The sequence below is a fragment of the Mya arenaria genome, chromosome 9, assembly GCF_026914265.1.
Source record: "Mya arenaria isolate MELC-2E11 chromosome 9, ASM2691426v1".
NCBI classification, from domain to species: Eukaryota; Metazoa; Mollusca; class Bivalvia; order Myida; family Myidae; genus Mya; species Mya arenaria.
In genome coordinates, this window is record NC_069130.1 from 21,383,311 (window position 1) to 21,504,411 (window position 121,101).

Consider the following 121,101-nt stretch of genomic DNA (forward strand, 5'->3'; position numbering starts at 1 on the left):
AGTGAGTTTTCACATTTTGTCTTCAATGACATCATTTGGTATTCGTCTGTCAGTGGTAGAACTGAAAAGGCGACACTTTCTGAAATAATAAGTAAAACATGTAATTGAAAATTGCATGCAATCATTTTCCTACTATTACAACACTCAAATAAAATAGATTTACATTTACGAAGGATGGTCCAAATAGCGTATACGATTTAAAAACCCAACATATTTTAAACGAAGACAAATATATAAGCATATTTTACTTTCTTATATTCTTATATTACATATTCTTAATAGAAAAGACCGAGAAGAGGCTGAGATAATAAAAATGGAATGAGCGTTTAATGTTGTAATCGTCATGTTTAAGCATAACTGAAGTGTTCTTTTATTCAAAACACTAACAGCCATAAAAATGTTGGGAACTAGAATAACTGGTACAAGTTTGAATCATATAGATGGCTAAAATAGAAGTTCATAGAAGAAATATAAGATAAATGGCATTTTGACTCGACTCTGGTATCGACATCGTTAATATTGGAGATTTTCATGTGCATTGGATTACGTATTTCATAATGGTTTTAATGACTAATACAAGAAGAAACATTTCAAATGTTGTAGTTTTTATACAATTTTGATTTAGTAGATTTCACATTATGAATATTAAACAAAAAAATAATCAATATTAAAATTCTCATTTTTCCATTTCTAAATTTAACGCCAATCTGTATAACGCAGAGGATATCTTTTAACGGATTCTTAATCCAAAAGATTAATGGCCTTTTTACTCGACTCGGGTATCGACATCGTTCATAATTGAGAATTTCATATGCATTTGATTACCTATTTAAGAATAGTTTACAAGGGTTTTAAGCACTAATAAAAGAAGATACAGTTTAAATTATTTTTTTGACAATTTTCACTTTTTTATATATAATTAATATTAAAAAAGAAATCATCAATATTAAAATTCTGAGTTTTCCATTCTGAGATTTGATTTCTTTAATTCAACGGCAATCTGCAGAGGATGTTTTTTAACGGTAAAGCTGGTTAAATTTCTTACTTTTGTTATGATACATACGTTTAATTAAAATATGGTTAAACTCTATCAAATAAAGAACCAAATGTGAAGCAAATGAAAATTCACATGATAGTTAATTTTTTATTTCGCTTTACACAAAGCAGACATATGATGAATGACTACAAAGTTTATATTTTAAAATCACGGTGCGTAAAACAATGTGCAATTAATGTATTTAAATATCTGATAATGATGATGACAGATGTCGGAATTTTGACTAGGATGTAACATAAACAGTACGTATAGTAGATCTATATGTTAAGGGTCAAGAGAGTCTTCCTTATTTTGGATCATCAGTCGTCAACTATTTACAAACAATGAGTGTATACACAAATTGCTGATGATTCAACACATAACATTACATAATTGGCGGGTATCACCAACAAAAGTGTGAACAAACCTGTAACTTCCAGCAAAATATCCGGATATAATTATGCACTTCAGCAACATCAATACATTGTCCAATTTCTTCCCTGGCAGTGAAATTGTCTTTTGGTCCCTTTCTCTAAAATCCTGCTGGAACATGGCCCTAAACACAGGCGAAGCGATGCTTAGGACGGATTTGATGACGGGGATTGATGTTCCATCAACTATCAGATTAATATCCGCCATACGTGTTTCTTCTCCGAACATACTCACATCAACACGTCTATACTTTGTTTTTTTTATCTGAAATTATATTTACATAAGCAATAGAAATATCGAGTTTCGCAATGTTTACTATACTGGTTAAAGGGAGCAGTTTCTATTTTATATTACCACTGTTTTATGGCAATTGTTAGCATATTTAAAATAATTATGGAATGTTCAAGACAAATCAAAAGAATCATGTATGATTGGCTTCTAAAAAACATGAAGCTGTCATAACACCCGCACATTTAACAAGAAAATATTTTAAATATCTGTTAAAAAACTCTCATACCAGAACCTAACTTTAAATACACCTTACATACATGAACGTTAAACCCAATGAAATTAAACATTTTCTTAAAATTAGCGTGACATAGATCTACAAATTATCTTAATAAACCACACTTTATTTATTTAAAGAGAAGGACAATAATAAATTACATAACATTTGATAATAAAACTAGTAATATATTCAACAAAAGCTTACCTTTGTTCATGTTTGTGTTTCCAGTAAATATATCTTAACACTTTTAAACTTCAATTATTTTGCTTCCAACCGGATATTGGAATATGTGCTATTACGTTTTACTTAATCATGTTTTTTGAAAATACTAAAATTAGCACGGTGTATATTGATATATGGGGCAACACGCTTACTTATTTTCTGATAATGCTAAAAATAGACAAGTATCCATGCACTCACGTCCCACTTAAATCTCTGTTCAGTAGAGTGATAAAGCATGTAAATAATAAAAGTACGGAAAGTGCTGAGGGACGGTACTGCTTAAAGCTGGCAGCAGTTATGCAACAACTGGTAGTGTAGATAAAGTTCTGTGATAGAAAGATAGTTATTTGGACCGTACAACATTACTAGTCTGTTTCTTTTGAAGGAACAATGGATGCTGTATGGCAATGGTAACAATAGATGCTTGTCAAACATTATGTTCTCCAGTGAGCGCCATGTTGTCAGAAGTATTCGGAAAATTGAATGAAATGTGGATGGACCAAAAAGACAGGTGATTTGTCATTGACATCGGATGCTTTGAGGAAAATTTATGATTATTCCTTCAAAAGTATGTGGATAGATGGTTCAGTGTTAAATCCTGTTCAGATGATGACTGATATTTGCAGATAAACTTGTATCCTCTTATCAGCAGGGATTAGGTAAATATGATGTAATTTTAATGACCAATATGATTTGTTACCTTTACCTTTGGTTTTATTACCTTAAAATTCACATGGCGTCAACTACTTGTCATTATTAACAAAAACTTCTTTTCGCCATCTGCAAATAAGTATGAATCATTTAAATGACATGGATTATTAAAGTAATTTATTACAATTTATTAGCAAAATAATTTTAAAAACAATTGTGAGGGAACTAAGGTTCATTTGAAATGCAACAATAGTAAGCTACAGATGCATTTACTGCCATTTACAGCTTTTTCATGAATCAGCAAGTTCTTTATTAATTTTACAGTCAAATTATTTTTATACATGTACAGTACCTAATCCTTTACCAAATAATAAATTTTCTGCTGTCAAAATGTTTTGAGAAGTTTAAAGATTGAATTAGAAGCGTTACTTAAGATTTATTTATATTGAGCATTGGGCGAAATTAACACAAACCTGCAATCCCTGCACTGGTAAAATGTCTTCTGGGATTGCTCAATTTTTTGTACATTAATATATAGCAGTGCGTGTTTATCTGATGCACAGCAATAGTATAAGAATTTGGGCTTGTTCATCCAATAATTTAATTATTTCCATTGATTGAGGTCACAATTATCTGATCATTGTTACAAAATGATTTCAAACTCGATTTTGCACACTACCCATTTTGCTCGCGTGAACATATGCTACTATCTACTAGTCATGCCAAGACAATGCACAACATTATGATATAGAGCAAGCAGGAATTTAAATTATACTTGGGGTGACTTTGTTACGCATTATACAGACTACTTAATATAGTACTTTCTTTTTATTTGATTATTTGATTGATATTTTTTTTTTTAATTCTAGATATGGTTTTGTTTGATTATTAGGTACAAAAATTAGCTATTCGGCTGCCTGGTTCATAACAAATTATACAAATGTATATGGATGAGCTTATATGTCAATCAGTTGTTAACATGCTTCTTGCAGCCAACTTTGTCAGTAACATGGTCTCTTGCTTGTATGAATAGTTGTAAACCGGGACTCGGGGACATTTGCATACCTCTTTCTTTAGTTTCAAGCTCTATTTTATCGAAATGAGCTAGATTATTAAAGTAAATAAATAACGATAGATATTTAAAACTAAAAGGTTAGTTATAATGACGTTTTGTCTACTTGTTTGGTTAAAATTAGATATTAGAAATATGAATAGCATCCCTACGGCGTTTCAGTGAAATTAAACATCTCGGTGATTAATTTTGGTAATATTCTAGACGCTAATTAGATGGTTAAGGACAACAAATATTAATGAACAGTTTAATAGATAGAACGTGCCAAAAAGACGCTGTAAGATGTTACAAGGCAGTCTAATGCAAGGTATAAAATGTCGCATAAAATGTCAAATGAAAGAGAAAATGGCGGGATAATTATTGCAATGATGTTAATAATGTCAATTAAGACACCACGTTAATTTGACGTGAATTGAACAAAAAGAACAAAATGGATGCGGTCAAACAAAAATGTACGCTTTGTACGATTTCTTAAAAGACGCTACTTTTACGGCACAATTTTTTTTAAAAACATACTTTTTATTTCATTTTATTATATAATCGTGGAATATTTTAAATTGTACATACGTCTAGATTGTTAAATTTATTGTAAAAAAATGAACACTTGCCGATACCTGTAAAGCGGTTTTATTATGGACATTCTACTGTTTTAAAAATGTCCCACTTTTACAAAAAAAGTCGAAAGTAGTTTCAGTGTAATATATATAAATGTAAAAAGCTGCTTTAATGATGCTTTAAAATATTTAAAATTTTAATGTAGTTTTGACATACGTCTAGAGCATAATTGCCAAATCTCGGCTGCTTTCCAGATGCACTTATTGTATATAAATCATCATGGTGAGTATAATGTCTTAATGTTGTCCCACTTTTGGACGTTTTAGACGCAACGTTCTAATTGAACGTTCTCATCAATTATGAATACTCGGTTAATCCATTTGTTCAAGTATATAAGACCGCCATCTAAAGGTACATTTGAATATTATCGGTGGTTAAATGCGACAAAAAAGAAATGAAAAGTATTATAAATCTAGTAAATGCCAAAACAACCAAAAGTCACAAAATAAAGATGATATCAGAAAAAGAAACCAGAGACTTACAGTACAAAAAGCCAAAAGAAGTAAAACATGTCAAAGGGGCTATACAAAGAAATGTCGTGATAAACAAAAGAATAACGAAGAAGAAGCACTAACACACTGTCAACCGTTTCAAAGCAGAATGCAGAAAGTGCGAGCAATCAGAAAGCGAAAATCATCAATGCCATAAACCCAAGTACGCAGAGTGTCATTTTTAACAACATATTAAGATAGTATGAAGTCACAAACGGTCGCTTCACTACCAAGTATGAACATAGTACGATCACCAGAGGAACTTGAAAATGACCGTGTTACAGACAGTGTTCTTAAAGATGTCAAGTCAATGGTGCATTAAACAAAACACAAAGATCTAAGGACTAAGTCCTTACAAAACAATTAATTTTTGCGGCAGTCAGTGGAAAACACATAAAGCAAAATAGACAGAAGAAGAATTTAGCAAAAAAGAATTGGGTGAAGAGGAGTAACAAAACTACCGGAAACAAAACAAGAACGCGTATATAAACGAGTGAAACATCATGCTGGAATTTAACAATAAAGAACAAATAGAACAAATAATATACCCGATGAACACAAAAACGCCTATATTGTATGGTTAAGAAGCGGTATATCAAGACCAACAGGAAATAAAAAAAAGACGTAAAGCGCGAGCATCTTGTCCCGCGCGTGTTTGTCAGCCACATGATACATGTCCTTGAAAGAAGCCAAACTGACATGTATTGTGAGTTCGAACAACCCATCCAGATATAAAGAGGTCGCAACGATCGTTTAAGCGTCTCAAGCCGTTTTATGTTAGCCCAGTGAGATCCGGGGATCGAAACAACTGTCTCTGCATATACCATGTTGAGCTAAAAGCCGTCTTCGATTGCTGTATGAAGTAACGAAAGAAAATATAAGAAGTAAGGAACGACCCTTCATTGACATCAAATTATCCAAATTATTATGTCGGAGTAAAGTTAGAGTCGGAAGACCACCACAATATTTCATGTCAAAAGTGCGGTGTAGATAATTTCAAAATGTTGGAACAAGAGACAGGCGATGAAACGACTGAATTGGAACAATTTGAATACGTAACGGTCTCCAGTAAAGGAATTCAAGTCAGTAAAAAAACTGATGCTGAAAAAAAAGATGACAAATGTGAAAGCGATGCTTTTATATTTCACGCAACTTCTTGCGTCATTTCCTTCACATCAGTTTAGGGCTACATGGTAGAGGGACCAGCTTAAACACCTTACTACAAATCTTCATCAGAATGATTGTGCCGTCGTTCATGACTTCTCTGAGAATTATAGGCAAGTGAATACAAATCATTGGAATTATGTTGCAAATAAATAATTAGCACGATAACGTTAATATGTTTAATATTAAATTGTATCTGACACTTCCATCCAATTAAATGGTTGACCGAAAAATACAATGCAAATATACGGTGGCACAGATATGACATGTGGATGTTTTTTTCAAGACGTGCGCACGAGATGATAAGTCATGCACACGAGTTACTAAGTCATGCACACGATATAATAAAGGTGTTGTTGGAAATGATATACAAAAACAATTTCTGACATTTCAAATTTATATGTCATTGAACCATGCTGCTGTTTTTGTACTGCCGGGAAAGACGAGCTGAAATCACAACCGGAAATAACTATACACGTCAGCATATTGTATCGCTATGCTTTACTGGAAATTGATGGGGTTGACAGCACCAAGGAAAGTCCAAATATAGCTCTAACAGAGCAGTTTATAGTATAAAGCAACGATGAAAAACACGGCCACCATTTCGTACACAAGTATGTTTAATTGCATTATGTTAATATCGATGCATTTCAAGCACTAATGATATTCACCAAACACGCGTTTAGTACACACCACTTAGGGTCATCTGACATATAAGGACCGGCCAGTCAGCCCCCGAGCCGACCGAGACGTTAGCCGAAGGTCCTTATAATGGCATATGGTCTGAAGTGGTATGTTATATTTCTTATATTATACTGAAGACATTTTTACCACTTAATAATATTAAAGTGCCTTTTATGCGAAAAACTGTCGTTGTTAAGATTACAAGCAGCACTCCACAGTTTAATGACGTCAGCGGTCCATATGGTATGACGTCAGTGGTCTATATTATTTTTGGCGAGGTCCGGACCGGCAAAAAACATAATATGGACCGCTGACGTCATAAATAAATTCTTATTATAATGCATTAATATACAGACCGATCAACTTTATATCACAAAGAAGGGACACATTTATATAAGGTATAATATAGCTATATATCTACCTACCCTAGAAAAAACATACAATTTATTTTGTTTGTACAATCGTATATGTTGGCGGGCTTTAATACATGGTTTTCCGAATTGATATTTTTACCAGTGTGAACTATTAAACTAAATTTTAATAATTGCAGGATCCAGGAGATGATTCACCAATACCTTTATAATACCGTATCAGGTTGATACAACGGACGAGTTTACAGATGGTTGTCAGGCACAATACAAATCTCGGCACTGTATGGGTGATGTTGGCTACAGTTGCGGAGATTTTAGGTATCGTCAAGTCATTCGAAATTACTTCGAGACGTCACATGCAAAGGGTACATGTATAGTCTTTAAAAATTTGCAAAACGCGATTGTACAATAACAATAATAATATAACAATATTGATTGCACGTGCGCACAAACAACTCTACAAACATATTCCGTATTAAGATGGAACAACCGTCCCGAAACAGTCTCATGTTTAACATTCGATAACGCCAGAAACACGAGAACATATTACGAATACAAATTTGATGAAATAGGCTTTCTCATTATGATCACTTCCATCAATATTAACTTTCTAATATATCATATCAGTAATTAAAAGTTTTTTTTAAAAAACGTGCTTATACATGTCAAATTGAATTGTAAAATAGGGCTATATGATATGCAGTTTAGGTCACCAGGACGCCGCCGGTGGGTATATCAAGAGGCAGATTGATTTGGCGATACTACGTGGAAACGTGGTTATTAACACGGCCAAAGATCTGTATCAATATGCATGCGATCGTCTTAAGGTCAAAAGCAATCTATCAACAACGGCCCGACGGGTATTCCGGTTTGTTGAAACATCGGATATTAATAAAAGTAGAAATTGGTACTTCAATCCAATAGCTAACAATAGAGATGTACATCAGATAATTACAAGCAGGGTTGGTGTAATAACACGACGGAGCTTTTCTTGTTATACAGGTTAACATTGTGCAAATAGTTCATTTAAAGAATGTCAGAACAAGGAAGTGTCTTCGCCAAAGAATCATCCGCTTAGAACAAACCCGATCTGTGTTTGAGAAAGATTCTGTGATTGAAACTCCATATTCGGTGGCAGAATCGGTAAAGAAGGGATATTTAGTTATATTGTAAACTGATGAGAAAGACAAACTATCATCTGCTTAAAGCTACAACTTAGCTGTGCAAATTACGGCACCGTGAACGAGATAACTACAAGAATCTTTTCCTGAAGGACGCATAAGTAATTCGTGGTCAGTACTATGCTAAAAGTGGACCGGCCAGCTTTAATCTGATTCCAAAGAAAACTGCACGTATCACTTCAAACTCAGTAATGTGAATTCCACAAGAAGATAAAGCTAAAAAATACATTATTATACCTGAAACAATCCATGAGAATTTACTTACTTTGGCGGAAGAATGTTCAAACTAATTAAAGTGTTTAATAGAATTGGCACACAAATGGGAGTGACAATGCGATGATATGTAGATATATAAAGATGTCGATTGGAATATAGATATAAAAAGTATCACCTTCTCTGTCAGAATTCATGCATGCATGATTACGATTAAGTTTGCAATTTACGATAAAAGCAAACCGAATATTCTTATTGCTTCTTTACGTTTCTTTGGTTTAAAAATTAGCTGCCATCGAAACGTAGTAGCAATTCTAATTTTCAAACCATATGGAACCAGGACATAAAAAACTTGTAAAACATAGAACAGTCATTTTGATTAAACATGTCAAACTTCTCTTGTAATATCTTCAGTAGGAGAGTTTCACAAGAAGCTTTTAATGAAGATATCTGATTTCCATGTGCTATAGGAAGGATTATGAATGATTCAAAATATGCAGAACAACATTATCTTTTCAAATTTTGTTAATACAAAAGAAATAAACATGTTTTAAATTACAGTGATAAAAGGGTTAAGAAAAATCATCAAAAACAGATAAAAAGATTGAAAGATGTGTTTTGTATATAACGGTATCAAATAAATGCTAAAGCCAAGACCAGAACACAATCAAATGTGACGGGCGGCGTACAACAGGTACATTTTATTCTACATTTTCCCTTGATTTCGTGTTATATAAAAGCCCGTTATTCTGTACCAGTGGGTACTGATATATTTATTTTTCGAGGCTGAAATGACCGGATATATATATATATATATATATATATATATATATATATATATATATATATATATATATATATATATATATATATATATTCGTTGTGGAAGACTAAAATTTCGACTGTAAAATTTTATTTTTTCAAAAGAAATGAATCATTAACACTTTTTATTAACACAATTATCAGTTTATGAAAAAAAATGACGAATCTGGTCGGAATTAAGCACTAACATGTATGCAATATATAAACAAATAAATGAATCATTATCCAAGTTAATAACGTTTTTGAGAAAATGCAAATATATCTGGGGGTAACGGTTTGGAACCATGTGAAAGTGAACTTTCTTTAAATTTCTTTTTGTGAAGTCCATTTCATTCCGAAATGCATTGGTAAATGAACCTGTTCAACCTTAACACGTCCTGGACAAATTATTGGACGTATATGGAACGAATGGATTTCACTTTATTGAACTTTTTTTGTTTTGTTTTTTGTTTTTTGAGTTGAATCTGTTTGATATATAACCACAGCATACGATGGAATAGTGAAATCGACACATGAGTTACTATTATATTTCTGTGGTTGATCCGTTACAGTGAACGAGGAATACGTGAGATTTTAAAATTACACATACCTACAACCGCAAATCCAATTCTTAAGCAGTCAGAATATTTTTATTGATTTGATATGGAAAGTATGCAATTACAGAGATCTAGTCCGAGGTCACCACCACTAGGAAGTCAGAAAAATAGATCAAACACTTTCTATAGTGCATACGGAAATTATTCGCAAAAAAAAACAAGCAAACTGATGCAGTCCTGTACATTAAGATATTTACACCAAATACATCTTAATATTCCTCATTTAACGAGGAGTCATTATCTTTTTTTGGAGTTTACAAAACCTTTTGCTGACTGCTATGTGATACTCATCGCCCAATCAAATGGCGCTTTAAATTCAAGTTGTGCTGTATATTTGTTATACATGATTTTCAGCATTTTATTCAGCATTGTATTCTCGTAAAGTGATTACTCCACTTTCTGGGTCGGCTCACACTCGATAGCAGGCTTAATATTTTCCCGCAATAGTTTGTACTCCTCGTCATGCTGCCAATGGACACCTCTTTCATCTTCTCGAATCTTCGACACTGTACTTAATTTGCTTTCTTTGGACTGTCCATGCGAATATGCTAGTCTCAATCCTCTCAAATGACTACTAACGTCATTGACATAACGATATAGACACGAGTTTAAAAAACTCCTTAATGGGTCGCCTAACTCCAAGCTTTTAACATCATCAAGTTTAACTTCAAGTCGTGATATTGCTAGTTCATCAATTTCTTTTACCACATCAGCTGGAATATTTTGTCCTACAATGGCGGCCATGCGTTCTCTTTATTTGAAATCAGCGACAAGAGAAACACAATGTTGTTTAATACTTTGTAAGCTAAATTTTTTCGACACGGAAAGGAACTTGTACAAATAAGCACAGTCTTTCATATAAAACTCGTCGAATTTCCGGTGATCAGTACGTCTTTACATTTTGTTTTCAACGACAACATTTGGTATTCTTCTGACAGCGGTAGAACTGTGCGACACTTTCTGAAATAACTATATTAAAGTAACTGAAAACAAGAAAGTTTAAAATTGTATGCTAGCCTGTGTCTCTTCATAAAATAGACTGGATAGAAGATAAAATGATAAACATGGAATGAGGAGTATCCGTTTTAATTGCCATGATAAAGCATACCGGATGCAGCCCATACTTTGGTATAAAACACCCAAACAAATAACATGAAAATGCTGGAAACTGGTTCAATTTTGGACTAATATGGATGATTGAAATATAAGTTAATCATTATTTCATAGGACTAATGACATTTTGCCTATGGTGTGGACTTTGTTTATAATCGAGAATTTCATACTTTTTTCCAGTGGTTTTGAAGAAAAATCAATGAAGATATGTTTTTGACAAATATGATTTAATAGTCAATACATGATATAATTGATTTTAAGCAAATAATTAATCAACGTAAAAATACTCATTATTCCGTTCCTCCATTAACATCAATCTGAAAAACACTCACAATTGGGAAAAGGGGACTCTCTAAACGGTAAAACCTAATTATAATAATGATGTATTGCATCAATGGTTTAGACAACGAGTTATTACAAACATCTGTTACAGTTTAAACTTGGTTTATTAGCGACGAAAATACTTTTGTGTTTCTTTCTAATATGATAGTTTACACTAGCGCATCCAGGGAGGAGGTGCAATCGGTGTCCCAACCCCTTTTAAATCATCAGTTTACTATTTTCTTCATTATAGGAGAAAAAATTAATCAAAACGCCAAAAATGCACTAATTTTGATTAGAAGTTGTTAAAAATTTATTGGGGTAGTACCTCCATCCCCCCGCCAACGTTTTAACCCATTCATCTTAGACACACACCCTCAAACGTCGAAACCTGTTTACACCCCTGTTTTAAAAACAATCAAACTATTTATTGTCCTTGTTTCGGCAGAAAACCCCCTCATGTAAGTTTGTTTTGTAATGAGTAATAAAAGTAAACTTGAGAATGGCAAAAATATTGGAAGTTTGTAAGTTTATATATTAGTTCGTGTTACCTTATGTAATAGTCATAAGCAATAGCTGGTTCATTGCGGGCCGCTGTATTGGCCCGCTATATTTAATACGTGGCGAGTAAAAGGTTTATGGAGACATAAGAACTTGGTTGAAAATATGCGTCTCTTTTTCGTAAAAAATGCAAGTACTTTTGAGCTAAAAATGTAGACACAGTCAATTTTCCCCTTCATTAATGAGTTGTCGTTCTTACCATAATGATTGTCTCGTCATTAAATAAACGGTGTTACTTTTGACATAAATAATAGACACAGTCTATTTTTTTACAGAGTTGTCTTTCGTACGTTTGTTTTCGAAACGTTTCTGGGCACGTACTAAAGTGCTGACGAGTTAGCTGACGATATAGAAACAGAGTAGAGTTGCTGACCAATTGCTGACCATATAGACAAAGAAGAAAACAAAGTTTTGAAATTAAAGATTTTTTAAGACTCATTTTGTTTAATTTATTTTGCATACTCCTTAAAATGTACGTAAAGACGGATGTTTGTGTAGTTTTATTGAAAATGGCAGTTCATTGAAATGAATTGAGTAATTTATTTTTTTTTGCTGGTTTGGTGAAAAGATAAAAGATATCACGGATTAAATAACTTTTTAGGTGTTTCTTTTACAATCGTATGAACCAATCATTTTAATTGTAAATGAATCTTTAAATGTTAGCCTCACAACTTGTGGAAAACTATCAGCACTCCATTAAAGAACGATCAAAAGAATGTTGTTTGCCAATCCATTATTGATCATTTTAAATGAAAAGGATTTCTCTTTAGTCTATTTTCGAAGTTGTGTTGTGGATAACAAGGCAAACTGTTGCAATTGAAATGTGCATATGATGTAAAAATTAAAGCATGAATTATTAATGGCAAAATAAGTGTAATATTATCATTTTTATTTATTATTTTTTCATTAACTTGTATAGTCCATTAAGCCTCAAAGACGTGATGTTACATTTCGCACAAAGCCCCTCGGGTTGTTGAATTGTTGTATGGTCATAACATTTCATAGTCCAGTGCATATAGATGACCAATTACTGCCTCATTCAGAATTTAATAACCAATTTCTGACATATGTATGCTTTAGGGAAACTCGATACTGCCGTATTGATAAGTTACTGACCAATTCCTCAGCTGACCAATGTAACTTATATGAAATCTTGACTCTGATGCATTGTAAAGTTAGTGTCAATTTACATAGTAATTCAACTAATATGTTATTGAAACTTATTTTCAATATAAGTAACTAAATGACCCGAGAATTGTTTCTGATTATAAAAATGGGTACCAAAATAAAAAAAAGTATTGTTACAGCTGTGCTTTTGCAAGAACTGTAACGTTGGTTTGCCTTATTTATGTCTTTTCCTGAGTAAGCAAGAGACATATTGATTTAGTGCTATCTGTCTGTCACAACACTTTGTCCCCTGTAAAACTTATAGTTGTACTGAAACCTGGAAGAAGTGTTTAATATAAACTGTAGTTGTTCATAGACTAATGTTTTACCAAAATAGGTCTCTTTTAATTCCTTCATAGCCTTGACTCGACATCAGCCATCACCAAAATATTTACATGGTAGATCTGTTTGTGGGCCCGCTGTGATACTTTGTATCACAGTTTTTCTTGTATATGTCTGGGTACCATTCAGCGGTATACTAGTGTATGGATCACAAACACTATGTTCTGCAATACCTCTCTGTAATCAATCATACGTTCAGGCATCTACCAACGTTATCAAAAGATCTGATCGTTCTATTTAATGAATCAAACACTCGTAACCAAACACGTAACACAACATCTTATCTTGACTGTCAGTTGGCTAAGCCTGTTATCAGCCTAGTGTATGCATTATGAAAGACAGTCATGGCTGATCGATTACGAATCGTGCACACAACGACACATGTAATACATATCTGAGTACTTCCTGCAAAGTCATTATCCTCAAAGGGTGACTTAGCCTGATAAACCAACTGACTCCTCCAACCGGAGTTGTCCTTCTTACTTATATTGCACCTGGCTACATAAGACCCCGCTACTTGCTACATAAGGTAAACAGATACTATCTGTTAAGAGTTTGCAAGTAATTGTCATAGAACAAATATAGTTTTGATTATCAAAGTACATCAAAAAGTTACGATATAAATTGACAAGATTTTCCGAGGCGGTTTAAAATTTACTTGAATTAGTCTGCAAACCGGTATATTATTCAAACAGTAACATAATACGGTCTACGTACGTATCGACAGCACTAAATCCTTATCAATCTGTAAACATTAAAATAGAAGAAATTATATATAAAACATGTAAACATTATATTATAATTACGAAAAAGCTTATGCATTGTCTTATCAATGAAATTTAGGACATAATCCTCTTTTTTTATGTTACATAAATATACTACCCATGCTTGGACTTATTAAATATCGTATAGACCTGTTAGACTCAATGCCAGATTTAATGAGTTTCACGAGTCAAAATTAAATATTTTTAATGATTTTTTTTAATCCTTTGATATCAACAATTTGCAAATATTCCATTTTATGATATTTTTATTTTATTTTCTCTTGAATAAGGACCGCAAAATGTTTATTTAACTTCGTCTAGCGCTTTGGTAAATACTAATGTTTTGGTCCACAATGGAAATTAAATGTTATTATTGACAATAAATGTTTTGTGACCAAGCTCGAGGTATTTCTCATAATTCCATCCACAAAATAATCATTAACTATGCAATAGAAAAATACATACCTGATACTAGTAGCTATAAATAAAACAGTGAAGAAACAAGCCAATCCAAGACCCGTAGATATGATATTGTTTGAACACTAAACTTGGCACAAACTCATATGCAAACAACATACCGGAATCTTTTAATTAAGACCCCATTTATCTTCACGATGGCACAACAATTATTAAAATATGTTCATATAATCCATTATTTTGCAATAAAAACCCACACATTTACACCATGCTCCCAAAAAATACCACTGCAATGACTTCCACATCGCTTAATCCGGTGGAACCAGGCTAACGCTATTTCATTCAGCGTGCGCTGGGTAGCAATTATTCAAATATCTGCGTGTTAAGGAAGTTCATAACCCGCTGGTTCCCAGCGCGCGCTAAATAAATAGCAAATGCTAGGATCCACCGGGTGACGCAATATTACAAGTCGAAAAGAGATCTGGAAGTCATTTCAGTGCTATTTTGGGCGAGTATGATCGCAATATGATGGCTTATATGAACGGATATTAAAATGAAATAATATTAATTAAACATTTTTTATAATGTTGAAATCCCAAATATAACATTTCAAAGAAAGAGAGATACAATCAATCTTTCTTTTATTGAGTCAGCTTTGTAACCGTCTTCAGCTTTTTCATTTAACATCTACCATTGCGTATAAATAGTCTAACACCATTATTTGCAGCTGCTCATGCATCCCCTAAACGCATGGAATAAATTAAGTCCCTTTGTATAAAAGTCAACCACAATTTCCTTAAATGTATCTCAGAACAAGTTTTGTCAAATATAAATTTATCCGTTTTTTCTTTATTTATACAATTCTGCTCAACAACAGGTAATTTTTACTGAAATTGGATCCTTCTAAATTGAATTTTTTTCAAGTTCTTTTATATTCAAGCACTGTTTTACTTATAATGAAGCAGTCGATGAGAAAGAAGATCAGGTGAACTTTTTAAGTATCTTGCAGTAATAGCAGTTTGCACATTTGACCCAAGCTCATGGCAAATATGAATGCTTTATTGGCAAGATGATATCTTCTACAATAGTTTCGGATCAAGTAAACCTAATCAGCAAGAACATCAGGCAATGCGTATTACACTAAGGATTTATTTCTCTCACTGATCCGCATTTTATACTTTTTTTGCTTCAGTTTCTCTTTTCTTGCGAAAGTGTTCGCTTCGTTCATAAAAAATAAACTTAGAATATAATATATTTTTAATTATTGACAATGTGCTAATGTTCAAGTTAAGACTTTGTGGTTTCTATCTGCTGGTCATGGCGTCGAATAGATCGACCGAGGATCGATAAATTCTCTCTGAAGTGGACCAGTACTCGGACGGGACACCCCCGTCGCCTTTATGTGAAATAGTTGGCACTGGCGACAATGATGAAAATTTGCCTCTGGTGTCATTTTCTAATGATGATAAGACTAAAAGACCAAAGAAACCATAAAGATATAGTGAACTGAGTAAGCGTTTCTCTGTTATTAAAGTACTGTTGAAAAAAATGTTGGAATAAAACTCGAATTCAGAACAGTCTGTTCAGAGATATAACTCATGAACAACAATATCTCCTACCCAGAACTCAGATGACGACAATGAGTCTTTAACAGAGCCAAGTCGGGTCAAAAACAGCTCAAAAGAAGAAACTAACTAGGCAGAGGAACAGAAATGTTTTTATTTTATGTTCCAGATGAATAACAAATTGAGGTCTTGGGAAACAGTTACAGGTCGAAAGAACCAAACGTTTTGTCGTTATTCTCTGAAGAAAATTTTGACCAGTTTCTGTTCATTTGGAGTGGGTAAAAATGATAGAAGTTCCATCTTAAGATGATTTACTGAAAGGTGGCTTGACATTGAGTTACGGAAATAAGGCTGCTTTAGATAAAAATAAATGAAAAAAACTGTTTGGATAGCCTGCAAAAAATGGTCGAAACAAATAGATGCAAAGGCAAACAAGCGGCTCGACTGGGTCTAGTGATACAATTGTACATCCAGAAGAATCTAGAAAACTAACTGCAGTTCATCGAGTCAGATGCGTTAGAAAAGGAAATAGCCAAACAGCAGGTCAAGGACATGTTTGCCATGTCAAAAAATGCCTAGATCAGATCGGTCTTGCAGGTGATTTCCACCATATTGTTTGGAGATCAGTGGGCATGACAGATGCTGTGCTGTTTTAACAGCCAAACAATGTGGAATTTTCTGTTTTGGGCAGGTTTAGAAGCTTTCCTGAAGTCACGTAAAGAGAAAAAGAAGCAGATTGACGATTTGATACCTGATTTTAAAAAGGGTCTTAAAGGGAAATTTACAAGTTATCAGTCTGAGTCGAAAAAGAGACCAGTTTACAATTAAAATGCTAAACCTTCTACTTCCACAAGTAACAGTTGGAACATTTTTCGTATTCCAAAATTGTCCAGGGATACCAAGTATCAGAACAGAAAGCAGTTCAGTTCAAGACCAAGAGGTGGCCACAACAGCTACTCCAGACGAACTAAAGCCTCAAGCCCAGGACCTGATGAAGCAAAATCCGGAAGGAAAAATGAAAAAGTGATCCTGTATCATCACAAAATATCCGGAGATACCCTTTGTGGTGAGGCTGTCTCATTTCCGGTTAGAGTGGGCGAAAATACCCACAGACAAATGGGCACTGGAAATAATCAAACAAGGTTACAAGCTAGATTTCAAAAGAGACCGTTTTGGGGTTTCTAAAGGCTACAAAGGTTCCCTTAAAAGATCAAAATAATATAAAAAAAAGCCATTGCGCCCAGAGTTTTTGTGCTGAGCTACCTAGACAATTGGCTCCTGATTATAGAAGTAAATAGCATCCTTCAAACTGAAGTAGCTATATAATAACCAAATGATACCATAACTGTGTAAGGCCATCGACAATTAAGACTCAACATTGTGTTTAATAACTTCTTTTAAGCTTTTTACACTTCTGTATAGTTGATTTCCGTATTAGTAGTGAATGACTGAAACATAAACAATGTACAACCGGACATGTATTTCATACAGAAACCTAGTAAATACACCTCGCACTTTATCTACGGCAAGCAATAGCAATACAACATTTCAGATCAATTGACAAACTTAATATTTCCTATAGTCTTAGTTTTAATGGAACAGCTACCTTAACGTTTTGCCATGATGATGTAAAATACATTTTTGATGTTTATGTAGAACTACATTATTCAACAACGCATATAAGTCTTCTACCTGTTACGGTTAGAGTCAGGATATATATGTGTTGAGGTACTCTACCAGTTGGTGTCAGGGAATGGTCAGGATATACATTTCTCCCACCTCAGATAAGTAGATCCAATAATTTAACCATGCTAGATATTCTTATCTTGCCCACGGGCAAAGATAAAATGCCCGTATGGAACTTCTTTTTAATGGTCACCACATTGTAATTACCTCCCTTGTTGAAGACTGTCGTCAGTAGCATCAAAGAAATCATGTCTTACGGTAATATTTAGAACGCTAATTAAGTATTTCTCGCTTCAAATGTCACCATTTAACAATTTTCACGCAGCATTCAAGAAATAATGCTTCATTCTTCAAGAACTACTTAAAAAGACCGAATTGACTATTAACTTAAACTGGATCACTGCGCGCATATCCATTACAACCACGTGCTATCGCATATTCATAGACAATTATTTTCACTAAGCACAAAAGAGTACCAGCAAAAAATACATTTTTACTTAATTTTGTTTAACTGAGGTGGGAGAAAAGCATCTCCATAGCCGCTCGTGTAAGATAGGTTCATCCCGACCCTCACGCTGGGTGTTTAGCTGAAAACACCCTCCGCTCGGGTCGGAATGAACATATCTTACACTCTCGGCCATGAGTGATACATATTGTATCCTTTTATTTCATTGAAGGTCAAACAATTCGTTTAAGTATAAAAGTGTTCTACCAGTGACTGGCATGGAATGGTCCGGATATACGTGAATAAGTGTTATACCTGTAAACGTGTTATACCTGTTCCTGTTATTGAATGGTCAGGATGTACATGTATAAGTGTTCTACCTGTAACTGTTATGGAATGGTCAGGTACACTTTTATAATTAGCGCATTGGCAAGGATTTATGTATATAAGTGTTCTACCTGTAACCGGCATGGAATGGTCCGGATATACGTGTATAAGTGTTATACCTGTAACTCTTATGGAAAGATCAGGAAATACATGTATAAGTGATATACCTGTTACTTTTATGGAATGGTCTTGGAACACGTATTTAAGTAAAGGAATGGTCAGGATACATGTATATGAGTGTTCTACCTGTTATTGTCAGGAAATGGTCATACTATAGTTTTAAAGGGTTAAAAAGGAATGATCCGAATGGATAAACGTGTATACGTGTTATAACTGTAACTGTTAGTAATGGTCAAGGTATACGTGTCAACATGTTTACCTGTTACTATTAAGGAATGGTCCGGATATACACAGCTCAGTAGCATAAATATATCATCTAATTTCTTCCCTGGTACTGAAATCTGGCTTTGGTCTTTTTCTAAAAAGTCTCCCTGGAACATGACCCTGAATATTGGAGAAGCGACACTCAGAACGCTTTGGTTTAAACGGTATTTATTTCGATATAATATTTACAATTGGTTTAGTTCAACAAATTTGAACATACTCATTATTAACAAAGACCAAATATATGTTGCATTGAAACAAAGAATATGTAAATAATGCACAAAACAATAGTGTTAACAGAAGTGAGAATAAAGCCTTACGGCTTATACTATGTCTCGCTTCTGTAGGTCATTCACGCTGCTTAGGCTAATGCGCAAGTTGCGTTGACTCGAAAAACATAATCTTATCGCCGTATGATATAAACTATGGTATGTTAAAATCAAGTTGTTTTCGTTTGTAATCAATTCGTTAGAGAGAAGAAAGGATAAAGTTAGACGAAAAGGAAGGTGAAATGAGGGAGGTAGTACAGGCACTGGTCAGATCTGAATCGGGATAAGGTTTGAAAGAATTTGTACTTAAAACTGTTATATTGACGTATATAGTTCTGGACGTTGTCAAAGATAAGTTTGTTCGTTTGATATGAGGCTTCCTTCGATCCAAAGAGTATAATTCGAGAGACAATTGACCAACGGTGGATAACCGACCAATGAGATGATTTCTTTGTACGTTATATAATGGACAGGTGAAGAAATAATGGAAGATGTCAAAACGCTTTGATGACGGGGATCGATGTCCTTCAACCAAGATATTAACATCCGCCAAACCATCGGTTTCTCCAAACATGCTCACATCGACTGGGCAAAGCTCTGATTCTGTTATTATTTGATAAGCACTACTACTACTGCTGCTGCTACTGCTACAAATACTAAAACTACTACAACCACTACTTCTTATACTACTACTACTACTACTACTACTACTACTACTACTACTACTACTACTACTGCTGCTGCTGCTGCTGCTGCTACTACTACTACTACTACTACTACTACTACTACTACTACTACTACTACTACTACTACTACTACTACTACTACTACTACTACTTCAACTACTACTACCACAGCTACTTCTACTACTACCACCTACAGCTACTACTACCAGTACCACTACCACTACCACTACTTCTATTGCTACTTTTACTTCTACTTCGACTACTTCTTCTACTAGTACTACAACTACTATTACCTACTATTATTACTTCTACTTCTACTACTATTACTACTACTACTACCATTGCTTACATGTCAGTTCAACGTCAGTTTGGTCACGTTTTATGTATATACGGTAATTAAGGGCATTTTGACACAGATATTTTGATGAACAATATGTTTTAATAATTTGCTATCAGGCCAATCCAAAATGTCGTCGTCAAACAACATGACCTATGTAATAAGAAAATGAACATCCTTCTTTGCACTGAATGCAGGGAAACATGCAGATATTGAGGTATACTTACTTAAAAGTACAGCAATGACTTGCCTAATCAAATAATGGAATGATTGCTTACTCGGTGGTGCACAAACCAGTAAAGAATAAAGATTAAAGACTTTGTTCTTACTATAAAGCTAAAAAATATATACAGACAGTTTCAAATCATTTTAAGCTAGATGTAGTAAAACATGTACAAATCAGTGTAAACTGTTTAGTACAACATACATTGCATGCTTAACATTGCCCTTTTACTGTATAAATTATTTTTACATATATATACCCATTGGGTACATATGTTTATAGTTATATATAATCGTGTCCATCTTCTAGATTTTCATATTTTTCATATGTTCTTGATATAAACTGTGCCAATGATTTAAATACATCAAAACAAAACGAATCAGAGACGTTTTTTATATAATGATAAGTAGCATTACAGTGAACCTTAAATGTAAAGAGAGTATATATTGCGACAAAGCGACAAAGACATTTTGTGTAAAAACTGTACGGTCCGTATGTTTTTTTTACCACAAAAGATTACATGTTCATGGACCTCCGCATTTTAAAAGGATAAGAATTTGAGAGACACAATACAGATGTTTGATTCAATTTTTTATAAAATCGATCTGAAATCTTGAGCAACACGTTAATTAAACTTGTCAACAGACACACCAACAATATCACGCTTTATGTTCTCCGGCATTAACTTGAATCCGGGCAAACTAGCATACCCTGGAACCCGTCTAATCATCAAGATTGCAGACTTATGCAGAGAAAAATTGTCTTTTGCGTATATGTACGCAAGTCGTAATCCACACATAGTATTAACAGCGGCTTGTATTGTAATCTCTTCGTCTTCTTGCCTATATCGTTGATCATTTCTGAAACCTTTTTGTTCCTTATATATCATTGAATTAATAACGTTCGTTGCGGTGTTACCTCTGGGCACCTGAATGTTTTCCATCATTAGATCTACATCCGCGCGGAATATCTCGTGTCGACAGATTGCAAGTTTATCAATTTTCATGATTGTTGCATCAGGAATTTTGTACTTCAACATGGCCTTTTCTCTATCAGATTGCATAAAATCGGCAGCAACTGTTACGCAATATTCGTGTAACTCTTGTAAATGATATGTAGCAGCCAAGTACAGATATGCATAGAGAGATGTGCATTCTTTGAGATAAAAGTCCTCGAATTTAAGTCGCAGTGCTTGAACCAACACTTTTTCGCCCATCGCTTTCAACTTCGAAATTTGATATTCTTCTGCTAATGGGATGAGTTTAAAGGCAACATCCGCTGAAATCCAAACAAAAATCAAAATAAAATCGAATTAACCCTGCGGCTCTTGTGATCTGGAGAATGAAATCATTTATGGAAGAGTGTTGCAGCCTTATATGTTGTGGCTCGAGTCAAGATATAATTCTATTTACTAACTTTTTTGAAACATACTAAATGATATCTTGAATCATCGTATCCATATGCATTTATTTTGCTTACGCATACCAAGTACAACTTACCAGTAACTGTACGAAGGATATCAGGGTATATGCATTCAAGAAGCAAAACGACAACAGATAGTTTCTTTCCTGGCAACGATATCTTGTTGCTTCCCTTTTCCTTGAAATCGCTTTCGAACATAGCCCGGAACACCGGTGAAGCGACGCCAAGGACAGCCTTGATGACAAGAATAGGTGTTTTTTCAACCAGCAATACAGCGTCCGCCATTCCAGAACTTTCGCCGAACATACTAACATCAACTGATGACTTTTGAGGTTTGACATCCTTTGAAGGTTCTAATTGTTGATCTAAATATCAATGGATGTATGTTAACATAATTATAAATTCTATTTTTCTATTTGTCATCTAATTCAAAATTCGCAAATAAACGATAAACGACGATAGGATTGTATTTAAGCGGTACTGAGCATTATCATTATTTTATAATGTTCAGGGCTGGCTTCAAAATGAATCGTTACGAAGATTCAATAGGGATGTTTTTAAACAAAATAGGTATGTAAATGTGATTTATTTAATACTATCCGGTTTGAATTAAACGGAGTGTGTACTAAGTCAAGTATTTACATTAATGAAATGTGCCTTATGCATAACCGGGAAATGAATCAGTGCTCCTTTCGTTCGAATACCAAATCATGGGATGACAAGATGTATAAAATTCGATAATAACTACATGAACACACACAGGAGACAAATTAAGATAGCAGAGTTAAAAGATTAAAGCCAAACAGTCAGTTAACGAGAGACACAAGCACATGGCATGCGCATATTTGTATTTGAAATAGTGCGGCTACCGATACGGAACGGTTGGTGAAACAGACAATAAACTTACTTTTAATTCCTTACATACCCAATTCATCTTTAGATGTTTTCTAATCAGATTGTATTAAAAACTGGAGAAGTTGGCTTTTATTCTATAAAATTAAATTAATCAAGGTATTACATATATACCAGTTAACTTTAACTATACAAACGTCTATTATTTTGAAATATAACTTTCTTTTGTTCATGTTTGCGTAATCAGGTATTATACAAATACACTTTTGAGCTTTAAGGATTAAGCTAAGAAACCGCGATTGTAATAAGTGACAAAACGTATATGCTTTACTTCCCGATAACTGCTTTACTTAGTCATGTTTGCAGAAAATACTGTAAAATAAACGGTATCTTTGTGTTCCATTTAAATCGCTGATCAGTAGCGGTTTAGCTTGTAAGTGAAATCATTCTGCTGGTGCATTGGTTTGGATAGATCCTGATAAACTATTTATGTTTTCTTCGGAGTTCTTATTTATTATGGACAACATCTGTGTATTTATTTGCAAAAGATAAGATTTGTTTATCTAGATAACTAAAGACTCTAACTATAAAGATTCTTGATAAAGAAGTGATGTTTTCCTAAAATGGTGACTTTATATCAAACTAACTATTTAAGATATATATATTTTTCATTGAACACACCTGCTCCTCATTTATCTGTGTATGTATCAAAATGAGTGAATAAATGAGACTTGAGAATGGAAAAGAGATTGGATATGTGGTTCGTTTTCTTGAATAAGAAATTAATATTCCCTGTCAACAATGACCTAGAAACAAACTATATCATGAACATATTTTGGCTAATTGTTTACACACATTAGTATTGTATTATAATTCATACGTTATCTTTAAAAGCATTTAGATTAGATAATTAACATGTTTTTATAGATAACTGTGGCGTCTAAAACTGAAGTAATGCGAAGAGATTGACCATGAAAAAGAATAATTGTAAATATATAACGAACACAATGGTCTGCATTTGTTTTGAAGAAATCAACCAACGTTTACATAAGGTCAGAGTGCGATTTAAGTCATCTAGAACTCTTATAATAATACGTTCTCTCATTGCGATTGTCAATATTGGATGAATGCTTCAACCTAGTATATAAATTATAACTTAACAAGAGTGACACTCACAAAATACGCCCATCAATAATTTCTTGGATTCTAAGACAACTTACTGTCACATTGGCCCTTTGAGAAGCAAGCTTTTCAAGAAGCAAATGATTTGGCACAATATGGCATTAACAGTAGAAAAAAATTATTTTAATTCGAGGGTTTCGAGTCAAAAGGTGCTAAAATGTCTATAATTTTCATAGGCACTTAGAACCTTTGGGGACCAAGCCCTTGATATTTACTGAGGGTTTCATGCAAAATTGTATTTACCAATATTTTCAGCAAGTTTGGTGAAGATCAGATGATAACTGTTCAAATTAGACAGTGGACAAAGCAAAAATGGCAAATTTTGACCAATTCAAGGGCCATAATCCTGAAGAGCCTGGCTGCTTATAGAACTTTGCCAAGAATATATACCAACAAACATTTATAGTAGCAAGTTTGGTGAAATTCGGATAAAAACTGTTCAAGTTTGAGAGTAGACAAAGCTAAAATGGCCAATTTTGATAAATTCAGGGGGCCATAACTCTGGAGTGCCTAAAGCGATTAGGCTGGTTATCGAACTTGACCTAGATATTTCACCAACAAACACTTTCATGAAGTTTGGTGGAAATTGGATGAGAAATGTTCAAGTTAGAGAGCGGACAAAGCTAAAATGGACAATTTTGACAAATTCAGGGGGCCATAACTCTGGAGTGCCTAAAGCGATTTGGCTGGTTATTGAACTTGTCCGAGATATTTCACCAACAAACACTTTCATGACGTTTGGTGGAAATTGGATGAGAAATGATCAAGTTAGAGAGCGGACAAAGCTAAAATGGCCAATTTTGACAAATTCAGGGGGCCATAACTCTGGAGTGCCTAAAGCGATTTGGCTGGTTATCGAACTTGACCTAGATATTTCACCAACAAACACTTTCATGAAGTTTGGTGGAAATTGGATGAGAAATGTTCAAGTTAGAGAGCGGACAACATTGTGGAGCCGCCCGCCCGCCCGCCCGCCATGGGTGTTCCCATATTTTCAGCAAGTTTGGTGAAGATCAGATGTTAACTGTTCAAATTAGACAGTGGACAAAGCAAAAATGGCAAATTTTGACCAATTCAAGGGCCATAATCCTGAAGAGCCTGGCTGGTTATAGAACTTTGCCAAGAATATATACCAACAAACATTTATAGTAGCAAGTTTGGTGAAATTCGGATAAAAACTGTTCAAGTTTGAGAGTAGACAAAGCTAAAATGGCCAATTTTGATAAATTCAGGGGGCCATAACTCTGGAGTGCCTAAAGCGATTAGGCTGGTTATCGAACTTGACCTAGATATTTCACCAACAAACACTTTCATGAAGTTTGGTGGAAATTGGATGAGAAATGTTCAAGTTAGAGAGCGGACAAAGCTAAAATGGACAATTTTGACAAATTCAGGGGGCCATAACTCTGGAGTGCCTAAAGCGATTTGGCTGGTTATTGAACTTGTCCGAGATATTTCACCAACAAACACTTTCATGACGTTTGGTGGAAATTGGATGAGAAATGATCAAGTTAGAGAGCGGACAAAGCTAAAATGGCCAATTTTGACAAATTCAGGGGGCCATAACTCTGGAGTGCCTAAAGCGATTTGGCTGGTTATCGAACTTGACCTAGATATTTCACCAACAAACACTTTCATGAAGTTTGGTGGAAATTGGATGAGAAATATTCAAGTTAGAGAGCGGACAACATTGGATGTTCCAATAATACGGCCATCGTAAGATGGGCGTATAAAAAGTAAAAGATAGCTGACTGAATATTTTGTGCGTACAATAAAACATATCTCAACGCACGCGTATATCGGAGCAAAACAATGTGAAGCTTTTCATTAATCATATTCAGTACCAAATATATCAAAGAAATACAACCCATAGAGACCAACACCACACATATGCAACTCCAATTAATTCTACTTTTTTATCCTAAAGCATCTTCTAGTGCCAAGCAGACTGCATTTTGGCTACGGTAACCACGAAGTAAATTCAATTAGAGCCAAACGAATTAATGTCTGGCTCTTATTAAGCCTATCTATACCCAAAAACAGTTTGGAAAACCGATGCCCTATTCAGACCTAATATATGCATTTCTAAAGCCTGCACTCAATTTTAAAAGCGTTACATTGTGGCAACCATTAACCTCATTCAGAGCCAATGACACATGCAAATATTTTACCAAAAAATGTTCCAAATAACAAAGTTTGGCTACCATAAAGCCCTTTCAGAGCCCAACAAACACATATGCAGCTCTAATCAAGTCTAATGAATGCCAAATAGACCATACCATTGCAATTACCATTATGATCATTCTGAGTAAAACAAACAAATGCCAAGCTCTAGTTTGGCACCTTCAGTGTCGAAAAGACCAATTTTATCAACCGTAACGCGTTTACAGAGCCAAAGAAACATATATGCAGCTCTGATTAAGATTTAAAGATCACATCATTTTGTCCCCACTCAGTGCCAAACGCAGCTCTCATAAACATAATAGGCGCTAAGTTGTCCTGATTTTGGGAACCGTAAAACCCGTTCAAAGCCAAACAAGCTCATATGCAGCTGTAATTTAGCATTTTCAGCGCCTATTAGACCACATGAAGGCGATTTAGCCCATAAAGAACCAAAGTAACATCCGGTTTACTTGCAAACTTAGTTTTTTTATTATCTTAGATATCAAATTCAAAAGCGACACATAGAAAGTTTGCCCATTAAATAAGAAATATTTTAAGTAAAATTAAAAAAAAAGTTTTAAGAAATATGAAAATTTTAATTCCAAAATTGATTTCTCCCGTTGGCCACCAATTGGATTTTAGGTCCCCCGCGGAATTTTGGCAAACTCCAATTGGAGAATTTTCCATATGAGCCAAAACGGGGGAAAAAATCAGCAATTTGAAAAAAATCAAATATTACAATTTGGAACAGAAAATTACATTTCTATGTATGTCTGTAGTACTAGATTCATAAACATAATTAAAATCTAATAAATAATCAAAAATTATGATTTTGTAAAAACGGTTCTCCAATTGGGGAAAATTCCAATTGGAGAATTCCACAGTCAATTTCTATTGATAAAAGCCACCAATTGGAGATTTATTAGTGACAAACTTAATTTGATCACTCCAATTTAAAGAAAAAAAAACTTTCGATGTGTATCTTTTATCCTATGCAAAAGTGGCTTCTTTTTATTATTTCGTTTCCATCACTCACGGTATGTTATTTTTCTTGCCATATGAAATGGGTACATATATGTATGATAGCACTATCACGAACCTATTATAGGTTAAACAATTATTTATAAGTCAGTGATATTATTTATAAATGTTCATTTATAAATGTTCTATAATATTGTGTATTGACTTAATACTTCGTAAAAAATAAGCTCAACAATCATTCTTTGTTTCAGAATTCATCCATTTCAAATGATTCTTTGAAAAGGAGCCATTTTCTCGGTTCACTTATTGTCAGGGTTTAGGAGCTGTAGCTAAAAGCAGTGACGAAATTCGTTTACACTCTTAAATTGTGCTCAGTTACATTGAACACCTGCCGTAACTGAATGATAGCTTTACATTGATAAATAAGAAGTAAATATATCCAAATACTATTGCAAGGGGTATTTTTTTTTTGCAAAAGTGTATAGCAATTCATGATAGTTTAAAAACTCAAGTCTTAAATGTCATTATCTATGATCAAGTATACGTTCTAAGCATTAGGAATGATATTGTTCATATTGTTTCATCCTGCTACCTGTTTGCATGTTTTTGTTCGTTTATCAAATATAAGCATGTACTTTGCTTATCATGTCCACGTCTTTGTGAATGGAGGATAAAGATACTGTAATAATGTTTCAAAGATGAATGCTAGATCGTTAAACACGTTGATTAAATATTAACATATTTTTAAATCACATTTATGAGAGTTAGGCGAAGATTTTGTGACGGATTATGTATTTGCTACTGTACAATAGGGGAGGTTACTGCGTATGAGACGAACATTTTCTTAAACCGGTTTAGCATCAAATCAAGTAGGACCTACTCCGGTGACCTCAGACGAACATTCGTGTAAAAAATGGATTGAAATGGACAATCATAAAAGTTTGGGCTACGGACTTATTGAAGACAACTGTATGGTAAGTCTAAATGCCGTTTGTTTTCATGATGGTTTAAATGATAAGAATTGTTTGTTATTTTTGATCACGCACAGGTATGCGCCCCCCCCCCCCCTAGTCTAAAATAATAGACGTGTTATACGGGATTCTTCCAATCCCTAACGTCTAAACCACAGGTACTTGACACACGATTTTTTAATGTTCTAAAACGGCTATATACTATAATAAGATATCTAAAAATACATATATAGGCCGATTTTGTAAAATATTTGATTATGTGACTAGCGCGTGTGGTCTAAACGGGAATGTGCAAAAAACGGGGGTGTTTTAAAAATATTGAAATTGTTTTAAGTGAAGTATTTTATGGTTGAAATTGATCATAAAGAGTTATATTCATATTTTACCATGTAAGTGAAATGTTATTTTGCACTAAACAAGCATTTAGTGCATTAAAACAAGTTGTTTACCTTTCCAATAAAACGAAAGCTGACTGACACAGACAACAATTATGCGAAGGGGAACAACTCGATACAATCGTAATAGCTCGGCCTCCTCCGACAAAGCTTCGAGATAGACCTCGTTATACAATCGTAACAACTCGGCCATGGCCGAAATGTTCCGAGCGATTTAAAACTGTGCCCTAAAGCCTTGCAGGTGCCCTTCATGTATATATCGTTATGTTTTGACAGAATGAAATGAAAAAAGCCGTCAAACTCATAATTATAAGTTGGATATTTATTTTTTTGTGTACGGAACTAATATAAAATAACATTATCTGGTAATATTTCTTGTTTTTATGATATTTTATAGACGCTATGTGCTTTAACCCGGAATCCTGATCGGAACAACTACCCACTTTTGATACTAAACAATTTGTACGTGAAGGATTTGCCATATCAAAAATCTAAAAAAAATCTGTCAACGTACAATTATTTGGACTACGCCCCCCCCCCACATAGTGACATTACTCCGCAAAGCTTTGTCTGCTTTTCCCCCGCAAAATTTCCCGGGGAATGGGCGTAACCTAGGTTCCCTTTGGTGCGAGGACATTTTACCATCAGTTCATCCCTGCAGGGAAGGAATTTAAGCGGGAATTAGTCCTTTGAAGATTTTTAGACTATGGCAGACTCGAGACAGGGATACATAATGTAGCTAGTGTCGGTTAGAACCAGCCGCCCGAGTAGCCCAGTTGGTTAGAGCGCTGTGCTAGTGTTCCGGCAGTCGTGGGTTCGAGCCCCACACCGGCGCACTTTTCCTCCCAGGTTTACTTTAGTAACAAATGTCAAAATAATAAAAAAGTATCCCTGATCGCTAATTATTGTAGCTTTATAAAGCCGGGGTTGGCTGGACTGAAAATCCCCACTATTCCCCGGACCTGGGGAGGCCATGGTTACAATTGACTGGTGCAATAGTTAGCAACAGACTTGGCGTCAATTGAATTTAGTTTGAAGGATAATCAATAACACTTTTTTACCTTTTATTTCAAAAAAATTGATTGCAGACATAGAAACAGTGATTCGTCACAATCGTGAGCTTATGCTGACATAGAAACAGTGATTCGTCACAATCATGAGCTCATTTGTTTGTCATACTGTACCAAATTATTTGGGAATATTGTTAGCACATGTTTTAATAATACCATTTTACCTCAGGACATTTTTTCAATAAGAACTCCTTCAATTGTTATTTTAAAAACTGTTTTGCTTAATGATAAAGGAAATTTATTCATTTTATTAAACAGATGTGCACAGGAAGGTATGCAATTCTAATTTTGTTAATTTTATCCAAAATTGAAAACTTATGGCTAAGTATCTGTAGATGTTGATATATATTATATATACAATTGACTGTTTTATTGCTTATTAGTGTTGGGAATCGGACTGAAATATTACTATAGATAATCGGTTTATGAAAACAATCAATGATCGATTTATAATCGCTTTAATCATTATTTAACTATCTTTGGTCATCATATATAAGGCATATAGATAAACTACATGAACCAGTTTAAGAAAAAATGTTCCCTTACAATATTATTTGTACATTTATTTGTATAAATTACATTATTTATTCAGAACGCAACTATACTTTAGTGTTTACAAGTTACTATTACAGATCATGAGACCGCAGGCTCTAAATTTTGTGTACGGTATTGAATACATACGTGTAAAGTAAACACAAAGAAAAATATCAATTTTGTTTTGATAATCAGTCAGTAACAAGTAAAACAAGCAGTTGAATATTCTGTATGTTTTACAAGAACATTTTCTTTCAGAAAACTGAGAAAACTAAATTCTTACATGATATAAGAAGTAAACAATAACATTTTAAAACCACAAAAGTGTGATGTTGAGAACCAATCCTTTTGCAGTTAAATTACAAAGAAAATTTGTAATAAGGTACTGTAGGGAGCTACTGACATGATAATATGACTAGATAACACAACATAGTACCACATGAACATTTCAACATTAACATGTATTGACCAGAAACAAAATATATTTTCAAGACAATCTTTTAACTGGTAGTCGGTAGTGGTTACGTCTCTTGTTTCTATAATTGATTGTTCATAATTTGAACAATCTTGGTAGAGGACTATTTGGTCATCCTAACTACCAAATATCAACGGCCTAAGCTTTGTGGTTTGGGAGAAGAAGATTTTTAAAGTTTTTCCTTTTGGTTGCCATGGCAACCAGAGTTCTGCATGGAATTGAATAATTGCAATAAGAAACATGCCTGTTTCACATGTTCACATTTGTAATGACTTACATTTCACCCTAATGACAGTTTGAGTTTGTTAACGAGTAGCTTCGTAATCTACGGCATATTAGCATTTTACTCTCTGAAAATAGATATATAGCAATCTAAAACCAGTATGTCAATATAACGCATCTACATATAAGAAGTCTTTAAAATAGTAAACAGTTGGTGAATGTAAATTATAAGCCGTTACATTAAAACAAATGGATACAATTACTGCCATGATAGCAAATAATTTTGAGGACACCATGTCATAGCATACTTTCTTTTATATGCTTATTTCCAGAAAGAAGTAAGAAAAGTGTTTAAACAAACGCGTAATCTTAATCAAATGGTAACGTACAATACACACACTACATGGATAATGGAATGGACTGCTTCCGTTTTGTGTGATCAGTTCGTCAGTCATACCTTTGTCAATTTAAAAGGACAACTGCTCACAAACAAACCCCGTACTCTATGTACATTGTGTAAATTAGGCCAATCAGTGATAATAATCACTTAGTATTTGATGTCAGGTAGTAATAGGATAGTCTGCTCTTTTGTGTTAACAAGATCAACTAATGATTATTTTATCAATCATCTAACGTAACCTCTGAAAACATATCTGTATTGTTTATATTTGTTTTATGTCATTATATTTGACGCATACCTGAATAATACCAAAATGTATATTTCGTATACGCATTCCCACTTAATACGATTAAGATACAATCTAAGCAGGGCTTTTACACATGCCGAAATCTGCTAAGCTGTGCGCTGATCACCAAATAGTCCTCTACCAAGATTGTTCAAATTATGGCCCTTGGGTCAAAATTGGCCACGCCCCGGGGGGTCATGGGTTTTCTCTATATGTTTATAGTGAAAACTTAAGAAATCTTCTCCTCTATACTTACTTGGTCTAGAGATTAGATATTTGGCATGATTCATCGTCTAGTGGACCTCTACAAAGTTTGTTCAAATTATGGCCCTGGGGTCAAAATTGGCCCCACCCCGGGGGGTCATGGGTATTTTCTATATGTTTATAGTTAAAACTTCAAAAATCTTCTCCTCTGAACTTACTTGGACTAGAGCTTAGATATTTGGCATGATTCATCGTCTAGTGGACCTTTACAAAAATTGTTCAAATTATGGCCTTGGGGTCAAAATTGGCCACGCCCCGGGGGGTCATGGGTTTTCTCTATATGTTTATGGTGAAAACTTCAAAAATCTTCTCTTTTGAACTTACTTGGACTAGAGCTTAGATATTTGGCATGATTCATCGTCTAGTGGACATATACAAAGACTGTTCAAATTATGGCCTTGGGGTCAAAATTGGCCCCGCCCCCTGGGGGGTCATGGGTTTTCTCTATATGGTTATAGTAAAAAAATTCAAAAATCTCCTCTGAACTTACGTTGCGTAGAGCTTAGATATTTGGCATGATTCATCGCCTAGTTGACCTCTTCAAAGTTTGTTCAAATTATGGCCCTGGGGTCAAAATTGGCCCCACCCCGGGGGGTCATGGGTATTTGCTATATGTTTATAGTTAAAACTTCAAAATTCTTCTCCTCTGAACTTACTTGGACTAGACCTTAGATATTTGGCATGATTCATCGTCTAGTGGACCTTTACAAAAATTGTTCAAATTATGGCCTTGGGGTCAAAATTGGCCACGCCCCGGGGGGTCATGGGTTTTCTCTATATGTTTATAGTGAAAACTTCAAAAATCTTCTCCTTTAAACTTACTTGGACTAGAGCTTAGATATTTGGCATGATTCATCGTCTAGTGGACCTATACAAAGACTGTTCAAATTATGGCCTTGGGGTCAAAATTGGCCCCGCCCCGGGGGGTCATGGGTATACTCGATATGTTTATAGTTAAAACTTCAAAAATCTTCTCCTCTTAACTTACTTGGACTAGAGCTTAGATATTTGGCATGATTCATCGTCTAGTGGACCTCTACAATGACTGTTCAAATTATGGCCCTGAGATCAAAATTGGCCCCGCCCCCTGGGGGTCATGGGTTTTCTCTATATGGTTATAGTAAAAAAAATCAAAAATCTCCTCTGAACTTACGTTGCTTAGAGCTTAGATATTTGGCATGATTCATCGTCTAGTGGACCTCTACAAAGATTGTTCAAATTATGGCCTTGGGGTCAAAATTGGCCCCGCCCCGGGGGGTTAGGGTATTCTCTATATGTTTATAGTCAAAACTTCAAAATTCTTTTCCTCTGAACTTACTTGGACTAGAGCTTAGATATTTGGAATGATTCATCGTCTAGTGGACCTCTTCAAAGATTGTTCAAATTATGGTCCTGAGATCAAAATTGGCCCCGCCCCCTGGGGGGTCATGGGTTTTCTCTATATGTTTATAGTGAAAACTTCAAAAATCATCTCCTCTGAACTTACGTGGCTTAGAGCTTAGATATTTGGCATGATTCAACGTCTAGTGGACCTCTACAAAGTTTGTTCAAATTATGGCCCTGGAGTCAAAATTGGCCACACCCTGGGGCTGATGGGTTTTCTCTATATGGTTATAGTAAAAAAATTCAAAAATCTCCTCTGAACTTACGTTGCTTAGAGCTTAGATATTTGGCATGATTCATCGCCTAGTTGACCTCTTCAAAGTTTGTTCAAATTATGGCCCTGGGGTCAAAATTGGCCCCACCCCGGGGGGTCATGGGTATTTGCTATATGTTTATAGTTAAAACTTCAAAATTCTTCTCCTCTGAACTTACTTGGACTAGACCTTAGATATTTGGCATGATTCATCGTCTAGTGGACCTTTACAAAAATTGTTCAAATTATGGCCTTGGGGTCAAAATTGGCCACGCCCCGGGGGGTCATGGGTTTTCTCTATATGTTTATAGTGAAAACTTCAAAAATCTTCTCCTTTGAACTTACTTGGACTAGAGCTTAGATATTTGGCATGATTCATCGTCTAGTGGACCTATACAAAGACTGTTCAAATTATGGCCTTGGGGTCAAAATTGGCCCCGCCCCGGGGGGTCATGGGTATACTCGATATGTTTATAGTTAAAACTTCAAAAATCTTCTCCTCTTAACTTACTTGGACTAGAGCTTAGATATTTGGCATGATTCATCGTCTAGTGGACCTCTACAATGACTGTTCAAATTATGGCCCTGAGATCAAAATTGGCCCCGCCCCCTGGGGGTCATGGGTTTTCTCTATATGGTTATAGTAAAAAAAATCAAAAATCTCCTCTGAACTTACGTTGCTTAGAGCTTAGATATTTGGCATGATTCATCGTCTAGTGGACCTCTACAAAGATTGTTCAAATTATGGCCTTGGGGTCAAAATTGGCCCCGCCCCGGGGGGTTAGGGTATTCTCTATATGTTTATAGTCAAAACTTCAAAATTCTTTTCCTCTGAACTTACTTGGACTAGAGCTTAGATATTTGGAATGATTCATCGTCTAGTGGACCTCTTCAAAGATTGTTCAAATTATGGTCCTGAGATCAAAATTGGCCCCGCCCCCTGGGGGGTCATGGGTTTTCTCTATATGTTTATAGTGAAAACTTCAAAAATCATCTCCTCTGAACTTACGTGGCTTAGAGCTTAGATATTTGGCATGATTCAACGTCTAGTGGACCTCTACAAAGTTTGTTCAAATTATGGCCCTGGAGTCAAAATTGGCCACACCCTGGGGCTGATGGGTTTTCTCTATATGTGTTATAGTGAAAACTTAAAAAATCTGTGCAATATATGACAGGTGAGCAATTCAGGGCCATTTGGCCCTCTTGTTTTAAATCAAAATATTGCCTTCTGATGTAGCATTTATGACGCAATTTATCACGTGGTTTACACACACTGCAAACAGGAACTGATTCCCAACACTTTAGTTCTTTAAGCATTCTGTGCAACTCTCCAAACTTGCCCCAGGGTCTGAAGTAAAAAAAAAATGACCTCATAAATATTCTGCTTTGTGGCATGTTATTAAATGCTTGATCAACACATATCCACTGAATATTATATATATCTTAAAATGTCTGACCTCATCAAATGCAAAAGAATCAGTTACTACAATTCAAAAAAAGATTTTGGTATTAATTTTCTGTCACATAGCTTAGACTTTAAAATTCTAATTAGCTCTTAAAACATGATTTAACATAAGTCATATTATGCACTTGCCACTTGACGATTACAAGTTAAAAGGCCATAAATCACTGACTGTGTAAATCACTGATGGTGCAATCAATTGGAAACAAATGGAATTATTACTAGATTTTGATTGGATGCCTCCATTCAGAGTTTATTATTATATCAGGATTTTGATCCAATCACATTGTGTGTTATACCTATTCTGATGACAAAACAATTTTTAGGCGGAGCTAAATTAGTCCCACCCAATCAAGAAAGGAACATTACTTTGAATTTGTGTCATTAAGAAACAAAACTCTTCCATATTTCTGTATATTTTCTAAGCATTCTCGTTCATTTAGAATGTCAAGTGTCATCTTTGATCCCATTTCTAAATGTAAATAAAATCCCGTATTGCTGTTAGCATTTCTTATTACATCATCATATCATTTTATGTTTAAATAATTGCTTTGCTTATTTATTAGACTAGTTAATAGTGAAACAGACAGTGTTTCTGTAATGAATATGGAATTCTTTATAATTGGAGATTTTGGAAATGGAAATTTAAGGGGTTTGCTTTAAGAATGAAGGCAATGAAAAATAATACATTTTACATAAAAAAGTTGTTAAAATTCAAATCTAAATCATACTCTTTACCTGAAAAAGATTTTATTTATTTATTTTTTTTTCTTCTTGAAGTACAGATATATATATGTCATATTTTCCATTTTAGAATTTTTAAAGAAAGTTGAAGAACTTGAGAAAAAGAAATTTTAGAAAGAAAATTTTCAGTCATATGATTAAGTGAATGTATCAGTTAGTCAGAGACCTTATGTTCTACTTTGCTTTGCAAATGCTTTGTCTTTTTAATTGTAGTGCAGTGAAAGTTGTGTTTCTTTTATGAATTATTTATATATGGTACTCTTTATAATAGGAGATTTTACTTAATCATACCCTCATTGAACAATTTCTTATAATATAAGGGAATGGTTTCTGGAGGAAAAATAATTAAAGTAATAGATTTTATAGTATCAAAAAGGCTATTGATTGAAAGTATTAAATTAAATCTTTATCAAACTCTTCACTTTGATAATAATTTAAAAGTTGAATGATTCTAAAAATATCGAGCTATATGTAATAATTTAAACAAATTTGAAGAGCTTGAGAACCAGAAATTTACAACTTTTAATATTTAGTGTAGCATCTTTTCTGTACTAGGTAGTGTCAAGGTTTTTTCTGCAGTCCTGCTGTGGGGACATTTAAAAGTGTCTGACAAGTTTATGATATACACAGAATGGTGTCACTGTTTCCCACAAGGATCATAAAAACAATGAAAAGGCCTTTTTTCAAAGAACGAAGTCATTCAATACATAGGAAAAGCAATAAATAAGGCCATTTCATAGTAAATTAAATTTAGACTTAGAAAAAGAAAACTTACAAGTATGGTGGTGCCTAGAATTATGCTATTTAAATGACTTATCAGTATGTGGAAAATGCAGCTATTATAATTTCAACAACTTTAAGGTTTAAATGACAGTATATTAATTATAAATTATTATTCACAAGTAGTTTTAAGGTCAATATGTTTTAAATTTTATTAGGACTTTCCTTAGTGGCGGTGGGGGACAATATTGTGCGAGTGTTCTTCAGGGTTGGAGCTGTGGAGGATGGTATATTAACGTTGACACACTTTAAAAATTGTTGACACTCAAATAGGATTATTAAATATATATTTTGATATTTAAAATATCCAATCAAGTTCCATTTCTTGAAACACATATATGATATGTAAACGTGAATTAATCGCCAAATTATAATAAATTAAAGCTGCACTCTCACAGATTTACCAATATTACAAATGTTTTTTTAATTTTTGTCTTGGAAAAAGCAAATTTTTGGTAAATATAGATCTGCAAATCAATGATTGAAGATTGCTGACAAAAGCTAACATCAAAGATTGGCATATTTCGGTCAGAAATTAATAATTAATGGCTTAAGCCTTACTAAAGATTTAAGAAAACTGCATAAAACATTAATATATATGTGTGGCATGTTAGTATTAAAAGTTTAGCAACTAAAAAAGAACACAAGTCATGCATTCAGTGACATATAAAACAATAAAATTGTATTGTTCAGAATTTAAGATATAAAGAAGAATATAGTAAAATTAATGTACATTTTTATTTATTTTTAATTCAATATACATAAATCACAGACCTATAAACCATAGTTTATAGGTCCATGACAATATATCATTGAAGGCTACTGACCCTGATCAAATTTTGATAAGAAATTTTTCAGTAGCAACTCTCTGACTGTTATCTTTGCCTTCATCTAAAAGCACCAAGTATTGTCATGGTAACTGTCTTTACTGTGTATAATTAAGATCTTAGTTGGTCATTTTCCTACTGATATTTATTAAATATAGTCAATTTGCCTGCTAATAGTTTAAATGATCTTATTGACAAAATAAATTGGAATGGTTGAAAAAAGCATATCATTAAAATTTGCTGTTGGAATATATTCTGTGGAATAAATAATAGAATTATATAGAGATACATATAGTTACTTTAAATAAGTTTTGTTTTTAACTAAATTACATAAAAAAATGAATTGAACTGTTGTTTTTTCACACAAAAAATATTTGTTCATTCCTCGATCTTTTGATGTAAAAAATATGTTTTAGATCACCTGCATCATTGTCATAAAAAAAAACATTAGCCTATTCAGATCACTAAAACTCAAAACATGTTCAAGAAGTGAAAGCCCAAAATTGGCAAATACTGAGACAAATGAACTTGGTTTTGTTATATATCAGTGTGTGTATATCACATGATATGTGCAGTCACAAATGCTGCAACAGTAGGCAATATTCCTTTGAATGACTTAAAAGTTAAAACAGAAGACAACTTTTATTTTTATTCACCATTTTGAATTAACTAAAGGACAGACTATACAGCTGCAAAGAGCCCTGTATTTGTTTTCTTACCGGTGTTGATAAGATGATTACTTTTCTCAAACACTTTAAAGCTGCACTCTCACGGATTTACCATTTTGACAAATCTTTTATTTTTTGTCTTTGAATGAGCCAATTTTTGCCAAAATATCTGCTATAAGTGATATAAGACTGCTGACATAAGATCTGACTAAACTAATTTTAATGGCATAAAGCATTACTAACAGTTTAAGAAAAATGCACAAGTATCCATTTTTTAAATTAAAATCGGTGATCTGATTTTTTGTCAGCACTCTTATATCACTGGTTTCCATTCATTTTCGCATAAAGTGGCTCATTCCAAGATAAAAAAAAAAACTTTTTCAAAACGATCAATCTGTGAGAGTGCAGCTTTAATATACCTGTAAAGACTTGTCATAGTGTGCCAAGAAACTAAACTCTCAATCAAACTTTGGTAAAAGATCAAATGCGGGGCTCTGTGTGTGCGGCATAGACTGTGCTAATTTTTATTTAATATGATGAAGAGCTAGTTAAGTTACCTTCATATGAAGCAAAAAAAATGTTTCAATACCCTGTATGAATTTTCTTCACCGGATATTGATTCATAAAAAAAACTTGCTGTAGGGTGCGGAGCTACTTTTCGCTATATGTCTAAATGGAAAAATCTTCTCCTCAGATCCTGCTGACCTGTTTTCAAAATAATGTCACAGAAATGTTCCTAAGGTTACCATCTGTCAAATTCCTTTACCATATGTTGATCCATAAAAAATATGGTTTCAGAAGGGGGGGGATTAGTGGGTGTGGTAGTGGATCTTCACCAAAAGTGTTCAAATGTCCCTAAAGTGAAATATAGCCCTGAGTTATTTACACCCCATAAAGTAGTAGTCTTACACATTTATTTGTTCATGTTCTGTCAACAACTATGCCGTGTTATTTCAATTTTTATATAAATTATATTGTATTATGAAATATCATTGATAATATAATTATGTAGGATTTGAAAAAACAACAACTGCATACTGTTATAAATAAAATATATTTTAAATACCAATATATTATCGATGTTGGCCTGTCCAATTTGTATTTTTCCGAGAGTCAATTTTGTTCCCCAATGTGCAAGGCACAAGCGGTGAAAATAATTCCAATAAAAGTCACTAATTATTATTATTATTGTTATTATTATTAATAAACTATTACTGTTTCAGGAGATAAACAGAAACACAGAGGTGCTATACTTTCTGATGGAAAAGACAACAAATCATCTCCCATCATTTTGGCGTGGCTCAGATCAAGAGGAGAAATTTAAAAAAGGTAATAACTGAGCAACTAAGAACATGCAAGTTGCACTGGTTAGAGTGTAAGACCCATCTCGCTTCATGAGAATTGATAATCATCATTGTATTAAATCAAGAAATTGAATGTAAGTGTCTTGTCTTTTGCAGTGTTTTTGAAATAAAATTTATTAAAAAAAAAAAACTAAATTATTTTTTAATATGATTGTGAATGTGTGATGTTTTCTTCTAATCATTCTCTCTCAAAACCAGATATAGCAAACATATTTCAAGTTGTAGATTTTTTTGTTTTACTTGTAAATATAGTTCTGAGGTTGTATTTTAGGCAAAGCCTTTTTATTCTGCTCAATACAAACTTATTTTGCAAGAATTATGGCCCTTTGTAATTTTTAAACAAATACATTTTTTTTATGTTTTTGTAAGCCCATTATAAAGGGACATTTAATATTTTCACCAGCTGCATTATAAAGTCAGACCGAAAGTGTCCAGTAAGTGTTCAAACAATAACTAATTTAGAATCCTTTCTCAAATCAGGTGAGCAATATATATAGGGCCATCTCTGTGTTTGTCTGACAAAAAAACAATAATCAATATTTGAGTTAAATTGACAAATATTGTTGTAAAATGTTTTGTGAAGACATACAATTGGATTACTTTTGGGTTAATAGGATTATGGTTTCTGCACATAAAAATATTTAGAATAATATTTGGGTCAGTCGGTTCATGTTCAATATTACTGATAGTACAAGTGGAAGCAGTGACTTAAAATAAATTACCAAACAGTTTATGCTCAATTGCTTTGAGTTAACATACAAGATATGACACTTGGAATACTAGATCTTGGTGGCATAAATAAAAGACCTTGTTTTGTCACATTAACTTGTAATCAAGCACTAACTTCCTCTAAATTTTCTTCAGGTGATGGTTGGGCACAAACAAGAAGACTTAGATCACAGGCGTATAGCATATGAGTAGACAGGAGTTTCACACTCTGCCAGACTTACTTCCTCAGACGAGCTGATTTAGGCTTCTCAAGATCACGCACTGCACACTAAGACATAGTCTTTGACTACAACAAGGCCTTAGGGGATGAAAGTACAGAGAGGTCCAATTGAAATCAATTCTGTGCTGCGTCATTTCTTTATTCTAGAGGTTGATGGACATGATTTATGGCATCAAGTGTGCAGTTTGTCAACTAACTATCAACACAGCAGTCTTGTTCACCAGCTGCTCAACTTGAGCTTTTAGCTTTATTGCTTGAAGCCACTGTATAAGAGGAGGGAAGGTGCAGACTCATCAAAAAGTCTCAAGGTTGAAACTAGGAAGAGAAGTTTGTCAAGAGTGTGAATATTTGCTTTGAAAACAATTGTTACAATGATTTGGTTTCCTTTGAAACTTGATACATACTATGTGTATGTTGAATGAATTGAGATGCTTAAATAAAGAACCACTATTCAAATATCAGGAAACTGCATTTTTCATACTAAATTGGTAAATGATGTCACCATTTCCTGTATGTATTTAGATAAGATATGTTTCCACAATTAATATTTTTAGGGACTATTTCTCAACGTAATGAAATAGATTAAATTTGTACAGCGTTATATGAGCTTAATATGTGTTTTCTGTTTCCTTAAAATTGATGAAAAATTTTCAGAAGGTAATGAGACCAGTATCCATTACTGCAATCATGCAATAAAAAATACAGGGACAAGCCCACTGCTCATATAATATGATTAAACCTTGTTTAGGGGCATGAGGCAAACAGAGTTACTTTCAAATGTTAAAGATGCACTCTCACACTTTGGATGTTTTGACAACTGTTTTCATTTTTAGCTCTTCTGGCCAATGTCTATGTGCGTCTGTAAACAATCCTCGTTTACATGATACAGCCTACAGTTCCTTTCGAAAACCAGCCAGATCCGCCCATGTATGCCTAGTTTATGGGCCTTGATAGTATACAAAAATCAGTGTGTCAGTAGGCAATTGCTCGTTAACATGATACAGCCTTTTTGATTGTATCTCAATGAAACTTGTACAGTATCTACATATCCATATGAGCTCGGTTCCTTTCGAAAACCAGCCAGATCCGCCCATGCATGCCAAGATTATGGGCCTTGATAATAAAAAAAATAGTGTGTCAGTAAACAATTGCTCGGTAACACGATACAGTCTTCAGTTTTGATTGTATCTTGATGAAACTTGTCCAGTATATCCATTAGAGCTCAGTTCCTTTCAAAAACCTGATCTGCCCATGTTTCCTGGATTATTGGCCTTGAAATTATTAGATGATGGGCCTTGATAGTATAAAAAATGCTATTTTGTAATAAATGCTTGCGAATATGATACAGTCTTCAGTTTTGAGTATTCAGATACCCATAAGGGGTTGGTTCTTTTCGAAAACAGTGATGTTGACCACACAAACCCAGCCAGTAGAGCATAGGCCCTTTTGGGCCTCTTGTTTGTTTTGGATTGGTACCATCCAGTCTTTGCGAAAAATGCATGGAAACCAGTAATATAAGACTACTGACAAAAAATTCAATTGCAGACTTTTTTATTTAAGTTAAAACATTGATGTTTTATGCACTTTTCTTAAACCGTTAGTAACATTAATCTTCGAAGGAAATATGAAATCTGGGATTTGATGTTTTGTCAGCAATCTTTTACCATTGGTTTGCTGATATTTACGCAAAAATTTGCTCATTCCAAGACAAAACAAAAGTTGTTAAAACGGTATATCTGTGAGAATGCAGCTCTAAATATTTTGGCAAACATGTTTTTGATTTGGCAGCACAATCAATCTTGAACATTGCTTGATTTTACTGCTGTATTAGAAATTACAGGGGTAATGGGGGATTTTTGTTAGTGTTTTTATTGCTTTTTGTGATTTATACAGTCATACTTTATTCCCCAGGGCACAACTTACAAATAGACAGAACAGGAAAATGGTCATTTTAAAAGGTCAAGGACAATGCAAGTTGAACAATCATATTGTTCATGGCTTGTATTTTTGGTATATTTTGTTGCATATATGCTATAAAAAAGTTGAAAGTTAAAAATAACTTCATAGTTGAAATGATGGCTTTGAATGGTTTTGTCAGTTGAGAAACAGCACTATTAAGAAATATGTTAATGGTACTTTATTATTTTAATAAATTTTAGATATTTGTATGAAAATAATTATCTTATTTTGTACATGAGACCTTTTAAACAGTTATTTATAATTTAACAATGTGTAAATGATCAAAACTTAAAGCTGCACTTTCACAGATTGTCATTTTAGACACTTTAAAATTTTTGTCTCAAAAGCTGATTTGGTTATCATTCCTTTAATTCAGTCATATTAGATAATTCACAATAGAACCAATCAAAAATGTTTGGTAAGACTGCCGAAAAGTTCATTTACATTAAATTGTTCGTAATGCTACTATACCCATAAAACATCATTTTAGCCATAAATATGACAAAATGCAATCTGATCTTATTTCAGAAGTCGTATATCACTTAAAATTGGGTCTATGCAAAAAATGGTCTATTTATAGACCAACAATAAAAGAGTGCCGGTAGTCAAAACGATCAATTAGTGAGATTGCAGCTTTAAATACACCTTTTTAAGTCCGCTGTAAAATTCCAATGGTTTGCCTCAATCTTTAAAGCTAGCATACTGTTTAATTGACAGACATACTTTTTGTTTAAAAGTGTCATGATATGTTTGTACAATGTGTTTATATAATTCATTAAAGAAGTCAAAACAAATGTGTTTATCTTGTAATTTGTTTTCTATTATTTAAATGACCCAGACGAAAATTGGGAACGTCAGTGCTAGTTCTTTTACTGCTAATATTCAATGAAGTTTCTATTGATGTAGCAGCAAGGAGGTGTTACATTAAGGATGCATCATATAAACCAAATTATACATTCATATGCACAACATACAGGCGTGTAGCCACCTATACGTGAATACGCGGCTGAAAAAAACATGGTTCTGAAAAAAAACAACACTGAACTTGACTACATGATCCAAAAACTGGTTATTTTCCAGAATGCACTAGATTGCACCGTGGTTTTCAAAATTTTCTGAGGGGGGCATGCCCCCGAACCCCCAGCACATTTATGAATCCACATGAATAGAGGGGTAGCTACGCCCCTAACATTATTGAAACCACAGTGTGGCTAAACAACACTTGTATGATTATCCTACGCAGTGATCTCCCATGGAAAATGCAATCGTCAAAGAATCTAAAGGGGATGTTTATATGGACTAGATTTGAAATACACCAAGTGTTTAAAAATGTTGATTTTAGTCACGAAGAGAATCAACCATACTCCTCACTTGTTGGAGTAAGATGAAAAGTCCACTTACCGCGGGAAAGAAAGTACATTGAAAATATTCATTTGATTCAATTGACTTTATCTTTTTATAAATATGTTGCAATACATAAAATACGTTATTTTTTTTATAATTGTTCACCCATGTTGAATTTTATTTGGCAAATTTATTAGAGATTTATATATTAAGAAACTCAGTTTTTTAGTATGTGAATGGTTTGGACCGGCTTCCTCAGCCGCTAAAGGGATATGTTTATGACATACTTTTTTAAATCTTTCTCACTTGAGTATTTGAGTGAATTTAAGTGAAGCGTACAGGGTTTTGAAAATGCATCTTTTACTTGGATTTTATAGCTTGTTATTACGAAATAAAGTATTGTGAATCAAACTAAGTGTTAAAGCTAAGCTATTGATGGCTGGAACCCTAAATGTTGATATGTGCTAAAATATATAGTCTTTGAAGTCCAAAATTTTGAAATGCGTTACAAACACGATTCAACAAAAGGCTGTTGCACAATCAATTGATTGACATAATCTTCGAGTATGTGTTATCTGCACCGGCATGGGCTTGCTCCCATCTTTTTTTAAAAATGCAATTGAAGTATAAAAGAAAATCAACCTGTTACTATTATTTCTGCAAATTCAGTACCAAGGAGTAAAATAAATATAAGTGTTCAGATGCATTACGAGAAAAAAATATGTCTGTTGTTAAAACATGAGAGAGTCTCTTTAAACAGAAAAGTTTTGGCAGATAGTCAGTCAGATGATCATAATTGTATAAATAATAGCTTTTAAACGTCGTCATTCCTGTTCATCAGAGGTCGGATGATAAATATAATGCATAGCATCATCGCACTGGAGTACGAGAACGTTGTATACAGAGTATGTTTAAACTGAACATGCGTCTGTTTATTTCGATGACCTAAAACGTTTAAACTGTTTAAAGGAACTATAACATTATGAAACAACAATTCTGATTACAGAAACTCATTGGCTCAATCTTTCCACATCCGCCCCTCCTTCAGAACAGGAATTGAATGGCTTAAGATGTTGGGCCGGGGTAGGTGTACTCCTCTAATTTACAGTCCGAAATAGGGCATTTTTATCTTAATATTCTTCTGCTTCTTACCCATGACTATGTGGGTTCGATCCCTACCAGGGCTACTATCTCATGGATGGCCTCTCAAAAATGACACAGTAACAGTTTCTAGCCAGGAAACGGACTAGAGAGTGATTTTATCAGCTAATCACCTTTAGCAAAATCGAGCTTGTTTATTTTAGTTAGATTTAACCAATGAAAGTTGTACCCCTTCATCGGTGCTTTGAAAAATAATTAAAGGACCCTGTTTGAAGCAAGTGCTTGCGCTTTCACGGGTAATCCTTGACCGAGTGGTCTTAAGGAATACATTCAGTGTTCTCTAACCTTAAAGTCGATTAAAATTTCAATATTATAACCAAGTACCACCAGGAAGAATCTTTGGAAAATGCAAAATTAAGCAAACAGTTTGATTTTTTAGATTTATTAGTGAAATATGCATTTTGATAAAACAGTTTTCTGAAAAGGAATAATAAAACTACACATCTGACGCAGTTGTATATAATAAAACTGCTTTAGATTACACACAAGTTGAAAATGCCGATGGTATACGCGAAATCAGGTAACAACTAACATCTTGCATTTGTTATTTTCTTGAATATTCTATCAATATTAAATTAATTAGCAATTATATGATGACATGTATATATCCCAACTTTTTTTTAACCCAGCAGCTGTAATACTGTGGAAATCTCCAACTGGTGATTTCTCCAACTTCTGTGTTCTCCAACTTCTGTATTCTCCAATTGGTGAATTTTATCAATAGAAATTGACTGTGGAATTCTCCAATTGGAAATTTCTCCAATTGGAGAACCGTTTTTACAAAATCATAATTTTTGATTTTTTTTTTAGATTTTAATAAAGTTAATAACTCTAGTACTCAAAACATAAATAGAAATGTAATTTTCTGTTCCAAATTGTAATATTTGATTTTTTTCAAATTGCTGTTTTTTTTCCCCCGTTTCGGCTCGTATGGGAAATTCTCCAATTGGAGTTTGCCAAAACCCCGCGGGGGACCTAAAATCCAATTGGTGGCCAACGGGAGAAATCAATTTTGGAATTAAAATTTTCATATTTCTTAAAACTTTTTTTTTAATTTTACTTAAAATATTTCTAATTTAATGGACAAACTTTCTATGTGTCGCTTTTGAAGTTGATATCTAAGATAATAAAAAAACTAAGTTTGCAAGTAAACCGGATTCGCAAACTTATACCGGATGCTGTTCTTTGTTTCATGCAAAATAATGTAAAGACGCTGGGATTGGTATTTCTTTTGCCTTTTCACAATTGAAACTTTACCTCATTTATATCTAAGCATATGCATCTTCACAAAAGTAAGTAATTCTTCAATAAACAAAACCTTTTCGTTTAAAGGATCCATTTTTTTCATTTCAAGCGTTTTCAAGATAAGGAATGGAACAATAAGTGTTTTAATATTGATTTTATAATGTTTGAAAAATAATTAAAAGTGTACCTTCTTTTATTTGTCTTTAAGAGCATTATTCAATATTATGGAATGGATATATCATATGAAAATCTTAACAATCAATGATGTCGAAACCATCAAGAGGCCATTTGTCCTTTTGAAAAGATTTAATTTATTTTTCAATCACATATATGATCTTAAATGTACCAGTAAGTTTGGATAAAAGTATTCTACGTTTCAAGCATTTTCATTATCGTTTGTGATTGCTTATTAGGGTATATTTCAGCGAATCCCTCGTTAATGTAACTGTTTACTTTAAATGTTGTAGTATACACATGCAACGTAGTTAACTTTCTGAACTACTTTGATATACCTACTCAGAAAGTACTTTTACCACTGTTAGACGATATACCAATACTTATATGAAAAATATACATAAACAAGCTCAGTAGCCAAAGTTTTAAACACAAACCCCTTTTCATGACATAGGGAAAACACGAAAGACATATAACACAAAAAAATCACAAACAAGAAAAATGGAACAGTAGCCACCAAAATGTATTTATGATTATTTAAATGACAGGGTGCTCATAAAACAAGAACATCTAAAGGGATGCCTTAACATAACATATTGAACGTTGAAGTGAGGTCCGGTTTCAATTGTATTGGCTGCATTAATAATTAACTTAGAATAACACACACATTGTTTTACTAGACGCATGAAAGCATGCACTTTTGATCATTGAAATATTTTTCTTTCATCCTTAAAGTAGATATAAATTGAAGTAATATATTATAAATCAAAATAATCTAATACGACATATAAAACGTTTCATTCTACCAATTCTTTAACGTCAACAACGTATGTGTGAATGTGTTATGTATGTATGACCATTCAGATATCCGCTAGTTTGAATATATCAAAGGGTTATTTAACGCGTCAAATGCTTCAGCGACAACTGCTTTGGCACATATAATACGGAGCATTTAAATTTCGATGAACTTCCATCAAAGCCTAAAGCAATGCGAAGGAGCCACTGGTGCTATTCTCATTTTTTTATTGCACGGCCTGCGACAATCCGCCCAAAAGTAGAAGCTATACCACTAAGATATCGGGAGGTTTTATCCGTCAACCTTTTAATTTGTTCGAAAGAGTAAAATAGCATTGTATTCAGTTCTGAATAGAAATTACAACCAATGTTGTTGAGCAAGGAAATAAAACATACTAAGAGATTCACGGCGTATTTCAGTTAAAAGAAAACCAAAACGGAAAAACCTCGACAATAGCTGTATAATATACTTAAGTCATTTATTTGACATATAAGTTATCAGCAAGCAACACTCGTTCAAACGATTTACACAATATGGGATCAACAGGGGTCAGATGTTAAAAATATCGCTAATGGCACCTACAAATAACAAATATATTGTACATCTTAAATCATACAGTGACGAAAATATATTTAATTAGCGTGAATTTTATTTGTCGACGTTTTCCATATACCATATAAGAATAATATTGCAATTTCGATACGCAATTGATTATATTTGTAATGAACAAACAAGTTTAATTTGTTTTTCTATACACACATAAACAACTAGTTAAAACAAAGTAAACAATATAAAATTATTTCTAAATGTCTTTGTATAGATATTGGAAATAAAGGAAACGTAAAGCGCCGCGTTTTTAAAACTAATAAGACAACAATAAGGTATTGATAAGCCTGATAGAATTAAAAACCAATGACATTCTGCACATAAAATCAAAAGGACACTTGCGATGTGGAGAATGAAAGGATTTTATAATACCATTGAAGTTCTGCACATTTCAGTATTGATATTTATCTGTACATACATTATTGACTGAGTAAACAGGGTTGCAAACATTTGAATGAATTTAGAATGAATTTAGTGCACTTGTGCCAGTGTTCAATTATCATATATGGGAAATTTAATATCAAAAGGTTTGGTCATATTTTATTGTGCGAAGACATGGCAGAGCTGTCCGAACCAAGTGAACCATGGTCGTACAATGATATTCCTGTTTGACGCATTTAAAATCATGTGATAAAATTACCCAATTTCGAATTTTATTGCTTGAAACTCTATTGACTCCCTAACAAAACATGATACAGCAAATCTATATCATGCCGTTTCATGCTTAAAACTGAAACTCCTTTTAATACATAGCTATCAATGTGCTCATAGTACAGAGATAACCAAATTCCCGCCTTCATAATCAATCCATCGCCTTGTTGAGTCAACATTCTTGTCAGCATGCCTGTTATCGTACATCTGATACAGTTTAAAAAAACTGAAATGGGTGTCGTTTTTCATTGCATTACAGGAACTATATCGTTCGGTTGGGATTGAACACGGGATTATCAGTATCCAAAGCCAACGCGCTACCACTAAGATTATCCTGTCTTGTGTTACACAGGTCCAACGAAAATATATTTATAGTTCAGATCTTTTGCATACACACCTTTTCGACTCAATATTAACATAGAAGGGCATGTATAAGAAACAGTATACTAATCAAGAAAACGAAAATTTAGATATATATTTTTCACAAGTTGTTACTGAACACTTAATATGTGTACGTTTGAAACTCGGTAACACCCTTAAGTATCATCTGAAAGGGTCTTATGTGTAGTTTTCAGACAAAATCTGTACAAAAGCAAATCTTTATTTCCATTTAAGATCACAAATTTCCACCTCCGATACGGTTTTAAATTATACAACCATTATCCAACTGGTCAATGGGCATTAATATTTTTAAAGGGCCATTGTCCAACTGGTCAATGGGCATCAACATTCTTATACGACCATTGTCCAACTGACCTATGGGCATCAATATTCTTATAAGACCATTTTTAAACTGGTCAATGTTCATCAATATTATTATACGACCATTGTCCAACTGGTCAATGGGCATCAATATATTTATACGATCATTGTCCAACTGGCTAACGTGCATCAATATTCTTATATGACCATTGTCCAACTGTTCAATGGTCATCAAGATTCTTATACGACCATTGTCCAACTAGTCAATGGACATGAAGATTCAACATGATCGAGGTTAATGGAGAACATCAAATAGTTAGCTTTTTATTTTTACCTGCAAACGTCCGTCTAATATGGCGCATGCTTTACACTTCGAAAAGCCGTACAAAATGCATAAATTACACATTGTGTTCTTTTTCGGTACACACTTTAGCTTGCAGCAAAACATAGCTATTTAACTTATGACAGATTAACATATTACATTTTATAAAACACGTTTAAAGGTTTAGGGAATGGTCTGGATATATGCACATAAGTAGCAATATGGATACTTGTTCGCACACTGAATTCCGGTTGACCAGAAAAGTGTTCTATCATAATATCCCCTATGTTTTCATTATGATTTGAAAATAAGATGTGAGCACCAGCAAAGCCGTTTCTAAGACAAAAACGTCTGCTTGCGACCCTATTGGTTAGTTTTTGTCACACTGCTAAGGGGACTTTGGAAAGCTCGGCGACAGTGTGAAGTGATAAATTATGCCCGATTTAAGAACACTTTTAATGAGAACGCATAGTTTAACAGAACTTTCCGCATTATAAATTGTAGTAACAATATGGTACATGACATATTAAACTATCTCACACATTGCGTAAACGTTAAAAATAATAATAGCCTCTGGTTTTGTTCACATTGGAGTTGTATTGACAATGATTCCGTTTGAGTTTATTTGTATTTTTTTACAAGGACTGTAAAACCTGTTAATCACGGACAATCTGAATCTCAATATGGAAACATATGTTTAAAGGCGTATTTAAAACTTAGGAACCATAACACTATTAATATCTCGCTTGATATTCTCTGGCAACAAATTAAATTCGGCGTTACAACACCAGTACGAGCTCATTTTGTCAGTTCTGACCGCAATAACTGCCTTTCTCATAATGCCATAATTATGAGAAGCAAATGCATAGGCAAGTCGCAATCCTCGCATGTGTAGTCGGATAACCTCCATATTTTCCTCTTTAATCTGGTCGGCGCTGTTCGCTTTCTTTGTGAAGTGATACTTTCCCTCAGCTCGAGGTGTCTTATTGCAAAAACCTTCAATACTTTCGAACAATGTCCCTCCTTCAATACGTCGAATACTTTGTTCTACATCTCTTCTGTAAATCTCGTGACGAGCTAAAGCTATCTTATCGACCTCTCGTGCTGTCTGTATCGGACCATTGTAAATTCTCATGGCTGCTTCACGTTCCTCTTGTTTAAAATCAGCTGCCAGAAAAACGCTGTAGCGATTCAGATTACGCAAGCTATATGTAACCGAGGCAGAAAGAAACTTGTAAATAAAATTACAGTCTTTTTGATAGAACATTTCGAACTTCTGTTGTAGCATCTCCAGTAGTATGCTTTCGCAAGTAGAAACTAATGAAGTTATTTGATATTCATGTGCGAGAGGAAGGACTGCGAATGCTTCACCATCTGCAAACAGCATTACACTATCCAAAATCATTTATTAAAATATATACTACATGTATCTTACTCAAAAACTGTAAGTTAAGACAGTGGCGTAAAGGGTGTAAAACCTGAAAAAGTAAAAACACTACGATTTCTGTTCTTCTGTTCTTATCCTCATATCCTTGTTAACTCAATTATAAGATATTAACATAAAAAAGTAGAACAATGTACAGCAGAAAATTCCTAAATGTAACACGTAAATGTTAGTCTTTCGAGTAATCTCATTTTTGCATGCGCTTAAGATGTGTTGTAATAGTAGCTGATAAAGTATGTGCACTATTAGGATATATGCACTTCAGTAGTATCAAAACATCATCAAGTTCCTTTCCAGGAAGTGGTATCCCAACTTGGTCCTTCTCTTTGAAATCATCTTTGAACATCGCATTGAAGACAGGAGAAGCAATGCTGAGGACAGCTTTAATGACAGGAATTGGTTCCTCCTCAACTAATAGATTAACGTCTGCCAAACCTGAAGTTTCTCCGAACATTCCAAGGTCTCGGTCCTTGCCGCGCAAACATTAAAAACATTTTTTTACAATTAGTTCAATGAAGAAAATGCTTTTCCGAAACTATAATTTGTTGAACCTCGATCCCCTGTTTGATACACAATTATCTAATAGGGGATTCTGAACTTTCACAATTGCATTACGCGGTATTCAGAAACTGTTATGTTAGAAGTATTGCGTAAAAAATGACATTTTTATAAATATTTGTAACAAAGGATTCTTGATTACAGATATGGTGTATTTAAATAATTAAAGGTACCCTTTATACTCTGAGTAAAATGTTCACACTGCGAAAGGCATGTAAAAACGTTGAATCAAGCATGTCCAAACAATTGTCCGACGCAGTTTATTTGCAGCGACAGTTACGTGTCAGAAAGTATTAAAACTTCTTAAGATGTAAGGCGTTTACTTGTTTTTTTTAGATATACATGATTATATTGCAGTGATTAAACTATATTTCAGATATTACACCATAGTATGGTTTCCATTAGACGCAAGCCCGTTATAATTACAGAACACACCTAAACTAATATCTTAATGATCAAATATAGCTCGCTTGGATCGCGCACTCAGCCTCTCTTTATCGGTACAGTTAACCTCATATATTCTAACTGAAACAATGTCCTCGTCATGTTTGTAATGAACCGCGGTGGCAAACCGTTCAATGGATGTCACAACACATACCGACATTCATATTTTAATTCCAAACAACATCTTTTCACTTGTTCGTCGATTTTACTTTATATTTAAATAGATTTCGTTCTGTCATAGAACATAATGGTCTTATGATATTCAAGGTATCCCGAATCTGGTATCTAATGTTATCTCATGGTATTTGATATATTCAGCAAGAACGTGATTTATTTAAATATCACGAATGTAACGCTGGTTGAATAACACTATGAGATACATATTGCACGTTCGAAATATTGTTGTTTACGTACACATGATTTCTTATAACGTAGATTCGATAATCAATATACAGTAAAACTGCGATCGCTCGAGGTCACCAGGGACCGAGCCAAATCCTCGAGGGAACCGATGTTTCGAACGACCCGATTTTCAATTTTCCAGTTTGATATGAAATATCTTTCAGTGTATTTTAAGTTTGAAGTCGTCAAACAGACTGTTTACTAAGACACCGATTATGTGCTAATATGTTTAAAGGTTGTCGTAAACTAAATGTAAAACGCAAAAGAGAAAACAATAAATGAATAAATAGAAATGTTTATTTAAACAAAAAACATTTTCGTAACAAACAACATTTGAATGACAGTAAATATCGTGGTATTAGTCAGATTTAAGTTTCGCAAAATCAATTATTTTCGGAGATTCCGATGTTGGATCGATATGGTAGTGTTTTATTCATATTTTTATAACTCATTTAAATTTATCACAATTAACTCCTCATAATTATCATCTCAAATGCCAATATCAGCTAATATCAGTCATGCGTTAACAGTGAAAAACGGTTTTCACAACTTATCAAATTGCTTTTCAACTATCATCGCAGTTTTTACAACTATCGAAAATTTGAACACCTATCAATTGTTTGTTTATTTTGGAACACGCGTTCGGGAAAAAGTTTGAAATTATGTCCTCGAGGGAGCCATTAGGTTTTGTGCACGATTTGTGTACTTGGGACCGAGGATATTGCTCGACTGCTCGATATAATTAGGTTTCGATGCAGCGTGGTTATATTTTATATAAAAATAGAAGGAAAAAAGTTCGGGACCAAGCTCCGACCTCGAGGGAACGCCGGTTCTCGAACGACCGCTTGTTTGAGGGAACGCAGTTTCACTGTACTTACCAAGTTAGTTTCGCATTCATAACATCACTTAAACCGTTTGCCGTACTTAAAATGTTTTGCTCTATTATACGAGTAGATGCGGATATACACTGTCTACCGAAAGCGACAGTACGAACAGACAACGGTTCGTGTATATAACAAACTAATTCCTGTCTGTGTCGGTAAAATAGCCCTAAAATGAAGAGAAAGATTAGTTTTTTGTATAAGGCGCATGTAGGACGGTTAGAATATCGTACATGTTTCCACATCAAACAACCAATGAAAATCAATACGGAGGAACCCAATGTGCATGTACATTTTACACTTTCCGTAAACTGATACGAAACTAAATATCTGTTCATACATGTTGTAAATATTTTAATAGATGATCGAAAGTTGTATTTCTCTTATGTATAATAGCGGCTTAAGCAGACTTATTCAGATGATGAAGATGACTTCTTAAACGAGGACATTTTGTGAGTCATTTTCATTGTTGCTCAGTATTAAAGAGAACAGGCTACGACGCAATTGAACCTTATGTTTTGTTTGGAAAATTAAAATGTTTTTTATTCTAACGTCGTGATTGCATATCGTCCTACAAAATTTATGATAACGATTGATTGAGGAGCGAACGGCTTCGATTAAATTATCCCTGAATGAAGAGGTTTAAACACAATTAAACGACGATACGAATGCACAATGAAGCTATACAGGTCATGTTTGTTTCATACCCGGAGATTTCCTCACAGCAAATTAAAGATCATTGACATCTTATCAATTTTATATTGCATGCCCGATGATATTTTATTTATTTTCAATTCGAAAAGGCCCTTGAGAGACTGCCGATCGAGTTGCAATGTCATTAATCAAACGTTATCATACTGAATCGTTTAAATTTAAATGGTTAAATAATCGGAATTATTTCAGATATCATGAAATCGCACTAGAAACGCATGTAAACAATTACGACAGTGCTTATGAATTAAGAGCAACACATCCTAAACAAACTAAGGGGGCGTCATAATAGGAGACCAATAAAGGGCCCTACTGATGTTGTTTGAGCATATCACTCAGGCCACCCTTCAATTATAAAACTAAACAGTTAATCAGGTCACAATTCCCTTTTGTACATGCCCTTACGCATACATTTATTCTATAATGAATATACACATAAAACACATACAATGATATATGGTTAAATTCAAATATCGTCCTTAAGACAATGTCGTCCCGCTGAGCAAATTTGCTAAACCAAAATGAGTGAATGGATGGAACATTAATTTTAATAGTAGCACACAACGCATTACATAGCGTATAAATCATTTGCCATAGTAGTGCTTTAATTGCTAATCCCCAAAACAATAGACTGGCCATAGATAAGGTAAGAAGAGGACATTTGATTATGATGTAAAACTGTTTTATATTAATATTATGCATTTTGATGTTTCTTTAATTTCAACTTACTTATTAAAGACGTGATTTCAGTTTAACAAACATGCCTATATAGATGCACATATTTGCCAAAAGCTGTCAATCTATGTAAAAAAAATGCAATTTGTGTCGAATTGTAAAACAATGATTTGTTTTGTAGAAATTGGTACGAATAATTTTCTATTATTGATATAAAGTCACATGAAAAATCAAAGAATTGTATATCAGTGCTACTTTCCTAAATATTCATTAGGTTAACATCATTAAACCCTTGCCTAACGACAGATACCATTCAATACTCGAAGTAAAATTTAGCTTAGGCTTCATACCAAATGAAAGTGTTTGAATATATTGAATAGATCATTATACTTTTATTTTATTAATTTCAGGTTCAGAAGTAGTTTGGTTAAAGAAATGTCTAAAGTACGTCAATTGACAGATATACATAGGTGAACGACATAAGGTCAAAGCCAAACAGTCAGTAAACGAGATACACAAGACGTACACAAACACAGAAAACCCGCGCATTGCACCCGCTTATTTGTAACTGAACTTGTGCGGTTACCGATACGGAACGGTCGGTGAAACAGACAATAAACTTACTTTTGATTCCTTTCATATAATTAAATCAATCAAGGTCTTACATACATACCAGTGAACAATATATAATACGCACATCTATTATTTTAAAATATAACTTACCTTTGTCCATGTTTGTGTAATCCGAAATAATACAAATACACTTTAGAAATTGAAGTATTTTGTTACAAAACTGCGATTGTAATATGTCATAGCGCGTTTACTTAATACTTGTTTTCACAAAACACTCAAAAAAGAACAGTTTCTATTGGTCTTTGAGATAACAGCCTTACTTAGTCATGTTTTCAGAAAATACTAAAAACAGATCAGTATCTATGTGTTCCATTTATATTGCTGATCAGTCGTGTTTAAGCTTGTTGGTCAAATCGTTCTGCTGGTGCATTGTTTTGCAAAGATCCTGTTCAACTTTTAATTTTTCGTTTTCTTCGGATTTCTTATTTCTAATGAACAAAATATGTTTATTTTCTTGCAAAATATAAGATTTGTTTATCTAGATAACTAACGACTCTGTCTGATCAGCCAACCATTTAATATTTTATTGAAAGTCCACCTTATTTAGCCATGTATGCTTTAAATGAGTTAATAAAGTAGAATTGAGAATGACAAAGCGAGTTGATCAGCGGTTGTTTTTCTAAATAAGACATTAATATCCCCTGTCAACAATTCAAACATTCTTTCAGAACAACCAACGTTTACATAAGGTTGAAGAATTTGATTTAAAGAATCTAGCACTCTTATCATAATACGTTCTCTGATAGCGAGTGTCGGTGTTCGATATATTTTACCAACCTAGGTGTAATTTATAGAAATAAAAAGTAAAAACTGGAGCTAACAGGTTAAATTGTGCATACAACGAAGCCGATTATTACATGAGTTATTCATGCAAACACATTCATGTATAACTGTTATCACCATAGGGTGGTTTAACATGATAAACTTACTGACGTTTCAAACCGGAGTTGTCTTTCTTAATTTAACTGCACCTTGCTACATCGCTCATTGCCGCACATGAATAACAGATAACAAATGCCCAAATATTGAAAGTTAATGGCATACATCAAGGATAGTTTTAACTTCTGCAGTACAAAACATTTGCTGCATAAATAATAAATCCCAACAATTACAGACATGACCCAAATGCGGCAACGCCGCGTTAAAGCCGGAGTTTTTATTGGACGATGCAATTTTGCAAACTTAGGATTTGAGCTAGTGAACTAGTATTTTTAACCAAAAAGACCCATATTTGTACTTATCGGAGATATCGTTCATACAAATAACCTGATCAACAGAGTCCCAACCTTCTAAAACATAGTGAGAACCCTGACACACAAGAATTTTCACAAGCACACCACCACCACTACAGGAATAATATTTCACATTCAAATTCTCACCTGTCATTCTCTAAATACATCATCTTCACCATCCATTTACACAAGAGTTGAGTGTGATAAGTCTGAAATTTCTGGCACAAACACTGTATGTATCCTAAAGCACAGTTCAAGTCACATAAGGGCGTGTCTATTTAGGCACAAAAGAAGCAAAATATTAAAATCCTGAAAATAAATCATTGACTGTGGTGCTGACAGGTCAATGGTGTGTGTGCTAGTGGGAAACCATGTGTGCGAGTGTCTGTGTATGTGTGTGTATGTATGTAAAGTAACCAAATGTCATCAGAATTGGAAAAAATAATAAATTAATATCCTGCAGGAAAATGTAATTTTTGCTAATATTATATTAAACTTTAATGTGACTAAGACATCCTAGAGAAAAAAAATGTTAAAAAAAATTGATCATGAATAAAATCATGAAAATTTGAGATTTTTTATGACATCGGGAACATATATCCAAAGATTTGACCTAGTGACCTAGTTTTTGATCTGAGGTGACCCATATTCAAAAATATTCAAGACAACATGAAGACAAATATTCTGATCAAGTTTCATAAAGATTTGACAAAAATTAATATTTTTTATGACCGTGGAATTCTTTCTCCTTAGATTTGATCTTGTCACCTAGATTTTGACCGGGGATGACCCATATTAGATAAATTCCAAGATATAATGCAGACAAATATTCTGACCAAGTTTCATCAAGATCTGACAAAAATTGTTGAATCTATTACGAGGAAAGAATTTTTCTAAGATTTGACCTTGTGACTTAGAATTTGACCCGGGATGACTGATATAAAAAGTAAGCAAAATATTATGCAGACAAATATTCTGACCATGTTTCATAAAGATATGACAAAAATGCAGAATTTATGACGTGGAAATATTTTTCCTATGATTTGACCTAGTGACCTAGATTTTAAACCGGGTTGACCCATATTTAAAACATGCATTCTGACCATGTATCATCAAGATTGGATAAATATTGTTGAATTTATTTTCGTGATATATTTCTCCTAAAAAGTTGACCTAGATTTTGACCAGAGATGACCCATATTCAAATATATTCAAGGCAACATGCCGACAAATAGTCTGACAAAGTTTGATAACCATTAGGTGGAAAATCATGATTTTATTACTTAAAATAAAAAGTCTAACGCTGAATTGTTAACGAGGTTTTCGCCATTCTACAACCCGTAATTTTTCGATGAAAAATCAGGCTAATAATAGGTAGTCAAAATATTGCTCTTATTAATCTAAAAACACGTAATTGTTTCAATTTAGAAAAAAGTGCTGAAAAAGAAATACGTAATTAACGATTGTATTTGTTTCAATTTAATGCTCTCTGTATAAAACATGCGGTACTGAATTCTACATCAGGTGTATTAATGAGAATTTAGCTAACGTAATACATTGAAAACTACAGGGACAAGCCCAGTAGTCAATTATTCAAGACAAAACACAAATGAGAACACAAATACAAAAACATCAAACAGAAAAGACTATTCATGCATCAAAATAACCTTACGGACAAACGAGTGCATAAAGGCTGTCCCAGCTATCACACACACACGCACACGCACACGCACACACACACACATACATCCGGGCGATGCAGGCTGAAATTCGGCATATCTTTTCACTCTGCGATGTAGTACCGATGTTGAGCTGATATTATGGAGTAAATAAAAATAATATGGTATTTAAATATGGCAGTTTCCATTGTTTTTAACATTTAGCAAAGGGAATTCAACTATATGTTATTACATATCTTGAAAAGCATGTAAACAAAACGTTGTTAGTACTATGAATTATATATATCCAAAAGTGGGCCGATGTCGTGGCGATATCACACAAGAGAGCGATTTCATAGTCAAGAAAGAGAACTGTTGTGAACGATGTGTATGGTTTATTTTAGTATGTCAATTTAAGCTACTGTAAAACACTATTTCAAAATTTCATACACTAATACGTTGATTATATAACATATATCACATTTAAATTTAGATACACTAATTTATGACATTATGTTGTTGTAACATTGTATACAAACTTTTGAATATAGATTATTGATTAGACAATTGGAATGGATGTTCAAAATACTGCTCCAATTTAAGTATGACTACTTTGTTTCAATGTTGAAAAATCAAAGCTTATGTGTTTGTTTTGTTTTAAAATTTGAAATCACATTGTCCTAATCTTTATGTCATGAAATAATACAACATACTTATTCTTAATAGAAAGGGGTGATATGTCGGTTATGTAGCGGCTTAAAGGCGACATGAAGATATTAAGAGAGGTCGGAACGAAGAAAAAAGGTGTTTCAAAATTAAGGCGGACCGATGTATTGGTTGAAACGGTCAGTGAAACACAACGGTCTTTACAAGGCTTAAACTCGGCTTCACAAAAAAATAATACAACTACGTCATAAACATCATCAGGCAGAAATATGTCTTAGTTCAATATGACGTCATAATTTATTAATTCTAAAATTAGAAATGCGGTGCACATGGTGTGATGACATTTTTAGATCACTGATTACCTGGAAGTAAGTTACATTTTATTCCTTGTTAAACATTTTTGATTGGATGCTTAAAACAGATAATTCAACACTATTTTACATATTTCCGCTTGTCACCTTTCGCATTTACCAGATATTATAAAGACATTCATCGTGCTGACATTTAGCATATATTAAACTGGAACGAACCGTGATAAAATTAAGCATATATTTAACTCAAATTAACCGTGATGACATTTAGCATATATTTAACTCAAATTAACCGTGATGACATTTAGCATATATTTAACAGAAATTAACCGTGATGACATTTAGCATATATTTAACAGAAATTAACCCTGATGACATTTAGCATATATTTAACTGAAATTAACCGATATGACATTTAGCATATACTTAACTGAAACTAACCGTGAAGACATTTAGCATGTATTTAACTGGAACTAACCGTAATGATATTAAGCATATATTTAACTGGAACTAACCATATTGGCATTTACCATGTATTCAACAAAAGGTCAGAGTGATTACATAAACCATGCGTTATACTGAAATTCACAGTCATGACTTTTGCAATGTAATATACCGAAACTCTCCGTCATGTCATTGTTTACGTAGTAAACTGAAAGTAAAATCAATGAAACCTCGCAATGGAAACATTCATCATTCACTAGTATCATATACATATATACATATAGTAGGCAAATGTATCAATATTCAATTATACCCACCATAAATTAATCATAAAGTAAGTTGTTATATTATGTTTTGTGGTTATTGTAGCTATAAACAGTTTGTTCACGAAACAATGGCTACATCAAGGACAGGTACAGAATAAAAAAATATATATCAGAGCCTGTTAAGAGTAGTAAGTACACACAACGTCACAAAAAAACATCAAATGGTCTTACGAGTCCCTACAAAAACAACAGTATCTACTGTTTATGCTCGAACAAATGGGTTTGAACGCAGAGAGAACAAAAATCAAACCTCATTCAATATTTTAGACAAATTACGATTTGCCAGTTAGTACACACAAGGCAATGGGTTTTTTTACCAAACACTGCAGTCTTGGATATAAGATACGTTTAATGATTAATAAACGTATATTAAGGATGTGTTGTTGAATAACTTTAGTTATCAAGTAACAACCAGATCAAAATATAAATCATGGAAAACTTAACCTTAATGCTTATTTGCAAAGTATTTTAACAATGACAACCAAAATATAAGAAGCGTAGGTAAATCCTAAGATCAATAAACACCGGAGATTAAAAAGACAATAGTCTGGAGGAAGCAGTGTAAGGGCGAGATTAAAATGCTTTAAGTCAACACCTCTTCCAGTCGTTGCGCACGGTATCATAAAAAGTGTGATTGATCAGCAGCAACAAACTAAATAGTATGTATATAAAATTATATATAACTGTGTATAATTTACAAAAAATACAGTAATAATACAGATGTAACTGTATAAACTTAAATACAATTATATATTGTGACAATTATTGTTGTTCTAGTCAGATTTCCAAATGTACACTAGTTAAACTAATCTATCATTCTGACACCATACACAAAACATGTTTAGACGCTTTTTGCTATCATATTGAATCTGTTGTACCCTGATCACTGCGAACTTGAGAAAGCCTTTATTTGAATTGAGATTGTCCTAAAGTTATTTTCTAATCTTTATTTATAAATTACTGATTTAACCATTTATCCATTGTTATTTATTTCACGAGTTTTTTAGCTCCTTTTTTCTTCATCCAATTTAACGTCTGACTGTATGCAGCTGTTTGCATTATTTCCAATTCTTTCAATCCGCAGTATTTCGAACATTTTGTGGGTATACTGTAGCTGTGAAGGGTTCGTTATGAATTGATCCTTTAAAATACAAAAAGACCTACTGGGTCAGCTCCAAATGTCAAAATTGAACGAAGATCCTCTAGATATACTTACACAAGTAAATCGAACGATAAGGATATGCTTTCAGATTAAACAGACCAGAAATTATAAGTAACGTAACATACAATGCACTTTGAAGTAAAATGAATAATTTAAACGCTGAAAGAATGATCCTTAGCACAATCTATAAACAAAGTAATTACTGACAGAGTTCATTGTCGTGAATGAAAGATGCAATAGTAATCTAGCAGTTGTAAGCTTTAATTTGTTCTGTTTGTTCATTTAACATTTCCGAACGCAACCCATGTCATCGTCAATATGACGCTTTATACTTTCGGGCAATAAATTGTATCCTTTGTCATGGCACCAATATCGGGTGTGTTTGTCGTCTCTTATCCTTGAAACCACAAGTTGCTGTATGTCTTTGTTTGACTTCAAATAAGTATACACAAGTCTCGATGGTTCCATGTGATTTCCTATTGATTCTTTTAATTTTTCTTGTTTGAAAAATAGCATATCTTTCACTTCATGTTAGCATAAAGATCTAATTTTGTCTGCCAATGTATCGCCTGATTGTATCAAATTGTTTGCATCATCTCGAATTGTTTCAAACTTTGATATTGATTTTGAATGTTAAGCATGTACAAATATTGAGAAAGGCCTATGGAAGTGCTTTTGCCATGGTCGGTGATAGTGTGTGGTGGGATATTTAGCTTGAATGAAACAACTGTAAAAAAGGTGGGAGATCAGAGGTTCTACGGCCGAATATCCAACGACTGGGTGGGGGAATAGAGGTTCTACGGCCGGATATCCCAGGCCCGGGTGGGAGAAAAGATATTTACGGCCGGTTATACAAGGTCTTGGTGGAAGACTAGAGGATATACGGTCGAATGTCCAAGGTATTCGTAGGAGAAAAGCGGTTATATGGCCGGATATCCAAGGCCTGTGTGGGACAACAGAGTTTCTACGGCCGGACATCCAAGGTCTGCGTAGGGGAACAGAGGTTTTACGGCCAGATATCCAAGGCCTGGTCGGAAAAATAAAGGTTCTACGGCCTGATGTCCAAGGCCTTGGTAGGAGAATATAGATTCTACGTCCGATAATCCAATGCCTGGGCCGGAGAGTAGAGGTTCTAAGGTCTGGGTAGGGAGAAAAGATGTTATACGGCTGGATATACAAGATCTGTGTGGGAGAATAGAGGTTATATGGCAGGATACCCAAGGCCATGGTAGAGGAAAAGAGGTTCTACGGCCGGATGTCAAAGGTCTTGGTAGGGGAATAGTGATTCTACGGCCGGATATCCAAGGCCTGGTAGGGAAAATAGATGTTCTACGGCCGGATATCCAAGGCCTTGGTTAGTGAATTGAGGTTTATGGCCGGGTATTTAAGGCCTGGGTGGGATGAATAGAGGTTCTACGGCTGGATATCTAAGGTCTTGGTAAGGTTAAAAGCTTCTACCGACGAATATCCATGGCCTTTGTAGGGGAATAGAGGTTCTACGGCCGGAAATCCAAGGCCTGGTATGGAGAATAGAGGTTGTTCAGCCGGAAATCCAATGCCTGGTATGGAGAATAGAGGTTCTACAGCCGTATACCCAAGGCCTGTGTTAAAGAACATAGGTTATATGGCCGAATAACAACGCCTTTTTAAGGGTGATATAGAGATTCTAAGGCCGGATATCAAGGGTTTTTGTGTGAGAATAAAGGTTCTATGACCGGATATATAAGGCCTTGGTGGGAGAATGGAGGTTCAACGGCCGGATATCCAAAGTCCGGGTAGGGGAATAGAGGTTCAACAGCCGTAAATCCAAGGCTTGGTTTGGAGAATAGAGGTTGAACGGCCGGAAACCCAAAGCCTGGTATGGAGATTAGAGGTTCTACGGCCGGATACTCAAGGCCTTTGTTACAGAACAGAGGTTATATGGCCGAATATCAAAGGCCGTTGTAAAGGGGGTAATAGAGAGGTTCTACGGCCGTATTTCCATAGCCTGTGTGGGAGAACAGAGGTTCTACAGCCGGATATCAAAAGCCTGGGTGGGAGAATAGATAGATGTTCTACGGCGGAACATGAAAGGCCTTGGTGGGAGTATAGAGGTTCTACGGCCAGATATTCAAGGCCTGGGTAAGAGAATATAGGTTATATGGCTGATAACTCAAGGCTGTGGAAGGGGAATAGAGGTTATACGGCCGGATATCCAAGGTCTTGCTCAGAGAATAAATGTTCTATGGCCGAATACCTAGGGCCTGGGATTGAGAATAGAGATTCTAAGGTCGGAAACTGGACCGGGTAGGAAAAACAGAGGTTCTTCGGACGGATAATAAAAGTCGGAATTGGAGAATGAAGATTGTATAGCCGGATATCCAGGGCCGGCGTGTAAAATAATAAAATATATATCAAAAGTCGGATTAGGAGAAAATCTTCTACGGCCTGATACCCAGACAGTTGTTATTACCTGTACTTGTATTTGGTATCATAGTTGATGTACAGGACCACGCCTGCCTTTCTGATCTAAAAATAGAGTTACACAACCAATACAAGGACGAAATAGATTTACGTAATGTGTACCATACAGCACCTTTATTTGATTTGATTAACTGTTACTGTCCTTATCTTGGTATGTACAAATGAGAGAAATATGAACAGTACTATAATTAAAGATAAGTCAAATCATATTAGTAACCTGATTTCTGCCCTGATTGCAATAGAAGGGTTGCGAAACTCTAATTCGACGGGGAAGTACACTTGTTATCTTTTTTTATTACGCCATGCAGGCATATTGTACACGTTCATTATAAAATGTACGCGTACAGTGTTCAATAGCATAGCAGCGAGTCTAGAAGTACAAGTTTTAATAGGAATTTTGGAAACGATTTCTTAACTAAATTTTTATCTCCACGCGTAGCTTCATGTACAAGTTCCCGTATACGTCGTATTTCGCAACATCTATATTTTCACAATATAGACAGTATAGGTGTGTTCATTAATCCCAGAGAAGGGAGTTATAAGCTACTTGTCCCACCCAGATAAAGTCACCAACTGTGTCATCATTCTTGGTGAATTAAATGAAACAATTTAACAAACTTAAGTGGATGACTTATTTTATAGCATTACAGTTTGGTCGCTGCATTATGTAACGTATGTATAGTTTTAGTGTATTAGTATCAGATATTCGTCTTTATTAAATCGAGTATAGCATTAAATTTGAAACTCAAACATATATATCGGGTCGGGAAAACTAATAAACAATGAACAAGGTCAAATTATCTTGGCATTTATACAATGAATTTCTGACTTTCCCACTTCACCGAAATAAATGTATTTATGCAGGTTCATTACTAAGTAGATTTCAAATTTGTTTTTATGCAAAACGTTATGGCCCAAAATAAACTGAACGAGAGAAATACCGCGTACAGATAGCACAAATAGACCACGCATGGATCAAACTAGCTTTATCAATGAATGATGGAGTCATCAACTTTAACGGTCAGTAAAACGAGTTCAGTAATTATATGGGGGGTCAAACCAGTTCGTCCGCCCACAACATCACGCACGTGTCTCAACGTTTGTCCAAATACAACTATCTTAATGTCAAGCGCCTGGCATAGGAGCTACTGCTATGAAATAGTGTAACGTCTTTGGGTATGACGCAGCCGGGTATTGAACCCAGGACCTTCAGCAGCATTTTATTAATTTATAGTAATGAAAAAAATAATATTATGTACAGATGTATATAGTGACAATACATAATTCAATCAGCAGTAGACAATAACACTTAAGGACCAGTATACAATTAGTATATCGCTTGATATTTTCAAGCAACAAGTCACATTCATAGCTCACGCAGCATAGTTTTTTTTGGGTTTGTCATGACCTCCGTCTTAGCCCTTTTTATAATGTCAGCGTTGGTGTTTTCAATGCATAGGTAAGTCCTAGCAATTTCATTAGGTTTCGTATAAGGCTTATTTCTGATTCCTATTTGCTGAATTTTCAATTTTTTAACGATTTGAACTGTTGTACACCTCGGATTAATTTTTTGTAGCAAGTTTTCTTAATTGTTCTTTTAAATTTTAATCTCTACCATCATTTGTAGTTGAATATTGAGGATTTTTAATCTTTTTGTTAAAAACATTCTAAATTATGTTACAGCTGTTGTACTTTTTATTGCTTTTGTAATTTGCCTTCAACGTCTTCATTTGATATTCAGAATATAAGCTATTATTCAATATATTAACCATTCAAAACAAAAAAGATATTGGCTCACATCTTTACACGAACTAGTTATAAATAAAAAAAAATATACTACTTAGCATTGTCAATAATTTAGTAGTCTGTAAATCAGTGTTTCAGGTTTTGAATTAATGTAAATAGTGTGCATGCTTTATCTGAAAAATGAAGTAGATACTGTGTGTAATTTATCTGAAAAGCAATAAATTTCTGTCTCAAAAAGCACATGGCGTAGCAGTTTCGAGGGTTTATGATCAGTGATAAATTGAATGTTAAGCGGCATTCGCAATTGAATGAATTGGAGAAATCAGGTATGTCCCGTATATAATGATATGAGCTGAAGTGCAGCTTCTACGGACTTGAAGAGGTATTGCCGGACACGTGATAGTTAAAGCTTACTTAATGACTTAGTGAAACATACTAAGAGGGAAAGGAAAACGTTTGTCATATGTGTTAATGGAACTTGGAAGTATTTCACTCTATTTTAAATAACTACCAATTTTGCTGCAGTTGACAATTTAATTTATATAATCACAAATATCTACCATAATATTGTATACATTAAATAGTACACATTACACATATAATACATTTCAAATGATATTTTCACTGCGGTGAAAGCAACTGCATTGAAAATAACAGTGAAATGAACATGATATTTCAAAACAAGAGGAACGTGTATTAATTATTGATATTAGATCACTTGTCGTTCTTATAAAATGTAATATTCAAAAACAACAACAAACATGCACACTCATTTATGAAACCATTAATTCTTCGAAGTACGTTTTAGGTTCAATTTGAAGCATGGGTTTCCGAAAGTATATAATAAATAAGTGGGAGAAATGAACGAAGCTTGTAATATAATTTAGTTAACAAGAACTACAATCAAAGGGAAATAATAAAAGACTAGAAAGTAATTATTAAGGCGAAAAGGGCTGGAAACTACTCGTCAGCAATAGTGTGTATTCGTGTGACTGTTCCTATTATTCTAAGAAAGGTATTGGCATTTTTGTTACCAGGAAGAAAATAGTAGCAAATATATTACAATATCCTTCTGATTAATTCGATGGTATCAAGTATTTTGGCACATAAAAATAATCAATTTTAACACAGGACTTTCCTTTTTTCACACATTTCCAACAAAACCTTGATTAAATATTCCTTCGTGGAATTTGCTTACATTATTAACACACTAAAACAGTGAACAAGTGTATCCTTCAAACGCACAGGTTGTTGTCCCTCAAAAATAAAGAAGAGTAACGTTTTCAAAAATAGAAGTTTTGCCTTCGAGGTGACTTGCGTTTGAGTTAGTTAATTATACTTTTAAGTAACTCGCTCATGGTTTGTCAAATTAAGCTTTTTAATTATGAAATAAAGTAAAGCAAATCATAAGGAGTGTTAAAACAAAAATACCAAAGCTGGAACACTTCAGCCAATGTTGATATTTGCTCACATATCGTCTTTGAAGACCACAATGATCATTAGCGTTAGTAACGCTATTAAAATTAATAACGGCTGTGGTTTTGCGTGTTTGGTTGATTGACATTATCACGTGATGTTATCAATGTATCCTTAACAGGTAAACTTATCAACCACTTTTGTTAAATTCACGGTTTTTTTCAGATGCATTACCGGGAAAACTAATTGTTGGTCCAAAAACATGAGCGAGTCACATTAAATAACATACATCAAGCTGCAAACGAAAAGAAAAGTATTCGGACTGTTATATCTGATACGATCGTGATATCGCATAAGGGCGCCACATGGATTTAGAGAAAGATATCCTGAACAAACAAGAAATATAAACAATAAATTTCATCAAAACGACCAAATTTTTAAGGACGAGGCAAAAAAATAGTTGTAGTGTTGTGCGACTCGTTCCAATGTGCAATTAATAAAAAACAAGCAAATATTTGAATATAACCTCGTGTTTGATGTGTAATAATGAGTGTAATAATCTAACGAAAATCATAAGCTAGCTGTAGACATGAAAACCGACAAAAATTCTCTAGAGATAAAATATATATATGTTAAGACCAATTATCAAATATGTAGCTTCTTGCAACAATAAACAGTTTGCAGTTTTCGTTTTATTAGACATCGTTGAAAAATACTTTTGATGTGAAAACATAATCCACAACATATAAATCATGAAGTAACATTTCTAAAATAAAACAATTGTTCAAATATATCAGAAATGATGAATAAATGTCGAAAACAATGGTTCGTATGAAGGATTCCGAGTTTAATTTGAAAGAAATGTGCAGAAACACGGTATTTCTTCCTTATGAGACTATAATATATCACTGTAAATCTTTAAGCATTCACCAATCATTTAATATTGTTGGGTTTTCAGCTATTAAATACACTGTTACAATCTTGTTATCAGTAATTCATATTTTCCATAAATGCATTATTTAGTTAGTAGTTTAAGATTTATCACTCAAAATCTATGTTTGCTATACATGTATATGTATTGATTTTGAATAAGAGTGTCACTTTAAAGTAACCAGACATATTGTTTCAAGTGGAAAAATGGATTAAAGAGGACGTAAGTGTCTTCTTACTTGAAACAAATACTTGAAAAATTACGAGATAAAAAGTGTGTTCCATATGATTTCGTCCCATGAGTTGGTTTCTTTTTGCTTTAAGTTCGTTGCTATTTACGTTGTCGGTGTAATATTATTCGAAATTAATCCAAAAAGGCCATGCTACTAGTCATATCAGTATAACATAGATAAACAAACTTCATTTGTGCCCAATACTACCGTTCGTAGCTATCATCAACCAAAATCGTGGAGTTTACAGTTGATTTTCGTTTTTGAATGCGCGAATCGTTCCTTACTCTAACCAGATGTCGGATGAGGGCGAAAATGTTTTTCTTAGAAAGCTATTCACCATTGTGACTTCGCCTATTTGGGTGCCGGTAGCGGCGGTAGGAGGGGTAATCTATGACGAAGGCAAGGGTATGTACGCTCTTTTTTATTGAATATATATTTGTATTACCTTACAGTTTTGATATTTCTTCTTTGTCGTAAATATATTTTTTATGTTAAAGGATTTTATGTTATATAATAGTTTTAACGAATCCATATCCTTACTTTTCATTCAATCATTTCATTACAAATGTTTCTGTACGCGGTTTGTCATACTGTACAAAATAGTCCTACTTAAAAAATGAACTGCGAAATCACGAATTTGTCGATGAAAAATCACAAGAAAACTTGTTAACCAAGCTGTCGAATTTGAGTTAAAAACTAAATAACAATAACGCTACGTTGTTAAAAACTATTTTTATATTAACACTGGAACTCTTAAGTTTTGCGAAACAGTGTCCAATTAAGTTCAGTTCTCTGCAAAAAAGCACCTGTTTCAAAACTTCCCGGTCTATAAAAGTCCATTTTCGTTTAAGCTAAAACATTGCGGCTTTATCAAAACAATCTTCTTGTTCAAATATGGTCCATGTATTTCAAGTGTCTGGAAATTTCAGACCTAATACAAGTTTATGAGTAATATATCAGGATTTACAAAGACATAAGATAAGGCTCCATAACATTTTCATGAAGGCCTTTTATCATGCTTTTCGGCTTTTTTTAAAATATTATATAAAAACATAAACATTTCACTCCAAGCAAAACCACTCATGAAATAAATATACTTTGTTGAAATAAATTGCCAACACTTATCCTCTTTTTATTTCTCGGCCATCCTTTAACCATTGTGCATGCTACTTTAATGTCTCTCACAAGAAATCTGATGATCCACGGTACAACGTTGTTGTTGAATTTTGAAAAATGTTAAAGTACGTTGTTAGACTTGTAAAGTATAGCTCCTGATTAAGAACAATAAAACACGATATGAACTTTCCGGTAATAAGAGAAGATAGTCTTGGTAATGTTTTAGTATTCTACCGGGATTATCCGATATCTGCGAAAAGGGATACAACTTGTTGCAGAGAGCATGCACTTATTTTGGTAAAACTAATGTCATGTATGCTGTTTCTAATATACTATATTGGTTCGCAGGGATTGGTATTAGTAATGATATATCGAAGGAAGAGGGCGCCTTGGCTGGAATAGCGGCCGCTCCATTCGTCACGGCCGGTCGTACAGTAGCAGGTCCTTTTCAAGGAATTGCAAAGGTCGGCGAAAGTATGTGGGGCAAAGATTAGTCCAGAGGAGGCACCCTGTGCTAGTGAACAATGTATTGTAAATTGATTTGAACACATTTGAATATGTGTATTTTGAAACTAAATATGTTATTCATGTGTTATGTGACCTGTTTGTTGTCTTACCTCACATATGCGTTTAATCCGTAATTTCAGTTACCTATTTGATGTTAAAAGCGGTTGATCACATTATTGTTTACATATCGAAGCCTGATTTTCTCAATTTTGTCATTAAATGATAACCAGTATCTAAAACATTTGTCTACGTAGTGTTGTGTATGTTACATTGTTACTGTATATATATATGATGAATACAGTTAACATTGCTAAGTGTCTGTCTAGTTTTAATTTCAATAATACGATTGACACTCAGAGATACAATTCACAAGGCCTATATTTACTCAACGCTTAACACAGTGCCTGAAAAGACAGGTAAGACAGATAACATGATCATTCAGATATCGGTATCAATTCATAATTGGGTTGCCGCCATCAATAACAGTAAGTGAAAGCATGAGTTCACGGGGTGTAGAGGGTGTATGTGTGTTTGTTGACCTATTCATGTCGAAAGCTTCCTACCACTCACGTTCCAAACATATATCAACAATGACCATATACAGCAGCATCACAAACGAACTTCACAAAATACATAGGGTCCGGTATTCATTTAACATCAATTCCTTATTTAAATCAATGTCCTAATAAGTATCGCACTGGTCATATAATATTATAACTTTCAAGTATTTAATTGCTTTATTTGTATTGATTTTATTGCATTAACATGTTCAAAAAAGCTTTACCTTTGTTTGAATTTGACTATGCACATTGAAGGAAATTTACTTAAGTTAAGGACTTAATATATTTTATGTTTATGGCCCTTACAGAACAAGGAACATAAATGAAACGAGACTATAACAATACATAGTTGGTTACAACCTCGGAGCGATTGGATTAAATAACTTTAGAATCGCCATTTCAAGTCGAATATAATAATATATAAAAACATGTCTTAGCTCGTTGAGCTTATTTCCGACATTGAAGTAACAAGGCAGAAGAAATAAATTTGTAATAGCTAAATAAAGTAAATATACAAACGCAATCTGTAGATTCAGAGAGACCTGAAAAGAATAGATAGCCAATATCTAGAGCTAATTAACTTATCTTTACCTTGACCACGCAGGCTAATACTGCTCCCACACAGTCCCGAATATCCGTGCGATTATGAAAATATTGTATTCGTAAAAAATAGTGAAGAATGGACAAGACATTTAATGTAAATTTAAAGCTATACGAATCATTGCGATTTTCTTATAAATGGTTGCAAGTGTTTTGGAATTTCTGCCGATTATTTTGAATGTATACGAATCCATTACAAGAATTTATTGCGAATTTCTTACGAATGTTGCGAGTGACCATGCGAGTGTTGCGAATGCTTGCAAACACCTGATGAATGGAGCGTTCGCGCAATCGATTGCTCTTGCGACTGTGTCTCTTCGTTAATTTTTCTCAACCCGCCGAACAGTACACATGTAGTCTAGTTAAATATGCCAGGAAACGTAAATAGGGTCCAGAAGAGGAAAGGGAACTCCTCCATCTCTTATAAACAAGGCTCTTCATAGCGAACACTCTGCTCCTAATTCGAACAATTCTCCCGAGTCCAAGACGGTTAAAACTCACCAAAGAAATGGAAGGCGCGTTACATCAGTCTTGTGATAAAACCTTGATATGTATATATCACTATTAAGAGTAATTATAATAATATTATATTAGACGTACAATATAAAAATGTTTTTTTTAATATTTACCAACCTGCCCTATTTTCGGCCACGACCCTTGACCTTTTTATTGCCTTAAGGAAATAGTGTTTTTAATCATCTGTTTGATTGTTTTTGTTGAAAGGTAAAAAATGACGTGATGTTGGCCTTAACAATGCCAGTAATATTAATAACTGATTGTATAGGTGTTCTTAAGCCTATTATTTATTAGGTTTTGGTAACAGAAAAGTCTCAAGAAACAATTTGCCTAATAAAAAATAAATAAAATAAAAATCCGACCTACCTACCCTTTTTTATGGGGCATGAAACCTGGAACAAATATTGTGATTAATATAAGTTTGTAGAACTTTTTACCTCTAAAAGGATCAATACAAATGTCAAACTATCGATGCATGGTTTAATGCTATAGATTTAAGAACTACATATATTATGATTATTACGAATATGCAATGTTGCTATAGTTATACTTTCCTCACGCTTTTAATACATTGTAATGTTTTATGGACTTAAAGTTAATAAAAACATGTACTTATATAACTTGATATTTGGATGACCATTGACAATTAAAATCACATGTACGTTTCACTACGTGAGTACATATGGACGAAAGTATAAAAATAATGCCTAATGATTTAAAAAAACAAAAACACGGTAATAAACTGTAGTTTAACATATTATATTTCTGATTTGCATAAGCTATATTTTGAAATCATTGAAGATCATAATACAAACAATATTTGTAGAGAAAGATACCGAGACATGAAAGGTTATAAAAGGTAATAATTCAGTCTTGAGAGACAGATAAGCAGCTGTCTAGACAGCTTAATTTCCTTATATATAGAATTGAGATTTATGTCGAATGCAGACACCACGATGGTTCAATATATACATATGTGTTTTACAAAACAATTAAAAATAGGATATCATTATAAAAGCATGCTATATGTACACAAGTAAAAAAACACAAAAAAATCTTACTTTTAATTATTTATTTTTAGCATTCAATGATTCATGCTTTAGATATTGCCGTGGATAGCAGTAGTCGAAGGTTTCTAGAACAAAGATAACACAAAAATTATCAAGCAACTTGCGCACGTGTGTTGTCACCCTTTGATTTATACGTGAACAGAGAAAGACATATAGTATAAAGTAATTGATAAATGTATGAACTCACCGTAGCTTGGATTTTGGAAATAAGATAGCGTTACTTTTGTCAGTAAATGTACGACAGTTGTTTATCATTTTAATCACCATTCAAGCATTTAAATAGCATAGCTTTATAAAAATGTGAACCTGATACTAGTAGCTATAATCCAATAAAGTGAGGAAACCAGTCATTTCTGGATCCTTGTGACTTCCTTTTTTATGAAAAAACGATTTTTTGCACACCAAAAAAACCTATGCAAACAACTAACTGGAAATTATCAATCGAGTAATGATTTATCTTCACGATCTCATAACGATTCTGACCTTTGTTTCATTAAATCAGTCACTAAACACCAAAATGTCCCTACCAAGACCGTTAAAATGGCTATGATCTTACTTCCACAACTCTTTTCGACTGTTTTGATTTTGCCATGCAATAGACGCACACACTACACTCGCCATGGTGATCGTGTACCAGCAAAATGTGCTTAACGGGAAACCAGGACCCGTTATGTTTGATGGCATAAAACCTGTTATAGCAAGACTATTTATAGAGAAAAATAGTTCGGGCTAGGCTACATTGCTAGGTGGGTTTCTTTAAGTTTTAAGTACAACCGAGATGAATTTGCATATCTTAATTATATTTTAACAACCATTCTTTCACATAATCCTTTGAAAACATAGTCTTCAGCATCGGTTCGGGTAAAGTTTTCAGTATCGATAGGGTAATACATTATATGTAAAAAATAAATGAGACATTTTTGGCTGGTACAAAGCCGATTCTTGCTTGTTTTTCCGTATACATGTTATGATTTCCAAGCATAGATGGGGACACATTTAACTTGTGTGGTATTTCAAGAAACAAACATGTGATATTCACGTGACACACGTGCGCTATATGACGTTATTTATTTGAATTATTTGAGTTTGATTGTCTTTATTTTCTCTTTATAGTATCTAAATTTCATAACAGTACTATAATTTATAAAATAAAAGGCCTTTTTATCAGGTCTAGTTAAAAGTTGTGTTGTGTGTATCAGCGCACTAGGATTTTCTTTTCTCGCACCCTAGATAAGTAGATCCAATAATTTAACCATGCTAGAAATTCTAATCTTGCCCACGGGCGAAGATAAAATGCCCGTATGGAACTCCTTTTTAATGGTCAACACATTGTAATTACCTCCCTTGTTGAAGACTGTCGTCTGTAGCATCATGGAAACCTAGTCTTGTGGCAATATTTAGAACGCTAATTAATTATTTCTCGCTTCAAATGTCACCATAATACAGTTTTCACGCACCTTTCTAGAAATAATGCTCCACTCTCCTTAGAACTATTTAAAGAGCTATTTGACTGTTAACATAACCTGAATCAATGCGCACATATCCATGACAACCACAAATTATCACATATACATACGCAATTATTTTCACCAAGCACAAAAGAGTTCCATCAAAAAATACATTTTTACTTAATTTTGTTTTACTTGGGTGGGAGAAAAAGCATCTACCATAGTCGCTCGTGTAAGATAGGTTCACCCCGACTCTCGCGCAGGGTGTTTTGCGGAAATTCGGTAAACCTCGTTTCCGCAAAACACCCTACGCTCGGGTCAGAATGAACCTATCTTACACTCTCGGCCATGGAAGATACTTATAATCCTATCACATAATAACATTCTGATCAGCCATTAAAGGGAAAAAATCAAAACACATCTTTGCTGAGACTATCACTTTATTGAATGATACTCGAAAAAAATGAACGAATACATCACTATCAATAAGAAAGTCCTTTGTAGCGGGACTCGTAGTCCTAGCACAAGACTAAATCTAACAAAATATGGAATAATACAAATACGTTCATGAAATACATGTATAATATGCATGCACTGTTAGCCCAATATACAAAATCATACTTCAAAGTCTTTTATAGCGGGACAAGTAGTACCAGCACAATACTAAATCAAACAAACTATTGAATAATACAAATACATTCATGGAATACATAATATGTACGCATTTTTTTCCCAATTTACAACCTAATACGTCAAAGTGTTAAAAAGGGGCCAACTTGGCCTAACCGTAAAAAAGTAAGATCAGTTATGCCAAGTTGTTATGTTAACACCCTTTATAGAATACCGGAAATATTTAATTGAAACACTTTAGCGTCTTCTTAAACGGCATTTTTTTTTTGATAAATCAAAATTGTAAGATTAATTATTTTTAGGACATGCTATACCTTAAAGGAAATGATGTCATGAAATCGTAACAAATTTTGACCTCATTTTACCGGATATGACGTCACAATTTAAAAGAAAGCAGTTTTCGTTAAAAGTATAGTGTATTCGTTGTGATTCTTACTGCATAACGTCTTAATATGCATTATACATATAAACAAAACTGAAACGATCAGATGTATCTGTAGTTTTTAATTGCTCGGATACTGCATTTTTTGAGTGCATGTGACCCGGGAAATGGTCTTGCATTGTGGTATTCGGATCATCGCTAGAGCAGCTGATACAGGTATGTCCGTTTTGCTATTTGTTACTAGAGAAACATATGAAATAAGGAACCTGACACTTGTCATTAGACAATAAAGAATTTTCGAAACAACATGGACAATACAACTAAAAAATACAGAATTGTGTTCATCTCGTCCAGGATATATGTTAGCAAAAAGGCTCGATTATTGACATAATTTCTGAACTCGTTGAACAAAATTCTGTATAGTTATCGTGACAGATATAATCCTATATACACTAGATAAAATTAGCTATATGCTGTATTCCGTAGAATATATGTTTGTGTTTGTACAACATTCAAAACTGAATGCATGTCATGGCCATCATGTCAATGTTCTTACGGGTATTGGTCAAAGGTTATATGCCGATTGACCAACACTTATTAAACAATTAAAATGCGTGTACCTCTGAGTGTAGTAGTAACTATCTATAGGGTGTTACAGGGAAACATTTCATTAAAAGTCAATAAAACGATATCACAAAGTAGTTCCGTAACAAAATAATTGCATGTACATGGACAATTGCATAAAACACACAAAAATCAAAAAAGTAAAACAAAGAAAAACCCACACACATATGGTTTTCATAAAAACATCAATAAATGCAAAAAGAAACCTAATATAGGCATACAGATTGGAATCACTTCAAGGTCTCCATTTCGAATATTCAGGAATATCTCATATCACAAGCGCGAATATACAAAGTCTATTTCACAACACAAATTGTTTCTGTGTAAGATCTTCCACCAGAGTCGCCTCCCACCTACTGTACCTTGCAGGAATCCATGGCAACTAAGCGATTCCCTTCTGTAAAATACAAACACCCATATCATATCATAATACTGTGATTTTGTACATGTTAGAGGTTTATGGAATGCGTGAATTTATATAAATATTTATTATGATGTATGTGTGGTCCGCCTGTGTGGTTTAAACGTTGTATACCCCACGTTTAGTGTATGTAAGGCCTTAGAATTTTGCTTTTAAACCTGCACACTCATGTATTGAATAAAGCTACACTCTCACAGATTGAATAAAGCTCGGCACTCTCACAGATTGAATAAAGCTTCACTCTCAGATTGAATAAAGCTCTGCACTCTCACAGATTGAATAAAGCTGCACTCTCACAGATTGAATAAAGCTGCACTCTCACAGATTGAATAAAGCTCGGCACTCTCACAGATTATATAAAGCTGCACTCTCACAGATTGAATAAAGCTTCACTCTCACAGATTGAATAAAGCTCGGCACTCTCACAGATTGAATAAAGCTCGGCACTCTCACAGATTGAATAAAGCTCGGCACTCTCACAGATTGAATAAAGCTCGGCACTCTCACAGATTGAATAAAGCTTCACTCTAACAGATTGAATAAAGCTCGGCACTCTCACAGATTGAATAAAGCTCTGCACTCTCACAGATTGAATAAAGCTCGGCACTCTCACAGATTGAATAAAGCTTCACTCTCACAGACTGAATAAAGCTCTGCACTCTCACAGATTGAATAAAGCTGCACTCTCACAGATTGAATAAAGCTGCACTCTCACAGATTGAATAAAGCTGCACGCTCACAGATTGAATAAAGCTGCACTCTCACAGATTGAATAAAGCTGCACTCTCACAGATTGAATAAAGCTGCACGCTCACAGATTGAATAAAGCTGCACTCTCACAGATTGAATAAAGCTCTGCACTCTTACAGATTGAATAAAGCTCGGCACTCTCACTGATTTAATAAAGCTTCACTCTCACAGACTGAATAAAGCTCTGCACTCTCACAGATTGAATAAAGCTGCACTCTCACAGATTGAATAAAGCTGCACTCTCACAGATTGAATAAAGCTGCACGCTCACAGATTGAATAAAGCTGCACTCTCACAGATTGAATAAAGCTGCACTCTCACAGATTGAATAAAGCTGCACGCTCACAGATTGAATAAAGCTGCACTCTCACAGATTGAATAAATCTGCACTCTCACAGATTGAATAAAGCTGCACTCTCACAGATTGAATAAAGCTCTGCACTCTCACAGATTATATAAAGCTACACTCTCACAGATTGAATAGAGCTTCACTCTCACAGATTGAATAAAGCTCTGCACTCTTACAGATTGAATAAAGCTGCACTCTTACAGATTGAATAAAGTTGCACTCTCACAGATTGAATAAAGCTCTGCACTCTCACAAATTGAATAAAGCTCTGCACTCGCAAAGATTTAATAAAGCTGCACTCTCACAGATTGAATAAAACTGCACTCTCAGAGATTAGATAAAGCTTCGCTCTCACAGATTGAATAAAGCTGCACTCTCACAGATTGAACGTTTTTGCACCTTTTTTGTCTTAGAACGAGCAAACAATTATTCCATTACAAAGAGGTGTTTTCTATCTATTATAGGATTAAAGACACCCATCGCCTTAACACAGTTAGGACGCTTTGTTTGTCAGCCAAGGTCTTGTTATAATAAAACATCGAGGGTGCGAGCAAAACTGAAATTAGTTATTATATAAATTCAGGTAGTTAATACAATCTAGCAGGCACCCTCAATGTGATCGCATCAATGTTATAACGTGCTGCAGAACAATTATAAATAATTGTCAATCAAAATAGTGATCGCTTACTTTTAAATTAAGATTTCCTAAATAGTCATAATTATAATGTTTTTCAAATAATGTAGTTTTCAATATATATGTGCCAATTTAGCGTGGTAGTACATGTATGTTTTAAATATTTCTTTTGGAATCCATTTGAAGTTATTTAGATTATAATTTCAATCATGGGGGTTTCGGTCAAGAATCATATTCAATAAATATAAAAAATATAATAGGGTTATTAGTAAAGCGTTTTCATCCGGGAGGTTGTGTTCGACTCGAGTGGATTTTTGCAGATTCGGATTTCACGAGGCGCAAACCCAGTGAAATCAAAATCTGCAAATATCCACAGAGTCGAATACAACATTCCGGATCAAACGCAGTACTAACAACCCTTTCATTATATACATTACTGGTTAGATCCCTTAAAAGCCACATGTTTTCATAATAAATGTCATTTTAACGACGCACTATTTTGTTTTATGAAGTCATTTTAACATTGCGCAACGATACTTGTTATGACGTGACGTCACAAGAGTGGAATACGGCCTTATTGCACTGGAGTTTGAACCGTATTTTGCGATATGTATTGCGTGTGGATTTATAATGGTTATATAATAAAGAAATGTATAAATATAAAAATTTTGTTGTTAAACCGCAAGTTAGTTCTTACACGGTTAACACACATTCTACGTGTAACCGTTTCCATATAGGATTGACTAATTGAACGAAAACAAAGCAAACACTCTCTAAACAGTACAATGGTTGTAATATAAACGTCTGAATTCGGAAAGAATGGTAAAACAGAAATATACTATTTACCCATATCATAGCGTTCCAGTATGGGCACATGGCATCGCGGACAGTCACGGACGCGAAACGCACACTGTTTACACAGGACACGGTGACCGCAAGGCGCAAACTTGGCATCCGCCACTTTCTCCCTGCAGCCTCCGCATGGAAGTGGCAAATCCGTGAACAGCTGCGCTAACAGATCCATTGCAGTCTGTGGACGTCCTCCACCAGAGGCGCCACCACCGCCACTACTCCTGGCGCTTTAAAGATAATGCAATTATCTTCGTTAACATTTATGTATACAAAAGCATGGATGCTGACATATCCATAAATATTTCTCTAAAATTGCATCATAAAAACATCAGGCCCATACCATCTCTTTTCTAGATGATTTAAAAGCTGGATCAAATAATTTACTAGAATCATAAATCAGTGTGTGTATACCACGTGATAAATTACGTCATATATGCTACGTCGGAAGGCAATATTTTGCTTAAAAGACTTAAATCAAAGATAACTTTTCTTTTACTACACCATTTTAAATAAAACAAAGGGCAGTCTATAAGATAGACCCAGATAACCCAGATCATAGCGTTCCTGTATGGGCACATGACATCGCGGACAGTCACGACTGCGAAACGCACACTGTTTGCACAGGTAATTGAATTGATCAACTCATAATTGAACAAAACACTAGTAAGAGAATCATGCATACTGTTTGTTTGCATAACTCGTTAGCGCGTTTCGCATGCGTTCATCACTACAGCTTTGTAGAGCGGTCCGTCCTTTCTTGTTCATGATGGAGACGTTTGCGCCTGCTTTGATGAGCAGGCAGCCGAGGTTTGTTCTCTGTTGAACCTCGGCGTCACGGGTTATGCGCATGCCGAACAATAGACGAGCAAGCTAAAATGAGAGTTATAAACACAGTTTAGTACGGAATAGCTCGGGAAATGTCCTATAAATATTCATTTCATCTGGAGATAAAAAAAAAAACAATAACAGACTAGAACGGTAAGGGAAATGACTTTTAAATAATCTTCTCTATTAAAGATAATGTAGGAAAGAAACAGACACGAACAGTATAAAACGGTACAGGAAATATCCTATAAATACTCTTCTCAACTGGAGATAATGTAGGAAAGAAACAGACACGAACAGTACAAAACGGTACAGGAAATATCCTATAAATACTCTTCTCAACTGGAGTTAATGTAGGAAAGAAACAGACACGAACAGTACAAAACGATACAGGAAATATCCTATAAATACTCTTCTCAACTGGAGATAATGTAGGAAAGAAACAGACACGAACAGTATAAAACGGTACAGGAAATATCCTATAAATACTCTTCTCAACGGGAGATAATGTAGGAAAGAAACAGACACGAACGGTACAGCACAGTACGGGAACTGTCCCATAACTCTTCTCTACTGGAGATAATGTAGGAAAAATACAAACAAGAACAGTAGAAAACAGTACGGGATTGTCCAATAAATTATCTCCTGTCTGGAGATTATGTAGGAAAATTACAAACACGAACAGTACAGAACAGTACGAGATTGGCCCATAAGTACTCTTCTCTACTGGAGATAATGTAAGAAAATAACAAGCACGAACAGTACAGAACAGTACGAGAACTGTCCCATACATACTCTTCTCAACTGGACATATTGTAGGAAAATTACAAACACGAACGGTACAGAAGAGTACGGGATTGTCCCATAAATACTCTTCTCTACTGGAGATACTGGATTATGCTTTGTATGCCTTAACTTATCAACACAAATATTCATTCAGTAAGCATTCCCGCTTGGCTCGAATTTCCCAAGGCTCGAAGTATTTTGGCTTGTCGTTTGGAGATCGAGCCAACGGTCTTCGACTGAATAATACACGTGTTGTAATAAATAGTTTCAAAATGATTGTCTATTAAGATATCATTTGGGTCAACTTTTGATGGCTGATGGCTTCATATTATTTTGGCATGACTTTATAGAGTTTAAGAGTAGTTTTCGAATATATGAAGAAATTATACCAACATCTGTAATTATAGACACCCTTTTTTGGCATTGACCTGTGCAAACTAAGTTATTTCGCGTCCGTCTTGAGATGAAATGAAGTGTCAAACTATTGCAATAACTTTATATAAACATATATATGAAAGATTGTTTGTTTTAAATTAAGATTGCAATATATGTCATCTAGTAAGCACCAAAAGCTATATTTCACGTATTGGCGTATACGTACAATGAGTGAAATGTTTACTTTTGGTGTTCGTTAGGTAAAATATGCAGCGATTTTACACTGATACAGTAATTTTGAGATTCACTGAAAACTATAAGAACAGACAACGTCATTAAGAAACGAGCCTTCACCGTTTTTTCCACCATGCCGCCTGCCCATCACCCAGTTTGTATTGCCATATCACCACTGTTTGTCATTGCGGGCCGCTGCAGCGGCCCGCTATATTTAAAACGTGGTAAGTAAAAGGTTTATGGAGACTTAAGAACTCGGTTGAAAATATGCGTCTCTTTTTCCTAAAAAAATCAAGTACTTTTGAGCTGAAAATGTAGACACAGTCATTTTTTTCCTTGAATACATGAGTTGTCGTTCTTACCATAATGATTGTCTCGTCATTAAATAAACGGTGTTACTTTTGACATTAATAATGTAGACACAGTCTATTTTTTATACAGAGTTGTCTTTCGTACGTTACGTTTCTGGGCACGTACTAAAGTGCTGACGAGTTAGCTGACGATATAGAAATTGAGTAGAGTTGCTGACCAATTGCTGACCATATAGACAAAGAAGGAAAAAAAATAAGTTTTGAAATTAAAGATTTTTTAAGACTTATTTTATTTTATTTATTTTATATACTCCTTAAAGTGTACGAAAAGACGGATGTTTGTCTATTTTTATTGAAAATGGCAGTTCATTGAAATGAATTGAGTATATATTTTTTTTGCTGGTTTGGTGAAAAGATGAGAATATATCACGGATTAAATTACTTTTTTAGGTGTTTCATTTACAATTGTTTGAACCAATGATTTTAATTGTAAATGTGGCTTTAAATGTTAGCCTAACAACTTGTGGAGAACTACATGTATCTGCACTACATCAAAGAACGATCAAAAGAATGTTGTTTTCCATCCATTATTGATCATTTTAATTAAGAAATGAGTTCTCTTTAATCTGTTGTATGTTCGAAGTTGTTTTGTGGAAAACAAGGCAAACTATTGCTAATTAAATGTTTATGTGATGTAAAAAAAGCATGAATCATTAATGGCGAAATAAGTGTAATCTTTTCATTTTTATTTATTATTTGTTCATTATTTTGTATAGTCCATTAAGCCTCAAAGGCATGTTGTCACATTTCGCACAAAGCCCCTTGGGGTGTTGAATTGTTGTATGGTCATTACATTTCATGGTGCAGTGCATATAGATGACCAATTACTGCCTCATTCAGAATTAAATGACATTTTTTTAGCTGACCAATGTATGCTTTAGGGAATCTCGATACTGCCGTATTGATAAGTTACTGACCAATTCCTCAGCTGACCAATGTAACATATATGAAAACTTGACTTGGCAGTGTAAAGTTAGTGTCAATTTACATAGTGATTTAACTAATATGTTATTGAAACTTATTTTCAATATAAGTAACTAAATGTCCCGAGATTTGTTACTGAATATAAGAATGGGTACCAAAATAAAAATGTATTGTTACAACTGTGCTAGTGCAAGAACTGTAACTTTGGTTTGTCTTATTTATGTGTTTTCTTGAGTAAGCAAGAGACATATTGATTTAATGCTGTCTGTCACAAAACATGGTCCCCTGTTAAACTTATAGTTGTACTGAAACCTGGAAGAAGTGTTTAATATAAACTGTAGTTGTGCATAGACTAATGTTTTACCAAAATAGGTCTCTTTGAATTCCTTCATAGCCTTGACTCGACATCAGCCATCACCAACTTCAAAATATTTACATGGTAGATCGGTTTGTGGGCCCGCTGTGATACTTTGTATCACAGTTTTTCTTGTATTATCTTGTTTATGCTGCAGATGGCGAACCCGTTTATAGTTTACAACCAACATCACACGAGGGCTTAACAGTTGTGTGTTTCTACCCTGCCGTTGAACAGTTCTGTGAGAAATGTTACAAAACCTGTATATAAAACTGTTTCAAAAGATTTTTGCACAAAATAATACTAATAGATTAGCATACCTGCTCAGTTTCTTCGCCCTGTCGCCTTCCCATCACACAGTTGTGTAGTGGCGTATCTCCATCGTCGTCCTGAACGTTCACGTTCGCGGCTAAAACACATGATGAGTTGTTATGTGGGTACCAGGTCCATCACGTCAATTTAGAAGTTAAATAGTTTAAAATGAAAATGGCCGCGTGTCCATCCCCATCGATGTAAACACACAAGTACATGATGTTAAGATTTAAATAACTTTTTTGACTAAAAATATTTGAAATTATTTTTCACACGTTTAAAGATTATGCTATTTTCAGCTTCTACACGTGTGAACTAATAAAGATTTGTATTTTAATGATGCAATACATGGCTTAAATGTCGTTCTACAAATTTTCGTCAAGTTTACATTTTGGCCAAGGATTGCATCATTAAATAAACGCAAATCTAAAATTTTCCACACTTGTAGAAGCAGAAAATAACATGGTAATTTATACCCTGATAACGGTTGTGAAAAGAAACCAGTGTGTCAAAATAAGTACAGATGTTTTTTAACAAAGCTTATGTAATTATGTATTCCGTACCCCTTATGACGACAGCATTACGTCACTAATACACGATTTAACTACAACTATTTTTGCCGTGTATTGAGACTTTATAGTTTACGTACACGCTTCGATGAGAACCTGCGAGGCCTCCAGGTGCCCCTGATGACAGGACAGGTGGAGAGGTGTGTACTTATTGATATTTCTCGCATCCACATCACACTTCATCTACAAAAACACATGAGGAGAGTATGAGAACAAATATACTGTAAAAAGAAAAATCTGTGCTGGCTTTAAATGTCCTTGATGGCAGAACATATGAAGAGTTGTGTATCTTTTTTTTAAACCTGTGTAGACTCTAGATGCCACTGGTGGCAATAATTGTTGATGATCCACGCCACACTACATCTGCAAACATACCTGTTGAGAGTGTGAGTAAACATAATATTGAAAAAATGTATGTGTGCTAACTCTAGATACGGCTGATGGCAGTACATCTTTAAAAATAATCTAAAGCTACAAAACTGGTCTAGATGCGTTAACATATATTGGACACAAAGGTTATGACTTTTTTTGAAAATTGTTATAGCTAATTTGAACAATATAACCTTGAATTAACAGGAATGCGCTATTGTTTTCATTATATACAAGTTATGTGAAGGTTACTGAACTTATTTCGTCACTTTGCAGCCAAGCAAGGCATTCTGACCACAACGGCCATTTTCTATCAAAAACAAAATCAGAAGTCGTTCGTAAAATTTACAATAATAGTATTTATTACTTGTAGCGTTTTCACGTGTATTCTGTATTACTAAGTATAATTTGATTACCAGTGAAGGGTGTTATTGAGCAAATAATTAAAAATTCTTAGAGTAAAGTCATTAAGTATAGCTGCTGAATTGAAATTACTACGCGATCTTCTTACAGCGCAATTAAATGAAAATAAGTGTGAATCGTCCATATATATACATCCGTGGTTGTTTTCGATGGAATCTAACCGAGGTGATCCGAATGCCTAGCATGGTACAAACTCGCTTATGTTTTTACTCTACTTGTATTTAAATCCTCTTCTCCAATAAATAATGTTGTAATGCACTTTTGATAAGTAAATTAAAAAAATAAGCCATAATGATTTTTGAAGTATTTTTGGCAAAAAAGGGCCGTAACTCCTAAATGACTATAGCGATTTCCATGACTATCGAACTTGATCAAGATTTTATGGTCACAAACATGTGTTTAAAGTTTGGTGATGATTGGACAAACGGTTTTCAAGAATTAGATCGGAAACAATCTTCGGGACGTATTTTTCAAGTCTTTTTTTGCAAATAAAGGGCCGTAACTCCTAAATGACAAAAGCGATTTCCATGGCTATCGAACTTGATCAAGATATTATGGTCACAATCATGTATGTAAAGTTTGGTGAGGATTGGACACATACTTTTCAAGAATTAGATTGGAAACATATATTTTTGAAGTATTTTTGGCAAAAAAGGGCCGTAACTCCTAAATGACTAAAGCGATTTCCATGACTATCGAACTTGATCAAGATATTATGGTCACAAACATGTGTTTAAAGTTTGGTGAGGATTGGACAAACGGTTTTCAAGAATTAGATCGGAAACAATCTTCGGGACGTACGTACGTACGTACGTACGGACAGACGTACGTACGGACAAGGGCAACCCTATATGCCGCCACTTTGTGGGGGCATAAAGATGGCGTTCAGGGCAAGAATTGTAATTCCTCGAACATTTTAAATTGTTCATAAGAGTTGAATGTTTATTTTTAGCTTATTAAGAATACACTAGATTTTACATTTAAATGAATTAATTGACGTAAAATTATAAGTCCGAATGTGAAATAACCAAAATTGATTGCCTTTCCACATATAAAAGAGGAAATGAACAATGTACTCGGTTGAGTAAATACTTCAGCATTTTCGAGAAACTAGGATCTGACTACATACCCTAACGAGCGTCTTGATCACTGCGGTATTGTCATTGATTGCTGCGATGTGGAGAGCAGTGTAGCCGTCGGTGCTTTTCCGGGCGTTTTTGAGCTCGGGTGCTTTAGTAAGGATCCGTTCAACGGCCCTAATTAAAGAGACACAAAAGTATATTGTATTCCTGCAAGACATACTAGTGATAAGAACAAAAAAAAATCATACTCTTGGACATAAAACATTCGAATGCAAATGGACATTTACAAAGTACATAACAGAACAGACCATTTATAAATCAGGACATAGGCCGAATGAAATACACAATGGTTACGACTACAAACACTCATGTTACATGTTTAACAATCATTTTATCAATGGAAATTGTAAACATAAAAAACATTAACTTTTTTGAGACAAATTTCATCGTCTATGTCTGCAAAACCATCAAGACCACAATAATTAAGTCATTATAGACAAAGCAAGACACCGTACATTTCATCATCTTTCATCGCTGCCAAGTGAAGCGCAATGTGTCCTTTCGCGTTTAGTAGTTTGAGATTTGCATCGGGCGCCGCTACAAGGAATGGGACGGCCGAGTTGTTCTTATTATGGATTGCGTCATGAAGAGGCGTGTCTCCTGCGGCGTCCTAAAATAGATTTTTGGGAATTGCTTTTAAGCTAGTTCAAGTATGCCACAGATGTCTATAAAACTATGGTCGACAATTTGGAAAAATAATTGCAGAATTGTTCACCTTGTTGATTGCATGACGACCGTTAAGGCACTAACTTAAACAAAATTTTGCAAAATAAATATAATGATTTTGTAAAAATAATATCCTTTAAAATTATCAGAACTCTTCAAAATGAGAATATTACACAAGTTTTCCTAACACAGAAACAGCGAACTTAACTTAATCCAGTTTTAAAGGACTTGCGATGTATCGATAATTTGGGGCCAGAGGCCGCATTCAATATCGTTCTTATACTTGTCCTTAGATAGGTCTCAGTCTATTGGCCAATTAATTGTAGTCTTAACAGTCTAAACAGAACACTTGGATTCTGATCTTAAAATTAAGGGAAATCTGATGCGGTTATTGAATATTCCCCCGGCAACTTCTTTTTGGGGTAAAATCAAGTTGATGTAAATTAAATAAGATATTTATCTTGTTATGCTTAAGATGTTTTGGAAAAGTTGGACAAGGAACGCAAACATTCAGACTGTGTCTTCAAAAAGGACTAAATCATCGTCTTTTAATTATGATATAGAAAATACTTTTTCCCCAAACATATCTATAAAATTGCTGTTATGAAGGCACTAAGGATATGTCCTTTTTACACATCGTCAACCACAACAACAATTATGCCCTAACTTGTCTGTTGGGGTCCGCCTTCCTGTTCAGTAGCTCCCGAAGGACGCTGTTTGCCCCGTTTGACGCTGCAAAGTGGAGGGCCGTCCGCCCGTTCGCATTCCACATCCGTATGTCTGCGCCTGCTTCGATCAACATCATCGAAACCTCCTCTCGCTTCCTGAAGATAATATAATAGGTTTATAGGTCTTTTTTCGGGCCAGCAATGTAACAAATTATAAAACACACGATATGAAATTTATCAAACAATTAGCACAAACTGACACACATACACAATGTAAACTAAAAATTGACACTTGCAAGGTCAAGTTCTCCATTTAGGCTCATAAAATGCGCATCAAAAGTGCCCTTTTTGAACTAGCACCCTGCCCGTTTCAAATCCTGACTTCAGCACAGCCGGAAAACGCGTTTTGAACAAAACATATTATTCTGCTGACAACTTACTTCATGAGAGCTGCCATGAGCGCCGTGTTTCCTTTCTCCTCTCGAAGGTTAAGGTCCGCCTTACACTTGATTAAAATATCGACCACGCCCTTGTGGCCCTCGTGGGCGGAGATGATCAAAGCCGTCAGTCCCTTGTGCTTCTCGTTGATCTTAAATATAGAGAACAACAGTTATTAGTGGCGGATCCGAGGTCTAGTAGTTACACACTTGACTGCCGATCCAGGGGTCGCAGGTTCGATTCCCCGCCACATAACTACAAAATATACAAATCGTCTTCCGAGAGGGACATTGCATGGGGTAGAGGGTCCAGTGTGACAGTGTTATATTCTGTCTTTGCACTATGCTGTGCGAGTATAAATAAGCTTACACACCACCACCGTTTATTCCTTAACCACGATTGGGTTTACCCTCGTTGCTGGAGATTATTGGAGCTGTATGACCTTCTTCCTTTGCTCCTCTTTGATATGAGATTTACAAAGGATTTAATTAAAATATAAATGTTGTCATTATGCCCCACATGTTTGAACATTATCAGAGATTGTCAGTGGTCCAAAAATGAAATATAATTAAATCATACCATATATCGAAGGCCTCACTTCAAAATGCCGAAGCCGCTTGTTTTCTGTTTCGGAATTTTTACATGACTAAAATCAGGCGAACCGCATCTAACTACAAAATGTAGTACGAGTAATAGTCCAATGAGAAAATGGTGTTGTATTGCGTGATAAAAATTTCGAGCAATAATTGGACATCACACAGAGAAGCAAAAATGCCGGATCTTAAGATATTGTAAGCAACAAAATTGTAACCTCGGCATTTTGTAAAAAAAGGTGTGATCAAATTACCAAGATTAAATACTAAAAACTTTGCAACTAAAAACATGGGATTTTGTAGCTTCGACATTTGGAAGTGAGGCCATCGATATGCTAAATGAATGTTAGGCCGCTAGTTATTGGTACCATGGCATGTTAATTGTTAATTGATGTAGTACTGACATCCATGTCACGTTATCACAAACACAAGATGTTGGAGCTGAGTCCAGCGGAATAACTCGGCCATTATCCAACATATTTGACCTCGGAAATAATACAGGTCTATAAAAACTGTTTATCATGGCGGCGCCCGTATTGAAAAGGTGCTGTATGCCAAGGGAAATAGAGGTAAATTAATGATATCATACCGGTCCTTTATCGGCTAAAAAGCGTTAGTACTCGAATTAAAATCATTAATTTCAGTATATTATTATCGAATGGGCTACTTAGCTTAATGAGTATTGAGTTAATCGCCGGCGGCCTAATCACATGTTCATATATCTTGATGCTTTTGCCCTAGGTTGGCAGAGTTGTTACGCACATGAGGCGTAAGTGAGTGACAAGATTATGATGCCAATATACCAACCAGTTTTGGTTGAGCTTTCAATAGCTTAATCAAAGAAGCCACGTCATTGTTGGCGGCAGCGGCGACCAGGTGTTGCGCGCCTGCGGCCGTCTGTGGTCTAACCAGAAAGAGCTGCGCTATCAGGTTCGCGAGCGCTTCGGCAGCCTCGTCCCTAGTGTCGTCGTCGTCATCATCACCGGTCTTTCCGCCACCACCCCCGCCGCTTCCACCTGAAGCTCCACCACCGCCACCACCGGCACCGGCACCTCAAATGGATTTTTCAATATACGACGTTTTATCATACAAATCTTATTTTGTATTTATTAAGTATATCCTCGGATACAATACTATACTATTGTTTAAGAAAAAACTAACATTCTATGCCACCGTCGCCCCTCACACCCGAAAGCCCATTCACAATTAGAATACAACAATATTCAGTATTTAGACAACGCGACTAAGACTTGATCCCACAATCCCTTCGTCGGGCGCGCCTAGCCGTGAACCAACGACCTTAGCAACTGAGCTGGTAGTTTTGATATAAAGTCATAGTAACCAACCCCCTGCTCGTCTTTCGCCGCCACCAGCGCCGCCACCGCCGCTACCTCCACTGAATTCCGAAACTGTTTGACCTGGTGCAGCTTCGCAGCAGGCGGGATTAAAAACGAACGCCTTACTGCCGAACGCCACGGCTACGTCCCCGTCAGAGTCAATCTTAACGATCTTCCCAACGGCTCCCAGTACCTGGAGTTATCATATTTAACTGTATTAAAAATGATTTACTGGCCCTAATTTCTTAAAAGATATTAAGCATAAGAAACTTAAGCATCAGACATACAGCCAAATTACTTACGTATACTTCATTTTACCATACAAAACATTGTTTGTCTTGAGATACTTTCATTTAAAGGCCCACAATGTAGGTTGATATTTAAAAAAAATGTAAATTGTAATGCATTATCATGTATAACTCATTTGTCTGTAATGCCAATAATGATAAAAACGAAAGAACAATTGATATAGGTACAGGTAAATTATATTAACCTTAGTAAATAATCATTAATTAATAGCTACGTGGCCATAAATTCCACAGACAAAAAAACGCAAACGAATCGCTGATATGTTTTATTTGTAATGAAATCATATGGGTTGTTTGTTTTGATCATTTAAGTCAAATGAGTTAAACTCGATTATGCATTAAAATTGAAAAACAAATAGCAACAATTTATATTGTGCGCCTTTAACTGATTTTACCATAACATAAATAGTGTCCTTAGTTTTAATTATTATAAAAGACTTAATGGTGTTCAATAATTACGGGCTAGGATTCTTATGTATGAGACATAAAGCATTACATACCATAAAATAGACATTTAAACAATAAGACTAGTATTTAAAAAGCGTGTACCAGGGTGAGGAATCACGTGACTTTAATGGGTTCCCATATATATATGGAAGTAAGTGACGTAAGTTTCTAAATAACGTTTTTGACAGAAAAAAATAAGAAAAGAGTTCTACGTCTGTAAAAGACTGCTATTTTCTGTTTCTACATGTGTGAAATTCTTTAGATTTTCTTGTAGCTTAATGATGCAATCCTTGGCCAATACTTCTTTTTGACGGAATTTTTAGAACAATGCAACGCTGAAAATTTTGGCCAAGGATTGCATCAAAATTATTTATAAATTTAGATCACTTACTTTTTTGTTTACATCGGTTGTGACCCGTGGTTACCCATATGAGAACCCCTTTGAAGTCACGTGATTCCTCACCCTGGTGTACGTTAATTCTTAAATGCTTCAATGTTGTGTGATAAAATCACTTCATTGACACTGTAGGTATTGTGCATTCTGTATTGTTGTATTACTAGAGCGGACATGATAAGTATGAATCCGCCATAAATCAAACACTAAACTAGCCGTGTCGTACCTCTGTCATCTCAGATGTCCATCCGCCATGTTTCTTCTGCAGCGCTTCCGCTTTCTCCACTTCCGGTATGATGCGCACGATGTCACCGACCTTCAGAGACGGAACCTGAAAGAGGATTTGAAAATTGTTCCTCGTCAGTAGATATATTCTAAAAATAACAATAACTGTGTTATTTTTGCTATAATGCCATTCGAGCCTGTATAGAAGTTAACCATAAAAAAGTATTCACAACTGATTTCTCTCCGCCGCTTCCGGGGGTGGAGTACAAATTCTCAGAATAGTAATAAAGAGGTTAAGAAAACGCTACTTGTACGGGTACGTGTACGTATAAACTTATTTTTGTCCATTGCGTCATCAAGGGATATGCACATTGTGCATCAGTTCAACTGTTTGTACACTACGTCATCAAGGTATGTGTGCATTGTACATCAGTTCAACTGTTTGTACACTTCGTCATTAATGTATGTGTGCATTGTACATAAGTTCAACTTTTTGTGCACTTCGTCATCAATGTATGTGTGCATTGTACATCAGTTCAACTGTTTGTACACTACGTCATCAAGGTATGTGTGCATTGTACATAAGTTCAACTTTTTGTGCACTTCGTCATCAAGGTATGTGTGCATTGTACATCAGTTCAACTGTTTGTGCACTTCGTCATTAGTGTATGTGTACATTGTACATAGGTTCGACTGTTTGTGCACTTCGTCATTAATGTATGTGTACATTGTACATAAGTTCGACTTTTTGTGCACTTCGTCATTAATGTATGTGTACATTGTACATCAGTTCGACTGTTTGTGCACTTCGTCATTAATGTATGTGTACATTGTACATAAGTTCAACTTTTTGTGCACTTCGTCATTAATGTATGTGTACATTGTACATTTGTTCGACTGTTTGTGCACTTCGTCATTAATGTATGTGTACATTGTACATAAGTTCAACTTTTTGTGCACTTCGTCATTAATGTATGTGTACAATTTGCATCAGTTCAACTGTTTGTACACTACGTCATCAAGGTATGTGTGCATTGTACATCAGTTCGACTGTTTGTGCACTTCGTCATTAATGTATGTGTACATTGTACATAAGTTCAACTTTTTGTGCACTTCGTCATTAATGTATGTGTACATTGTACATAAGTTCGACTGTTTGTGCACTTCGTCATTAATGTATGTGTACATTGTACATTAGTTCGACTGTTTGTGCACTTCGTCATTAATGTATGTGTGCATTGTACATCAGTTCAACTTTTTGTGCACTTCGTCATTAGTGTATGTGTACAATTTGCATCAGTTCAACTGTTTGTACAATGTATGTGTACATTGTACATAAGTTCGACTGTTTGTGCACTTAGTCATTAATGTATGTGTACATTGTACATAAGTTGGACTGTTTGTGCACTTCGTCATTAATGTATGTGTACATTGTACATAAGTTCGACTTTTTGTGCACTTCGTCATTAATGTATGTGTACATTGTACATAAGTTCGACTTTTTGTGCACTTCGTGCAAGTTCACGTTTAAAGAAAGATTTCTCAAACGACTTTTTAAAATTCAACTGTAACGTATACATTAACGTGTATCAATTTCCACGTATAGGAACGCGTACGCGTGGTGTTGCACAATCCCTCTTAAATGAAGGACAAACATAAAATAAAATATTACACTGAGAGCTGTTTATGCTTATTGGTGAAATATTGTGTTATGTTGCTGCTGTTTTTTTCACTCTTATATAATGTTATTTCTACACGTGTTGATTTATGTTTTTTATTAACGTAGCGTCCAACATGCAAGGTTTAAATTATTTGAGATGACGTCACAAAAATGACGTTGTGTTACTTACGCGATTTTTCAAATCAAATCGATATTTCACTCGTATACATATATATAATTACCCCTGTGCAAATCATGAAAATATTGCTAGGTATAATACATATTGATCGGAAGTAGCATACCTTTCTGAGGGCTTCCGGGTTGAAGCGCCACTGCTTGTCGTCATAGTCGATCACACAGTCACCGTTCTCCTCGAACTTGCGTACCACCCCGTGTTGACCAATGTACTGCAAGTACGCACACGCGTGTATGTATTTTTTATATGTATCATTGTCTATTTTCCGGTTAAAACAGTACGGACTGATGGCTTAACAACAGTGTCTATGACCAAACTTTTTACTCTGTACCATGTTTATTGTGATGTTCTAATTGACATGTCGTAAGTTGCCAATCAAACAACCGGTTGACCAAATTAAGGATATTTGTTAAATAAAATATGGCTGCATTTATCATTAGCTGAAAAACTTCAACATATGATCTAAACACGTTGCAATACAGTCGAACCCCGTTGGCTCGAACTTCCAGGGACCGGCAAAATTACCTCGAGCCTCGGAATGTTCGAGTCAAGCGGGAATGCTTCCATGAAGCATAAAGAAATCAATACTTTACATCCAGCTCGATCAAACGAGGATTTCGAGCCAAGCGAGTTCGAGCCAACGGGGTTCGACTGTAGTTGCTTTGGTGATTTGTCAATCGTCATTACACTGTTATACACAATTAATCTATGACATTAAAGCTCACTTACATCCTTCATGCGCATACTCCAGCCTCCATGGCCCTTCTGCATCTCCTTAAGAGCTGCTTCCGGAAGTTCGACGCACACCTTGTCTCCAACCTGCGCCCGAGTCATAGTGGACGCCTGCCGCCGTATGGAGGGTTTAGGTTTCATGGCTGGCTTAGCGGTTGTTGACGTCCGTGTGACCGGGGTAGTGTCTGTATGCAATGAGTATTCATGATTTCATTACTATGTTTATTATATGTTATCCAGTATTAATCAAACCGATGAAACCATTTACCTAGCAAACTACATAAACTATCTTATGTATATATATGTTATCCAGTATTATAAAAAAAAATCATTTTAAAATTACTTGTAATACAGGATGTTTATACGGTACAGTTAAACACGCTATGTCGAACTCTGTTATCTCGAGGTTACAGTAAAACCGATTTATTTTCCAATATATAGGGTGGAATTTTCAAAGGTCACAGCGACTTCGACAACGCGAGTTTTAACTGAATGAATAACATTCAGATAGAAATATGGCAAAATCTAAAATAGATGTAGAAAAGATATTAGCAATTTTAATTTAACAGTCGTTGCATTCATCAGGAACCATTTAATATTGATGGCTATTTAATAAGAATTGTATTAAGTAATCAAATTTAGTAACATATTGCAGCAGAGTGCTTGTACTTTGATCATATGCATGCAGTTTGCATTCATTGTGTAAGGGAAATATGTGCTGGGGATGCAAATTACATACATGAAGGAGTCATAAATAAAAATAATAACCACCATCAAAATCGTCTACTAGACTGCATGAGGTGTCAATGACCATTGACATACTGACCTCAAATGAACAAGTGGTTGATACATTGATAAAGCACAAAATACCAATGAAGTTGAAATACCAGGGCCTTGGTGTTGCGATACTCGGATTATTTTGTGGACGAAGTTGTCCAAAGAAAAAAAATAACTTTGACCTTGGCCTTTGAACTACAGGCTGCAAGAGAAGTTCTATTTCCCATGGCCAAACTGTTATTATGTTATTATGCAGACAAAATGTGTATAACACCTTTGTCATTGACGTTGACGTTTGTCCTGCTGACTCTAAAACCTGAGTTCCCATCTCTACCGACCGACCGAACGGTCTCACGATATTAACTAACCTATTTGCCCCATCTTCTGCTTAAAGGCCTAGTTTAAGCCTTCTATAAGTGACCCCCGCACCCCACCCTCAAATCGGGGTATCGTACACAACCTCTGTGTATTGATCTTAATCTACTTGCCTTGATCCCTCTTATCAGATCGCCAATCTGAGTATCCTGCTGTGCAGTTTTAGAAGGTTGCATTATAATATTGGACCCTAAATGGCCCTAAGTCAATAAACCAATATACAGGAAATTGGTCCCTACGGTGACAAGTGCAATTAGCAGAAGATGCACAGCAGGGGATTATCATGCCAAACATTCCTTACACTAGGCTTTTAAGGGACATAGTTTCTTATATATTTTAAGAACATTTATGAACATTAGCTTAGGAGTGTTTTCAGCATTCATTTTGGAATAAGTTAGTTTTTAAAAGATATAAAATTGGTTCGTGTCAGGGTAAGTAAACTATAAATAACATAGTAAAAATAGGAAACGATATTAATATTGCCCATTTTACCTAAGTTAATTTAGACAGGAGGTAAGGCAATAATAAGGAAAACATATTATTATGATGTATAAATGCAAAATAAGGAAAAATACGGGAAAAAAGGAAAGCAATAAGGGCATGCTTATTCAACCTGGTTTAAAGTTGGTGTCTGAAAAAAAGAAAATGAGTTCGTTAAAAAAATCAATGGTATATGCATTTAGATAAAAAAAAACGGCTCTTGTGAAAATGACTTTAAAGGGAAGTATAGAAACTATAAGCAGATTTTTTGGAAAATCCAAAACCCTGTTTCCGAAATACGAACACCATATCAGAATCACAACAAGAGCGTCACAGGCCGAACGCAAAAGGCTCGTCGTTCGTTTCAGTTGGAAAAAAGGTAAAACTTAACTTGAATTACCAGAGCTATGTGGCTTTCTGTACAAAATTGGCGCATTGATATCTGGCAACCATATGTTTTAATTTACTTTTCCCTTTTTACCCTTAGCGGAACAAGAGGGGGCGCCTGGTGCGCTCCCGACTCCACCCCAAACCTAAAATTGTCCAAATTTACGTTTTATTTAAATATAAGAGATAAAAAAAATTACGCCCAAAATGCACCATTTCCGACTAGAAATTGTTAAAATTCGCATAGGGGACTATTCCGAATGCCCACTGTCAATCTTTTTAACCAAATACACTTCGGTTCTGAGGAAGGGGCGCAAATCAAAAGGCTACATTCCTAAGTTAAGCCCCTCTTTCGTAAAATCCTGGATCCGCACCTGTCAGTATGGTTGCTTTGTAATGGCCAAAGTTATCAGCACGAAAGCTATGGCAATATCTCGTCAAATGAATAAGATGGACGGTAAAAAGGATGACCCCAAAACCGTGCTATTGAAACAAATGCCAAACACGACAGAATCATTCATGTGTTGTGTTTCAATCTATAATTCACCTGATCACATCGCTGTTGCTCAAAATGTAAAACAAAAAGAACTAAAATGAATCTTACGTAAATTTGTGCACATTTTGTCATGAGATTATAAGTATGTTCAAAATAACATAAGCTTTTAACTCATTTGGCCTAATGTGATGTAATATTATTTGTTAACATTAACTACTTCACGCTTAAATTTAAGTTTATTGATGATATATCATTTGGTCGCATGATTTGATGTATTTATAATGTTGATCAGTTGCTTATATGAATTTATTGGACCTTGACTATGTTTAGAAACATGTTTCGTAATTATATTATGTATACGCATGGGCATTTTTGTTTAGATGTATTTGGAAATAAACTGTAAACTGTAAAAACTGTAATAGAACATTTTGAAATCGGTTTGGTATGTGCTAATATCAGATTCCTTTATGGTTCTTAACATTTGTATAAGCACTTTTTTATTTTTCCAGGAGCGTTTCGCTCCTTTCTGTTAATGATTACATAAATCGATGATGGGCCGTTTACTTAAATTTCTGACGTCAGTGTCCGACACAGAAATTTGAATTCAACTCGATTTGGAACAAATCATTGCACCCACTTAACTTCGGGATATTTTCTTTGCCGTATAACGTTAAATATAACCTCAGCAAATTGTATAACAGAAGTTTATACTTTGTCGCGGCTAAAGTTAGCCAAATGTGTATTGTATTGGTCAAAATTTATCCAATAATTACTATCGACGAATCAGGATGCTTGTACGAGTGGAGAGAGAAGTTGTGAAAAATAGCAGAGAGAGAGAGAGAGAGAGAGAGAGGAGGTAGTTGGAAGACGAGAATAAGATGTGAGAGGAGTGAAGAAGAAAGGAAGCCAACGGGTAACGGAGAGAGAAAGAGATGGATAGTTTGAAAACGAGAACAAAGATATGAGTGGGTGTAAAAATGAGAGGATTGAGGGAGAAAGGAAGCAAAGGGCAACGGAGAGAGAATGTGGGGAAACATAGGAGAGAGATAGAGGTAGTGGAGTGGAGAGAGAAGGTGTGCTGATGAGCAGAGAGTACAGAATAGGCTGGGATTAAGGCCAGCGAAAAAAGACCAGGGAATATGGGTGATGTTGGTAAAAGAGGTTTAGATGGAAGAGAGAGACACAATAAGGAAATATATTTGAAGGAAAGGATGGTAAGTGTATATCCATGAGAAAAGAGACAGAGAGAGATAGGTGAGCGAGACTGAGGATGGTAGAACGGAGCAGTAGATGAATTAATTCATCTTAGTTAAAAACGAAGGTGAGAGGAGATGGTTGTCGGGAAGGGAGAGATAGAACTTAAGAATAAGACGACAGGACAGATCTCGTGACATGCACGACCACATACGCATGTACGATGTGACTATGGAAGTCATGAAGGAAGAAAAGAAGACAGGTTTCGTACCATGCATTACCACACGTACGAGCGGTGGCTCTGCGGGCCGAGCTCGAGACCCAGCAGTTGCTAGTTCCCGGCCTGGGCGCTTGTGAGTTTAGTAGTGGTCACCAAGCAGGACACTTGTTGTTGTTTTCCGGGTGCTCCTGTTTCTCCAACAAGACTAGACTAAACTCTCGCACAACATCGTGCCAACGAGAGTGACTCAGTACAAGTTTATATAACTTTCCTCAAAATCGTTGTAAAATGAATACAATTTATAGGCACAATTTTTAAACACAAAACATTGTAATTTACTTATAAAGTGCCCCATGAAGTACTTCAAGCCTAGTTTACCTCTGTGTTGAAGGACCTCTTTACACAATTTATATAATGGCATTGCAAATTCAAGTGTTACTAGTATATAAGTAACGTATCACTAAAGTAATGGCATGGGGTAGGCTCTGTAGGTCGGGGTATTCTCCTAACATTACAAAGGTAACTCCCCTGTATCCAAGTCTATCTTTACACACACGCTTGTGTTCTCTATTATTTACATGTAGTTGTACTATACATTAATCGGTACTATAATTCATGGGTAATATGCATTAACGGGTTATATACATTAATGGGTAATATACATTAATGGGTAATATACAGTAATGAGTTAAATACATTAATGGGTTATATGCATTATTGAGTAATATATATTCATGGGTTGTATACATTAATGAGTAATATACATAAATGTGTATTATACATTAGTGGGTAATATACATTAATGAGTATTATACATTAATGGGTAATATACATTAATGGGTAATATACATTAATGGGTATTATACATTAATGGGTATTTAACAATAATGGGTAATATACATTAATGTGTATTACCCATTAATGGGTTATATACAGTGTATTTCATTAATTGGTTATGTACATTAATGGGTAATAAACATTCATGGGCTGCCCCTTATGCCAGTAACTTCTTACTTCCTACTTATTCCCGGTTCGGAGTTTGCCCGACACAAAACACAACCACTTTCCCACTTAGCCAAGAATGTCTTTACATTTACATTGGCTATAAGTCTTATTTATTAGCATACTATGACCGTCTAAACTCCCCTCTCAATTTCTCGGCACTTACTCATGGGCATTAGGTGGTCCCTGTAGTAATCGAGGCCCGGGGTTTCCTCCACACATTCCAGGTCCACCTTCCCCCTGTAGCCCAGTCGGTATTGGTTGGAGTCCCCAGATAGCCATTTGACCTTGACCGCGTCCCGCCATGGCCCCGTTGTCCCGTAGTTGACTACATCAGTTATGGTACCGACCTTTCCATCGCCGCCTGAACATTCGAAATAATATATTGCGCACATCAAGTCATCAGTCACAATGACTAAATTAGCATTTTCATGAATGTTAAAATACAAGAGGCCAATGTATGCATATCATAGGATAGTCTTCATTAACACTTGCGGACTTCACGCACGCATATGGACTTCACGCATATAGATTTTACGTTCGCAAATGGACTTCACACAAGTCATATGGAATTCATGCACGCATATGAACTTTACACAAGAGGACTTTACGAACGCATGAGGACTTTACACAAGAGGACTTCACGAACGCATAAGGACTTGACACAAGAGGACTTCACGAACGCATAAGGACTTCACACATATGGGCTACACGCAAGCATATGGGTTTCATGCATATGAAATTCCCGCACGCATATGGATCCTAGCATGCATATGGACTTCACCATAAGGACTACACGCAAACGGACTTCACGCACGCATATGAACTTCACGCATGCATACGGACTTCACGCATGCATATGGACTTCACCATAAGGACTTCACGCATACGGACTTCACCATAAGGACTTCACGCATACGGACTTCACGCACGCATATGGACTTCACCATAAGGACTTCACGCATACGGACTTCACGCATGCATATGGACCTCACGCATGCATATGGACTTCACGCCCGCATATGGACTTCACCATAAGAATTTCACGCATACGGACTTCACGCATGCATATGGACTTCACGCACGCATATGGATCCACGCATGCATATGGAATTCACCATAATGACTACACGCATACGGACTTCACGCAAGCATATGGACTTCACCATAAGGACTTCACGCATACGGACTTCACGCCCGCATATAGACTTCACGCACGCATATGGACTTTACCATAAGGTCTTTACGCATACGGAATTCACGCAAGCATATGGACTTTACCATAAGGTCTTCACGCATACGGAATTCACGCACGCATATGGACTTTACCATAAGGTCTTCACGCATATGTACTTCAAGCACGCATATGAACCTCACGCATATGGACTTGACGCAAGCAACTCGAACTTATACAATCGCGCAGATAAACCGAATGACAAAGTATTCCATAAATAGATTAGTTATAAATGAAATAAAAGCTCCATCTTCTCTTAAAGAGACACTCTTATTTAAAATCAATACATACACATGTATACCAAACATAAATTTTGACTGATAAACCTTAAAGTACTTACTAAATAATGCATTTATGGAAAATATTAATTACTGATAACAAGATTTTAACCGTGTGTTTAATAGCAGGAGGCGCAAAAATATTAAATGATTGGTCAATGCTAAAAGATTTACTGTGGTCTACTTTAGTCTCATAAAGTAGAAATACCGTGTTTTATGCTAATTTCTTTCAAATCAAACTCGGTATCCTTCATAAGAACTATTGTTTTCGACATTTATTCATCATTTTTGTAATATTAAAACATTTTATTAATTGTGGTAAATCTTGTTTGGGAGTAAGAGTGCATCTTTAAATTAAATCATTTTCCTAAGTTAACTATTTCAGTGGTCATATCATATCATAAATTAATAATGAATAATAAAAACATTATTGTCATGTAATAAACACAACTTTATTTTAAAACACGTGCACATCTCTTTAAATTTGACTTTGACAATTTAAGAAAATCGACTAAAGATAAGAAATGCCTTAAAGCTGCACTCTCACAGATTTACCGTTTTGACAACTTTTTTATTTTTTGTCTTGGAATGAGCCAATTTTTGTGTAAATATCTGAAACCAAGTGATAAATGACTGCTGACAAAAGGTCAGATCGCTGTTCGAAAATTGATGTGTGATGTCTTAAACCGTTACTAACGGTTTAAGAAAAACCCCATAAAACATCAATTTTTGAACATAAATATGAAAATCTGAATTTTTTTCAGCAGTCTAATATCACTGGTTTCCATGTATTTTCGAATAAATTGGCTCGTTCCAAGACAAAAAATAAAAAAGTTGTCGAAATGTTCAATCTGTGAGAGTGCAGCTTTAAAATGTTTTATGAATACATTCCAATGTTTCCGCTATTCAAATAATCTCTCCGTTTCACCCTGACACCCTTAGACGTTTCAAAAGCTTGCTTTAATAATTAATTCGTTATATATATATATACATGTTCAATCAAATGTCTTGCTATATTTAAGGAATGAATTGCAAGATTGTGTGGTTGATGTCATTATCCCCGATAATGACATAAATCACGCAATTCATTACTTATATTTACACCTTTTAAAGTTCATTATGCATTTCCAGAATTGATAAAACATATTTAATTTCATTTAATAAAACCATTCAGTAATTTTTTCGCACCCATTTTGTAAACAGAACGACCCGAACGTAACCGGAAACAGTTTTTCATATGTCGTCATAACAACTCGGGAATAATTAAACCACTTCATAGTTGATTTTGAACGTAAAATTGAAACACTAATGACAGCAATATATTAAACATATCATAACTTTATACTTTCAGCATGTTGATTTAAGTTGTTCGTGGCCTGCTGACACACAAAAAGCAATAACAAGTTAAAATACATTCAATTTACATGTAAATTATACGCGATCATTCGCGATATGAACATATCCAAAGATGTTGCCGTCATTGGATGCTTATCGCAATTGCCAAAAGGCAGTTCATAAGGATTAGCAGTTATGATATAAATACTACATCATAAAAATATCATTACATTATTTAAAATATATACCGTCCTGATTTCCGCTGTTCCAGTCTGCTCCCCGCTTCACCTTGGCGCCCTTAAATATCCCAAGGGCCCGCATCTTGTTGCTGATGGACCGCTTTTTCACCGGCATTCTAGTTTGAAAAGTAACCAAACATAATGAAAAAGGGTGTAGATTTAGTGAAAACTTGTATTTATACCATTCTCAACAATTACTTTGACTTCGCTTTTAAAACAGTTACATCAAAAAGAATGATCGCGAATGTCAAATGTGGGATTTATTTGTTTAACTTTGTGTATTTGTTTCGGGCGCGTTTTTATAAATGTATATACAAAAGTAATAGTCAGGCAAATTAAACTTATGTACTTACCCGCTCCAACCAGGAACGTCAACCCTGTTGAATTCATGTTGCAGCTCGTGTTGGTCTTTGAAGTAGCAGAGCGTGCACAGAGAGACGGACGGACAGGTCTTGCAGCGCCACAGGGTCCCTGGGAAATCGGATTCCTTGCATCCGCCGCACGTTTCCCCTTGGTGTTTGAGACCTTGACACGAGAATGATTAATTAATACAGCAAATAGTTAATACAATTGTGAGCTAACAGAAACACGTAGTTTAAATTTACCCCTACTTACGCGACTTACGCTGTATGTCCTATCTTTTGTAAGTCTGCCAAACGTTCCATGGTACCTTAACAGCGTTACCTGGAAAAATATTTCGCGTATAATATACCCAGCCCACTCAACTTACCCGCGGCGGCGCTGTCAAGGACGCGTAGCTTACAATTCTCCCTGCTTCCGGTTTAATACATCCCCGTTTGCCATATGACCCGTTGTATCTACACACCCGAAAACTATTTCCATTAAAACTTGCCCAATCCATTTATCTTACCCGCTGCGGTGCTGTCAAGGACGGGAAGCTCACATTTCCCTTCGCTTCCAGTTATATACTTACCCGTCTGCCTCATGACTTAGTGTGCCCCGACATAACCTATTTGTCCCCGTCATATTCCAAAGCCACTTCCTTTATAACGTTCCCAGCCCACTCAACCTACCCGCTGGATAGCTGTGAAGGACGCGTAGCTCACATTTCCCCTAACTTCCGGTTGTGTACGTCCACGTTTGCCCAAGTCTAAGAATACGCCGACAGCGTTACCAAAAAACTATTTCCATACAACATAACCGACCCACTCAACGTACCCGCTGCGGCGCTGTCCAGGATGAGATAATATCTCCCCCTGCTTCCCGTTCAAAACGCCCCCGTCTGCCCCATGTCCAAGTATAACCCGCCAGCATTAACCCCAAAACTACATCCGTTATTTCATACCCAGCCCACACAACTTACCCGCTGTGGCGCTGTCAAAAAAGTGTAGCTAAAGTTTACCCTCGCTTCCGGTTTTGTGCGTCCCCGTCTGCCCCATGTTCGATTTAAACTCGATGTATTTTACCCCAAAAACTACTTCCATTTTAAAGCTGCACGCTCACAGATTTACCGTGTTGACAACTTTTTTAATTTTTGTCTTGGAAAGAGCATTTTTTTTGCGTAAATATTTGCAAACCAATGACAAAAAATCAGATCGCAGATTTTCATATTTCCGTTCGAAAATAAATGTTTTATGGCTTAAACCGTTACTAACGGTTTAAGAAAAATGCATAAAACATCAATCTTTTAACTTATATATAAAAATCTGCGATCTGATTTTTTTTGTCAGCAGTCTTATATAACTGGTGTAGATGAATTTTCGCAAAATTGGCTCGTTCCAAGACAAAAAATAAAAAAAAGTTGTCAAAACGTTCAATCTGTAAAAGTGCAGCTTTAACATGACCAACCCACTCCAGGACGCATAGCTCACAATTCCCTTCGCTTACGGTTTTGTACGTTACCACCTGCCCCATGTCTAAGTAAACCCGACAGCGTTACTCAAAAACTACTTCCATTTCAACATAATCAACTGATATAACGTACCCGCTACGGCGCTGTCCAGGACGCGTAACTAACATTTCCGCCGCTTCCGGTTTTATAAGTCCCCTCTGCCTCATGTCCCAGAATAACCGAGAGCATAACACTAAAACTATTTCCATTATTTCATAAACAGTCCACACAACTTACCCGCTGCGGCGTTGTCCAGGATGAGTTTTCCCTCGCTTCCGGTTTTAAACGCCCCGTCTGTCCCATCTCCTTGAATACCCCGACAGCGTTTCCCACAAAATACTTTCATAACAACATACTCAGCCAACACTTACCCGCGGCGGCACTGTCAAGGATGCGTAGCTCACATTTCCCTTCGCTTCCGGTTTTGTATGTCCCCGTCTGCCCCATGTCCCACTGTACCTCAACAGTGTTGTCTTCGTTGTTGTCTGTACGAAGGTAGAAAGATGAAAGGGTGATATATTTATACTTGTTTTATATTCCTAAATATTTGTATATCGCCTTATCAAATTGAAAAAAACGAAAGTCACTAACGCAATTATTCGCAACATCAGGGGAAAAAAGAAAAAGGTTTCCTTGGAATTTCGCCGACAAAGCAACTGAAATGCTATATGAAATAGAACAAGGGATTGATATCTCGTTCGTATATTTAAGGGAAAAAAGCCTAAAAATGTTTTTTATCGTTTTACATTAGGAATCAAATATCCACAAAATACTGCTTTACAGCAATGAATTCAATTTTAATTTCACGTGTGTTTTGATGAGTCATGACAGGAAGTAACCTGTAACAGTCCCCACGTGACCCTCGCCTCCGTCTTCCTCGCCCCCAGTCCAGTCCGGCCCCCGGACAACGCGGATACCATCTACCAGCGCCATAGCAACTAAGTCTGGTTTACCAGTTATTTACTGAAAAAGGAGATGTTGAGGGTTCATTGAATCCCGTACTTATCGCCCATTTTCTATTTAGGCCAGCTAGCAGGGCATATACGTAACAGTTATGTTTATGGTTAAAATATGTATCTGACCCAAAAATGCAGTTTAATTTGTTTTAAATTTCGCAATCGACTGTTTTGCCTGTGTCTTTTTTTAAATTTAACATTTAATGATGCGGACGTAGTCGTCATCATCATCATCATCATCATCATCATCATCATCATCATCATCATCGTCAGCAACAACAACAGCAGCAGCAGCAGCAGAAACAGCAACAGAAGCAGCAGGAGCATTCATCATTCATCATCAACAACATAATCATCATCATCATCATCATCATAATCATTTATCTACGAAAATGCCGGGGAAAAACATAAAAGAAATATAGTTTTGTTATTGTTTTGTCATTAAGCAGTCTGTGACTTTATTTCATTCCTGTAATTGTTTTTTTTATTTACTGATGAAGGCGTTATGCCAAATAGTTTTGTGTGTGTGTGTAATAATTTATATAATATTTGAAAAGAATAAGACAAAAACATTATAATTATAAATAAGGCTAAATTGTAAGTATTTTGCATATCTTTTCAACGACATTGTTACTTAAAACATTTCATTGAAAATGGAAACACTAAATAACATGTATTTGATATGTTTATTGGTTATTTTCGTTTTGCATTGAATGTTTAGGTCCTTTTAAATTCCGAACAAGGAAGTTCAATTTCGAGTTACTTTTTATTACCTTTTAGCGTTTAAAATATCAGTAGATGTGTTTAAACTCCAATATTTCTCTGCTTTTCATCTGCTTAGCTTATAATTCTCTCTATGTTTTCTTCATTTCTTGTGTCCGTTTAATAGTAAAAAAACGTAATTTCATCATTCCTTTTGCAAACTAGAATTTCCATCCAGCTTTCTACTTTCTCTTTGCATAGGTTTAGTACAATATCTTTCAAGCGGATTTTACTTCCTGCTGTTGACGTAGCGATTGTGAAATATCGGGACTAATTTAAGCGCATCGATAACTATGTGCGTTTAAATAGTTTACAATGCTAATTTAACCGTAACGAAACAAGTCATACACAAATGAGGATTGCAATAAGCAAAAGAAGGGTTAAAAATAATTAGTTTAGGTGATTGTGTTTACTTCATAACCTTTTTGGCTTGAATAAAAAAGATCTGAGGTTGTATTTATTACGCATCTGAGTGAAAATGTTCATCTTAGTGAAACAAATATTAAAAACTGAATTTAAAGCAAATTAACATTGTTTCTTAAACAAGACTATGAAAAAAACAGGAATAAGATAAAAAAAAATAAAGGCATATGAATAAATTTTATGAAAATTTGAGGGTATTTAAAAATTATAATCAAGTTGAAATGTTTAAGTAAGACACTTCATGAATACCAGTAACATATTATTATCTTGAATACCAGTAACATATTATTTTAATTTGACGTGCGAAAAGAGTATAATTCCTTCCACAGCTTGTACCTATGCTAAACTTAATCGTCCTTATACGATTGACATCATCATACATTTTGATCTGTATTGAGTGCAAGTAAGACAGCAATATTATATAAATCCGACGTAACATTACAATATGTGTCTAACAATATGTTCAAAATCCGGCAAACAAGTCATGCATTCAAGCGTCAAACATTGATATTTAAAACAAGTATTTTTCTGTCATAGGCGTTCTGCATGGTTGTATATAGAACCTACCGTAATGTGTATGTGCATAAGTATTAAATATTTACATTGGCTTAGTCATTTGTACAGATAACACTCAGTGTTCATACTTTATAACACGCACGAAGTTATGACGATATTGTTAAGTTCAAAACTGCGCTCCGATTTTATTAACTTCATTTATTACTTCTAATGGTGTTACTTGCTGATAATCTGTCAAACAGATAATAAAATTGCATTAATCGTGTCATTTTGCAACAAAGCGAAAGTCAATTTGTATTGACCAAATTTAAACTGTTCAAGCAGTAAGTTTCGGAACAAGAGATTCGTGTGTAATGCACCAGTCAATTGTAACCACGGTCCCCCCAGGTCCGGGGAATAGCGGGGACTTTGACTTGCGATCCAGCCAACCCCGGGTAAAATCCCCGCCCTGCGGGGACGAACTGATGGTAAAACCCCGGCCAAATGCCCCCACACCCCAGAGACTCTATATAAGGCTATATATATCTCCGCTAAATTTGGCCCTAAGACAAAACCACCGCGGTCACCTGGCCCTGCGCGGCCACCTGGAAAGTAAAAACACGGCCCTTTTCCCGGTTATCCCCAGTATACCCCCGGACCTGGGGGGGGGGGGCGTGGTTGCAATTGACTGGTGCATAACCGTGCCGGGATTTCAAGCTACGGTTGATGTAACCTCAATGCGAACTGTATCTTTGTGGATGCTTTGAGGGGGTTTGAGCCCGTCTGTTTAGCAGTAAGTCCATAGTAACACGCCAAAATGCTGAGTCGCTGAATGCAGACGTTTTTTTAGACTATCTGCACATGCGCGCAGGTATTCATAAGACCACAAACTCCAAAAAACTACTTCTATTCATGTCGTTTTAACCCATTTTTTTTGTCTCAATGCGCTCTATGTTTAGCAGAATGACGTCGAAATCATAAAAATAGATTGATTTTGTTGCAGTCCGAGTATGAGTTTTTGCTTGTTCGGCTAAATCCGCGCTGTAATTATGTATCCGGGCGTTTTATTTTTAGCAGAATATAACTATTTTTAGATCGTTATAGTTATCAGATTAATGAGGGTCAAGATAGGAGGCTCTGGTAGGAAGATAACATATTGATATTCCCTCTGAGTTTAGCCCATGATGTTTCAGAAATGATTACCGACCGCAAGTGTCCCATCGCCTGCAGGATTTTTTATTATAACCTGACGCTTTTTTATTTGACTTTTATGAGATAAGAAACAAAAATAATTGTCTAAGTTTAAAATAGTTGTATCTCAGGTTTCGCATTGCTAATGCTTCAAATACTATACATTGTAATTTACCTGCAACACAATAACAGGATACTATTCATTCTATGATTTAAGGCGTTTATATTTCTGATGAGATGTTTTCATTTTTTTCATAAAAGCTTCGTTCCGGTGTATTCTTGGCATAGTTTTAGACATTAGGCTTTCAATTTATATAAGCACACATGCCCGGATACGACAGTGAGTCATGCATACGTTTGGTGAAGCAAAGTAGTTCGGATTAAAACTGTTTAACATCCAAAGAGTACGAAGCATTCATAACAGCACTAGTACTATTTCTACACAGGTACTTACATAAAACATTAATAACATTACATTTATCAATAATTAACTTTAAAAAGCACAATCATAATCTCATTCATAAAACAGACAAGTTCCGATAATCTAAAAATAGATTCAACTACATTAACTGACCGGTATTCTAAACATAGTTTCTACATACATTGACTGACCACATGTTTGTCCTCACTGCGGGAAAACGACCATCTGATAAGTTCTGCATTTTAAAAGGTATTATTGCTAAAGTTCCTCGTAAAAATAGAATCATTTTCCTTAAAGAATTAAAACGTGTAAGTTCATAAAACTTGTCTAACGTATGCTATCTAATCAAAACACCGAAAAACCTTTAGACGCGATTGAAAAGAGCATTTACTGTAACTTCAAATACATGGGGATACGTCGACTGGAGTGATAAGCTGTGTATTTTGAATGAAATTATTGCTGAAGTTGTCTGTAAAAAATGATTTTCCCTAAACAAAAGGTGTATGTTAATAAAAGGAAATGATATATGTATGATGTATTGTATTTTCCTATCGTATGGTATCTAATCAAAGCAACGAAAAACCTTTAGAAACGCTTGAAATGGGGCATGCATTGTAACACTAAATACATGGGAATATGGGGATTACGACGATTGAAGTGACATTTACAAAAACAAAATGACACAAGACGCCATAAAGATATAGATATGTCTGTTTCCTTGCCCAGTGTGGGCACAAGCGCTCTCGGCACATTTTTCACTTTTATTTATTCAATTTGCAACTCTCACATATTTGCCCGCAGATAGTCTTTCAGCGCCTCGCGCTTTGATTTTTATCTGTGAGTCGATCGACAGGATATAGATGTTGCACTTGAAATTCAATTTTCAAGAGTTGGGATGACTTAAAGCCAAATTCAATTCAAAACATAAACAGTACGGTACATGTTATGGCAATTGTTTGTTTATTTTGGAACACGCGTTCGGGAAAAAGTGTGAAATTATGACCTCGAGGGAGCCATAAGGTTTTGTGCACGATTTGTGTACTTGGGACCGAGGATATTGCTCGACTGCTCGACATAATTAGGTTTCGAGGCAGCGTGGGTATATTTTATATGAAAATAGAAGGAAAAAAGTTCGGGACCAAGCTCCGACCTCGAGGGAACGCCGGTTCTCGAGCGACCGCTTGTTCGAGGGAACGCAGTTTCACTGTACTTGATTTATGTACTAGTATCTAAATGGAAGACCAAAAATAACATGAATTAAATGTAAAACGAAAATATATTCATTTTAAAGAACGTATTTTATTCGCCGATTTTGTTGTATTGACGCTTCACATTATAACACAATCACATAAGAAATCAGGGAATATTAATAATTATAAGACTGTGTTGACCCTGGACTCTGATATTCCTGAACATGGTAAAACTGTGGACTCGGCGATGAGATCTCATTATCATTGTAATGTTCATACGCATTGTTGTATTGGAATTGTTCAGGCGAGAAGCTATTGTCTTCGAGGTAGGGTATCTCATCTGATATTGGAAAGGTAGGTAACCCTCTATCAGCCTGAAATTAGATGAAATAATATTCAACAAATTCACATTCCTGCTTAAAAACCAAACAGGCAATGGTTTTCATGTAAGTTAAATTGAAACGTAATGAAAATAAATTTAACCATATATAAAGAAAAACTTTCTACGATATGTTTTCGAAAGGTTTTTATTTGATAATTGGTTGTTAATTACGGCACATACTTTGACGGTTGCTCTCAAAACTGTAGTTTCCGTTTAAGTATACATAGGCAGATTATAGCAACAACAAAAACGCCTGACAAGCAACCCCAAGCAACATAATTGCAACATGTAATATAATGTTACAAAAGTGACTAAAACACAATTCAAATTTAATTTACCCTTATTTTCTTAAGGACCATTCTTTTGGCATCTCTCCATTGCTCTCTTGCTTTTCTTGCGCGCTTTCGCAATTTGATTCCCATCTCATATTGCGCCCGCGGAATCATTTGCCTATTCAGAAAGGCGACCAACGTTGACAATCCGATCAGAAGTAATGTCAGGAAAGCAACCCCAATCATGAAAACACCCAAGATAGATTGACAATAGGAGCCAATGGCAAAACCTGAAAAAAGAAAGAGTACAAATTGATTTTAAAGTACAGTCGAACTCCGTTTGCTCGAACTCGCTTAGCTCGATCTCCTCTTTGCTCGAACTGGATGTGAAGGTCCGATTTATATATACTAAAGGTAAACATTCCCGCTTGGCTCGATTGTTCCAAGGCTCGAGATATTTTTTATGACCCCTGGGACTTCGAGCCAACCGGGTTTGACTTTACAGTCGAAACCCGTTGGCTCGATATCCCAGGGATTGGCTAACATAGTTTGGGCCTTGGAAAAGTCGAGCCAAGCGGGAATGCTTGTATAGAGTAAAAATATATCGGTTCTTTACATCAAGTTCGAACCAATGAGGAAATTGAGCCGAGCGATATTGAGCCAACCGATTTCGACTGTATCTCGTATGTAGCCAAAATGGCCCCAATTAAATCCCGCATAACATCAGTACGCTAAGCCCACTTAATTTGTTTTGGCATAAATTCTGTAATTTTTCGATTATGGGATTTCTGAATCTTTCATACTTATTAATCTCTATTCATAATGACGATTAAATCTATTTTCATTTTTTTAAAAATAAAGTTAAAGTAACTAATTATGCTAAAACGAAATAAGCATCAGATATTTCTAGAAAAGGTACTCAATAAACCGTACAATAAAAACAAAAAAAAATCATCTTAATATATGATCTAAATCAGGTATTTTCTGTGTGTTTTGTTTTAATTTGACATCAGAACTACTTTAATAACGAGTAATTAGTGAAGTAAATTTGTTACCTGACTTTCCATTGCAGACAGCGGTTTCAACACAGTTGGTGTAGTAAAACTTTAAAACGGATTGTTCTAAAAATAGAATATAAATAGAATGTATTACCGCTTATAGGGTCTAAGATAGAAAAGAAATAAAATATATAACCGCTTATGATATACGCTTTATATAATATCAAAATATCAATGTTTGGAATTTTAGTTTACAGACACTACAGAAGACCATGTGATTACCACTGTGTCCACATGGTTATAAAATGTTTTATGTTTGAAATTGTTCGGCGGCAACCACTTGTGTTTCACAATTTCCTAATAAATAAATAAAATATGTGCAAAGTTCCTTGAACAAAAAGACGTTATTTTGACCACTTTAACTTTCAATTCGAGATAATTGAAACAGTCGAGGGTATGTCTTGGTCACATAAATGGGTATGCCTTTAACTAAAGCTAAACAGACAGTTTGAATTAATAGTTTCGCATACTGCTGGTACTCTAACAACCAAAAAGGCTGAACAACTCAGTATACAGGAGCAGGTGTACCAACACGAAGTCGTCCCTTTGTGAAGTAGTCCCACTATGAAGTCGTCCCTTTGTGAAGTAGTCCCACTATGAAGTCGTCCCTTTGTGAAGTCGTCCCACTTTGAAGTCGTCCCTTTGTGAAGTCGTCCCACCATGAAGTCGTCCCTTTGTGAAGTCGTCCCACCATGAAGTCGTCCCTTTGTGAAGTCGTCCCTTTGTGAAGTCGTCCCAGTATGAAGTCGTCCCTTTGTGAAGTAGTCCCACTATGAAGTCGTCCCTTTGTGAAGTAGTCCAACTATAAAGTCGTCCCTTTGTGAAGTAGTCATACTATGAAGTCGTCCCTTTATGAAGTAGTCCCACTATGAAGTCGTCCCTTTGTGAAGTAGTCCCACTATGAAGTCGTCCCGGATTCGGAGTAGTCATCCCATGGTGCTGGGTAAGTGTGGTGTACAGTATCGTGAGATCGAAAGCATTGTTATACATCTTCGGACTTTTAGTCAAATTTTGATTACACTTCATGTTCTAAACTGTTTTAACCCTAATTCAACGGCGTCAAAATATACGGGACGACTTCTCCAGATATGGTACAACCTCGTGTTGGTACGACTTCTCTTGTAAAGTTGCAGAAACGTACCTGTTTGATCAACACACATTAGATCCCCGTGGATTGTAATGTTATCATCCAAGGCGTCCTCAAGCCAAACAAGCTGGTCACAGGAGCAGTACCAATCAATGTTAAATAGAGTTACTTCAGCGAGTTTGTCAAGTCCCTGAAAATGTAGTAATACTGTCGCTGGTTGGTTGGAATGTATAAGGTGTCCACGAGGAAGACCTAACCAATCATGAAAAGGGTGGATTGAGTAGGGAAACTCAAGTCCCTGAAAATGGAGTAATACTGTCCCTGGTTGGTTGGAATGTATAAGGTGTCCACGAGGAAGACCTAACCAATCATGAAAAGGGTGGATTGAGTAGGGAAACTCAAGTCCCTGAAAATGGAGTAATACTGTCGCTGGTTGGTTGGAATGTATAAGGTGTCCATGAGGAAGACCTAACCAATCATGAAAAGGGTGGATTGAGTAGGGAAACTCAAGTCCCTGAAAATGGTGTAATACTGTCGCTGGTTAGTTGGAATATATAAGGTGTCCATGAGGAAGACCTAACCAATCATGAAAAGGGTGGATTGAGTAGGGAAACTCAAGTCCCTGAAAATGGAGTAATACTGTCGCTGGTTGGTTGGAATGTATAAGGTGTCCATGTGGAAGACCTAACCAATCATGAAAAGGGTGGATTGAGTAGGGAAACTCAAGTCCCTGAAAATGGAGTAATACTGTCGCTGGTTGGCTGGATTGTATAAGGTGTCCATGAGGAAGACCTAACCAATCATGAAAAGGGTGGATTGAGTAGGGAAACGCAAGTCCCTGAAAATGGAGTAATACTGTCGCTGGTTGGTTGGAATGTATAAGGTGTCCATGAGGAAGACCTAACCAATCATGAAAAGGGTGGATTGAGTAGGGAAACTCAAGTCCCTGAAAATGGAGTAATACTGTCGCTGGTTGGTTGGAATGTATAAGGTGTCCATGAGGAAGACCTAACCAATCATGAAAAGGGTGGATTGAGTAGGGAAACTCAAGTCCCCGAAAATGGAGTAATACTGTCGCTGGTTGGTTGGAATGTATAAGGTGTCCATGAGGAAGACCTAACCAATCATGAAAAGGGTGGATTGAGTAGGGAAACTCAACATTAAAGGCGCACAATATAGGTTGACGCTATTTTAATGCATTATCATGTTTAACTCATTTGAATATAATGATAGAAATAAAAACCCAAATAGATTTAGGTACAGATAAAACAAGCCTTAATAAGTGTGTTTGGGGTTCCCAGTTTTAGTACAATGATGCTTTTTTATTATGAAACTCTATGATCACACAGTTTTAAACCTATTATTTGCTAAGGCAGACTGTGTGTGAGGCTCATAGTTTCAAACAATAACTGCATCGTATCTTTGAAAAGATTTTGCATTAGGTACTCTGATTTGTACTCAATCGTCAGCAGACAGAGTTCGGATCCCTAATCTTTGAAGTTCTTGGGGGTTACCTATTAGTTTATTATCATTTGTTTTATTATTAAGTTTCGTCAAGTTAATGCATACTTTGATAAGATTTACCTTTTACGTTTTTAATTTATTTAGAATTATTGGGATAAGAGTAAGGTTGTGCACGCAAACTGGTTTAAACCCCAGAAAATTTACATTTTTTACTGACCGTTCCAAGGCGGTACCTATCAATTTTTGATAAACACACGTAGTTTTATAATATATATGCACTGTGTTTTTTGGGGATTTTTGTGCTGTTGCTCAATTGATCTTGTTTGTGATTTTTGTTTTTGTGTTATGTCTTTGGCGTTTACCCTGTGCCATTAAACGGGGCTTATATTTAAACTTCTGCTTCTGGCTTCTGAGCCTGTTTCTGTAGTTTCTCATATATTTTTTAATTAAAAGCGTCTTAGCCACAACTTTTCCTATTACAAAAACGCCAATTTATCGCTATTACTTTTTATCTGTACATAAATCATATTGTTTGTTTTGTGTTGATCATTGAAAATGAGTAAAATACGATTTTGCATTAAAATGATTTTATTTTGCATCAACCTTTATTGTACGCCTTGAATAAGGCCTAAAAAATACATTTGGTTCGGGTTACCCGACCCTACCTATGGAATAGGTGCCGACCCTACCGTTTTTATAGTCAGTTTGAAAAAAAAAATGAAAAACTAAAAAAAAAAAAAAAATCGTTTTTTTTTTCAATTGCTTTTCAATATGTAGTTTAAACCTTAAATGCTTAAACAGAAGATAACTTTAACACCATTCTCCTATGATGAAAATGATATTCTTATATAAAGCCTAATAAAAAAAATAAAAAAGCCTACCTACCCTACCTATTTTTGAAAAGGATGTAACCCTAACCAAACAATGTTTTTTAGGCCTAAGTGTTATTTCCAGATATAAAATCCCCAGTATCGGTAAACAAGAACCTTTTCAAATATATAGTCAAAATATTTGAATTCGGAAAATAGTATGTACCTCATATTCATTAGATATATATTAGATATATATGTTCAAATACTTTTTACTAATCATTTGGGCCTGTCGCTATTAGACATCGCTATTATCCGTTATACTGAAGGTTAATTAAAACGTGTGCTTCCCAAACATATCTCTGTCACAATGTTCTACCTTGAATATTTCTCCCGGCAACTCGGTGAACGTGTTATCGCTGAGGTCAATACTGGTCAGTTGTAAATTGTACGCAAACGTGTCTGTTGTCAAGGATGAAATGTTCGCTCCCTGAAAAATATTGAATGTATATCACACTGTTTGGACCATTTTAAAAGATAATCTTTGGCTGAACATATATTTCATAGCATTCAAGTGTTATTTGCTACAAACAGCACCCTGTCCTTTTTAGTGCGTGGATTTCATGTAATTTTAATTTCCAAACATACAGTTTTATTATCAGAAATATACAGTGGAAACTCCCAATTTTCTTAAAGATGCACTCTTACTCCAAAGTAAGATTTACAACAATTATTAATTATTGTTTGAATATTCCAAAAAAAGATGAATAGTCGAACACGTTGGTTCTAATGAAGAATACCGAGTTTAATTTGAAAGAAAGGAGCATAAAACACGGTATTTCTACCTTATGAGAATATCGCAGACCACAGTAAACCTTTTAGCATTCATCAATCATTTAATATTTTTTGAGTTTTAAGCTATTAAATACACGGTTGCAATCTTGTTATCAGTAATTAATAATTTCCATTAATATATTATTTAGTAAGTAGTTAAAGGATTATTATTCAAAATGTATGTGTGTTATACATGCGTATGTATTAATTTTGATTAAGAGTGTCACTTTAAATAAAAACAGACAAACTTACCCTTAGCGCTACTGAGGTGAGGTTTTTGAAGAAATACAGGAGGCCCGTTGTCACTGTTCCGTCAACAAACTGTGAGTATAAAACCTCAAACCGACCCTGGGTCCGAGGAAACTGGAACATGTGATATCAACATGATTACGCCACACGTGGAAATATTACTTTTGGCGTTCATTCAATGAAATAAAATCGACATCATAAATTCTGCTTAATAACTCATACACGAGAAGTAGGAATTTAAAAAGAGCATAAACAAATTGTTGGTGTAAAAGCTGCACTCTCACAAATAGAAAGTGTTGACCTTTTTCATTTTATTTTTTTGACTCAGAATCATGTGATTTTTGCATAAGCCCCTTCAATTCAGTGATTTATGATTACTCACAATAGAACATATCTTAATTGTTTGGTAAACTGCAGATATTTTCATTTTTCTTAAAGCGTTAGTTACGCTTTTAGCCATAAAGCATCAATTTTGAAACGTATATATGAAAACTGCGATCTGCTTTGTCGGCAGTCTTATATCACTGGTGTGACATTGACGCAAAAATTGGCTCATTCAAAGACAAAAAAGAGGGAAAAGAAATTGTCAAAACAATCAATCTGTGAGAGTGAAACTTTAAGAACTGAAAGGAAATTCTGTCACAGTTTGTTCAATGTTCTGTGACCAAACAGACCTGATGTAAACCGGATGTAAGCCTCTCAACACTGAGATTGTATAAGACGCCCACATCAATGAAGTCAATACTTCCACCCTCGAACGAAAAATAGTCCAGCTGTGTAAAGATGTCGATGGTATCGGTCCCGATGTACAGCACATCGCAGTTTCGAACCTAAGATGTAAGGAATGTGTTCATAAATAAAATGTCTTAAGAACTTGAATAAATGATGACTAAATACGTTTATAAGTACCTTTTTTATTATTTTTATTTTATTTTTATAAGGCACGACTATTTCACTGTTATTTCGAGGTAATTTCCTTTGTATATCATATATGTTAGTGAACTAAGCTTGATTATGTTATAAAGGACTTTAGTTGTTTGAGAAAATGGGGCATCGTCTTCTTGGTATTTTTCAATTAAATAAAATGTGTTCATTAATATGAACATATTGGGACCGATTTTAGCGAAAGTTTAAACAAACAAATAATAGAACAGTATAAGAATTAAGCGACGAAATAGTACAAAACTTGTGCCAACAAAGCTTAAACAAACCGTTGTTTTGTTTCCAACGTTGGCCACTTACCTTAAACCACTGGACATATTCCATGTGATAGAACGATCCACGGTCTATGTATGCGGAGCCAGCCCACCCACAGTCTATTGTCAAGGCGGCTGGGTGGTTTGAGTCAAACTGATTCTCAGGGATCGTGTCAAAACCCGTGCTAAAAACACGTCCATCACCTAATGATCGAAAAACTGATTAAACTAAAATACTTTTTAAGCTGTGTGTAGAGCTTGCTCAGAACTTTACAGCCACATAGTCAAATGTCACGGCCGCTTGATTTTGCCGCAATGTCATTAAGGGGTCGTGTCATAGTTCGTGCAAAAGCACAACCGTCCTCTAAAATATAATGTTTATAGTTAGGTTTAACTCGAGTTGACTAGTTTGTAACATGTGTTTAGGCGTAACGACTTCTGCAATGCTAACAAACGACGGTCCATTGAAAACGCATTCTCTTTCATCAGAGTTTCGATCGTGATAAATAGTGAACCTAGCTTTCAAAACCTCAACTCCCTTTATATTACCAAAATCAGTAATAATATTTGGTACACATTCGTTTTGTAATTTATTTATAAACAAAACGGTGTTACTAAAACCGACTCTTGAAGAACTTACCAATATATGGCAATAAACCATTTAAGGTGAGTGTAAGCCGCTGCGGTACAGTTGTGAAATCGTTGTATTCTATTGGTCGATCTGATGACGTCATAGAAGCGTAGTCACATGTGTAGACGTCATCACTGTATGTGCACTCGGTCGGCCCAGTCTCTGCACTGATCCATTGCGCATCTTTTAGGATAAAGGCGAGTACAACGAGCCGTGCATACATTTTTATATTGCAGTTATTTGAAGCTCCTCATTGATAACGCGTTACACAAGCAACATCACGATGGTACCCTTTAAAAAGAAGAATATAATATAAACCGAAATTTAAGATACGTATATGAAACCTTGCAGTGTTTTTTCAAACGATTTCAGCGTATGTTACTTCATATCAAAATAAAAATATAAATATTATTTATAATGCAATGAATTACTAGTATTAGTCATGTTCAATAGTTGTGTAAATCACTATCCGAGACGTTTACGTTTTAAATAATTAAGTGCGTCATTAATTTCTTTTATGTATATAAAGTTCTCTAAATCTCAATACTTGCATGCCTTGGGTGAACATTTTTTTAGCTTACACCTTAGTCAACCATTAATCTCAATTATGATGTATTTGTTTGCGTTCCATTAAGAATATTTTATAGACAGACGTCGTTGCCGTATTATGCACCAGTCAATTGTAACCACGGCCCCCAGGTCCGGGGAATAGCGGGGACTTTGACTTTCGGTCCAGCAAAACTCGGGTAGTATTCCCGACCTGCGGGGACAAGCTGATGGTAAAATCCCCGCAAAATGCACCCGCACCCCGGAAACATCCTAGGTAAGGCCCATTCCCCGCAATTTACGGCGCGAAAACAAAAACACCGCATTCAATGCACTTCGGGGCCCGCTTTCCCCGGTATACCCCCGTACCTGGGGGCGTGGTTAGAATTGAATGGTGCATTATAGCCCGTATTTGGGTTGCAATACAAATCTCTTCATCGTTGCATGGTCCATGCACCAAACATAATAATAAAACAAACACAAAATATATAATATACATGTGATCATGACTGCTGGCTAGTTAGCACTATTTACTGAGAAAATACACATCGTTTGTGTCAATATCAATATATTATACCTTAGATATTAGAACAATCTATTTAAATATAAGTCAAGAAGTAATGTCTTTAACCAAGATTAGTTGGCAACATTATATTTTGAATATTGAGAAGGCAGTAAATCAGCAGACAGCCGTTATTGATTTTAATCAGGTGAAGCGGAAGATATAAACAGTGTCTGGCCCAGAGGGTAGTTCAATTAATAGAATTTAGACAGCCAAATAACTTTAAAGATTGTTATTATGTAATAACACAAGAGAAATGGTTAAGCAAAACGCGTAGCATAAATCTTTTTTACATACAAGCAATATTAACCAGTTCTTATAAATAATGACACAAACACCACTAAAAATTAATTATAGTATAATTGTATATAATTCATACCTTAGTAACTTTTCCATATTAATTTTAATTTGAATTGTTTTTACATGTACCTGTCTTTCACATTGGTTAATTTTGGACTTTAAAACACGCCATTTTCCTAATTAAACTATATTATTTTATTAGCCGTAAGTTGAAACAAGGTTAATCTGTGTTAATAACAGAAGGTAGCCAATACAAGTTCAGGGTGATTAGTGAAGTTCACGTCCAGTCTAATTCGGTTATTAACCCAATTAGATATATTAAAATAAACCATTTGGAATTCACACAAACACCACTGAACATTGTACTTTAAACGTCATACTCGTTACCATCTTATTATTGAACATATCGTACAGTATATTGTTCAAAATGTTTATTTATGGTCGTAATAAGATACGTTCTCAAAGAAATAGATTGAAATGTTAGGCTATGTTTGTTTCAATTTACAAGCTTAAATCTTAATTCGATGTCCGAGTCATGGTAATTAATCAATTGAATGTCCTGGTCTTAAGATTTTTAGTCGCTCGTTGAAACCTTAATGTGGACCTTATTTGCAAGAACATACTTGATATCTGGTTTGTATAGAAAAGAAGTACACTGCAGTTATCCCGGTCGAAAGCCGCGGCGAGCTCTATTTTTGTATTTCACCGTAAGTGTTTCAGGCCGCAAATCGGTATCGTATCACATGCTATCAGAGAGCGCACGAAAAAATACATTAAAAGAAATGAAGTTGAATGGTTTGTGTAACGCATTAAATTTAAAAAAAAAATGTTAAACAATCTTATAATCTTGAAAAATTTCCAATAAAGGTTTTGTTTTCGAAAAAGGATAGTATGCTTAAGTATTCTTACGATCGCACAATACGTATGTGGTCAAATAAGATTGTCCCCTTATGTACAATCTAAAGTGTTGACAACTCAACTCAACCTATCTTTATTTCGACCACACGTGGTGACATTCATAATTTAATTATTTTTTTATAGAAAAGACAATACTGTACACACAATAAGCAGATTAGCATTTCACTTTGGCAATGAATACAAATCTATGTTAATAGCATTATGTTGCATACATGTTTTAAAAACATAGCTTTATGTCTAAGAAATTTTTGCGCCAGTGCGAAGAGAAAAGTTTTTCCGTTCATTGATGTTTATTTACAGGCAAAGTTGACGTCAAGTATAACGCCAGCGATAAAACACCACCTATCCCGTTCAGGTATACTGCATTCATATACGCTGTGTACTTCAGCGTTATTATAAAGTCCAAAAGCACTTTAAAGTTTACAAATGTCAGGAATACAACCTTAAATTACTTTCTCATCTTGGACGTACTGAAAATATCGTCTAAATAATATATCTTTTTCTCGTACATTTACAGTACATTGAGGTGGGTTGCCGAATTAGACTGTTTGATAATATTGGTCCCAAACATAATCGCGAAATCCATACAATAATTTCGGATTATTTTCACATTTATATCGATAATCTATAACTGACAGTATGTATAGAGGTCAGCCACTGTAGGTTGAGGGAGGACAACGCTATCAGGTCTATGTCGTCTGCGTATGATGGATTACCGGCCTTAGTTGATTGTATACGAAGCAGCCCTGATAACTGTTTTCAAGATCTTTTAGTAGTTGTTCCACGTATAGTAGATAATTAAACGTGGAAATGACACACCTTGGCGGACTGATTTCCGCATTGAAATGCTCTCTGGGGCATTACCGTTCATTTTCACTATACATTTAAAGTCATGATATGAAAAACATCATGCACCAAAATTTAAAAAAATGCACCAAATTTTAAAAAAAATGCATCAACCCATATTATATTGTGTACATTCAAAGCTGCACTCACACAGATTGAACGTTTTGACAACTTTTTTCTTTTTTGTCTTGGAACGAGCCAATTTTTGCGAAAACTTAAGGAAACCAGTTATAAAGACTGTTGACAAAGAATTAGATCGCAGATTTTTATATCTAAGAACAAAAAATGATGTTTAATGCTTTTTTCTTAAACCGCCATAAAACATTAATTTTCAAACAGAAATATGAATATCTGCGATCTGATCTTTTGTCAGCAATCTTTTATCATCGGTTTGCAGATATTTGCGCAAAAAATTTGCTCTTTCCAAGACAAAAAATAAAAGTTGTAAAAACGGTATATCTGTGAGAGTGCAGCTTTAAAGAATAATTGTCTCATGTAGTCGTATTATATAACTATTCAATGCCATGAATTTATATGAGGAAAGCACCTTTGGTTTCATCTCGAAAACAAGCAAAATTATCGGGATGTCCCCGGTTCCGGAAAATGTGTGCATTTTGCAAAATTAGACATTGTTGAACAAATTTTGACGAAATTTAATAATTATTAAGGGAATGAACTCTTTTCTATTTCAATAATAGCAGCCTATTATTTCGGCTAAATTAAATTTATATTTTATATGATCTGGGACTAATCTTACTCCCAGATATGATGCAAAAATTAATATATCACAAAAAACAAATATATCAATTGATTTTGTTAATATGTACCTTCAAATGTCTATAAAAGAAATGGTATATGATAAGGTTATTTTTGTATGACATACATCAATATCAATTAAAATATTTCTTTGATAGACACTAACAACTTTTAGTTTTAAAGGTACATATTATAGAGCATTTAAGGATGCGGACAACAGTTTCATAATCGTGATACTTTTAAGCCTATAATCTGTTTGCTCAATAGCCTATTCGACATGCTAAATAATCTGTGATAGACAACAGTTTCAACGTATTTATAAACGTTGCATTAAAATAATTCATGATAGACTCCTAAAAAAGTATCGAATATACTATAATATAGTAATATTGCCATTCCTTATATAACATAAAAAGTAAAAAAAAAAATATCACGACAATGTGAACGAGATTAATAATTGTGATGGCCTCGAAGTAGGTCCGATCATAATTAAGGATAGACAACTGGGCCGACCCCTATTTACCGCGGTGATATACTGCATATATATTAAAAGAGTACATGCTAGTTTTAGTATATGTTTTATAAATCTATGCATTTTGCAACTTGCATTATTTTGTAAACTTTGAACAATTTATTAAAATTCATGAACAAGTTGGTACATTTAATAAAGTTTTCATTAGCTAGATAAAAAAATATGTAATGAGTAATGGGGAAAATAAACTTACAAGCCTTTTAACAATGTTCGCCCGCGGGCAAGATAAGAATTTCCAGCATGGGCATATTTTTTGGATCTACTTATCTGAGGTGGGAGACATGTTGTTCAGTTTAGTATACATTTAATGTCGATCCAGTCAAAATATAATTTCATTAGAATATTTGCTTGAATGACTCTAGCCATTTAGCTGTAATGATGTACAACGTTCAAGATAATAAGTAGAAACAACAACGTTAACTGATTCCTGATTCAGCGATGGATGTGAACTTCCTGTTATACACAAAATACTACCCCGCACTATACCAAAGCGCTAGCGTAACTACATCGGAAATTAACGGGCCCATATCCGAGCGTTTCCGCTGAACTAAAACTTAACGGAAATATTTTAAGACCCGAACTCATCGGGCTTATGATGTTATTTACAAACTGTTAAGTATGATAACCCTAGGTAATTTGAAGCCGGCTAAGATATGTGAAGTAGTTTCTTTTTTCAAGTTTTCAAGTTTAAAGGAAACATCCACTCAGGGACAGTTTTTCAAAATTTATTAAATAAGTAGTTCTGCCGATCCGTCAAGTGATATTGACCTAGGACGACAAAATGTAACATGATATTGACTGAAGGCGATCAAATGTAACATTTTATTGACAGAGGGCGATCAAATGTAACGTGATATTGACGGAGGACGACAAATGT

General features: G+C 34.9%; 3 protein-coding genes and 1 pseudogene across 6 annotated transcripts; 1 reads left to right on the top strand and 3 right to left on the bottom strand.

Annotated features, from left to right (window-relative positions):
• Nucleotides 1-4,678: 4,678 nt before the first annotated feature.
• LOC128245852 (uncharacterized) lies at nt 4,679-17,493 on the top strand (annotated as a pseudogene).
• Nucleotides 17,494-19,361: 1,868 nt separating this feature from the next.
• Nucleotides 19,362-55,323, bottom strand: LOC128202666 (uncharacterized). Of its 3 annotated transcripts, XM_052903704.1 has the most exons (4): nt 55,171-55,251; nt 34,851-34,926; nt 22,225-22,512; nt 19,362-22,003 (listed from the first exon to the last, which is right to left on the bottom strand). In XM_052903704.1, exons 3-4 carry the CDS (start codon nt 22,451-22,453, stop codon nt 21,351-21,353), a joined length of 882 nt encoding a protein of 293 aa, XP_052759664.1. In that variant the 5' UTR covers nt 22,454-22,512; nt 34,851-34,926; nt 55,171-55,251; the 3' UTR covers nt 19,362-21,350. The 3 variants fall into 3 exon arrangements, with proteins under 3 accessions (XP_052759664.1, XP_052759662.1, XP_052759663.1); XM_052903702.1 differs by lacking the exon at nt 34,851-34,926 and having other exon boundaries at nt 55,171-55,323; XM_052903703.1 differs by lacking the exons at nt 34,851-34,926; nt 55,171-55,251 and adding an exon at nt 33,429-33,817.
• Nucleotides 55,324-73,912: 18,589 nt separating this feature from the next.
• Nucleotides 73,913-104,301, bottom strand: LOC128203179 (E3 ubiquitin-protein ligase MIB2-like). Of its 2 annotated transcripts, XM_052904473.1 has the most exons (21): nt 104,074-104,301; nt 103,184-103,307; nt 102,716-102,829; nt 100,846-101,017; nt 100,502-100,608; nt 97,573-97,770; nt 94,241-94,258; nt 92,473-92,660; nt 91,850-91,954; nt 89,889-89,993; nt 88,523-88,706; nt 87,984-88,228; nt 86,586-86,734; nt 86,145-86,301; nt 85,267-85,421; nt 84,799-84,925; nt 82,958-83,060; nt 82,317-82,405; nt 78,809-78,996; nt 78,121-78,353; nt 73,913-75,517 (listed from the first exon to the last, which is right to left on the bottom strand). In XM_052904473.1, exons 2-21 carry the CDS (start codon nt 103,275-103,277, stop codon nt 75,474-75,476), a joined length of 2,775 nt encoding a protein of 924 aa, XP_052760433.1. In that variant the 5' UTR covers nt 103,278-103,307; nt 104,074-104,301; the 3' UTR covers nt 73,913-75,473. The 2 variants fall into 2 exon arrangements, with proteins under 2 accessions (XP_052760433.1, XP_052760434.1); XM_052904474.1 differs by lacking the exon at nt 94,241-94,258 and having other exon boundaries at nt 104,074-104,300.
• A 3,657-nt stretch (nt 104,302-107,958) lies between these two features.
• On the bottom strand, nt 107,959-115,987 carry LOC128245853 (uncharacterized). Its single transcript, XM_052964074.1, has 9 exons — nt 115,774-115,987; nt 115,180-115,337; nt 114,612-114,767; nt 113,941-114,051; nt 113,234-113,344; nt 110,636-110,771; nt 109,492-109,557; nt 108,503-108,726; nt 107,959-108,156 (listed from the first exon to the last, which is right to left on the bottom strand). The coding sequence occupies exons 1-9, from the start codon at nt 115,985-115,987 to the stop codon at nt 107,959-107,961; spliced, it is 1,374 nt and encodes a 457-aa protein (XP_052820034.1).
• Between the last annotated feature and the right edge of the window lie 5,114 nt (nt 115,988-121,101).

Excerpts from the sequence above, each read along its gene's own strand:
- LOC128203179 (XM_052904473.1), bottom strand. The coding sequence starts at position 103,277 with ATGGCGCTGGTAGATGGTATCCGCGTTGTCCGGGGGCCGGACTGGACT. Across the intron at positions 100,609-100,845 it reads GACGTTCCTGGTTGGAGCGG|AATGCCGGTGAAAAAGCGGT; the intron begins GTAAGTACATAA and ends TTTTCAAACTAG. Across the intron at positions 88,707-89,888 it reads GGACATCTGAGATGACAGAG|GTACTGGGAGCCGTTGGGAA; the intron begins GTACGACACGGC and ends TGATAACTCCAG.
- LOC128245853 (XM_052964074.1), bottom strand. The coding sequence starts at position 115,987 with ATGTATGCACGGCTCGTTGTACTCGCCTTTATCCTAAAAGATGCGCAA. Across the intron at positions 109,558-110,635 it reads AATGTGTGTTGATCAAACAG|AACAATCCGTTTTAAAGTTT; the intron begins GTACGTTTCTGC and ends TTCTATTTTTAG. Across the intron at positions 108,157-108,502 it reads TGGTCCTTAAGAAAATAAGG|GCTGATAGAGGGTTACCTAC; the intron begins GTAAATTAAATT and ends ATCTAATTTCAG.
- LOC128202666 (XM_052903702.1), bottom strand. Across the intron at positions 22,004-22,224 it reads TATCCTTCGTACAGTTACTG|CGGATGTTGCCTTTAAACTC; the intron begins GTAAGTTGTACT and ends TTTGGATTTCAG.